This window comes from Galendromus occidentalis, unplaced genomic scaffold (assembly GCF_000255335.2).
Source record: "Galendromus occidentalis unplaced genomic scaffold, Mocc_1.1 scf7180000075836, whole genome shotgun sequence".
Taxonomy (NCBI): Eukaryota; Metazoa; Arthropoda; class Arachnida; order Mesostigmata; family Phytoseiidae; genus Galendromus; species Galendromus occidentalis.
Window position 1 is genome coordinate 223611 of NW_003803826.1, and position 119173 is coordinate 342783.

Here is a 119173-nt window from a genome sequence, read left to right on the forward strand (position 1 = left end):
CGATACCGTTGCGGGACGCCTGATATTATTATTATTATTATATGGAGTTTCTAGCCACACAACAATATTTGTGTATAAATCGATAAAAAGTAGCATCGCTTTAAACCCACCAGGAAAAAAACACTTTAGTTGCACTGGAAGGCGACTCCGATTCACTTGTGTAGTTTTCCGAACTCAACTTTCGCATATGATTGAACAAACCGATTCTGTCAGCGCGCTCGCCCTCTCCAAGCCGAAATCCTATACCGTCGAGGCTCTCATCCTGGCAGCGACTTTCGAAATTTACATCTTTTAATTACCTAGTACGTTCCGATGCGTAAACCAGAGTGTACTTTAATCGGAATCGCGTCGAAATTCATCGTGACAGTATTATGGCCGCCTCGACTGCAGAGATAAAGAGAGAGGTATGCAGAGTGCCGGACTCGGGAGCGCATGCTTGAAGCCATACATACGTTTTGTACCAAATAGCAGAACCCTGTCAGCGGGTGTCGATGGCAGCCGTAGCTGCGTTGCACCCATGTAAAGCGATACAAAATATTCAGGCGAACTTGAGATGGTTGAATGTATCTTATAGTTGCCCGAATGGTTGTTTGATGATAAAGATGAGGACTACTACCCACGATAAGCATCTTACCACGAAATGTTCTGGAAGTCGATGCGAAAGGAAAACAAACGGACGATCCTCGTTATGAAAGTCCGAAACCTCGTATAAACAGTGGAACAAATCAATCTGAAAAATCAAGGTTCGATCGCCAGCCTATTCCGTTTACAGCATCTAAAAACTATGTTATCTACGATTGCGTCTTTAATAAAGTATGTTGTTCCAAGAAGAACTGATAAACTCATCTCCTTCAATTTTGACCGACTGAGAACAGGAGACTGCGTTTCCGGTCGTTTCTCTCGATCAATTCCCTTCATAGGCATACCGTGATCGCGACAGGTACGTCCATGGAGATGCCTTCAGCTGGAAAAATTTCGACCCGTTCCGGCAGACGCGGAATGAGACTGCCGACGGTGCTCCGGTCGTTGCACCTGTGTGGGAATTAGGTAATGCCTAATCCTCTGGAGAGTGCCCAAATGAAATGTTCCTATAGGCATTGACCCTCGTCATAGAACGAAAGCTGTCTCTGTCTCCTCGTCTGTTGCAGGAACCTGTCGGCGCAGCTTCTTCTCGGGGAGAGGGATCTGCATCGAGTGATTCTTGAATTTCTCCCCCTCCCGTGATGCTCCGTTGCTCTCGTGGTGCATGATTGGTACAATCGAGATGACTCTCTCGTCCTTGATTTCCCGGCGGCGTCAACTCTTTCTGCCGCTGAAATACCTCGAAGCGGTGTGCCATCGTCCACGAAACTCGGCGTGCTGAACCCTGCTGAATTCCGACCCTTTCTGATGCGCCTTGAATTTCACTCCGATCAGGTCAGGTCCGTCACCCTCGCGATGGTTTCTCCAAGAGTCAATTCAACTCGAGTAGGCCATGCAGGAAAGAACGTCCTGATTTCGTGCCGGCGCGCAGTCGGGCCCCGTCCATTGCAGAGGCGCTTCTTCAGAAAGTGAAGACTCCGTCTGACATGAGTCGTGCTCTCACAGCACATGCTCTGCACGCATTTACGGGTCACTCGCCGCATTCGCATCGATTCAAATGAGAACGCTCAGCGCTTTGTAGTCTCCGAAGTCAGGTGACGGGCGGACGAGCACACACATTTCGACCCAAGTGGGGGTGACTTTCAAAAGCTGTTCCGGGGGAATAGTCGGTGACTCATCTTCATCACAATATCCGGCCAGCTTGTCATCAAGATGAAAGTTTTTTGGGTGATTTTTTCACACCCCATCCGGGACTCCTGATCCCGCGCGGCCTGTATGCTCCAAGCTGTAGGGGACGAGCTCGGAACTTCTTCCGGGAGGGGGGCCGGGCTCGGATCTGAGGGGCTGGAACCCAAAAGGGCGCTTCTATACTTCAGCGATTCGGGACAATGTCCTGGAGGGAGGAGGCTGGAGCCCCACTCAGCCCCGAGGTGAATACGCGACTGAGTGCTGGACTAGGCAAGCGTCGTATGGAGGGATTTCGCTGCGCGTTCCGACTCTTAAATATCAGCTCGAGATTTATTCGATGGATGCGACGAGTCTTCAATGTCTTCCGAATATTTCAGAGACAGTATAGTCAACAAGAGGCATGATCCCCGTGTGCGGCTGGCATGCAACGAAGATAAAACAATCAAAACGCGACTAATTCAATACATATAGGATTCTTATAGATATTTCTTGGGTTCTGTTACGTAGTCCTTATATTTACAGAGATGTGATATTCGCTCATCAGCCATGCGGTGTCCTTGGAGTTCGACTGGGAGTCGACCGCTGCGCTTCGAAAACCAAATCAGCGGACGATATGTTACACAAGCTAATTGACCTAGAGCTACGAAGCCTTCACTTTCGGCGAATCGTTAAACATATCGAAATCCTCGCCGGGCGCCTTGTCCGGCCACTCAGTCTCATCGGCGACAGGCGTTCCGGGCTCGTCTGCTGAAGCCTCGGCTTGAACCTCGGTCGCAGCCTCGGGTTCGATTACCGGTGGCAGGTTTGCCAGCACAGGTGGAGGCACCGCGGGGGCATCTTTAAGGAAAAAGTTGGAGAATTAGTCCCTCTCAGACATTCGGTAACGGAGCAAAAGCCGGGAGCGGCCTCGAATGCTTAGCGCCGCGGTGTTTCGAACTTACCGCCAGGAGCATCCGACCAACGAGACCGTCTTTTTCTCTCTCGACCTCCCGCAATCGATGATTCTTCGTGCGCTTGTCGCTTTTCGGGCCCGGAAACGCCTACTGAGCCGCTCGCTGAACCGGTGCCGGCCTGGGGGGGTCTCGCGCCCATGAGACCCAGGGGTGATCCGTTAGGGAAGTTTCCTGATTGGATTAACGAGCAGGATTATTCCACCTATTCGAAGTGCGGTGAAGACCCTAATCTTCCTGCTCCTTCCGTTGAGTATTTCTCTACACCGCCTGAGCTTACCCATTGGGGGCGGTCCGTTGAAGTTTGGCGGCAGAGGACCTCGCGAGAAATCGGGTCTCATTCCAGGAGGTAAGCCGTGACGCCACATTGGACCTCCTGGCGGCCCATTCCAATTCGGTGGCGGCGGCCCGTGTCGGGCCAAGAAGTCGGGTCCCGGCATACCGACTGCGGGAGAGAAATAATTTTAATCAAGTCATGAAACTCGAAACTTCGATAAAGTCGGCTACGGAATTATCTGAACCGGTCCGGGTGAATTCTTCAACTCGAGTCGCTACCGAGAGCCCGAAGGATCCAGCAGACTGATTCCCTTGAGTCATATATTGAACGGCCCCACTCACATCTCGGCGGCATTCCGTCCGGGCCATCCATCGATCCATCTGGTCCGTTCCTCATGCTCGGCGGACGGGGCATAGGTCCGCCCATCATATGACCTCTTCTTGGCAACATGTGGCGAGGCATGTTGCTCATAGGAGGCATACCGGGCATACCAGGACCTCTCATCTGCGGCATGGCTCCGCGCGCAAGGTTCCGCGGTCCAGGAGGACCGAAGTTCGTCTGACCATTAGGACCTCTGGCATCGCCGTTGGCAGATGGCGATTGCGCACTAATCGGTGGCGGGGGTGCAACGGCCGCGGCCGTCGAACTAGGTGGCAAGCTTCCTTGAGCTCCGGGAAGATTCATTCGAGTTCCACCAGGCGGGCGCAACATATTCGGGTTGAGCATCATCGGTGGCAGGGCCATCGGAGGCATACCCAGCATGGCCGTGAGCGCATTGCTTCCCGGAGCTCCCATCGAAGCCATGGGGAAAGGAGGAACTCCGAACGGCATCGGGATACCGCCCGGTATTCCGGTCGGCATCGCATTAGGAATGGCACTTGGTGGCTTGCCCCCCATTTTGAGGAGCTCGTAACGTTTCTTGAGGGAGTCCGGGAGCGAGTCGACGTCGATCATTCCACCCTCCTCCAGCTGGGCGAGATCGACGTCGAGCGGCATCTGGTCGTCGGGGATGAAAAAGCACCCCTGATCCACGTCCCAGTAATCCTTGAAGTTTTTGTGATTCTTCGCGCCCTTATGAGGCGCCCACGCGATTTTTATTCTCGATGGAGAGTTCTTCAGTCTTATGTTGCGCTTGTTGACCAGCGTTCGGTAGGCGTCCTGTCGACGGTCCATACAAATATATGCACAACCTCGAGGAGGGATAAGCTGAGGAGAAAAAAATCATCCCAATATTTTAATCCGCACAGATCCGACTAACGATCGATGGGTTAACGCGATCCGTCGAATAATTTCTGAGATTGAACTCGATGGGAATAGGGGGTTCTGGTTCCTTACATCGATGCTGAGTATTTTGCCGTGTTCTCCGAAGCTCGCTTCCAGATCAGACTCGGTGGTCGCCTTCGAAACATGTCCCAACCAGAGCGTATTCGAACACACCGTGATATAGCCTCTTCGAACGGCGGGCAAACCTTTGGACATACGCTCTCGTTCGTGCTCCCGGTCAGCTGAAGAACTTCGATCGCGTTTCCGGTCTCTCGATCTCCTTCTCGACCTCGCTGGCGATCGCGATCTAGACCGCGATCGCCGCCTGGGACTCCGACTCCGTCTTCGTCGAGGACCGTCCTCTTTGTTGCGCAGGTCTTCGTCTTTCCCAACCATCAAATCGGCTTCTTGAGACACCGGAGGTTGCATGGGTACGGGCGTCGCGAACGGATTGGCAACCATCATAGGGAGACCGAAAGGCGAGGCCATCATATGGTTCGGAGGTGGAACCATCTGCATTCCCATGTCAGAGGGCATTTCAGGTTTCAAAATCTGCAGATGAGAGTGAAATTCGTCAGAATCTGGGTTGGGTATCAGTGAGCGAGAGAACTTCATATGACGCTGCCGAAAGTTTCGATTGAACTCCGCATACTTCATAATTCGCGCGATCGTACCTGACCCATTCCCTGTGCGGCGAGGGCTTTCTGGATAGATTCCAACATTGATGGATTAAGCACCGTGTTAGCAATTTTCTGCACGTCCTCGACCTTAGGGGGTTCCGGAGGATGTGTCGGTTGATGGTGGTGGTGGTGATGATGATGATGATGGTGACCGGCATCCGACGTAGATTTATCCTCCTCTTCTTCCCCGTAGTCGAAGTCCAGGAGTTTTCTATCGAAAACTGGCTTGTTCTCTTTGCTCTGCTCCTTGATCTGATTCGCGAGAGTCGATGTCTTTGAGGCTAAGGAAGGATCCTCTCCAACATTCACATCGTCTCCATTGCGAACGGACTCCATCGGGTTCTGCGAAAACGCAAAAAAGTTTAAACCTCAGGGATATCTTCGAATCTCTGAGCATGCGCGAGTTGATTCGACGTGGACCAGTTATTATGTAGGTGGTCTGAATGGTCTCGATCTATCCATTTACCTGTCCGGAACAAGATGCCACGACCTCGTGAAGCATCTGAGTAACTTCTGTCGGAAATACTCCGTTCTTCTGCCAGAGATTTAGCACTCGCACTATTTTCGGGCGTTGGTCGTCCGGACATCTCATGAGACTCTGGAAGGTGTTCTTGATGTTCTTCTGGAACCGAGGAGCGAAGACGTCTTTCTCGCTACCGAATTGATGTCGACTCTGCCGGACGATCGAGTCGATCACATAAAGGCCCGGCACCTTGTACTCGGGCTTGCATTTGTGGATGAACTTTTCGACGGTGTGCACGACGTGCTTGTAAAGTTTGACCCCTTTCATCGCGCGCTTTGTGATGTCCGTCATCTTCGCCTTCGAAACAGGAGGACGAGATTCATAGAGAGTTTGAAGCTGGAATTAATAGAGATTTTTTTCCATTAGAGCGATACGTGGGGCTCCCTATATATATTTTCATGCTTCCGATTCTACACCTTCTCTCATTATGGAGCGAACTCAGACCGGAAAGCATCCGTCTCCTCTTCCTCTCTTTCCAACCCCTTCGAGGGGCAGCGCAAGAAAGGCAGAGGGACAGACCATCTAGATAAGCCAATTCAGGCCTCGCGGATGCGGAATAGCGCGACTCCTTTCCCCCAGTACGGAGAACGCTCGGAGGATGCCGGACCCCATTTTTGTAGAACAACATTGGCGTGTCTACGGTGAGCGCCGAGTAGATAGACGCTCTTCGTTTCCCTCACGGACAGATAGGCTGCAGAAAAGCTGCAAGGCTGGTCTGAGCCCGATGATACCGATTATATGGCGGAAGACCCTTAATTTCAGGCAAGTACGACGGATGAGTACTCAGAGTCGCCGGAGTGCTCTGGGTGTCAGTTCGTGTTGGCCCTGACCAGCGGAACTTCCGCAGAGAGGCGCAGCGAGGCCGAAGTCTTGCCCGATGTGTCCCTAAGTGTTCTTCGAGTTCAAAACAAGGACCTCGAGCCTGACCGAAGCTCTCGGAGGACCTATTGTTTTTTTTCCGCCACAACCGGACCGCTCTCCGGAACGAAACCGAGGACTTCGGGAAGAGCTTACCTCAGCGTTGAAGGCTTTTACTTCCTCCATCGCGGCTTCGTTTTTCATCGCGAGGCTCAACGAGCCTCTGATTAGATTGTGATAAGTTCGCACACCACTGTTTTGGTAAATTGTCTATCCTTCACACACCACCATGCGAGCCGCATTGCAAACAAGCACAAACCGCTTTGCGGTACAACAAGAACTAGATCAGCCGACGATCAAAACGAAACGAGCGCGAACATTCCGGCGCCAAATTTTGAATCTGAGCATCAGCTGCGCGTGAGTTTGACGCAAGACGGGAGCCGCTCGCAACGGCAAGGAGGTGCACCTTGCTGATTCAACTGAATCCACACGACAGGTGAATATCGGACCGGGAATCCTTCCCCTGACCGTGCAATGCTGAAGACGAAATGGTTTCATTCTCTCGTGCCGCTTCTCTGACCATGCCGATTTCTTCTTGGCACGGAGAGGAGTATCTCAGTACTCGGGCCGTCCGCACGATTCTCTTACTGGACGCCGACCGATTTCGATGCTCGATGTAGTTCCTCTTCAGGGTAGCGTGCGTGGCGAGCGATGGAATTCTCCGGGATCAAATACATTCTGTTGGATATCGAAGGAACTGTCACTCCGATATCTTTCGTCAAGGACGTTCTGTTCGTGTACGCTCGGGAGAAACTTGTCAAGTTCCTGGACGAAAATTGGGATAACAACGAGGACCTCGCCGACGCTGTGGAGTTGATCATAAAATACTCTCTTGGCGAGCCGGAGTCCCCGCCGACGGATGGCTCCAAGCCGACGCTGGTCGAGAGCGTGCTCTGGCAGGTAGGTACAGCTCTCCTCAATCTTCTGACTCTCTGGAGCTCGTAAGGTCGCTGCTCGGAATTGTCGTTTCTTCAATTCGGCTTCCAGACAGCAGTCACTCGTCATGATGATGACCTATCAGAATGATTGTCGTTGTATATGCCTCGGTGATTCATCGGTTGCATCGAGATGTTCAGAGATGATTTTCGTCGCCGCAGATGGACCGCGATGTCAAAGACGCTGGTTTGAAGAAGCTACAGAGCCTCATTTGGAAGGATGGATATTACACCGGTCAGCTGAAGAGTGATCTCTACGAGGACGTTTATGACGCTCTTCCAGCCTGGCAGGCCCGCAACATGCCGATAGGCATTTATTCCTCGGGTATTCCATCGCCGTCCAACATTCTCCGCCAGTTTGAACATCGAGTAGGATCATTCGATATAAACATCCGTCACAACATCTAGAGCCGGGCAAATTTTGCAGGTAGCGTCGCAGCTCAGAAGGATCTGTTCAACTACACGAAACGAGGATCAATGCTCCGCTTTCTCTCGTCTTTTCACGACTTGACCACAGCAGGATCCAAGCTCGAGGCTGCTTCCTACTCAAAAATATCCGACAGTGTGGGTTTACAGCCGAGCGAAATCCTATTCCTGACTGATGTGTTCGGAGAGTACACGGCCGCCCTTGCGGCGGGCATGAAGTCAGTAATTGTTCTGAGGCCGGGGAACAAACCCTTGACGGAGACCGAGCTGAACCAATGCATTACGATATCGAAATTCGACGAGATAAAATTTCTTTGAGCCCGTGACCCTCCGAGATTGGTGTCGAATGAATGCGGTATCGTGTTGTCCTGATTTTCCCAATGGAGAGTATTTGAAGAGTAGCTATTCGTCCTATAGACTTGCCATCCATTTTTCCGGCAGCGGATATAACAGACCGTCTCAGCTCAGATCCACTGCCCCATCCCCGCAGGCCCAAGTGGGTTCCGTACCAGCCGAAGAGCTCCTACCGCGCGATCGGGCCCCTTTCATCGGCTATAAAATCACGTTTCATCCCAATCAAGGCATCTCGAGACTATTCCGATACTGGACTCGATCCTCTTTGCGTCTTCCGCTTTCGTCGCTGTGAAGCTATTGCTTACGGTTTGCGAAGTCCGCCCGATGTGCACTGTTACTGGAAATGGTTGATGGGCAGAGCGGTCACGAGGCACCGTACATATTGCGCTCAGATGTCTCGGTGACTTTTGGGGCGCTGATTGCTCGTGGTTTTGAGGGGAAGAAGATGTCGAGAAAAATTCCTGACGCCTCACACGCAGGGGAGCATCACGACGTATCGAGTCAGGTTCCATCAATTCTTTTTCTATGAAAAGATTAAAAAACGATAGGTATGGGGAAATCGGGGATAGATCCGAGGAGGGAGTCGAATCGGAGTATCGGCCGAGGAATCGAGAATGGCTTGGTATGCCACTGTATGGGCGGCGTGAGAATTGTTCCCGGAGTGTTCCTGACTCCTGACCGATCACAGGAGGATGGGAAACACAGTCATGCATAAAATATAGTTCGATCCCGGATCATACATCCCGTTTGTCTTCGGAACGTATTTCCGCTCAGGGGATCTGCTTGAGAACTGACCGCGAGTAGAACATAGTCTACTACCACCGAGAAAGTTCCTGGCGAAAGATACCGAAGACATCACCGTTCTATCGAGGCATCGTGCTAGGAGTTGGAGCTAGATTGTCGGGTCCGACTCTACATTTCGAAGGAGCCCGCCAAAATCCAAAGTCCCACCATCCAAACCGAAACCACTAGACGCGGCCATCTTCCTTTCCACGCCGCACCTCACTGTGGTCGCGTCGTCAACATGGTAAATATCGAGTTTTCTTGTTTAATCTGAGAGCTACATCTTGATTTGAGAGTTGAACGTTCCCTGGGCCTCTTCGTTGAAAGACTGGAGTGAGGCTCAAGTTCGGAGTTCGAAATTTCGGAAGATTTAAATCCTTGTGTTGGCCTCACGAGAACCAGACCACGTTGTGTGACACAAGCATCGAAGTTACGTGGTGTTGGATTTCCCATCATTCTTGCGCATCTCGCGTATTTGCATCGGGTGTAATGGCCGAGTTGCCGGACACCGTGGCCCGAGGCTACTCGAATGCGTTGGGATATGTGAGACTCCGACGAACTTCTCAGTCAGCCCGGATCCTCGACTCCATACGCGGCTCTTAGCAGCTCGTGTATTTGAGCACACGTGAAATCGCATTCCCGGGCACGGATACTGCTGGGTCCTTTGCGCTTACATAGTGTCGGAAGTTTCCAATTTCCATTGCAAGCACGCGCGAGGAAGACCATTATCAATTCCGCAGTCAATTCAAAGGTCGGCATCGTCCGAGGAATGCTTTGAATCGAGGCCTTCTCCCCAACTTGGTGGTGGAATATCATCCTTCACGAGCCCAAGGACTCGCTGGTTTGGATACAGGCCCAACGTCTAGACTTGGAGATCGAACGTCCAATCTCAGGAGTATTGTTCACTTGCAGCCTCCCAAAAAGGATACGAAGGGAAAGTCCGACCCGGCCAAGTCCGGTAAGAAGAAAGAAGGATCCGGAGGAGGCAAGGCCAAGAAGAAGAAGTGGTCGAAAGGAAAAGTTCGCGACAAGCTTAACAACCTTGTTTTGTTCGACAAGGCAACCTACGACAAGTTGCACAAAGAGGTAATCTCACTCAAAAGTCAAGTATGCATTTACTCGCCGATTGTCTCACAAGCTCGCGGAACGGGAATTCTCGTCTCCGGAGTATTCGCATGCCGTCACGGATCGATGATCTATCAACGTGAACCGAAATGCTCCCATCTACGTCAAGAGACGACGTTGGGATTTGTTGGTGTTGGATGTCACTAGATGAGTGTAGATGAGTCTTATCGTGAGTGTCGCGTTCGTCCTATCAGACCCTGTGTTGCATGTGAGCACTCCCGCTCACTGTCGTTTGGGCGTCCCCTTCCCGCAGTCTTGTGGCCTTTGCTTGAGTCCTGAGTCTGCTAAAGCTATGAGACTGCGGTCAGGACGATGTTCACCTCATCATCCAACGGCGATCTCCATCCTCCGGGTTGTCGTGTCTGACTCAATCAGCTGTATCTCAGCACGATTGTTCATCTTATTGACGTATTCATATGCATCCTTCTGGCGGCTCTTCTCCGCTAATTCCTCCGTCTTCTTTTCTCCCCAGGTGTCGGCATACAAACTGATCACCCCTTCAGTTGTTTCTGAGCGTTTGAAGATTCGTGCGTCCCTGGCGAAGAAAGCCCTCCAGGAACTTCAGGAGAGCGGAGCCATCAAGCTCGTGTCGAAACATCACTCACAGATTATCTATACGAGAACGACTAAGGCCGAGGATGCTTGAATAAATCGCTCATGATGCTGGAATATTCTTCGTTTCCCTTTTGTCCTCGAATACCCCAACAGCTCTCAGTTCGACGAGCACTATCCTTTTTTTTTTCCGGTTCCGCGAGCTCAATCGTCGCGGCTCTCTCAGTCCATTAGTTACATTCCCGAATTTTTCTGTGAAGCTCACAGCTCATTCTTAGCATACTCATAGCCCGTGTCTCGTCCAGAAATATCTGGATACCGGAGCTCATGGACTTGAAGAGCGCTTTGTGGAAACTAGCATAGCTTGCTAGGAGGAACTTGAAGCAGTTCTCCAAGATCTTAAGAACACGACGGACAGCACCCCATGTAGTAAATGGCTCATGTTCGTGAAACCGGAACCCCCAGTCGGACATGAAGTGATGAAGTTCGGGACTCGAATGGTTGCCATCCAGAATTCCTGATGTGGACAACGTCCCGATTCCGGCGCAATCGATCGGAGACCCGGACGCTGGCAGAAGCTCAGGGATTCCAGAGCTGACGAATTTGAATCGAGTTCACCCCCATCGGTTTCTTCATGCTGACGTCACGAACGCTTTCCACCTAATGCATGCGGCGGCAGTGGCGGAGGGATGGCGCGCCAAACTCAAGCCCGCGCTGATTTGAACGCCTCTCGGGGGTGAAATCGAACGACCACGAGAACCCGTACGCTGCTGTTTGTACGGAGCTCACATGGGTTTGTTGTCATTGGGATTTCGGGTGATTCTGTGATAGCGCGTCAATTCATCCTAGGAACGAGGCCATCATGGATAACGTGAGCTCGACGTAATCTTGTTCTTCGAAGTCTGCGATTCCTTCAACATGTCGAGGTTTGATTTGCACTCGGAGCCCCCGACGGGTACGAAGTTCCATGAGCGCTATAAACACGCTCTGGTGAAAGAAAACCTCGCGGCTTACCGGCCGGTGATGCCTCCATTACTGAAGGACAGGCTCGAAATTAATCTCGATGTTATCGATCGAAACGACCTGCTCATCCTCCTTCACACGCTAGTCAACGATGACAGCCTCCTGTCGGTGGCATTCGAAAGCCATCTCCTCCGAGACAATCCCCAGCTGACGCACGACATGATGAAGCTCCACTATCACAGCAACGTCCGACTCCCTATCTACACCGATCCTGAGATTATGTCGTCGATTTGCAACGCTCTCTACCGTCACTTGATTAGAAACGAGTGGTGTCTCGCGGTTTTCCGCCTCGTCGGAATCCCAATGTCGGAAAAGCATCTCGCGACCGTCACCGCCGCATTTCCCGCCGCAAAGTCGATGAAAATTTTGAGTCTCGAGGAAATGCCTCTGTACCCGAAACAAGTGAATGTTTTGGTGAGTGCGCTCCCCCTGTTGTCGTCGCTTATGATTCTGAATTTGTCGAGCTGTGGTCTCAGCTCGAAGTTGATCGCTCAATTGTGCGCTTTCATCGCCGAAGACAACAAACTCGAAAGACTCATCCTCAATTCAAATCCAGTTGGAGACAGCGGGGTGCTGGAGCTCGCGAAATCTTTGGAACAGAAAAATAAATTCCGTGCTCTCGATTTGCAAAATTGTGGGATCACTGCGACGGGATGCCGAGCTCTTATCCAGATGCTCTACTCAAATCGTTCCGTCGAGGTTTGCGACATTCGAAGGAATCCCGCTATTCCGAGGGACATCGCCCTCGACATCGCGAAGATCATGCTGGAGAACAATAAGGACCATTCGAAACAAACGTGTTACCGACCATTGCGCATCACGACAACGGCACCGATTTCGGTGGTAGACGAACCGATCAGTACTTCGGCAATCGAGAAGCCTCGAGGCTCTCTGCCTCCCAGAGATTATCCCTCCGTGAAGCTCCCCCAGAAATCTCGACAAAATTCGTCCGTGGTAAGCTCCTCTATTTGGTCGTTCTTATCGAGCCATATATTCTGAGAAGGTCCATAAATTAGAACTCATTATCTGCTGATTTACGAGAACTCTGAGCGAACTTCAAATACTCCGCCGTCTTCAGGTGAACGCCTCTGCTGTTGATGATTCGTCGAAGAACGATGGGGTATTTGTGTCCAAGGAGTTCCTATCTCGACTGGAAACATCCCTCATGAAGTTTCAAGTGCTCCTCGATTACCTCGAACAAGAACGAAACCAAGCTGGAGCTGAGGACTCAAGGACCAAACCGGGGAATGTTCCTGAACGGCGTCAGCCGCAAAGATCAAGTCTCCCGGAGAAGCCCGGGCCAGCCTCGCGAGATCGAAGCTCGGGACTGGAGTCCACCACGAGCAATACTGGGAACTCGAACTCGAAGTCAGCGTTGGACGCACCTTTCTCGGCGAACTCCGAGTCTCAACTCTCAAAGAGTGGAGGATCCAAGTCGCCGCGATCATTTTCTCACGCGATGGACCCCACGTCTTCAGCGAATCGACCCGAGATGCCGAGTGAGAATTATTCAGATAGTTTCGTGTCCACCTCGAAGGAGGACGAAGATCCGGAACCTCCATCGAAATACCGAGAAATTCTTTCGATGGGTTTCCCATCTCAGTCCAGCTCTGGCCAGGACACCATCAAAGAACAGACAACGACGACGGCGACGACTCCAAAGAAGTCTCACACAGAAAACTATGAAGAATCGGTTCAAGATGCGGAAGATATAACAATCACTTCCGACAATGTCACGGACAGTTTCGGGGCGAACCTCGCGTCGATCGAGGGCATCACCCGACAGTCCTCCTACTTGAAGATCGCTGAGGAAATCTACAAAGATCCGCATATTTTGGAAAGTACTCGCGCATCCGCTATACTGGGGGATGAAGACGATTACGACGACGTGGTGGTCTCATCGAAGAAGAGCTCCTCGAGTTCTAAGAAGACGGAAACGAATTTGGAAGAACTGGAGGAGCGGCTGAAAATCATTAAAAACAAGTACAACGAAATAGAGGAGCCACTGAGAAGACTGGGCGCTGCTTTCGGAACTGCTAAAGGCCATCTTGCGAGGGATTCCGATGAGGAAGAAGATGATGGGAGCCGAGTTTCAGACTCTGAGCCCAGGTTGAAAAAACCTCTCAAACTAGATGATGTTTCCATATCTGATAGCTGGATCGCCGATGCGATAGGGGAATCTAATGAGCGCTCTTCGAACTCAATCCCGACTTCGTATTCCGCCGATCTCACGGGTTCGGACCTGGAAGACTTCTAGGTCCTCGAGTCTCGGTTCTCATTTATTGATTATGTAGATGTAGATGTAGATACATTCATACCTATGCCTCGCATGATCCCGAGGAATTCGTGAATGGAGAAGTCACAAATTCACCTAAGCGTCCGCGGTGGTCGGCTGGAGTATTGCCGGCTGCATTACGGTGGATCTTCGACCGTCACCTATGAAGACACTCCAGAATATTTTGCGACGGTTCGGAAAGCGACAAAATTCCGATGGAGAGCTTCTCAAGATTGAAGAATAAGTCCCTGCAGATCAGATGTGGGCACTCTTGCGATACTCGGAACTGCCGCCCCATCATCATCACAGCATCATTCCATGTTCGGAGATGGCTGCCATATATTTGTGAATATTCAAAGAACGTGCGTTTTGAACATGCTTTCGAACTTTCGTACACCATCATGCCTGGTTGGTTAATGGGACAGGATTGTATTTGTTGCCAGATGGCTTTTATTTGACACGGTAATGATAATAATATTATACACAGAAATTGATTCATGATATTATACACGGATGTTGCTTCCTGATCTACGCCTGATGGTAGAGCAACTCGGATTGGTATTCGTCAAGGTAGCCTTGTGACCGCTTGACATCGACAAACATAGAATAAACTCGTTTTATATCCGCCAACGAAACCTCAGATGCGCCCCTTTTTTGCGCCACCAGCTGGGCGGTCGTTATCAGTTGAATTGCGTAACGCAGCGAAGTTTCGGTCCCGATCTTCGTCAGGATGTTCAGAGCGTCGTCTTGCATGTTGACATCTTCCTCCTCACATCGAACTTTGAGAATCTGCTTGATCTCCTTCTCTGTATACGGGACAGTCGAAATGATGAGCACTCTATCGAGGAGGTCCATCGGTATACCATGGGGAGACTCGTACTCGGTTCCTCGAACTTTCGTCAGGCCTCGGTTAGTGGCCATGACAAGAATCGGTGCCAAATCGCTTTCGAGAGCCCGATTCAGGAAACTGAAGCACTCGATGTCGAGCATGTGGACTTCGTCGATGAACAGAACACCAGGAACGATGTCGGCCTTTCCTTCCTCGCGCCACTCGGATACCTTCGCGTTGATCTGTTCCCTAACTTCGGTCTTGATCTCACCGGTGTCGCCGCTGAACAGAGCGAGGAAGCCATGGGTGCGTGAGTTGATTACGTCGATTTCGTGCAAGGTAACCGTGTGCACGACCTCCTTGCGCTTCTGCAGCTCGCCTTCAGGGCACTGGACGAACTTCGACTGCGGTCCCGAAGCATCGTAATCGCGTTCTTTGGTGAAACTTCGGCCCAGCTTGGTGACTTTTCCCGTCGCCTTGTCGATCGAAATTATGTCTCCGGCAACGACTTTTTCTTTGAGCATGGACTCGATCATTTTCGTGCCAAGGTCGTAAACTGTTTCCATTTCGGTCGTTTTCAGAGTGAGTTTCCCCACCTTCGTTCCTTGGCCTGTTGCCGGCCGGTCAACCTGGATCTCAACGACCTCACCTTCGATGATTTCGGTTTCTTCCTTGATTCGTACCCCGATGCTCTTCCGTAGGGCTTGCATGAGCGCCTCGGTCTTGCTCATGTCCAAGGAATAGAATTCCGAGCCGGATATCGAGGTGAATGGGGTGTCCGGACCGAGAGCCGACGACATTCCCATGGCGATAGCAGTCTTACCGGTTCCTGGTTCTCCAGCGAGGAGAGCTGCTCTTCCCGCGATTTTTCCCTCCTTGATCATCTCCAGTAGGAGCGCGGCGGCTCGGCGCGCACTGACCTGACCAACCATGCCCTGTCCCACCGCCTTCGGTTCGAAATGATCGTCGAGACCGAGTCCATGGATGTGGGAATGGGCACCGGTCCGTTCAAGTCGCATCAAGTCACGCATGTCGGAAGGTTTATGCACGGCAATCATATTGCAGGATCGAGTTGAGCCTCTTCTTGCTCACAATCACAGCTCCACGCCTCGCGAATGCTGTGCACGAGCTGAACAGCAGCTTCGGTTTGGCTTCTGTTTGGAAACGGGTATCCGCTGACGCCGGGTCGCCATCTACCCACCGCCGAAGCTTCTCTCGGTTCGTCCCAGAGAGAGACTCCCATCGAGGCTCATTGGCGGAACCGAGGTGCTCAAATCAGTCGAGGTCCTGAGCCGGAGAATGCAGTCATCTGGCCGGGAGCTTCTCGAATGAGGAGACGGCAGATGGGGCACTCGAAAGAAATCAGGATGGCCTGCTACCAGCGGCGGTGATCGATCCACCTCCACAATGCCTTCGCTGGCCATAGAAGCTCGGTGATAGTCCCGGATCGGGTTCGGGATCGCGCGGCAGGTAGCAGATAGCCGGGATGAGGCAGGGATCAATATCTGATCAAGGATCCGACGCGCGAATTCCGGGCGAGGGATCGCAGTCTCGAAATCGTCTCCGGGGGAAGACCCCGGTCATGCTCGAGTTTTTCCCAAATAGATATAGAAGTTTCCTATTGGCGCCAAGGCAAGAGCAATCGATCGTTTCAGAGAAAGAGCCTGGAAAGGGCGACTGCTGAGGCTCAGGAGACGATAGAATTCCCGAATCGAGAACAATCCGAAGCTTCTGATCTGATCTGTAAGGCCTTGACTACATAGTATGAGTACGGCCAGACAACTGCGAAAAGTCGGCCTCTCTCTAGGATTAAAGGGTAATTCTTGATCGTATATTTTGGAGCTCGTTTTCGCTCGATGAGCGTGGCATGCAAGATTTCCCGCGGTTTCAGTGAGAGGGTTTCCCCGAGCCTGGAATCGTCCCTTGAGAGACCCCCTACTCGCTGATCGGGCATCTGGTATGTGGATTGCGAGCCGCTCGCCATGAAAGGCCCTTGAATGTGATGTTGAACATATCAATCGATGAGGCAGGCCTTAGTAATTGATAGACGGAGAATGATTCTTATTATCAATTATTTAGAACTTCTGCGGATAATGATGCGGGGAAGTAGTTGCACTCCGATGATTCCGTCTCTCACCTCGCGACATCAGTCAATATGAATCAGATCGCGTCCCCGTCCGACTCTAGCCGCAGGATCCGACTGAAGATCTCACAGATGAGTTTTTCATGACGCAGAATGGTTTCGGATTCAGTTCCGACGAGCAGAAGGGAGCATTCTCGGATCTCCTCATCATCCGGAGCGGCGAAAAATGAATTGTTCTCTAGTCGGCCGCGATCGAGCTTTCCAGGCGAGCACATCAAAATGATTGGTCTTCGGTCTCCTGTTCCTGGGGAGAGGAGACCAGCCCTGCCACGGTATCGTCCGTCGTCGGAGGGTTCATTCATGCGTGCCCAGCTCCGTTCGCCGCTACTTCTGCATCAATCACGCAGATGAATTCGTTGCGAAAAGCGGTAGCTCTCGTACACGAATGCAAGGAAATGCTGCATGGACTAATGGATTCGCCCGGAAAAACGGAATGTACGCGGAGGGACAGCGGGAGAGGCTGCCGGGAACCACGGTGAACGGAAGATATGTATGAGAAGACGCGCAGAAACAGAATCGAGTGCAGATACATTCGATATGAGGCATTCGCTCCGCGGGATCGTACCGCTTCCGGCATTCGCTCCTCGTCTCGAGGCAAGCATAAACGGAGAGCGCTGTATCAAAAGGCTAATTGCAAGCAACAGAGAACTGTATCGATGTCGGGGCTTATTCTACTCAATCGTCGACTCTCGCGATTCCTTGGGGGTCTTCGCGAGCTCCTTCGCTTCACATATCTATCATCCCAATGCAGTCAATCCAGAAGATGCTTACTTCGTAAACTTAACACGGAAGCGTCGAGGAGCTCTCGAAGGTGTTGAAGAACAATACGAAGTGCTGGCTCCAGCGAATTCTGTTGTCTTTCAGCGAGGAATCACTCCCCTCTACCTGATTCGCACGATGCAGTAGACCGCCGGCCTCTGCCGAGAGCTAGTGTTTCGTTGCCGCGATCGCGAGCGTCGCGTCGTCGGATTTTGGACAAGGTTGAAAACTTCACCCCATGAGGATTGAAGAATCGCTAGAGGACTGGGGAGAGTGTTTTTCTTTTGCACATCTATGCTCCCCGTGAAAGCTGTATCCGCGAGGAACTGTACCTTCCAGACTTTTGCCGCCAAGAAAAAGCTCGAGATCGAGCCTCGGCTTCCCGAGGAGCTTGAAGTAGGTAATCATGGGGAACGGGAGAGGACGGGAATAGTATCAGCGAGAGCAACCCACGCAAGAGAGCGGAGCAGCTTCGAGCCATTGACTTCCGGCTCCGTCAGTTAGCTCAGGCCGTGATGAGAGCGCGCCAGCGGCAAAGGCCTGCGGGTGATCCGATCCCGAGGCCTCTGAGGTGTGAGCCAGCGATTACGGGACTCTCGAATCCAGGTGCTCGAGCCGTGGTCGTGATGCCGCGACGATCTTCCGGGAATTTCTCGTGAATTTTCGACTCAGTCAATCAGCTCCAGAACTCGACGGGAGACCCTATCAACTTTCCGAAGCAGGCAATTCGTCGATTACTAATACTAGTTCAATGCTGTCGTTGAGGAGACGGAGGCCCCAGAATAATCAAATAAATGTCTTCTGTCCATCTGCTTGATATCTGTTGCTGTCGTATCCATTCCATCGCAATCCCGGGTCTCCCTCCAGCTTTCGATTTGACCTCGTTTCGGAGTGATCTCGAACTTGTTAGGAACTCGCCTGGAGAGCGCCCAATCAGCGGTCGAGAGGAAATGGGATTTCCGGGTTACGACATTCCTCGTTATGAATCTCGCGACGGAGCTCAGGAAGAGCTCCAGGTAGGACGCGCGAGTTCATCTCGAATTTACATGGCTGAGTTCCATCTTCGATAGAGACGCCTTTCGTGACTTTCGACTCTCGGGAAGGCGTCGTCTTCCCCGTCAGGTTGTTTTACCGCCTGGGGTCAGCGAGGCAAGGCAGAAGAAAAGCCCCTGAATGCCTTGAATCAACACTCGGTCACCCACGACAGGCTCTCACGACTGCCGGTTCTCGGACAAATCTTATCTTTACTCAATCGTCCGAACATCGAGCCCAGTCGATCCATGAATGAGGGAAGCGCGTTCGAAGCCCTCGAGGGGGACCCGAACATCGAGGGGCTCACCCCGATTATTTATTCGTTGAGACTGATGCTTCACCGACGAAGCGAAAATAAGTTTGCCTGTCTGGAGATCGAGGAATTCCCCCCGGAAACGCCAGAACGGACGTTGTCAGAACTTTTGAAAGTTGGAGGATTCGATCAGCACGAGACGTTTTCCATCCTCGAACAGCAGACTTTGATGGTCACACCAATGGCAGCTTCCCCCACCCGCTCACTTGGTTAGCCTTCCATCAAGCGCGGGTTCCACGCAGAAATTGATGCTTTACGCAGAACGAGTGCGCAAGGAGCTGTTGTGTCGCTCCATTTGATCCGGCACTAGCTTCTTGGAAAGCGTCTCCTAGAGAGATTGTTCAGATGAATTATCCATCGATTCGAGGAGCGGCAACAATGTGGGAAGGCCGGGACATCGAGGTTCCGGGAGACGATCGCTAGAGTTTCGAAGAAGAGCACCGGACGACCGATCGGGAAAAATATCGCATCTGCTCCCAGACGAGGCAGTCAGCGCGTTGAGAAAGGCGAAACGAGCCGAGGGAACGGGGAAGCAAAAGAGGGGAAGCTAACGGTGCGGGACGTTCGTTGAAACGCTTTGTTGTGGTGTCCTGAGATTCCAGGAACCTAGCGATCCGTTCCGATGATCTGGACTCCTGTATGTTAAACGTTTGGCCGGCTTGACGTCAGGGTCTTGCCCTTTCCCAAAACTCAGGTCTCTCCCCGAAGCTTCTCCTTGCCGCCTCTGCTCCAAAACCACTACTCCGTTGGTTGGGCATCGGAACGTCGTCGGCAAAAAGGGAAAATTGGGTGTTGAATTCAGTGTGGCCGCGGTGCCATCGGTGTGCAACAAGGTGCGAACCAGTTTTGTGTGATCACTGCTCCTCTAGGATGATACAGGAAAAAGTTGGTCCGCTCGAGTCACTCCGCTGCTCGATTCAGTGCGTCTAGTGAACTTGGAATCAGAAGTCAAGGAAAAACACGTTCCAAAAGGATTCTGGTGAGCTTGCCCTGGCTTACGGTAGTGTTTTCTGCTCTTAAGTCGGATAATGTCCGGGATTACCCCGCCGGTGGATGCCGTTGACTTTGAAAGCTCTCCAAGGAGGAAAGGGAGAGAGGAAATGGAGGTCGGCGGCAAATCAATTTGAAAAACTCTCAACAGCGAACGGGAGCGTCCCGATGCGATTCTCGAGGGATATTTCCCGTCATTGAGAGGGCTCCGCCTGGATTCTCGGCTTACAGAATATTCGCAGATCACGAATATTGGATTTCTTGTTACTATGAGGTAATGTCCTTGCCGAAGATCGCTTCAGTGATGAGCTTGTGCATCCCGGATTCACGAGCTACGCCGACGACCGTCGGGCATGCCTCGCGAACAAAGCTCGGAGACAATTTGCCTCCCTCGTCGGATCAAATTCTTCACGTCGGAAAAACAATGAGGGAAGAGCCTAAGGGATCCCAGTCCGGCACAGGATCGATCGCTCCAAGCAATTTAAGGTTCTCCTGCTCAGGAGAGAACCTCGAACAAGCAGCGGCTCGATATCGACGGAGAGTCCAGAAGTGGAAAAGAGAACGAAAGGAGCAGTCTCTCTGCTGTTTCACACTTGGGCTCCAATTCACACGAATATTAGTCGGCGACCGATTAAGGGCTCCGTACGAAAGATAAGCAAGTTCTGGGCCTCTCTGGTATCGTTTCGTCTGCAGCTCGATGCGCGAAGGAGATAAGTCGCTGAGCGGGGCACTGTCTCCCGCTTTCGGCTTCCTTTCCTGGAACTCGGTGGGGTTGGATGATGGAGAGGACAAGCCCCCGTTTTTTTCTTCCGCTCCCCCGACGCATCCATTATGTCTCGCCAAAGCCCGACAAGATCCCCGGCAAGATCTTCCCCTCGGTTGAAAGGAAGTCGTTCACTGAAACGGGCAGCAGCGAGAAAGGAGGGAGTCTGGTGGTCTGGGAGGGAGATCCGCCGAATCCGAGATCAAGGCTTTGACAACGGCCGGGGATTTCGAGTGATTGTGCGGCAGTTTTCTCCTTGACAGCGAGAATGCTGGGATTGTGATCCTAGAGTCGGTCCACGACCAAGGCCACAGAACTCAGCGCTCTGACGAGAAAATCGTGGAATCGTGTTCCCTCGACACCGCAGGTTCAAACCTCGTGCGTTGTAAGCGGAATAGAAGTTACTTTCTTGCCAGTGAACTAATTTTTCCCGCTAACTCACCGAGGCTTCCGAGAATCATCCAAGCAATACTAATCCAGAACTGGAGGGAGGTCAAATGCATTGCGATATGCGAAAGCGAAACATTTCACGCACGAACCCTATCTGTAGTTCTCGTTGAAGCTCAGTCAGTATTTTGCGCGGCTACGTGAGCGATAGCCTCCGGTATCAGCATGAGCTCCACGTGTGTGCTCTCTAGTCCCGGGGGAGACGTGAGTATTAAACGTCCCTCGCTTCCCGTGTTCTGGCTTGGGTGCGCCTCATTGCGCAAATGTATTCGATGAATTTTGCATCTCGGTCCGGCAGGAGAGCGTCCGAGCTGCACCGGAAGAAATACTCTACCTCGTCCTCGTTTGCTCGTCAGCGGAAATTAAATGAAGACATTCTGCGGCGTTATTTCTCCTTCCCTAAATGATGCCCATTGGCTCATCGGCGACTTCTACTTGGGAATTTCCGGCGATTTTTGAGGCAATGGGGACATGGGGACCTTCTGCGAATTCTCCGACGGCGTGAGCGGCCAATGAAATCGAATGTGGAGAGAGACTGGAGACATGTCTGACGTCGAATATCGACTCCTTCGTTACTCGAACTACATCGAGGCGATCTTCCTTTTGCTCGGCGAGGATCGCTTCTGCCTTCTTGCGCCACTTATGCGTCTCAATTGCGAGACAAAGCATCCATGCTGATCGCTACAACTTCACTGACGACCGCGGGGGCCCTATTCGGAATCGAGAGCGCTTCTCGGAAGAAGTTCTTTCAATCTATAGAAGAGCCCTCTACGACAGCATTACGGTAATAATTCGACCGAATGTCGCCGAGATCGATATCGATCTGATAATAATTGTAGATGGGACGGGACGCGGCTCCTAATGGATTGAGAGTGTCCCCCTTTTCCTTCCGAAGGGAACATTTACTCAGAACTTTTAGTGCAAATAGCGCCGCACACAGGTGAGCCGGTTCGGCACTGGACGCTAAAACGAGCTCCGAGCATCGCGACCGAGTGAACTCGGTCCGTTCGAGCAAACCCTGAAAGGCTCGCCGTCCGCTCCGAATACATCTCACCCCGTAAATAGGTTCCGGTCCAGAAAGGCCTGTCATGAGACCTGCCAGAAGACAATCTTCAGCAAGGTTGAACAAGAGGTCGTTATCGGCAGAAGAGTTCGCAGTTATTTTCGAACGTCCGCTGCCTGACAACCCACGGCGGCCGTAATCCCGCTTGATAAGGCATCGTTACGTCGGGACTCGCACCAGATCTTGCTCGGGAAAAACTCGGGGACTCTAATTGCTTCAACGATCCGCTGCTGAGGTCCGTAAGTACAAGGAAGCGCCCTTCCCGCCGGTACAGCACCTGACCTTCTGGAGAGCAACATGTACACGTTGTCCCCTTAGAGTTATCCGCACGGACATGCCGCTTTTCCCAGGACAGTAAATTCCTCCGCGAAGCCATCCCAGTCCGATATAAATTCACGTTAGCGCTAAGGATTTTCTCTCTGGGTAGGAGGCAACACCAGAGTTGTCGGGAGACTCGGGTGCTGTGTCGAATGATATAAAGAATACGGTCACTCGAAGAAGAAAATTGAGTTTCGCTTGTGATGTCTCGGTGAGACGCTCAGCTTCTGCCTGTCATCCGGATAGAATGTGTACTTTTCGAACGAGGACGGCTTCCTCCACACCGGATGACGGCCTTTCTGTTGCAATCGTGTTCGGTCTCCGGATGATTCTAACCTGGTTCCCGAGCTTCCCCGGAGCTTCCTCCCGGTTGCCACCGTCTCTGGTGAGACCTACCCCTCCCTCCTGTAGGATTTCGACAGCTGGTAGAGAAGGCAGCGGTTACGTGGTATCGTTCGACCCCTATGGTTTCACCGTTCATGATCTCAAATCGAATCACTCGATTATTCGTTCATAGAGAGACAATATCCACGAGCGGAGCATCACTGAGAAGAAGCTGTGTGAATCGGCCGTACACTGTGTCAGCTGTTTTTCGGCTCCACTGGAGCGCACTGCCTTTCCGAGTCAATGAAGATCCTGCCTAGCGACTTGTGTAAGCCATCCCGCTCAGCCCCGATAATCGCATCAAATGATCTGCTGGATAGGCTTTCGGGATTAGGAGACATTCCCGCGAAACATTTGTATAGCCGCTTGTGGCAACCTCCTGGCCGGCACATCATTCAATGAACTTGAGGTAGACGCTGAATAAGGAGAAAGCAATCGTGGATTTCAGTTCCACCCATTTTGATTCGATGCTCTCTCGAAATCAGGGAATCGGGAGAAGCATTCCCGCGGGATAAGGGATTAGCACAAGGGAGAGACAAGCCAGAGAAGGACCACGGAACGGACAATTTAGGAATTTTTCGAAGAGGAAGGAGCTGATGAATGATGAACGTCAACTCATCAGCCCAGCGGATTCTGTGGTGCCGCCGAGTCGGAAAATGTTGGAGATAGATGGGTATCGGGTTGGATGCGTCACTTGCCATAATATCGAGATAGCTATCAACGCATTTGAATCGATTACTCATCCTACTTGCGCGTATCGCATTCGTCTGGGGCACCAGAATACTGCCCACTCTGAAGTTCTCGGCGAGTTTCCCGATGAACAGCGATGTTCTGCCCACTCTGAAGTTCTCGGCGAGTTTCCCGATGAACAGCGATGTTCTGGATCTGGATTAGCTTCGTCTTCGGCGATTATTTCTCTTGAGGGGACTTTTACCCGTCTAATCAAAATACATTGAAATCTCCGGGGAGTCCATCGCTGACGCGGGAGAAGCTCAGATGAGATCGAGTCGATGTCTATCGATCTGTCCTGGCGGACCGTTGAATATCCGACCACAGCCCAAAGGATCATTTTAAAATGTCCTATCGATCTGATGCGAGTGCCCCGTTTCCGTGCTTGAACTCTACGGATATGCCTCCACAACGGAGATGTTTAACTTCTTCCTCCGCACTTGTTATCGTCCGGAGCTGCGGATCAGGTCCGCGATCGGGTGTCAAATCCAGTGGAGTGCGGTAGCGTACATGGGGAAGGAGTCAAGGGACCATTGCGTTCTATCCTGCGTGTGAACTTAGAGTCTTCTCTCCTTAGTTAGAGGATGTCCCACGGGGCGACGAGCGGAAGCTTCTCGGAGACCTGACATGAGAGAATCGCTCAGATATCTGCGTTGGGGCTCGTGTGTTCGCGAGGGAAAAGTATGCTGAGGAAACTTGCGATTAGCCCGGATCCTATGTGGAGCGTTGGCGATATAAAAGTTTGGCAGAAGTTCTCGAAGGGCAATCAAACCCGGGACGTACCTAATATTTCTTCTTCTCCGGGATTGTAGAGAGAACCCACGCGAATCTCGGATTGAGGCGTGACACCGTCCCTGTACACATGTCTATTTCAGAGCAGTGTCGTGACAAGCGAATATCATTGGTTGGTCGGACGATTGCGATCAAGGCTGGGGAAGTCTCTATTTAGTCCCGAACGATCGGTCGTCAACACTGTCAGTAGCCTGATCCTGTAGCCTATTCGCTCGAAGTGAGTCCCGAGTGATATTGTCGTCATCGAAGTTGGAAGCTTGAAGCTAAATATACACATTTGACGAATCGTCTCCTGATCCGGTGAGGAAACATGGGATTCCCTCCGTCGGCGTCGGTTTTCTCAACGAAGAAACCAAGAGAACAGACGTGTCATGGACTCGCGTGTCGGTGTGCTCGAGTAGATGGAAATAGAATTCGACGGAAGTGAACGAGAGCAGAAAAAGGTGACTCGGATCGCTTTTGACATTTCTGGGGCAAGACCGACGTGTACGTATTTCGTTCCCGGAGCTCGGCGAGGACAAGGCGTCGATGTATTCATTCCGAAAAAATCGAGCGGATCGTCAATGTAGGGGTCGGTGTTGGTATTCGCTCCGCTAATACGTACTCGGTCTTGAAGAGCGTTGGATCGAGAGTCGTTTCTCTGGCTCCTCGTTCCGGATGCTGGGACTCTATGGCCTCTTTCATCCGACGGAAATCCATGTTTGGAGATTCGTAAACCAATCCTCGACTCGTGATCTGTTTGCATTACCGTCTTCTGATCTCAGCATCTTCCGCTCAAATGTCACAACCATGCCACTGCTTTCGAATAACTCGCCGCATTCGACGAGTCGCTGACGTCAGCTTCGCGTCTCAATGTGAGATAGAAAAGTAATAATAACACACACTCTCACCACGGCGCTCGAAAACACCGGCGGTTCTGGCGTGACGTTCCTCCCGCATTGTGTTCCAGGAGCCGGGTACCTCGACGGTTTTGTAAATTATAGATCGATTCTGGTGGCATCGGCCGGAACGCACGACAAGCTGCTAATGATTTCCGCTGCACGTGGGTGTCGCCGAAAAAATTCTGTGTTTCAATTGCCGTCGGGGAAAATCGAGTTGTCTGCTCGACAGGAGTTTGCTATTTGGTGTTCGGGACAATGTTGTGGTCGAGCGTCAAATCCGCAGGGAGCTCGTGCACCTCTCCGTGGAATGAGCTGTAAAGCCCGCCATCGTGAGATAATCTGACTGAGAATCCAATTGTAAAATGAGCCGTAAAATAAGCCATGAAAGCAACTTATAAACTTATTCGTGGTTTATCCGCACAGAGGCCCGGCTAGGCTTTTTTTCGAATAACTCGATTGGTTCCCCTGAGTGCGAGTTGCGTGAGCAGCATCTGCCTCAAGCTGTTCAAAACTCGCAACCGTCATGAATCATGGAGTAGAAGCGATTTGAATAGTCGGAAAACTAATAGGTTGATGGAATAGGTCGGCGATGCCTCATGTCATCGACCCAATGACCACCTGCGAAGCTGAGCTTGAACGAGTTCAACCTTTCCGCGTAATATACAGAGTATCTAAACGGCAGCGGAATGTTTTGTACGAGTCTCTTACTTACAGAAAGTCTGTTCAGACAGAAAGACCTCGCGAGTCACTCAAGTTTATCGATGAGACATACAACCCGTGTCACGAATCAATAAACTGTACTTTGCTCAATGCGGAGCTTCAATTCCGCGAGTGGAGCTCCGTGCAAAGATCCCCCCCTGGGAGGAAGAGAGGGGGGAGGCTTCAAGTTCGAAGGTTCTATTCTGTCGGCGAAAAATATTCGAGTACCTAATGGGAAAAGAGTCCCTTAGACCGCTTACGACCTGAGCTAGATCATTCGCTTGCGACGGTCGACTGGCTGGCAAAGCAATAACCCACACGCGATTTGGGTGAATACGAGCGGCAGCATGTTCGCTCATGATGTTGTAGATCATCGCGTTCGACCTTCTTTCTCCAGAGAGCTAGGTGGCTCATCCGGCGTCGAATCGGGGTTATACTGAACATTGGGGGACAACTCTCTGCTCGCCGATATCGAGATTATTTGCAGGATGATGTTCATGACCTATTTGAGTTCAAGCTCAACTCCGGAGGATTCTTCCAAGCTCGATCGACCAGTGAGACCATTCCCGACCCGAGCTCCTCGACGTCTAGATCCCGATTGAAGCAACAAGTTCTGTTAGGCTTGTGGTCAACTTTTTTGTGGCTGGCCGAAGTATGGCGGAGAGCACGCTTCGCGTGCCATCCCAAGCGCTTATCTCGTGACTCGACGCCGAGGCCCCCTCTTCTAAGCCTCGATAAGGTCGCAGTTGAGGAGTTTTTAGAGCACCGAATAGCACGAGGATCTACGTGCAGACGAGACTTATTGCTTTTCTCGAACGTAATCGTGTCGGGAGTCCAGCGAACGAAAGCTGGGCCAAGTCAGTAGCTTGCTCAATCACAGGTCGGCAGTACGGCGAGACAGGTTCCGCTCAACTACCCGATCATGATGCGCCACGAAAAGGAACACGAACAGTCGAGTAGGAACGGGGGATGAATCCGAAGGGAGTCTATGGTGGATGACCTTTGACCTCGATCGGCGTGAGCACGAAGAACCTATTGTCGCAAATGTTCGGCAGAGGGGACTGTCGCTCCGAATGACTTGGGAGCGGCTCACGTACATTACGTCGAACGAGTAGTCCCATATATCAATGGAGCCACTTAAGGAGCCTCTGCGGTTTGTCTTCGTCTCAGAATTCCCGGGCGAAACTGGTCAGGAGTTTTTTCGACGGTGCCTACGTTGTGTACCGTCGACCTGGCAGTCGGCCACCGATCCCAGCCGTCGCAAAGCCCACCCGCATCATCCATCGTCAGACAACGTCGGAGTCGGTATTATATTTCCACTGTCGCCGCTTCTCCCTTGGTTGCATTTCCGACTCGGGAGGCGGGACTCGTCTGTTACATTGAATAGAATATTTCGAATGAGAGCCGGTCTGAGTTACGTTCTTTCGCCCCGACTCGCTGCTAAAATGGTTTCAGACAGGAAGTTCGTCTCAAAAAACTTTTAAATCCCGTCCTCCCCCCTTCGGCCCTCCCCAGCATGCAATCCAAGCTCGTTTGTTCTATTTCGTCACGTTCCGAGATGCTGGTGAAGCTGAGCTCGAAGACGACGTCAGCGAACGGCGAAGCCATGATTTCTAGGAATCAAGGAACAGAAAGCTTTTGAGTCGCGGCGGGAGCTCGGACATTTTGCTGGAGGTGCCTCACGAACGTCATTCTTCAAGTCATATCGAGTGCATGGGGAGAGCCCTCCGCAACGTGTCAGAGATCGAAACAAGATCAACTGACAGCGAGACTTTTCGTCCCACCCTCGCAGCAACTTATTTAGAGGGGCGTGGTCTGCAGCATGGGTGTGACATCTAGATCAACTTGGCTGCGTTTGGATAGATCGCGTCGAAAATCTCCCCCTGGGCGTGAAACCGTATTTTTTCTACCTGGCTCGATGGGATCCTATATACATACATAGGCGGTTCCGATGGTATCTCCGTATCCTTTAGTCCTCGTATCCTCTGCGTCTCCTTTTTTTATATTTCTCGCTCCATCTCTACCGTGGAGTTCCCCGGTTTGATGAAGTTAGCGTTCCAAGGCAGCCATACTCCATCAGTTGATCCACAGCGCCTGAATTTGATGCGAGACAGCTGTCATCCGAACGAGCCTGTGTCCCCAGGTCCTTCCTGCCCTCGGTCCGCTAAAAACGGCAATGGGAACAAAACGACTCCTGTCCGCAAGCGGGCGAAAATTTGTGTCGGTGTCGTCTCGGGCTCCTCGACAGAGCCTCATCCAATGATGTGCCTCCCTGAGCCTCGTCGTGGGGCTCGACACAATAGACTGGCGGAGGGCGCGAGCGTGGAAATTCTCGGCGGCGATCACGCAAGAAAAGTCGTGGGTTTTTAGTCGCTGGTCGATGAAAATCTAAAATTGTCGCGGGACTCCGCATCCGACGACCCAGAATAGTTCCTCTCGACCTTTTCCTCCATCTTCGTCGAGACTTCGGAACTAACGATGTCGGCGAGGGAATTTCATGAATATCGTAATCTCGTGGACATCGACGCGGCTGAGATTCGCTGAGGTAGTTGGCCTTTCCTCAGTGTTTCTTTGCCACCATAGTAAGATTGATCGATTTCTGGGAAGAGACTCATTATCCGAACTGTCCGCCGCGTGTTCATTCTTCTCGCCAGAACTTCCTGTCTCAGCGGATTCCTCTAGAATCAGAAATTTTGTTCCATCCTCTTCTCTGTTCGAAGAGTGCTCGCGGGAGCAATCATGATTCGCGACCGATTTCTCATAGATAGGGATGTTTCGAAACCTCCAGATTGATTGAGCGAGATCCTCGTTCCGCGAGGCTTACTGAGGGCTTACGGAGAACGTCGTTTCGTCCGGACCCGGACGTCGCGTCGCATCGCCGCTGTTCGATTCGTCAACGCAACTCAAGTCTGCTTTCGAAATTCAAGCCTGAACCTGAGATCACTGCGTTGGAATGGACCAGCGAGCTGAGGCTGTCGACTGCCGCGTCTCTTGACAAGAGCAGCCAGGGCGATGTGTCGGTGCGGGCTCAGGAGGAAAATGTTTGCGTCCGGCAGGAACTCGCGTACCGAATGAGCACGAGTACTCAGCATTTTGATGAGAGATTCAGCCCCGAGGGCGTGACACTGTCAGGCTTGTGACGAGGCTCGCCGGAATTCGCCAAATATTGACTTCCATGAGTCGGTAGAGTTCAGGCAGAGCGTGTGTGCGACGGGAAGCAGCTTATATCGAAAAAACCTAATCACCCACATTCATTTAATTCATGACACCCGGAAACTTCGTTAGACTACAGCCAAGAGCTCCCAGGAGCTTTTTCCGAGTTTTCAACCAGATACTGTGTGGCGCGAGAGGATATATCCCGTCTCTCCAACATCGAAGACTATTCCGGTATCTCCAACATCGAAGACTATTCCGGTATCGGTCCCGATGGCTCGACACATACGCGGTGCTCTTGATCGTCCCATCCAGAGTGGAGTTGTCGTCACCAGCCCTGTCAACTCGATTGATCGCGACAGGAGCTTTGAGCTCGGGAGGCAACAGAAAGGCGTGACATTGTCTCTGTGCGAAAAGCGAGGCTTCCGGCTCTAGCGTGACTCATCTCCTCGCTTCCCTTGGTGAACTTTCCAGTAGGGATCTTCTCGTGGAACGAGTGCAGAGGCTCAGGGAGACTCTGAAACGTTCTGTGATCCGGCAGTGAGATGTAAGCTCTTAGGACCCTATTTACGATGGGAGAATACAGCTCCGACGTCAAAATATTCGCTGGTCTTTATTCTCAAAGAGCTTCACGTAGGCCAGTGCCCCGAGAGGGGCTCCGTGGAACTACGTTACGCTATGAATTATTACTATGAGTGGTATCCTCGTCCACAACGCGGCGGGCATATAAACCCTGTGCGCTCCATAAAACTCTTGTGAAGACTGCTGATGGACGGTCGCAAGTCGCAAGCTATCAGGTCCCCGCGTCGAAATATATTTCCAAGGAACGAGGGGAGTGCCAGCACCCCGACTTCTCGGTATCGTCGCGGTTCCCATGAGCGGGACGGGACGTCGAGCGAGAATTTCGGGAAGCGGCATGTTGGAAAGCAGCGCATAGCTCTGCGCATCATTTCCTCTCTCTGAAGTACTTCCCGGAGTGGGATAACGTCGTGGCTGTCTCGTCGCTGTCTTTGTCAGGTAATTCCTTTTTTCCCGGAGGAGCTTCCCTAGACACTCAAAAACTCGGTTTCGATGAGCTCCCGACGAGAACAGTGCTGCGACGTGACGCCGGAGAACAAGCTGACTCGCGTGTCTCTTGAACAATGAGCAACGAGTGAATATACCGACACGGAAAACGACTATTCGATATTGTCGAGCGATGACGCGATCGACGCGACATCGGCCGTATCTTGGATCTGACAAAAAGATTCGAAGTGAGGCGGGCCAGTCGATCCCACAAGCGTTTCGCAGGTGCGGCTCGACGAGCTCGTCATGCTAGTCGAGAGTACTTGGCGCCGCGCCGTCGACGTAGAGCTCCTCCGTTCGTGTTTCTCCTCCACGAGTCTCGCTTCGAGAGCGACATGAGAGTGCATCGATACGGCTGAACACTTAGAGAGATGGTTGAGGGGGCTCTGAGGTCCCTGTTCAGTCGAAGGCACTCATCCACCTCACGTCGGTCGGTGTTCAGCATCCTGGTCGTCTAAATTTTTCAAGAAATGGGAGAAACTCTGTTCTGACCATGGAGATCTCCGAAAGATCCCCGGCGAAAGCCATCCGCCTTGCCCACGGATTTTTCGCGCTAGCTAGCGATCGCGAGCACCAAGCAAGATGCCACTATTGTCTTGACCGCTCCGCTAACGTTGCGTCGTCGCCGAGATGAATGAACTTATGTCATCGACGTTGACACCATGACCGATCGCTCCGGTTCCCGGAGGTCAGGTAACTGTTCCAGGCTCACGTGTGTCGCCCGTCTGGCCCCAGAGCACGATGGAGCATCTGAATCGCTGCGAGACGTTCCGAGTGCTTGTTCGCCCTTTTGCGAAACTTCGCCGTGATTGAATGATCGGGTCGTATATTCCAAGTATGCACCGCCATAGAGGATAATCGTGGTTTCTTATCCGATCCCGCTGTACGTAAACGGAGAAGAATCCACGAATTCGCAGTGTCGTGGCGAGCCACGGCGGTTGCGGTGGCGGATGCAAACACAAGTGCGCTGGATAAAGTTCTTGAATCACCCCATTGAACGAGCGACAAAGCGAAGTATCGGCCAAGCCAGCGACAGACCGACCGACCGATGGACCAATAAGGCTTTCAATCCATGTCGATGAGTCTCCCGAGTGACGTCATTTAATCCAAGTGCCTGTGTTCGAGAACGTTACGTCGCTCTGAATCACGATGCTAGCAGGAGCAATTTCGGAGAGCGGTTTTATCGCCGCTCACCGCCACCGATTCCCGCCGATTCCCGGGCGAGGCAACTCGATGTTTGATAGCACGACTATAAAGCGACTACCACGAGTTGTTGAGTGCGATACCATCGACTAAGATTCCACGGTACATCGGTGCAAACACCAAAAACCGCTGTTTTGCGAGGAGTCCCGGAGTGGAGGACGGTATCTCAGCATTCCTCGACTAATTGAGTTTGTGTGAGGAACTGTTGCTCCCCAAGCGAGAGAGAACTCCGGAATGGGCTGGATAAAGGAGGTAGAGTTGTGACTTTCTTTCATCGCTTCAATTTTTCCACCAGCTCCGAAGTGGACTTTCTGACGCCGCATAAACTCAGCAGGCTCGGTTTCCCTTCAGAGTCTTCTTTCGAGAGCTAGACACTTTACATTCGGAGGGTCTGAGTCGCGAGCGTATGGCCTCCGGGGTACTGGAATTTTCCCTGATCGATGGGATCTCTCCCGATCGCTCGCTCTCATTTTCTTCACGTTGAGTGCGACCGACCGACTTCCTTTTTCGAATCCCTCGGTGAGCGGATCCCCCAGCTGCCCTCGAATCTACTCTCTGGGTCGTTCCCCCCCCCCAAGCCCTTTCCCCTGTTCTCATTCTCCGAAAGCCCCCGTCCCTACACGCCAAGTCTGAGCTGTGGTGTTTTTCTTATTTTCTAGCCGATTGTTCTGTCCCCTCTCGGCCTTGTGGCTTTCGTCCTGGAATCCCTTATTTTCGAGCTCTCTCCGACGCCCCTCCATCTCCGCTTTGATTGAATGCGGCTGTGGTCTCTGTCTGCGAACGTTCCAGCTTCTCGGCCGGACGCGCTTCCTCTGGTGGGTATTGCGAAATGATTTCCAAGACGGACGCTACCCGGTCTCTTTCGTGCTTAGCGTTCATTGTCAGCCGTCTTTTCGGCAATGCTCGGCGGACCCATATCGATCGATCGCTCGGTCGTGGCCTAGATATCTTTCCCTTTGGACTTGAATGATATCCAGGGCTCTCGCAACAGTTTGAGGCGATAAGGCAGAGTATCGAGAGAGAAGCAACTCTCGCGTTCAGTCGACCGGGTCAGAGCAGTCCCTGAGCCACATGGGACAAAACAGACAGGAATATGCACGTCATGAGATATTGCTCCACGGAGAAGAAAGTCAGGTTAGGCGACTCCACTGAAACTTTGAGCGCGAGGCAATTCACCATGGAGGTGAAAGTTTGTGCCGACTGAGACTTCGTACGAAAAACATCCGAGGAGCCATGACTCATGATTTATTCCGCCTGTGGCTTCGACAATCGTCCTCCCAAGGAGAAATACTTGAACCATGTGTCCGAGCATTTCGGCTCTCTCCTTCGACCGGGAATACTCCCTCGGTCGCCTGCTTTGCATATAGATAAGCCCGATACACCGCCGACGTCGCCGCAGAGAATCTCTGATCCGTATGTATGGACCGACGACGAGAGTGAAAGATGGAGAGAATGCCTCTCAGAGATGATAAGAATAAGTACTCAAGATGGCAGCGATGAGTCGAATCGTTCGCTCAGGTCTGTGTGGGAACCAGTCGCTGGAGATTAAGACATGTTGAAGGGTTCTGAGGGTTCGTGGCGAATTTTCGCGGAACTTTCCTATGTTTTCCTCTCCCGAGCGGGGCAAGATTGTCCAATGTTGGATTTGGCGCGAATATGGAATTCGTTTCGTGCAAACATCCGCTTCCAGAAGCTCAAAATCTCTCCAAGATCAGCAGGCGGCTGCCGCTAATGCGAAATGTCAACTATGGCGTTCTCTTTTTCGCTGCATATCAAATATTTCACAACGTCAGGCGTACACTTTAGAACTCCCAAGCTCCCTGCTCCCCGACTTCCTTCGTCGGCCATAGTCTCATACTCAATATCCTCCGTCTCCACGCCTGTCTCTGAGAAGGTCGTTGAGGATATAGTTTCAATAACCAATGGAAAGTCTGTACGCCGAACAGAGAGAAAACTTCATTAGCTCAAACGTCTCGCGTGTCGATGCAGAAACAGAGCGGCCGCTCTTTCGTCGCATAATCTCGTCGGATTAGATCGCAGCACCTGTGAGATTTCGCTTTAGAAGATGGGCCTAAGCAGCTGACTTATTCGGTTCGAGGGTACGCAGGACAGCAGGATGGATATTCTGTTCAATCTAAAATCTAGTTCCCGCATGTGCATCACTGCTGCACTCGGAAAAGAGAGAAATTCTGAGCGTGTTTGTTATGCGGAGCGGCTCGTCGACCTGCCCCTCGTAAGGGGATCGGAATGCCCACGACAGGTTCTGCAATGCGAATGTCCAGAGAAGCTCGAAGTTGTCGATGGCATCAGACCCGATTATGCTTCGATCCTCCACAGTGACAAGGCCAGTATCAGGGCTCAGACCGCCGCGCCGTAGAGAACGGAGGAAAGGAGCTAATGCAATGCGTCGCAGGTGGCGAGGCTGCCAGTAATCTGGTCGGGGCTTGCTTTGTCCGAGCACTTAGGTACCGTCGGAGACGACCGTTATGACTGAGTGAACGTGCGAGCACGCAGGCTGTTCGCACACCGAGCTGGGAGGAGCTTATAAAAACCGGCCCTGGACGCTAAAACAACGGCCGAGCTTTGATGATCTTTCCGGGCGACACATGGCTTATTATTTGAGGGTTATAGAACTCTCTCCATGTTCCGTATTGCCCCGCCTGACAGCATGTTCGGGCTCGCGAATTCTCCCCGGCGGAGAAACGGGAGATCTTATGACGAATCGTCCTATGAGAAATGTCGTCGAATATTGGAGACCATAAGACGACCATAATCTCCGGAGCTCTCATGGGAATCCTGCACTTCGCGGTCCAGAGGTCTGGGGGTCTTCATCATAAAGTTCTCGGCGACCGCAGATTGTGAGTCTTCATGCGTGGATCGATTACTCGCATGTTACCAGAAGTCAAATAGAGTAATCAAATGCGAGCCATGTGGCCTATGGTCACTCGTGTCCGGACTGGTAGACGGATGTAAACATCATTACGGTGCGAACATAGCCGAAAGGAAATAAGACTCGGCAGGGCTCCTCAGACGAAAGCAGCCCGAGCCGCGTTCACGGCGATGCGGGACGCTGTTTCCGGGTTTCCGGTGAGCCATCCCTCGGCGAGCCTAGCTCCGCGTGGACCAGAATACCGCGTGATAAAGTGGATCCTCTTGTCGTCTCGAAGCCACCATGGTGGCGCGCATTCACGCGGGACCGATGTATGGCCATCTATACAAACATTTGTATACATACGCAGCAAGACGTTCTCATTTCTTTCTTCCGTCGTCTGGAGCGGTCGCGATATCCTCGTCTGCTCGACCGAGACACGTCAAGATGAGAGAGGAAACAGACGCGGCCTCAGCGATGAAAGCCGACAGACTCCGGAAATATAAGGCCGGAGAGGGTCTCGATGCTCATCGTGGATCACAGAGCCCTCAGGGACTTGTTACTCTCAATGATTCTCGAGAAATGTGCTTTTTCCGTAAAAGAAGTATCTTTTGGAAGAACGATTTTGGAATTCCCCACTCAGACAAGCGAATTATTGGTCGCATCTAGATGGACTCATTGATTGGAAATTTTAGAGGAAACACGCTGAATTCCTCCCATTATTTACATACATAGAGAAAGCTTGGGGATAACTAGCCTGAGACCTAGCCTTTTAGCGAAAGAGTTTCGACCGAACTCGCTGCCTCGCGGCCCTAACTCAATTACCCGACAGCGGGAAGTGAGATGGCGGCGGCGGCGACGACGACGCGACGGCGGCTCTGGAAACGAGTGCGGCCGGAGAGCTCGGAGAACAACTAATGATAATGAATGATGACTAAGTATATGCTTCGTTTGGGAAAAAATCAATCAACTAATTCGATTGCTTGTTTCAGTGTGTGTTGCACATGGCATCCGCCTCTACGTCGGCGGCTCCTGAACACGTAGGGATGAATGAGGACACTGTGGAGGGCTTCCTGAATTCGGGCAGGACAGGGCGACGGAATGCCCTCCCAGATATCCTCGACGAGCAATACGCTGCTACGGGAACAGGAGACCTTCCGATGGACATGGAAAGGCTGTCATGTACAGGTGAGTGCCAGGAGGAGTCGGCGTCATTATCTAATCAATCAGAGGCGAAGCTTGATCGAGCTCGTCCCATTCCGCGGTGCGCTGTCGAGAGTTCCCGGAAATCCTTTTGATCGGGAATCATAATCTGTCGAGATTCGTGTTCGTCGACGAAAACGCTCCAGAAATAGACCGGTCCGGGGAGCTCTATCAGCGAGCCAGAACGGAAGAGGGCAGTTGGAGGATGTCATTGAGAGACGATTGGGCTCCGGATCCCGAGTTCCGGAAACGGAGGGCGGACGCTCAGAGTGGACCGATGGCTCGTCGAGTGCCATCCGAGCCGGGTCGTGTTCACAAGTATCTTGACACTCGAATTTTTCGATCCTTACCCGCGAAGTAGAGGGATTCAACGCTCCTCCCCATCACCTTATATTTTAGAAGGGGTCCACGAAGGCTTCACCCAGTATCGTAGGGCTCCGACGAGGAATGTCTCGAGTGGAGATCGTCTTGCGCCATGACCAGATTGATCTATCGATTGTTCGGATTGGGATCTACAGAGGGCTCGATAGCAACCCCGGCCATAAATCCTGCATTCTTGAAAGGATAGGGAATTTCGAATTTTGTTTCGGGGGGAGTTGTTCGAAGGCGTACGCTCCGCAATCGCTTACAAGCTTTGGGAGCCGGCTCCTCTGGGCTCATCGGAGTCGGCAGTGTCGGCGGTGTCGATTTCGGTTGCGAACATTTTTGATCTGAAGTGTTTCGTTGAGAGTCGGCCCGTCCTGGATGCGACAGAATTAAGATGAATCGGACAAATAGGTACCTACTCCCTCGAGTCGCTTATCGTGACATCTGCAACTCTCAGTGAGCCATGGCATCGTAGAACGACCAGGAACACGAAAACAGGTTCTTGGTGAGCTGCTCACGCGAGAACATCCCTCTGCGAGAAAATACGAGAAAAAAATCGTTCGGATGACACCGCAATACAGGGAGGATGTAAACAAGTCTGCGCCGGATTTGAAATCAGGGAATCCCGGGGTTTATTCCACGCGGCGGGAATCTGAATATTTCCACGTGACGAGATTTGGATGGGTCATTCCTGGATGGGAGGAAGAAATATCCGAATAGCGTCGTGCGGAAGGACGGGATGTATATTATCCCATCCGAGAGGGAATACTTCGCTGAATACTCCGCTCTCGACCTCGCGATGACCTCTGGGCATCTCTCACAGGCCATTCTCGTCGGCCTCGCGACTCCCCATCCCGTTCGCTGTGTCAATATCACCCGATGCGATCTTGGGGTCCTCCTCGAAATAGGATAACCGACCGAAGCGCCCCACTGAGTTAGATCTTACGCATGAAGTATGGGTTTTGTCCGTCCGAGCATGTCACCGAAACCAAGAAATCGTCCGAGTCCACTCCCCTGTAGCACCGGAGCTGTAACTCTGGATCTCCTGCGCGGAATTTCACCTCAGCGCTCCACCCGTTAAATTCAAGCGGAGGCAAACGTTTATATTGATAGTGTCCTCGGCTGATAAAAGCGCTTTGGACATGCAATGTGAGCTTTTGACTCGGAGCTCTTGGTAATTTGATCAGAAAGACAGCCGTCCTTTGTGCAGTTCCTGTTGGCTGAAAATAACACGAGTTCCCAAGCCGGTGACCTATGTAGGTAAACAGGCCGGGGACACTCTGGGAATCTTTCTGTGGAGAGCTCTTGACACTATCTGGTGGAGGAGAGGAAAGCTAGTCAAGGGGAAGATCTCCGAAGGCTTCTGTCGAGTTTATGATATCGATGCAAATACCTCGTGATCTCGGACTGAGAGCCCTCGTATATTCCTTTTGCTCTGCCTATCTATTTGCTCCAGCTCGGAACTCTGAGTTCTTCTCCGTGATCTCGCTTCTCGTTGGCTTGTGCGATGGGTGCTTGCCTGATTTCAATCTGCCATCTCGTTCCCTAGTTTTCGGAAGTTCGGGAGCGAGGCCAAGAACGCTATTCATGAGCCACGAAATGCAGTTCCCGAATCGGATTGATCCGCCAATCGAGAGCTCGAGATTGATTAGAGGTGTTTCTCTTACAGATCAAGCCGGTACGAGTTCGAGCACAGACAAGAACCAACCATCGACCTCAACGGCGGCTAATTAGGCTGCAACTCAGGCAGAATCTCCCGGAGGCAGATTTCAACTCACAGACTGCAGATCATAGCTCATATTAATTTGTTTACCCGCGCATAGATCCCATCAAAAGCAGCAAGGACAATTACCCATGTCGTACTGGAATGAGGGACGTGGAGAGTACTAATCTCGACGGCTCTGTCGTGGGCCGGTCGAGGCGAGGCTTTATAAATAAACTGTACAGTTCTCTAATATATAATGAGGAAACCCGCTAAACCACTGCCTCATCCTTCGCCCGTCCGGGGTAATGGGAGTGATACATCCTGGAGAGGACAAAGATCGCCTCATCCTAATGGATTTTCGTCATTGGGGAAAAGAATCTTTATTGGGTGATTCTCCGACTGAGCCGACAGGTCAATGATATTCAGCCTGCTCGGATTTAGACATCAATATTTTTCTATCAATACAACACGAGGCTCTTCAAAAGACGTCAAGGGGTAGGTCATGAGTTGACGGAGCAAATGTCTTGAACCCCATCGCTCGCTAAGAAGAGCAATAACAGTAGCCAAGGACCCTAAGGTCTCACGTGAGCAATCCGAGGAGGCTCTCTGTGGCTTACTGTTTATATGGCAAAGATTATCTAAGATGTGAAACGATGAGCGGTTTCATGAGATTATTCCGCGAATTTGTTCAAATAGAAACAGATCGAGAGAATGAGGCTTCGGAAGCTTCTGAAAGGCTCTATCTATTTACAGAGGCAGACGCTGGCTCAACACTCACACTGAATTCCACATTCTCGACGGAGTTTAGACCTCGTCAGAGATGACTGAATAATTTAAGGATCGGAGAAAGAGGGGGAGAGTGGAATTATTATCGCCCTTGGTAAGCTTCAGGCGTCAGTTCGCGGAGGCAAAGCAAAGTTCGCTTCCGAGGCAGCGCCGATTGGTCCTCCCAAACACTAGATTGGCATGCCTAGGACGAGACACGTCGCAAGAGAAAGAGAGCATTGGCCAAAATAGTGGCGCATCCGAGATATATTCTCTCTCTTCTCCGATCTTGCCTGAATCAAGAAAACTCGTGAAGAAAATGTTTCGAGATTCTGAATTTCTCTCAATAGGGAAGGGCTTGCAGCTTTCATCTCAAGACAGACCAGGACTTCGTCGATCATGGCGGGCAAAACATCCTAGTTTCTCTTCGAAGGAGCTGCAAAACACGGGCGCCGGTTAGAAGACTGATCGTGGAATTTCGGCGTCCCGATGATCCAATCATCGTCGCTCGAATGCGAATGGCTCGGCGTGTTCAAAGAGAGCCGTTTCTGCAATATTTTTTTTCGCAGAAACGGAGTTTGAACATAATCGGAGTGTGGGCCAGCGTCTTCGATTCAAAGAACAATGTGTACATCATCATCATCATCACCAGAAGTCGAGGCGGGAATTTTAAATAAATTTGCTTCGTATGAACTTCCTAGGCGGATTTTTGCTTGGGCTCTTGCTGTTGAATCGGCTGGGTTCCGATGTTATAAGTCAGCAGGCTGGGGTCAAAATACGGAAGCTGTCTGGGTCCCTGGGCAACCGGTGCAGCCGAGGCCAGTCCGTTGGAGTCCTTACCGGAAGCTGGGATTTTCTCGTACAATTCTGGGTAGTAGAGACCAGCTTTGGTCAATTCGGGGTCGTACTGACCGTCTTCGTACTTCTTCTTAGGAGTGGCTTCATTCGTCGGGGCGAAAGAAGTCGCGGGAGCGGGACGGGGCGCGGGACGGGGCTGCCGAGAGAAAACGGATTCCATGAAGCTTCTGACAAACATACAAAGAGGAGAGGCAGGTTTCCTGTGTACAAACACGAGCCGGACCCTCATCCTACATCCAGGGAGCATCAGTTGATTGACCTCACAATGGGGATTCAACCGAAAACCATCGGAATGACGCCGATTCACGACGAGAGAATGGGGAATGTGGAATATCCGCTCAACTAGATACAATCCCGATTTCCCTCGCTGTGATTGCCCGAACTCGATCAACGCGCGACCCTTCGCTCGGAGCCGTCCCTACCTGGTACTGAGGTTGCTGTTGTGGCTGCTGGTAGTACGGAGCTGCTTGTCTGTATTGCTGAGGGGCGTAATTCTGAACTGGAGCGACGGGGGCAGCGCTCACCGGAGCTCTGTAGTCAAATGAAATTCCGTTTGTAAGTTTTTGGAGTTCCTTTCGTTTAAGCATTGGAAGAACGTTTTTAATCCTGGACAAGTTGCTCATTTCGGTGACGCGCTCATTAAACTCGCCAGACTCTCGGTGGCTTTCTGATGCACCGGAGGACTGATGTGCCCAGTGATCGCTCGCCAGAGAACGTGAAAGCGAAGGATCTCGGGTCACGTCTGCAGCTCGATGGGAGGCCTCCCACAGGTGAAGAGGGGAGAAAACAAATGCAGCAAAGAAAGGCATAGCACTATCAATCGATCACCGAAGTCTGCTCGCAGGAGTAGCTTGAGACATCGAGTCAGAGAAGCCGCTGCTCCTTCTTTCATAGACATTTCATGTGAATGAATTGGGGCAGGAATCATGAGCAGGCACGCCATTTCGACCGGACATCCGGGAGAGCCCTCGAACCATATAGAGCGAGCACTAGTGCTGAAATGTATTTCTTCCCCCGAGGGGGGAACGAGCTTCCCGATCCCGCGCCTTAATGGTCTCCTTCCTGATAAGCCACATGCACTCGAATAGATTCGAGATACACTGCAAGAAGAAATGAGGAAATTACCTGTAATTCTGAGGAGCGGCTTGATAGGACTGTTGAGGGGTCTGAGAAGACTGACGGAAGAAATCAGGGAAAGCGGGCTGAACGCGTTGAGCGGATGCCGAAGCGTAGAGTCCTCCCGTTGAGGGCTGACGGTAGCCTATGGGGAGATTTTTTTTCGTCATTCGGGATCAAGTGAGCCATTTTTAGGGTATGGGCTCCTTCATTGATTTTTGCTGCGACTCGGTGCCATATACATTATTCAGCTCTGAAGCTCCGTGGACTTCCGAGTTACCTCCGGATAGGCTGGCGGGATAAGCGTTCGAGGCATACGGTTGAGGGGCCTGGTATTGGTTGTAGGCAGGCGCAGATGGTCTGAAATAATTCTCACTTGGAATATTCAGAGCCCATCGATTTCCCTTTCGGAAGCTGCGTATCTCCGGAACGGTGATGGGATTGTTAAAACACTATACCGGTACTGAATGGTTTGCGGTCCGTACTGGGGCGCAGCAGGTGTCTGGTAAGCGGGTGCCTGCGGTCGGTATTGTGGGGCCTGCAAGGAACGATTTTGAATATCTCTAATATCCGTAAGATTCGGGAATCATATTTGTGTTCTCTTATAGAGGGCCCGATAATCGAGCGAGTTACGTCCGAGGAGTAACGTCCTCTTCACCGAGAGCTCGCTCGTAGTCGATGTACCCTCAGGATCGTCTTTATTGAATTTCTAGGGTTCCTATTACTTGATCCTCATGCTCATCAAATTCCCCATCCTTAAATATTACATCGCAGTCTCGGCTTCGACTTAAGGTTGAGTCTCCTCAAACTGAAAATAAGGATTAATTCGGGACGGACACAGAGCGAGGACGGGGTTTAGACGTGTTAGCAGCGTACCTGGTATTGGGGAGCAGGTTGTTGGTATTGAGGCTGGTATTGAGGTTGGGGTTGTTGGTATTGGGGTTGAGGTTGGGGGGCACGGTAAGCGGGTTGCTATTCAAAGCATTACAGGGTTAATTATGTACCTCGAGCTCGAATCGGAATCGGACTTCAGAACAGAACAAGGAACACTCGAAAACGCTCGGGACACCAGATGGTGCGACTCAGAGAAGGGATTTAAAGAGCAGAGGAGTTTGTGTCGGTTATCGCGAAGCCGTTAGTTCTGAGGAGGTTACGGAGTGCCAATCACGGGTTATACACAGACATGCTGAGCTTTCAGTTCGAGAGTATGAAGCGCAATGTTCATCAACGAAGATGGAGGATATCATGATAGGAAAACGGGAAGAAGCCAGTGCTTTTCTGGCTGCTTCCGTCTCAGGCAGGAATAGTCGTGCAGGAAAAAGGAATCGAAGTGACGGGTGGTGCGTCAGGCAGCGGATCGGAAAAATGATTTACTTGATACTGAGGAGCAGGTGCCTGATACTGGGGCTGGGGAGCGGGAGCCTGATATTGGGGCTGGGGAGCGGGAGCCTGATATTGGGGCTGGGGAGCCGGTTGTTGGTACTGTGGGGCGGCTTGCTGTGAGCATCAGGAGAATTATTAGGTTGAGGTAGACTTTGTCTCATCAGAGTGTCGCTCGCAGACAGCCGTAGCTCTTGCAGGAACACTGAGCGATAAAGGTCAGATCGTCTCGTAGTTCGTACTCACCTGAGGAGCCGCAGCAGCGGCAGGTCCGTTGAGGCCGGGGGTGTTGGCAGGCGCTCCGTCCTGAAAATGAGTTCTCTCTAAGTTCCTCAACGGCAGATGAGCTTCTAACTCGTGTTTCAAGCTTGATGCCCATGTCATATTCGATCTCAAGTCAAGGTTTGCGATGTCTAGAACTTTTCTTATCGATCTTGGTTCTGACGACGCAGAGAAGATCACTCGGTACCGCCCCTTGGCTTGCATCAGAAGCTTCTGAGAGCTTTCGAGACCCACCTGGAAAATATCTCCCTCGGCCTTGAATCCGTCCTTTCCGGCGGTGTAGCGGATGATCCTCATTTTACCTGCGAAAGTATTCGAATCAGAGAAGCCAGAACCGGAGCCTCACGATGGAAACCACCCTTCCCGATCGCATCTTGAAGCAAATAGGAGAGTGAAATATATTACTTGAGAAAAGACCGAGATTTCCAAATCGGTGTAGAAACTAAGGAACTCTAAAATTTCCGTCTGACATTTGAGGAGATGACACGATCCGCTCTTGTGGATCCGAACTGAGCTTGTTGGGAAGAGAAGTTGCTACGAGTTAAAAAGCCTAATGACGAACCGGTAGCATCGATGAATCCGTAAGCTCCCTTGACGGTACCGTCGGGGAGTCTGGTTTCTTCTCGGAAAGATTGCCCATTCTCGTTTCCCTTGCCTGGAAACAAAAATACTCCTGGGAAAACAGCCGATTCAGAGCCGATACCCGACCAAAAAGTTCATGCAATTGCTCTGCCATTGTATCGTGTCAGGAGCAAGGCGGCGTACTGCGAGTACCTACTGCAACTGATGAGAAGGAGTTCTTCGATCGGCAAAACCCCAAGCAGTCGCATTCGACGGAATTTTCTCCGTGCCTTTTCATATATCATCCCCGCGGCTTGTTGCATACCCCCAAGAACGGTCCCTTGATCGACATCCGCACCAATGACTTCGGCATTTATACGATATACGGAACTCTTGCATCTATATTCAAGAACGGCTCGTTTTAATCGACACGAATAAACCTTGGAAATTTTGAATGGGCTCCAAAAGTCATAAGCGGCCTACATAGCCTCAGTTAGGGAAACGCCAGAAAATATTCGGATTGCGCCTGTTCCGAGAATTCTGCAGCTGCTCTCGTCGCTTGTGTTATCTCAGTCAGGAATGATTTGTCATTTGAATGTTACTATCGAGTTTTCCCATTACATCCATCTTTTGTCTGAGTGAGATTCTGAAGGATTCCATTGAATAGCTATTCACCCCGCTCACCGGCAGAGCTATTACAAGGGACGCTGAATGAGTTCAAGATGTTGTGAGGTTCTGAAAGAATGAAACGAGAAGTCCGAGTCGTGCGCCAACAATGGCTGCACCTGAGAGTTGCCTTTGTTTCTATCGTGGCGCGATGAGTTAGGACAGCGGTCTGTCCGTTGGTCAATCGAGAATTTAATCCTCTAGCCGCATCGATGAATCCATCATTTTTTGAAGTGACTACTTTTAGCGCTACATTCCATCAAGGCGGGAACTCTCTTTCTAGATCTGAAGGTTTGGGGTCGTCAAAGTCTTGGGGTCTTCGGTGAGCCGAATATCGCGATTAGAGTCTTCTGAATGCTTCCAGGCTCCCACGGCGCCGGCCCATCGGCGCGGGCGTAAGAAGGGCGAGCCGCCGCTCTTAATTTCGCTTGATTGAGTTCTCGTTGTTTTTTCCCGGTCTGTTGTGAGCTGCTCCCACCACGGTTCTCCCGATGGTTCGCATAGGATGAGAATCAAAAAATCTTTGATCTCGATCATCCAAGGGATCGAGTAAGAGACAAGTTGCTGTGTATCGTCCTCTAAGGCTTGGAAACTGCGGGCGCCACCTGCCCTGTTCTAGTCTAAGTACAATCAGCCATTCCAATAAGCGCGTCGTACTTAGTTTCGAGCAAGTTTCATTAAGTTGTGGAGTAATCAGAGCGGGCCGGCGAACAAGTGATCGACCGTTATATGTCGAAGAGCTTCCCGATCATCCACCACCAAGCAGCAGAGTTAAGCGAGCTCAATAAGCCTGCATAGGGAGATAAACAGCGCCTGATCTCAAACAAGAGCGTTTGCAAAGTTCTCCTTCATTTCCATTTCTCCGAAGGGTCGAGAAACTCAAAGAAATCATCCCGAGCGACTCCGAACCATGTCGAGGAAACCCGCATTGATTCCACGTTAATACTCATTACTCTTGGACGGAAAACGAGTTTCCTTCGTTGAAGTTCCGATTCGCTTCGTCACACCGCCAATACCGTCGGTGTTAATGAATTTCTTACATTGACACGGGTTTCTTTGTTCAGAGTTTCCAAAGGATTTGAATTTTTTTCCATTCTTCCATTGTCAGTAGCTCGCCGTTGGTGTATCGTCGGATGTCACAACGAGCTCAATTGTTGAAAGAAGAGCGAAACGCGCGGCAAAATGAGGAGCTTGAAGAGGAGAAGGGAAGCGATGATGATGGGCTTTTAACGGATGCGTTTTCTGAAATCCTTTCGCCGGATCCACCGAGCTCACACGCCGCTGTCGACACCCGAAACCGCACAGAGAAGGAACACCGTTGAAACAGAAGGCGCCTGCCGAAAGGATTATCCCACGAAGACACCTGCTTAAGTAGCGGGCGAGCGGTACCGTTATGCAACCAGCGTAATTGAACAAATGTTGAGTTTTTTTGAGCAAGCTCGCCGAGGCGTGGGAGTGAATCACGACTAAGGCTTCTCGAGCACCGCAGCAGACAGCTCACAATCAGACTGATATCGCGACGGACAAGAGCGAGAACAAGAACGGAACAAGGCCGCACCCCAATGTCACCCAGATTCCGAAATTCCTCATGTAATTCATTGGATCCCACGCATTTGCGAATGCGCGGTTCTACGAGATTTTTGAGCGTTTGATCTTTCTCGCTCTTGGTCTAATTTCGAAATTCTAAGAAAAATCCGTTACTTGACCCTAGGGGAGAAATTGTTGAATATCATGCCTCTCTCCTTCGCGGGATGCTCGTGCTCGTGTTCAGGCGACCAAGGACTCGATCACCTGACGTAGGATGCACGACGAGGCATCAAGTCTTCCTCAGAATACTCGAGATTGCGTACCTGTGTCGTATCCGAATTTGTAGTCCCCTTCGAGCTTTTCGCCGATGTTCACGAAGTGAACTGCGGCTGGCGACAACTGCTTCGCCGTAGCGGCGGCATTCTGTGCAGACTGAGCCTGTTGCGGGTGTTGGGCGGTTTGCCCGTACGTGGCCAGTGAGAGAGCAGCAACGCTCAACACCTGAAGATCAAAAACAAATGTATGAAATGATAGTCGTGTTGAACAGCATCGTCCGACATTGGGCTTCGGAGCCATAGCGATTTCGGGATGGACTTTCCGAGGAGTAATCATGAAGTAGGTGATCGAATATTCGTACTACAGCCTCGGAGACAGCTGATGAATTGACCGATGTCAATGAGCTCCCGACGCTCGCCCTTCCGTAGGACGGAGGTATGAGTTCCTAGAGCTCAGACATGATGTGAAGCGCAAGCATCACATTCGTCGAGGAGAAGATTGTAATCACTAAGCATCGGTGGTTGCATGGGATCCTATCAGACCAAGACACCATTGGTTTTCAGGAGCGAGGGAATCCCGCTTCCTGCCGCGGGGAAAAATTAAGGAAAAACTTGAACGTGACGAAGGCGAAAAAAGGTCCGGGTGCGACAATGCTCGGCTCAATGGCGGAAGCCATTGTTTTTAATTCTCAAGTTGTTGCCCACATGCCCCATGAGTGGTTCATGAGATCATCAGGCCGAGGGTGATCTTGAAGTGCAGCAGGGAGGAAGGGCACTGGGAGAATGACCCTTGATCGCGGAGAAATGAGGCGAGTGAATTCGCACGAATTCGTATGGGCTAGATTCTTGTGATACTCCGTTATGCAGTGATCAGTCTTGGGCGCATGATTTGTGAGCGCGAGCTTTTCCCCGAAGGAGGCGGCCAGATACTCTCATCGGACTCTGGACGGGGTTTTCCCCACGCCACTCGGAGTTTCGAATAGATCCTGGAGCGAGGGCTCCCGATGGTGATGTAGTGGAGGAGGAAATATCGATAAGTCCTCGTCCACGAAATCCTGTGCCTCTTGACCACCAGAAGGGGGACGTCGAAATTTTACTTCAAACTTAGCCATCCGATAAGTGGCCGCCGCCGATCACACATGAACAATATCGGAAAGCGTTGCATATTTCCTAATCCGATCCGCTATTTTTGGATTTGTTTTTCCGTTCCGATAATTCGGCTGCGACACGCGGCTCACTTGAAGGGAACGAAAAATATACACGTATCATCACCAGCTCTCGAAAATAATTTGCCAGGTCGAAGAGCGGATGCGAAAGCCAAGAAATCACCAGTCAGCGCGGGAATTTGTTCTTCTGATGCTTCATGTATTTATATAGGTCCGGCAAGAGCTTACTTCTGGAACGACTAACTGAGACTGACTGTTATCCATGACGTCAAGCTCCAGGAGAATGCGTGAATTTGATCCTCAGGCATTCACGATGATTCTGGTGGAACGAGACATTCGCGGGAAAATGATCAAACCATGAAATTCTCCCAAGAAATACAACTAATCGACGAGGGGAACAGCAGCGGTCACAGACTTTGAACAGAAGCAATATCTGGACACATTCGAATTGTGGCAGAATTCGGACAACAGCGCTTGGGACGCAAAGTGACGGCGAGTTTAGAACAAAGGACAACACTGTCAATTAGTTATACGACTGGCCATCAGAAACACTCATACTTCAACGGTCGCCTTGAACAAGAAAGAAAAAGCTGCGTCGCTATTGTTGCCATCTTGGTCGGAAACCGCGACTCCGCTCGAAGGGGGATTTTCGGTTCTATTCCACTTTGAGTGATGTTGGGTTCCAGTCCAAGATTTCGATCTGCATGTTTGCACTATGTGGCCATGTGCCAAGAAACTGCTAAGGAAAAGCTGCCAGAAACTTCGCCGGAGGGCTCGAGCAAGTGACCAGAAAAATGGAAGCGTCCGACAGCGTCGCAATAAGGAGGGGAGTCAAGTTTCATTAGTTATCCCGAACGGCTTTCTGAGTCATCCAGAAAGAGCCCCGGTGTTGAATGTTCCTTTCAGTGACAACTCAATTTATGAATGACGCCAACGAAACAAAGCGTAGCTCGCTCAGCTTTCTGCTGCTTTCGTCGGTGTAGAGTCAACGCGAACAGCTGTTCCACTCGTGAATTATGCAAATTATGCCAGAAGAGCTGAATCGGCCTGTCCACGGCTTGCGGAGAGCAATTCATCGACGCAACTCCAACAGGTATATCATGTGATGGCGGGCGAGACCGAAAACTAAAAAAGTTTGCGACTCCCCGGGACTGACTCTGCCATGCTATGGCAGACCATCGAGCATTAAATGATGTCTCGAGCCTTCAATTTTATCTTTTGCTCCTGATCATTCCGCCGAAAAGGATCCACGAGCCTCCTGAGAGCTTCTAGGCACACTTGAGCTCTCGTAACCAGGGGCCTTATCGTAGATGAGTGCACGACTTGCGAAACGGCATTATCGACATAACAGCACCGAAGTCTACGGTCCTCAGCCCTCAAGCTTTCACGTGCCGCGCCCACTTACAATCGACTCCGATGACACGGGAAGGCTCTCTTGCTTGGAGCAGCTCAGCTCCCCCTGCGAACTTCCGACATCAAGTGCTCTCTTCTCATATTGAGAATGATGAAATCTAGCTCCGGTAGGTTTTTAGGGAAAACGACAAGTATTTAGGAGCTCCCCTAAGACCTAAAAGGACTCGTAAAAGGATCCGTATCGGAGCACCCGACCGGGGATCTCATTGAGAAATCAAGAGGGAAAGGAGCGAGATTCTTCTGATTCGGAAACAACAGCTTGATGCTCTTGTTTTTCTCTCGGACTGTGGTCACTACATCCTGCTTCCTGACTCAGATCTTGGTAACCCGGAGTTTCACTGTGGTCAAAGCTGCATTGCCTCAGACTGCAGCCGACGTCGAGCCGTGGCGCCGGTAATGATCCCACACCGCTTAACTGTCCAGAGAAGGAAACCCCGGACTTGTGCTGATGGTTGTTGATTGTTGTTGTTGCTGCAGAGCTACCAGAAATGAGGCTCGCCGGCTCATTCATGATGGTTGTTTTATTCGCCGATCACCGATTTAGAGCCCGCAGGCGGAATCGCAGTGCGCTTGCCAGTGCGGCCGATCACGATCGGGGCGCGGTCCTGATATTTTTGTGGTCGATTCGTCCTTGAATACCGGTGCTGTCGATCAGTCGGTCAATCTGCGTCAAAATTAAGCCAAACTTCGAGAGGTCGTTTCGTTAAACGTTCGTGGGAACGCGACAACGACAGGCCCCGCACCAGCCGCGGACAATCTGAATCGACGCGAGCCGCAGTAGCAGCAAATTGGCCGCAGGTGGAAATCGTCGTACCTCTCCGCCAAATTTTCAAGAAGGATATCGACTTGAGAGAAAATGCTGCGAGCACTATAGCGTGCGAAGAGAACGGGAAAAACAGTGACGGCATTCATTGCTTCGTAGTGGGTTATCAGAAGTTCCGGATATCAGTTCCATTTTCCTTGATTGAGAAAAGGCAGACTCACAGACCAATGAATTTTGCAACTACAAGATGTCGAATATTAGCGCATTATCATGCAGTCGACGGACTTGTGAAGTTAATAGACCAGAATGCGCCTCATCGGGATAGAGACGACTCGACGTCGATCACTTGAGAACCTGCTGATCAAGCCCAGATTTACAGAATGCTCATGCCAATTACGGGAATCAGCCACTGAGAGGGGGAAGCTCCAGAAGGTCCAGATTTCTCGATTCCCTATTCGAGTACGGTTCAATCGAGGAATAATTTGTGCGGTCGTCGATTCCGACCCTACCAGAGAACAAACGAGCAATGAATCACTACCTAGAGCTCAATGATTATCGACTGCCTATGAGATATTCCTACATAAATCTGGCAAAGATAAGGATGGATGCGAAGTGCTCAGACCTTGGTCTCGAACCTTGAGCAAGGTAGTCGGGGGAGGGGGGGACGGATCGGAGAAAACAGCGAGGAATCAGGAAGAAAGAACAGAGCGCACGGGAAGAACAAACAATTCCTCGTAGACTTGCGAGCACTGGTCGTCCCCTCGCCGTTGACAAAGCAATGGACCGGCAACGGAGAAACCGACAAACAAGTCCGGATCAGACAAATTGCGTACGATTGAAGCGGTGACCGAATATATTGAACGGGAAGAACGGATGAGAAAAGAGTGATTCGGGAAAGTCTTCAGGAGGAGTGTTCGATCCTGACGGCTCATCGGGGGAATTTCTATCCTGCGAAGCATTCTCGCTGCTCACGAAACCTCGCGGGGGCAGAAGAGCTTTCCTTCAAGTGTTGGGTGAAACCCTTATGAATCCGTCTCCATCGTCCAAGGTCTCGATTTTCCTGAGAAATACGGCTCCGGAGGAATCATTCTGTCACGCTGCCTCTCCGAGTGAATGAAGCGAATAGAGTTTGTCTTCGACCTGCTGAGCAGTCAATGGAACCAGCCTCCGAAATTCGCTTGAGGGACTCCTCGAATTATGATTCGCAAGATTCATGGAGGCGCATGAGGAGAGAAATCCTCTTTCTCGTCGGACTTAATCACTCAGAGAAAGTCCAAAGAGCCTTTCCGCCAATATCCACTGAGAAATCAAGCCTGCCCGCCAATCTCCACTGAGAAATCAAGCCTGTCCATACCTCCTGAGACGTAGGCAGAAGCTTGGGTGCCACGCGCCTCTCCCCGACGCGGCCGCATATCGTTGTATCTTTCTTTCTCGCACGGTCCTATCACCTGGACAATCGGTGTGTCAAGCAAAAAGACTGTTCGTGCGAAGTCGTGTACAGAAGACGACGCCTTGAGGAAATTTTCGGCGACTCTATTTTCGCGCCCGACTTCCTTTGGTTGACACGTTTTGCTCTTTTGTCAACAATTTGTCCAGCTCTAGTCGGACTGAATGTCGAACAGTCAACCGGTTTGTCGAAGAGCCCCGCTGAATCCTAATGCGGCAAAGGTTTTTTTTTAGCGGGAAAAGCCCTTGTGCTCCTTTTTCTGCCAACACCACACGAGGATCATTGTTTCTTCAGAGCAAGCTCCTGCGAGAGCCCGCTGAGTCGAGAGGGCTTTATTGAATAGGAAATGTCAATTCCAATCGACAGAACTTGAATGTCTCCAACAGCATTGCGAAATTCCGAGGAGGGGAGGCGAACGAGAATGCGCTCCAGCGTGCATCAGAGTTTCTCGCAATAGCACACTGGCATTCGACATGTAGACGCTACAATCGACCCAAGTCATACTGCATGGGGAGATTGCCGATTCGACCGGTTCCTACTTCGAGTTGCTTGGAAGACAAAGCCTGAATTTGACTCTCATCGGATGGGTAATTTTAGCCAAGAGAGCCCAATGATTCCGCGGTCTAGGAGCCAATTCAAGAGAGCCAGCAGATGTTTTTCCAGGGGAAGTTCAGATTTGAGAGAGCTCGACTCTGGGTCATCGAATGACGAGGGGGGCAAAACTTATTCGAGCCTCCACAGTTTTTGCAACTCAGTGAAACCTTGAAAGTCTTGTGAACATTTTCCCGCTTGCGTTTCGAAGCGGTGAATGGATTGTGGGATTATCCGAGACGAGGAATTTTTGATCCATTCAACGTGAAGTTGAACAGGCACGCTAAATTTCTCAAAGCCCCGAATCGGAGGCGGAAGCCTGCCGAAGGGAATGAGGATACCGCGCGACCTCAGACAATCGAAGAAGCCGAAGGAGAACAACTTGTTCGAGGGGAGTCCGGTAGACCGCCGTTGTTGTCGCTTCGCCAAGAATCCGCTATTCTTGGACGTAACCCAAGCGACCGTTAGGAACGCTTTCTGAAAAGCGCGGCTCCGCTCAACCCCTATAAATACCGGCGAATTGTGGTCACACCTTTTGTCATCCTAGTTGATGCGATTATATTCTGTCCGGGCCCTTGGAGGGAGTCGTCACGTTTTTTTCATGGGTCATCCAAAATTCTTTTAGCGCGACGAAGCTTGACGAAAGAGACAAATTGTCGATGATGATCGCCTTTCAGACAATCCATCGCCAGCCATGTCGGGGCGTGAATGCTACGTCACGACTTTTACCGGATTCAATGAAGTCGAAATCCACAACTTTTCTTTTGGTCGACAGCCGTGGAAATAGTTCAAAGATTCTTCCGATTCGACAACTTACAAAACTCTCGAAGGCTAACGTGGAGTAACAAAACTTCCGAATGGCTCTATCTAATCTTCACGAAATCCGCAGTTTTCCAGCGATCCGATGACGAACAACCTTGAGCGTTCGAAAACACGAAAATTGAGGTATGCATTTCGGAGAGCGAGTACAATACATCCATCTCCAAACTCCGGGAGTTCGCACCAAACGGGGGATACCCTGCCGGAAAGACGTACGGGGATCGATGCATCGGAGAGTCATCATCCGGGAAAAGGAGGGAAAAGCCTCCGAGTCTCACTCGGAGTACAAGATGAGAACTCAGCCAGGTGCTCGAGTATCTTGACCCGAAACCAGAGTACTCGGGTAAGAGCTACCGGACAATTTCCTGCAGCACGTCTGGGGCACTAATCCGATGTGAACACATTTCCACCGAAGGGGTCGAAGCACGAGTTTCAACAAAGACTTGAGGAGGAACGTCATTAGCACTATATCCGGGGGGCGCAGAGACCAGTGAGGGCACAACAACAGCAATCTCACCTGAAAGACTCGCATGGTGTTTCCTGTGAGTTCGTCGGAGCGGATTAGGAGGTTTGTCTTAACACAGTCACACACTGGCTAACGTCTTCGTCGCTTCTACGAATACGGATCCCGCGCGCACGGTTTGTGTTGCCTGGCTATCGAGGGCTGCTCCATTTGTAGCCCCGGTAGCTCCTCGCCCCACCCCGGCGGCCTTGGCGAGACTTTACGCCGCTCACGCCGGTCAACAACAGCAACAACCGTTGGAGTGTTGGCTTGACTTTCCGCCGTTATCCCTCGTCGCTGACGCGCCCGACAGGCGGTACGCTTATCTCTTAGAAAAAAAAGAGAGCTAGTAAATCCTCAAGCAGATCCCGGATCGGTGGCTCGTCGATTGATCGCAGTGAATTTGGAGGACTGCATTTCGATCCGTACGTTGCGTGAGACCCGCGGGAGGAAACGCTGCGAGACGGTGTCGCTCTCCTATCAGTCTGACATCCACGACTGGTCGCCGATAGGAAGGGCTGAAAATCGTGGGGTTCAGGTTAAGAGCCAGCATGAGCTCGAACTCTAAAATCTCGGTCAAAGCCACGAAACCCTGAAGCTCACAGGTCTCTGGACCTAAGGCGAACTTCGCAGTCTTTCCGGACCCAGAATTCGCTTCTAGGTCGACGAGTCCTTTCAAAAGGGCTGAATCAGGCTCCTGGGCCGCAAAATTATTCCCGCTCGCAAGACCTGACTGGAGAATTGAGGCTGCATGCGAGCATCTCGGTCACAGCACGACCCCAGAAAACGTGCTTTATGAATATGCGTGCGGCGCGGGAGGAAAATTTTCGTTTGAGCTTACCATTTCATATCTTTCTCAGCTTTTGCAGCATTTCGGTTTCGCAGAACGCGTCGCGGGGTCCACGAGTCCGCTGATGGGTAGAAGGGAAACGAGAAAATCCCGTTCGCGGAGACGTAGGCTGATCCAAGCTGAACATTCAGAAGCGTCACTTCAAACGAGAATACAGAAGAGGCAGTCAAAGCTGGACAGACTTATGTTTAGGCGTTTCGCCAGAATTCCAGGTATGATCTTAATCTTTTCTGTAATTCTGTTTTCCGTTCCATTCTGTGACAGGCTTCAAAGGTCGCGCAGCGTGTCAAGTGAAACCGTTAAGTCCCAGGACTTATCCTCCTTTCACGGAATGTCCCGGTCCCTGCGAAGAGTTTCCCTGCGAGTGATGAGAGAAAACCATATCGCGTGTTCGAGTTCGAAAATACCTCATCGGGAGTCCGTTTTCGATCCAATTCAAGACTCCATAAACGGCCACGGAATCTCCGCGATTCGATGGCCGACCGTGCTTTGAGTGAAGTCAGGATAAATTCACGAATTCAACAGAAACATTCGCAACCCTGGATCAGGATGAACTACCGTGTCGTGGGTCCGGCGGAATGCTTTGTACTGAGAGAACGGAGAGCACACTTGGTGGTTCGCCAATTCCCCGTTTGGCACATTCTGTCGTTGTCGCCCCACCCGACCTGTCGTGGTTGCTTGCTGTGGCAACTATAACAATTTCTCAGAAGAATCCGCGAAAATACTTCTGGCTTTCCAAACTACATGTTTACTTTCTGGTGGAAGAGACGTACCTATAAGGCGTCTATCCTGATGGTTTTCATCGGTTACATATCACTCCGTGCATCCGGTATTCATGGTGGATTGTCCCAACGGAATGTTGTGACACAGGATGATTTTCTTTAATCCACTCGAATAGTCACTCTCAACGACCTGGAGCCGGACACGCTCGAAATAAACGTCCTGTGATCTCCTCGGGTACGCCTCAAGAGGCTCTGAGAATTAATGTGAATGACGCGTGCGAGTCGATCCACTGGTCCCCTTCTAGCTCAGTCGACTCAGGCACGTGGGTAGATTAAAACCTCCTTTAAAGCTCGGGCTACCCCAAGATCGCCCCATCGTTCCTGCCAGTATACCCGCAGAGCCCTCGAGTCGCCCGCGTCTCGAGAGCATCGTGGCGGGAACTCTGAGTCTCATGAGAAATCGCTGCCGCAACCATGACATATTGTAGGACTTCGGTTACACTCTCGCTCGGGTTTATACTGTTTGGCGAACTCCTTTCCCCGTAGAAAATTCCCCGATAGCGGTGAGTATTGCGACGCTTCCGGCATCTAGTACAGCGCGTGTCTGCCATCAGAACCATCGGGGGCTGTGTGGTGGACTCCGCGCGGACAGCTTCTACTCAAGTTTCAGCCAGAAACCTGATCTTTCCGACGTCTCCATGGAACCAATGCTACGCGTGGAATGTCCCTAATAGTAAGGACAACTCCAGGCTTCAGGGACCTGACGCGGGAGGCTCCTATCGAGTTGCCGGTAGGACAATCCAATCGCACAAGAATCTCAGCATTGAATATTCTGTTCCTTATCACCCGTTCCGATTACTCGTCTCCGCCAATGTCAATCGGGCTGAAGTGAATGACCTTGAAATGTGGAATTGGAATTCTGCAGCACCGTGGGTATGCAAGCGGACACGCTGGCAGAGACTCTTCGATTCACGATCTGGTGACGACCCATTGCGTCGATGAACATGCTCCATACCTGCCAGACACCCGAAAAATGCGACTGTTCTCCTCAGAGTGACGGAATCACTCATCACAGTGATTGCCCGTTTGTCCCCTCGACTAGTCCGCCGGTCAGCGATCATAAGAACCCGAGAAATTTCAACATTCCTACCCAGGCTCGGCTTTTTCTCGGATTTTCGCTGTCCCAACAATTGTCGCGCGCGCGTGAACTACTCAACTCACTGTAAACGAACTTCGAACGGAAAGACAGAAAGAGCGATTCAAAGACTTTCCCCGGTGACTACTTGCGACGCCGACGGGAAAATATGAGCGGCTGCGGAAAGACGTAAAGGCATGTCCGGGCGTGTCCCTCGCTTGCGTCCGGCTCGCGTGTGCGCGCGGGATGAACTTGGCCGCGAAACAAGTGCCGCCGTTGCCGCACCTCCAGTCAGCTTGTCGAGCAACAGAATGTCCGCCGAAATCGGAATAAAAAAGTGTAGGGACCGTCGATTGTCTTTTGTTCGGCATACAGATGACGATCGGCTGCTCTGTACGAGAGTTAGTTCTTTGCGTCCCTCGGTGTTGTGATGCTGGCCCTATTTAGGCAATGCAGATAATTTCGTACCGCGGAACATCGTCGCCTGTCCGCCCGCCACGTCCATCACCGCAAAGGAGCTAATTAATCAAGTCTCCAAATCTGGACGGAGCGACCCCGATGGGCAGTGATGCGCTGGGTCTGTCCGATTTGTGTCTTCAAGCGAGAGAATATGGGCATCGTGCTCGGAGTTATCGGTCGGAAACTCATTCGGTTCAATAATTGCGATCATAGCTCTGGAGACTTAGGTCTGAAAACGAGAACAGCTCCGACTGAGGTCTCATGCATGGTTGAGGGGCAGCACGCACATCGTCTGGGGTAGACTCTCCCGTAGGTTCATTCACCAGGGATATCGATCTTGATCGTCCGTGGATGCGAGCGGCGACGATAATGCTCGATGGTGGGGCTTGATCGCGATCAGTACGGATCAGGGGTGGGTGCGGATTCTGCTGAAGTAGATATTTATATGTGTAGAGATGGTTATCACTCGAACGACGCGACCTAGCCGAAATCCCCCGTCAATCCTTTTGCGATCGGAGTCGAAAATAAGACTCCCCAGAATCCCGAAGACTTTCAAAATTCCGCTTCATCGGATTCACTTGGCCGGTCTCCATCGAATCGCAGGTTGAACTTCACCTCACACGCATCTCAGCTCTCCGAGATTATTCCCGATGCATGTCGTCGACTACTTTTCCTGTTGATGGTCAGACGCAGAAACGTATCCGCAAAATGAGCGATCTGTGGTGCAATCCGCATCTCTTCAGGAAGGGAGGCGGGATCTTTCACGCCTATGATTGACGTAGCGGGAAACCGTGCGGAATAGAAGGGCGCGACATCAGCTTTAAGCCGGCAGTACTTCGTCTACATGGTGTCTGACTCGGGCCTCTGAGGGAATTCCTCCTGTGTGCGGAGCCGATACCCCATTTTCTGTCAAACTCATCTTCTTTCAGCTCATTTTCTGCCTGTCAAACTCGATCTAAGCGTCTTGGGGCGGACTTGCTTCCCGCTCACAATGTCTCTCAATCACACTCCTCGACAACCACTCCGTCATCACTAAGAAGAACGCCTCAGACATCGAGGTCGGGGATCCGGTGCGCTCTACACCTCGACGGACCCGTAAGCAAACATCGTACCACCTAAGTCCTGGAATCGTCGATGCGGGGTTCACAAAGCTCCAGTCTTCCTATTCGAGCAGATCATCATCAAAGCGGTTGACATAATCGAAAGCGACGTGACGTAAACAAACAATGAAGTCCCAGGAGACGCTGGAACGTTGCGATACATCCTTGCGAGGGAATTCCGAACATTATATGAATCGATCCCTTTATTAAATTTCGCGAAGCGACCCGCTTCATCCTTCATGACGGCGCATAGCGATCAATGCAAGGTTTGAAGATATATTCCCTAAGACAGGCCCATGGATTTTTAGCAGGTCTACGGACAGCGTGCGATGCTGGCGGAAAATCGTATCGACATCGACTGCCTGGGGTCAAGCCCGAGTCACCAGATTCTCCGAGAAAATTGCGACTTTCGAGCTGGTTATCACAGACGGAAGGATCAGCAGAGGCTGCTAAATATTCAGTTTCTGCACCTGTGTGCTCTTCTCGAAGATTTTGATTATTCGGAAATTCGAGTGGTCGGTTCGCATTTTCTGCGAATGAGCCGAGGGGGCGCGTCGAGCTATGGCTAATGAGTCGACCCTTCTTCATCCTTCGCTCGGTGTAGCAACACTAATCGTCCTCAAGTCAATCGGCTGAGCGGATGTGTCTTTTGATAATTTCCGCGAAGCGAAGATGTTAGAGCCGCTATATTTTGCTTCACCTAATTGTTAGTGGAGTTTCGAATGAATTGAAAGGTCTGACGTAATATTCTGGAATTCCGATCAATCAGCATGGCCGAGGCAGAACGGTGTTCCCGCCTGTAGTTCCAGATTGATGAGCGGCGACATTGATGGAGGAAGTCTCGCGTATTCCGGAGATGAATCAAGGCACGTGGCTCCGAAGTCACGCGATGATAGCCGTCATGCGTTTATTCCGAACGGCGCCGTCAGAAGACCGTACTAGTGAACGCGAGATGATCCGGCGAGTAGTGTGGACGCAGATCAGGGCTGATCTCCGGAAGAGCGGAATTATATAGATGTACGTGAACGGTGGGCTGCGGGGAACCGAGAGTCACAGTGAGGAAAGTGTGAATGATTTGGTGCTGCGCGTATACGCCGTCGAACGACGCCACGTGGCAACGCTGAACTGTTCTTCAAAATTCCCTTGGGAATTTGAATTTGTCAAATTGTTTCAGATTCACGGCTGGTGCTCAATGTCTGGACGAAAGTCCGCGCGCAACAGGCGGGCGATCGGGCTGACGAGGACAAGAAAAATGAAGCCATCATATGAATCCAATTCTCACCGAAATCAGTTAGTCAGTCAGCCCTGGAACAAATGAATCGTATCTTGGGACTCCGAGGTCATTTGTGGTGGGGTTGATTACAAAAAGTCGTTGCCTCCATTTAAAACTGCTATAAGAAAAACAAGTGTGCGTGCTTAGGATCCGGCTCCATCAGCTCCACACGGCCGCGTACTCGCCGATACCGATCGGAATGATGGTATTCTACAATTTGAACTTCATTCTTCTCCACGACCACGTACTCGCAATCGCTCGGCTTGGGATTTCCCAACACGTTTGAGCAAGGGAACACCAAATAAGAATTCTCGAATCGTTCAATACACGGGTAACGTATCGAACGACGGTTGGATGAATTGTTTTCCCCGAACGCTTGTTCCTTCTCGGTTTGAGGAATATGATGTGTCGAAATGAAAATCTATTGATCCGGATGAAGATGTGCCCCTCGGAGTAATCTTTTGAGCCTAGGAGTCGAACAAAAGACTTTAGCAGCGGGCAGTATTATGGCTTCACGATTAGCAAGTAGCATTTTTCAATTCATCATCGTCGCAAACATTACGCCTAAAATCTTCAGCATTCCTTAAACTGCAGAGCTGATTGTTTAATTTCTCTTGAGACATGTAACGTCAGTTTCCCATTTCGCAAGTGTTTGAACGCTTAATCATTCGTTTTTGTTTCGTCTCTGCATCCGGACCGGAGCCGAGCGCTTGACTGTCCGCGCTGCCATCCGAAAGCATTTTTCATCCGTTGTTCGGGCCATGAAGCGGTTTCATGACGGCAGCCTGAACTCCGTGCTCGGTGCGGAACTCCACTTTATTATCAGTGTGATCCATTCCTCGATCCGGTCGGTTCGTGTTCTTTTTTCTGTTCCTTCTTCACTTCTAAGGGACTGAGCCCTGGTTTCCCAATGCATCGTACCATGCCTCCATCGATTTCCAGGCAGAAGGGGGGCGAGATGGTGTCCGGCTCGGCCAATATTGTCTCTTGCTATTGAGGACTTCTCAATCCTCGCGAGCTTGCTTGGAGTATTGAAGGTAGTATCCACCCACTCTATAAAATGCAACGAATCACACGATGAAGCCTGAAATATCTCACGATTCGCTCGAAAACTACACGACAACATTGTTTATATGTCCAAGTTCGAAAAAGCGGGTCCGCATTCCGACACCTTCCCCCCCTGCGAACAAGAATCCGCAAAACCCGGCCCTACTTCAGGGGAGCGGTCATGAAATAACCGCGCTTGCCTGCGTGCCGCGCTTGAAATTACTGCGTGCGCATGCCATGGTGCCTGGTGGGGGCGCCGTGCATGGCAGCATGGCCCTCATAGCTGGAGTGATGATACTCCGACAATTCCGATTCTCCACAAGGAATCCCCCGTAGCTAGAGTAACTAAGGAGTATCCTGCAATTTCCTCCTCAGGATTCCTCCATAGCCATCCTGACAGCCACTGACTAGGAATCACTGTCGTACTAATTCTTTCTCATGATTCCAATGATTCGATCACTCCGATTTCAACTTCAGCCAAGCGGCCTCCGTTCAACGAAACTCCCTGGCTCATTCGAATTTCTTAGTTCTCCTTCCTCGTGACTATAAGCATTCAGGGAGCCCGTTACAATTAGTATCCTCCAACGATTGCCCTCCTTTTTTTTTGAAACCCAGTTCGGCTCTGTTCCCACAAGCCTGCTGAGGTTTGATCTCGTGTCGCTGAGGATTGATGTCATGCTCAGAATTCAGGGCGCGAAGCACCCCCATGGCTGGTTGAATCTCATAATCAGTGGCGTCTCCGGAATTCTTTCTGGGCGAGGGGGGTTGATTGAGGTCGGCAGGGACCGGACTATGCGGTGCTTCCTGGAGGCCTGCACGTAAGCATTAGGTACGGGGCTCGGGCCACGCAATCGCATCGATCCCCCAATTTGGACAGTAAATTCGGCGATTCCCAGAGCATCGGTTTCGCGTTTGTTTTCGAGAATCTCGCCGGCATGTGATTTCTGCTGATAGGTCGAAGATTAAGAGAATGAAGAAAGTATCACACGCAAAAACGACATGTTTCGCTAATCGTAACATTCTCTACCAGTCGGCGATAAAGAGCAGCTTCAAGCGTATCGTTTTAACTCGCGGCAAAATGCGCTTGAGTGATTTACAAGCAAGAGCAAAGATCCTGATGGATTACGCCAATTCGTTCTTATCTTGGCCGTACTTGATCAGTTCTCAAACCATTGTATCGAGACGCACTCACTCCTAGGAGTGTACCTACTAGAATTGTACGTAGACGTATTAATTATAGCATCCGCACCTATTATCGGCTCTTGCACAAACCAGCGATTTTCTATAATTATGTTGGTAAGAGTAATCTTAAGAATGCGTCATTACAAAGAGCAATAAGCATCTGTTGAAATCGCCCCTATTCTTGTAGGGACAGAAAAAATAAAGCTTCAGGAGATGATTCGCTCAGAATACATCATTTTTAGTACTCTAACCGATGATATACATGAGGCTCGGACATTCATGCAAAATGCATATCGTGCACAAAAGCGCGTGTTCTGGATATTTTCTGCTGAAAATGCATACGTCGAGGGCTCTCTGCATAAAAAGCATGGTCCGGCACCTGATGCTGGCTACACGCGGCGAAGTTGTCGGATTCTCGCGGCTCAGACTGTCCTGTAGAGGCATCGGAGGGCGAAGAAGTCCCACTTGTGCAGAGCCTCAGCGTTTTCGAATAAATTTTCAAATTCCTCAGTCTGACCTACAGTCTAGTCCGACAGGGGTAAGAATTCCGATTCAAGTGTCGGTCTCTTCTCGCTTAGCCTGACCATGACTATCACTGAAATACAGATAGAAGTGCCCGACCCCGACGGCAAACCGTACGATTTTATTCTTAGTAAATCGTCGGTTTTCGAATCTTTCAACATTAAAATACTCAAGCATACTTCATCCCGTTGACCGTATAGTCTCAATTTCGAGTCTCCCGTCTGTCGAGCCTAATTTCTTTGTCTCAGGGCATTTCCTCCTGAATTAATGCAGCGGAGAATCTCCTTCCCCGAGAGCCCCATCTTCACCGATCTTTGGAGGGACTCACATACCGATCGTTTCGACGGATGAATTGACTGCCTTTTCTTCAAAACTACGCTCCTGCTCCCACGTAGATACAAACCCCCGAGCGCAGTAGGATCTCCGATTTCCGAGATCGTCGGATCGCCGTCTCCGAGTCTCAGCGCTCGTCACCGATCACATCTGGCTGATCGAAAATTTGTCCAACAGGCAAGATTGTGCCAATCCTCAGAGGATGCCGTTCGCCAACCAATCCCACGAGGGATCTCGTCCACTCGAGCACACATTTCCAGCTTGGGGCTTTAGCCAAGGCGAGGGGAGTAGAAAACCACTTCAGAACGGAATCGCGAGTGAAGGGTCATTGAGAAGACAGATTTGGAATCACAGAGATAGTAGAGAAACGCTCGAACCATGGGGCCATGCCATGACCATGTTGCGCTTCGAACGAGAAGTTGATTTAAGAAGTCTTCGCCGGAATTGAGGCGGTCAGCACTCCCTTAATCTGGGCCTCAATTCCTTTCCTTGCTCCGGTGACGCAACTTGGCCACCATCAAGACCCTGTCCAAAACCCAACAAATATCGTTGTGACAGTCGCGGCGGGCTTCTGACGGCGGAAAGCTGCGGCGATATCTCTGAATGAATGGCCCGAAAATCAACGACCAGCGTACCTTCGGTCATTGCTTGCCCGGTGGTGATTATTCGGTAAATCCAATGTCGCAGGAAGGCTTCGGTCCACGGCAAAGTCACAGACGTGCGATTGGAGCGGGAAGTTTTCTAGCCTGTGATAACGGTCGAAAAAGTACATACATACGTATATGTAGTGCGGGCCGTCGTACGGCTTTCCTGTACAGCCGCTCTGGCTCGGAATGTGAGGGCTAATTCGATCATATTTGGGGACTGTCTGCCGCAGGAGGTCTTGATAAAGCTCAAGGTCTGGCAATTGAACTTTCTGAAGCGTGGGACAATTTGTTACTCAGTCGAATTAGCACAAATTGAGCGCCGCCGAGCTTCTGCTCTAGAGGGATTCCGAAGAATTCCTCAACGCTTTTCCTTGAGCTGATGCCGTCATAACATCGAATGGATGAGATTCATGATGATTATAAAACTCCTGACAGCGCTTCACGTATTCGAGGCTGAGATGGTCCGCACTCCTCGGTGAGTAACCAAGTCCTCCCGGCCCGAGTCGCGGCGGAACTTTCCATAGTGTTCCCTGTTCTATTCCTGGATCGAACTACCTAGATAAATAGGCCGATTTTGTAAAGGCGCTTAGTCGTTGGGGATCTTCCACAGGTATGGGATGGTGAACAAGGAAAACTCTCCGAGCCCGCGAGCACTTGCCTGGAATAAGGAGGAGGGCTGCTCGATTCGATGAATCGTTGTTCGATATCTTGTTGTTTGGTGCCTATGAAGGAAATGAGGTGCCGGGGCATTCCGATGCAGACTCCGTTCGTGTCCTGAGGGGCCGCACCTAGGAGCACTCCCCCGCACAAAAGATCCGCACAGAGCCGGAGCGGATAGAATTCAAAACGAGCAACGTGATCTGGATTTCGAATTCCGATAGCGGTCGTCTCCTCAGCAGCTGCCGCTGATCATCATAATTGTCCGGGAATTCTGACGCAATCGTCGACGGCGGGTTCTTTGTGTGACGTTTCTGAGGGCTCATTGTGATAATTCAATAAATTCAATAATGATTAATTCTTCGCTGCAGTGCCGGTCAGGGGATCAATGTCTCTGATGTAAATCACACATCGCACACACAGACGCCGAGAACTATTGGGAGTCTTTCATCACTCAAAATCGCAGAAATTTCGATGTGTTGTGAAGCTTTACTTTTCATTTCGAATCAATTGACCTGCGTGGACACCAGAGAATTGCCGTTGACACCGCGCAGCCTTTTCCGCCTGGCTTGTTCGACATCGCTGCACTTCGGCTGTTCGAGAACAGCATCTGTCTCCGGAATTATAATAATTTTGAGGAGCGGGAAAAAACTTCTTTGTATCCCCGAACCGAAAGCGGATCGTCTATTTAGTCGCCGGAGATTCTCCGCGCGCCGCCGAGTCTCGTTCTGCAAGAGATTTTACAGCGCACCGAAGAAATCTCCGGTCTTTCGAGAAGTATTCAGACGAAGGAAGCGAGCGGCGCGGCGGTGGAATTCTGGCGGGTTCCGGACCTCTCTCGCGCGGGCGCTTCGAGGGCGAGAATTCCCATCAAGCCGGAGTCTCGGAGCTGTCAATACCGTACCGAGACACCCTTCTACAGGGGACCTGCCGAGAGTAAACATGAAAGGCTCGAAGCTTCCGGAAAAGTTAGGTTCGAATCCTATTCAATGGAGTCGAGGCTTTTTCGCCGCGATCAAGGCCCAACCCCGAGATTTTGACTCGGATGCCGTTGATTAGAAATTCCTGAGCTGCTACGCGATGAATTCGCCGCTAAAAGTTCGGGAAAGTTCATGATCGCAATGAGAGAATTCTATACTCCCGCGAGCAAACGAGCGAAACTCAGAAAGCCCACTAACGAGCCAGATGGATAGTCATCCGGAGAATGGGGAAGAAGGACCGAAAATTGGTCGGTACGAAGATCCTGACCAGGGTTCAGGCTCGGTTCCGGAGAAGGAAGGGGATCATTCCAAATATTTTTCCGAGGGGCCAGGGACACGAGTCTACTTGTGGGAAGGGGGAGCGGGAACTTGGAGCTAGCTCATCGGCGAGATCGAGATCAGTGGAGCCCGCGAAGTTGTGGCTACATCCCTCCCAGAATCGTCGTATAAACCCGGCAACTGGATGTCATCTGGAATTCGTGTCCCGCGGGAGCCCTAATCATCCTCGCAGATCTCCAATAAGCGACTTCAATACGCGATCAAGGTCTCGCATGGCGCGGATGTCCCATTTCTAGATAATTTTCATTCCCGGTGATCGCGATATAAGACCTTAGCTAGCGGCGTTGATGACAACTTATTACGCTGCGAATCAGGTGACTTGTGGGTGACAACGCGGCCCGCGGTACTTTTCAAATAAAGTTCCGTCGACAACTTCCAGTGTCAAGACTGTGTCACAGAAACTGTGAGCGACCAACGACTATCTGCCTGACGGACCGCCATCTCGGAGCACCGGAGATGACCATAGACTGACTTTCACGCGGTTATAATGATTCCCGATGCATTTTTCGCCTTCATGACCAAAATAATTAGAATCTTGTACCTGAATCGAGCTATCTGTGGGGGTAGAGACTCACAAAAAAGTCGACTGATGGAATACTGGAGCGGGGAGCTCAGATAACACGTTCCTTGGTCAAGGATTTTTTCCGAAAGTGCGAATGGTCCGATGCTCCAACTCATTGAGTGGTTGCACACCGCGTATCAGACTCCCAGAATGTTTTCCGTTGACTGATGAGCGAACAATTCTATCCTGACGCCGCTTATTTCGACGTCTGAGTCTTACATTCAATGTGGACTGGAGAAATGCAGCTGCTCAGCTGAGCCTTGTCGGACAATACCACCGAAGTTGAGATAAATCGTGGAATGAGAATCACAACTGAAGCGGGCGCAACAAAGTGAAGAAGCCTGTGACAAGGCCGTCACTGATTGAAAGTGAGGTCCAGGACTCGGACGGGAACTTGGAAGATATGAGGACCTAATCTCACGAACCGCTAGGCTTTCAAAACCTATTTTTCTCTCGATTTCTGAACTGGAAGTTTTGGGAGCCGCAGCACAATGCTCGTTTCTCCGTTTATCCTGCTCGTTCCGCACGGAAATCAGACGGATTTGTCAGTCTCGTCTTGAGGCCTGAGCGAGTCAGTGCTCTTGAGCCGGGGGTATGCGACACATTGTGTACTGCTTGTGCGCCGACCGAAGGTATTCCGATCCCCTAAATTCAATACCATATTTGCTCGTTTATTCTCTGAGCTTCGAATACTTTTTTTCATTACCCAGGGTGGGGGAAGGATATCGGAGTACTCACGAATATGAAAGATATCGACGCTGGCTCGGATCCTTTCACAGGCGATAATCTTTTGTTTATGTAACGCGTATGAGTACTGATAGTTTTTGGTGAACGCCCTCGGCAAACCCTTCTGCTGAAGGTCAATGCATACGTCGAAGAACACGACATGAATAAGGTGAACCATTCGTGAGTAATTACCGCATTCACCCGATCCGACGGAATTCGACCCGTGGATACCAGCCGCTCACCGTGCATAGCACGCTGTTCTACCATGATAAGGAGACTGATTGACCTTCTCTCCTTTCCGTCGCTTGATATTCTACGATTCGGAATTTCCGAGCCAGCCGAGAGATTGTGGCAGACCTCCGACAGTCGGATCCGAGTTTTTTTCCAACATTCCCGAGAGAGAATCGACTTCTTCATACTTTGTTTCTGAGTAACCAGCCGCGGGTCTCATGGAAAGAATTCGTTAATGAATTGGCCGCCAGAAGGTTCCGAATTGTGTTTTCGACCACGAGATATTGCGTCACGCGTTGTGTAATGAAGCTATATGCTCATGGTTCGAGTAAGCGGCTCCGCTTGTTTTCTGAGGAGAATTTCAGTCACGTAACAGAGCTGAATACGGAATGATGACCCCGTCCTTTCGGGATCGGCGGACGAAAGCTGACACGCACTTGTGGCCCATTAGTCAGTGATTCTCACCCACTGCCCCGGGGAAGTCTTCGAAGTGTGAGCATTGAACTTTATCATCGAATACCAGGAAACCTATTTCATGTATCCAAAACAACCGTCTATTTTAGTCAAGTTGACGCGAGTTTAACTGTACCGTTTTTGCCTTGATACCGAAACTGGGAATGGACCGTTCGCTCGCCTGGGCCACGAGAGGTAGACACCGAAAAACACTCATGAGGTGTTCCGCCTACGCAGGGAAGCATTACGATGCTAGAATCTGATAGCCGAAAGCCGAAATCAAAGTTATTGCGAAGAGCATGTTCTGAATAACCCGGGTACTTAGTTTCGGGAGCTCTTGCTCCTGATAAACACCCTGATCGCCATTCCGGATACGGTCTTGTCGATCGGAACTACGGTATGCCAGGGAAGCGGGAGCAGCAGAGGAAGAGGGTTTCGGAGTCGGGAATGTCAGGGGTCGAACCTATTTTCCCGACGGATTCGGGTAAGAATTCGTGATGTTTCCTCAATCCGGTCGTCGCGGCGGAGCTATCTATTCTGCTACCCTCGTTCCAGCCGAGATTTCGGAATGGGGACTCCGGGAACCACAACTCAGGGGGAGATCATTCGAAGGACACCGTGTGAGCATTTCCCATTGGTTGAAAGCCAGGGTGCAGAGCTCGTGGATAGAGAAGATAACCTCTCAGAGATTCCAGGGAGAATTATAGTTTTGCACTGGAAAGATGAGGACTGATCATACAGAGGTGAGAAAATTCCTCGTCTTCCGCACTCCGGAGCTTGCTAGATTTCCAGGCATGGAATCTATCAGATCCCGGCTCAGGGACGATTTATTGCTCATTGTCAGATCAATGTCGTTCACATCGACGCCGTGTGCGTTTACTAGTGAAAAGTGAAAGAATTGAGTTCTATCTCGATTTCCGAACCCCGATATTCTGGGCCGCCAAAAAAAACCACCGCGATGGTCCATCGCCGCACACTTCACAATAAATGTGAGGGGAGTGGGGAAGCTCTCGTCGTCTGCAAAGGTCAACGCAGAAGAATTTGCAGCCAAAGGACGTCGCTGGTCGGGGCTTGATACATGGAGAGAAAACAATGGAGTCGTCGCTGTCTATATTTAGAAGTCATATATGATCTTTCTCAGTGCATGCAAGCGCGAGTCTCCCTTCTTGAGTACTTTACCGGCGTAGTCGTTCTCATTATGAATGAGCTCTCATCCTCTAGAAGCACACCTATCCCAGAGATTAGCTTTGTCGACAGGCGAAGTCGTCGTAGGTTTCTACCCAAACTGAGCTCGATGGAATAGAGGAGCCAGGGAGAGGCGGATCCCAATCGTTCCTATCGAGTCGTTCCGACTTTCTCCCGGCGAGAACAGAACATTGAATCGGAAACACCCTTGTTGTGGTCGAGCTGCATGGGAAGTAATTCCCGGACGACACTCTTAGTCAGCACGATAAGTCATTTCTAGAATCTTCAACTTCTTTTGAGACGAGAGATATTCGAAAACCATTCGTGGCCTAAGGGCAGATCTTGCGAGTTCTGCCACGGGCGCGAAGCCTTTCGCGATAGCCGACGAGGTGTATCCCTCAGGGAGGAACATCGAAAATGTTTGCTCCAGACAGCGCTCAGAGGCCCGATTCTTCCGGAAACGAAAAGCAGAAGCAAGTGCTTGGAATAGCGCCTGCTGGGGGGTAGGGGCGCAGGGAAGAATCACGGGATGCGGAAGACTCCTCAACTCTTTCAGAGAACTTCGTTGAGTTCCCTTGGACATACGTAGATGAATAGTTTTTCCCCTGGAATTATTCAATCGGATTCTCCTTCGAGCTCACCAGACTCAGAGACTTCGCAGTACCGTATGCCGTCTCCGTACGATGAGACAATCTCAGTGAGAGGGGAATCTTCCAGCCTGAGACCTGCGTCTTGGAGGAATGTTTGCTCGTAGCTGCCCGAGTGCGCTGTGCCTGGATCCAATCCTTTGTCGAAACTGGCATTCTCGGCACCAGCGTCCCGTAGAGGAAATCACAGCCGGATCCCACCATCGATTGCAGATCATAATCTCTGGATTTCTATGCGGCGGATGAATCGAAGGGACTCAATCGATTTTATCTTCGAATCGGAGGCATTCATGGCGACGAGCCATGACGCGTTAGACCCAAAATACGTAGCTCACAATGAAGATCGTGCTGAAGAGGGAGGGTCAATCCCACATGTAGCGGCGAAGGCTTTCCAAGATAGCGTCGTGTGTCCAGGAGTCGCCCACAAGCGTAACTATCTTCGATCATTCATGCATAATGTTCTGACCAATGAACCAGAATAGTCGTGAAAAATCAAGTTGTCAAGGCCAGCAACTCCTTCCAGAGCCATATCGCATTTGCCGTCCCGCCGGCGCCGTGCCGTTTGGAGTCGCTGTAATTTTCGGACTTCGAGACGATTGTAGGAATCGATTTTCCGCGATTCCCGACTACGCCAAGCTTGGATGGGGCTTCTCGTTTTCGTAGGTCTTCAACCATCCGGATCAGCACGGGGAGATCCACGGATTCAATAATCCCGAAAATCGAACACGAAACCCGAGCAGAGTAATAAGGAGGCAGATCTCTGCTGAAAAGCCGGATATCGAATCCGTTCTAAATCCAGTATTCTCGAACAGGGTCATCGAACCAAATCTAGAGTTTTCTCTATCTCTTTTTTATCGCACAGACTTACCCGAACCGAGGTTCGTGCCGGCCCGTCTAGGGCTGGACCCGCGAGCTGTAGAACGCTTCCTTTCAACCTCTCGCTGATGAGAGCGGTCGATACCGATCAATAGCTTGTCAGAGGGAGCGTATAGACGAGAAGCACGGGAGACGCTCAGACATTCGCCTTGACAGCGATGGGCCGCTCATCCTTCCATTCTACACCCGTCAACTGCCCCCCCCTCTTTTCAAATAATGTTCTTTCGGCCATCTTGAAAGCAGAGGAAGGGCAAACAAGCTATCAGCCACGATCTCACTTGACCAAATATTTGATCAAATTCGGGACATCCAACAGAAAACGAGCGAATGTCCAGACTTCGCGCTCATGACGCGCGATTTCGCGTGATATCTGATTGGACTTAAGCGACGATGGCTGGTTAAAGAACGACCTCGACTAGATTCGAATCAATGATTGATTCAGAACTCGATAACGATACTTTGATCGACAGATGTACCTCCCGTTCTCCGTCGATGACGATCGTTAACCAGTTTCTGTTCGCTGAGTTCCTGTTACGCGATATTCACACCCACATCGAATGAAACTCTGGCTCTGAGACATTGACGTTTGTCTGAAGGGGTGTTCGGTTGTAAGCTTCCATGTCGATCTGACTGAACTGAACGACCTTTATCTCTTCCTAATGTGGTTGAGTGTCGAGAGACGACGATCGTTGATGCCGTGGCTGCATGTCAGAAGTCGACGACAGAAGTCTACTTACAGAACTTCTTTCTTCGCCTGGACGACCAAACGAGCAGAATCAGCCACGGGGACATACTCACCAATCGCTAGAAAAAGGGAGCTCACCGCTTCCGGTGTCCAGAACAGCTCGTCCTTTGCGGGTATGTCGTCCGCATCGTCCGGTATTAGATCAGCCCCTACTCGGAACGTTCCGACGCTACGGGATAGTCGCCCGGCTCACGGTGATTGAGCCCCATGATCATTCTGCGTCACAAAGTCTTGCCCGGGATTTCGTCCGGGAGCGCTACGGGAGGGGAGGACACCGATGCGACACCTTTCAACTCGATCCGGCACAGACCAGCGAGCTTTTTCCAATCAGGATCCTCAATCTTGATCGTGATATAGTCCGCCCACTTGCTTCATTGTGGTTCTTCCTACCTCATACTTGAGAAGTGTGTATGTTAGGAAAATTGTGATATTCGAGGTTCGCGACACTCAAGTTCCAAGCTCGCTCTCACTCAGAAAGTCGAGATCCCTCTCAGGATGCGGTATTCCTTCTCTCATGGACGCTCTGGAAAATTCCCACATCGAGTTCGAGCACGGCTCTGCATGGACATGATTCCCCGGGTCCCCGAAGGGAGAAACTCGACATTCGACCCTTTCCCGTCTCGCCCATTGAACCCGATCCCCGTGCCGGACTGGCTTTCTCGATTGGCGCTTATTTTCTGTGACAGAAACTCAACTCAAAGTCTGATTCATGACGTTGCCCTGCTCCCTGGGAATGACTCGCGTGGATTGCCCTGCTAGGCTGCTCGACGCTCATCGGAGCTCCAGTTACCGATGGATAGAGGCTCGAGGGAGCTTCATATGTCGCTCCGCGAACATCCGTTCACTCCAGCGACGGACCTTGGATCCCCCCGACTCTTGATGTCCTTGAGCACGGAGGATGGAAGCGGCTTCATGAAAAGCACGGCCGGCACATTAGATTGTATTTCTGGAACCTGGCTTATACAAGGCTCTCGGATGATTCCGAAAGACTTCCCATCTGAGAGGATGCCCCTCAGGAGCAAGTAGGTGGCTTTAGCGAATGCAGCAGAAGGTCTCAATTAATTCGAATCCGTGGTGGTTAATGGCCATTCCGACGATTACCGGAACTCGTATTCGATCAAATCAAAATCCAAAGACCCAAGCGGAATCAAAACGGGACTCCGGAGGCCAATTCGACTAATGCGACCAATTCGATTATTGACAGGGAACTGAACTCGCGGACATGACGTTTGTCTCGCGAGCTCGATGTACCGATATGTCCTTTGCTCGCCTGTTTGTTAAAAGGGTTGGTCCGGAATCAGAACCTCGGAGCCTGATGTTCCAGCGACTTCGCTCTGGTTTCAATCCTCTTCTCGGCAGACGCCTCATCAATATTTCCGTGAGTGACAGAGTTTCGACCAACGATTGTTGTGGGCATACCGATGTTTGTCAATCACTGTTCTGCGGACAGGTGGGGAGTTTTGTTCCATTAAGCAAGACTAGGGACTGCGGAAACTTCAGCATATCCTCAGCTGTAAGCTGGGAGGCAAGCAACTTCGCGACGCGCCGCTCTCGGAAAATGTCTGAGGGTGAGGAGAAGGTCGATCCCCGGATGAGGATGACACACCGGATCATCAACAACCGCGAGGAATCAGAACTATGTCTGTTTGACAGCTGATTGATCAAGATGATGCTTTCTGGAACTTCCGCGGGCCGGCTGCGAGATTCCCGTCGTCGGTTTGAGTTCTTCCAAGCGATGTTCGGCACGATTATGAAATCCCGGCTTTCTGGTATAATATCTTCCAACACGGTTGCTCTTTCCGGACTGAATTTCGCGGGCTCATTCCCTCTCTAAACCTCAGGCGATTCCTGCGGCCCTTCGTCCGGCTGCGGGCTCAGCGACAAGGCCGGGCCGGAACGCAGACGAGCGCCTATGCCATTCCGTGGGCTGTCGCGCGCTTTCTCCGCTTGTAGCGGTACAAATAGCGGATTTTGTCTTCAGCTCGATGACCGCTAATGCTTCCCAGTGTTGCGTCGCTGTAAAAACAGTCGATCGCCGCCAAAGCTTCCAAATGGGCCGCAGCTACTGATGGATTTTCGGGAACGAGGGTCGGATCACCTAGATTTCGACAGCTCTTTCAAGCCGACCGAGCGTCGGCTCTTTTCCTCGAGCGAAGCAGGTGAATGAGAGGCGCAATAGCGGCGGATTCATTTTTCATTAGGGGACAGATTTTTGCCCGCTTTGTGTGCTCGAGGAAACGACGGTCGTTGATCATTCGCTCCGTTGCCGCCGACGCATCGGAAACCTAGAAGATGAAATGTTCACGGACGCTTACCGATCGTTTGACACGGTGTGGGCGGGTGCGCACCATCTGGGTCTCCCGAAAAAAAATTGACTGAAATACGGTCGTGTTCGTACGCTAAAAACAATCACCGCTTTTCTCGTAGTGTCAGTTGCGGCGGAATTGTTCTGATTAGCGCGTGGTAATTCACGCGATTGCGACGACTGACGAAAAGCACGCCCCCGTTTTCTTGTAGATCACGGATAATGGTCGCGATGCGATTGAACCGACGATTCCCTACGTTTGGAATTGTTGAGAAATTCGAAACACGCCTCATTGTGTGGATGCAGACGGTGGGAATCATCGGGTCGAGCCTCGCCGTGACTAAGATAATAAGGAGTTGTTCCGGCTAAGGAGAGAGGAAATGAAAACATACAGCTACTGAAGGTTTTCCATAGCTGTCCCGTCACTGGAAATCCAACAGAAAAACGAGGAGCGCCCGCAGTGGGAGATCGACACATGCATCCGTCGATCGAAGTTATTCCCTGGAGGGAGAACCTCAAATTCGGAAATAATCTCAAGGTAAGCGCCAGGCAATCAACTGCATGTCGAAGGAGATAAGGGTCGAGCTATACCGCCGAGGTGCCAATCTGACAGAGTCTTCGAAAGATCTCCGCGAAGACAAAGAGAACATAATTCCAAGCTTGAGCTCCGCTTTTCCTATAGAGGATCTAGGATCGAAAACATCAGGATTTATCAGGACTGTCAGCTGATGATGATCGCATGCCGCTGCGGAATGGCCCGCTGTCCGAGGAGAATTCTGGTCTACTTTCGACCAGGAATTACCGAGATTCGCGGAAACTCTTAATTCCTGGAGGATGCGATCTGATTCAAGGGGAATGTACCGACTGCTCGAGGGATCGAGACAGTACGAGAGATTATTAATGTATTCGAGCCATGATTATCCGGGAGGAGAAGCTATGACTGAATACTTCCATCAGACTCCCTTCTGCATCGTCACATTCTCGTTTCAATGCTCCGCCCGGAAGTCATGCTTTGCGCTTCCGCGCTGTTCCCGGCTCTCAATCTCATCCCCCTACCCTCGGGTATGGTCTGCGTGAATATATTCAAGATTCGGAGGCATTAGCTGCCTTCATCTATCTAATTCATCTAGGATCATCTAGAGGCAGCTCCGACTTCGCGACGGCTGAGTACAACCCCGAGAAACAGTCTCGAAAGTAAAGTTCTCGCGGAGCGCTGCGCTGATCCTGAGAGGTCTCAGCTCAAGCAATAATGAACAAGATAGCCTCTAAATCCTAAATGACGTGTGAGTTGGTGCTCCGTCAGCATAATGAGTCTGTTTCATAGGGTACGAGAGGCTTTTTTTTCCGAACGACGGACTTCTCAGCCTTGTTTGCTGTTCCAAAAATGCCGGGAAGACATTATGCAATCGTTGAAACATTCTCAGAAACTGAATGCGCGCGAAAGCTCGCAGAAAACGTCAGATATTTCGGATGACCTTGAGTTAGTCAAGAGCGTGCATCACAGAGTCAGGCCAGCGTTCCCGGAGGCGTTTTGCTCCTCGAGCGGAGATACATGAGCGGATCATGATTTCATTGTGATTCGGATTATCATAAAGCGCGGTGAGAGTTCACTGCGGAACTCCGAGGTCATAAAGGATGAGCGAACGGAAATCTCACTTCTCGTGACAGAAGAGAGCCAGATTTTCTCGATTCCGTTCTGCTAGTCTCCCGAGTTCATCTCTCTTTCCGAGAATGGAGAAGTCGTCCGGCGTTCGAGGCATGCCTGCTTCTTTCAAGACGGGATGAATTATTTCACTTGTTGAGATGATGTTTGCCCGAAGAGATTGAGAGAAATTCCGTCCGCAGCTCTCGGAAGACGGCTCTCTTCCCGACTCCAGAAGAATGTGTTTGTCTGTGACAATCACCTTGACTGCACCGCGGCCAACCTCCAATCTTATTCATCAGATTGGACTCCCTCCAAAACTTGGAGGGACTGTATTTCGTGTGAGAATCAAGAATTCAGCCCGTCCCTTCGACGTTTTGTCCTGCTGACGGTAGGCGGAGAGGAGAGTGGAGTTCCAATGCTCAGGGGGAGGGGGAAACCATGAACATTAATTTCTCGCTCCATCACCTTCCTGGTCATTCTCGAGTCATCAGAGAACCATGGGATGCTCGACAAGTGAGATATGTTTCAGGAATCGATTCCGGATCCAAAGACAACACTGAACGCGAGCTCTGCTCCTTGTCTTCTCAGACTTTCCCTGAAATCGATGATGTACATATATTTTCTATTCTTCGTGGAAGATCAATGTTGGTACCGAATAGCGTCTGATCCTGCGACGCTCTTGTCAGCCGATGCGGTTCGTTTCTGTCTGAGGTCAGAGGCAGAGAGATACAAAGCTTCCGTCTCTGGACCACAGAACTCTGCGAATATAGTCGATCAATCTTGATGGCATGGGAGTGGTCGCTCAGTCTTGACCCTGCACAGTTCCAGAGACTTGACGTGTCGTCCGAATGGCGGAGACACGGTCGGATCAGGCAAGTGCCTTCGGACGTCAACAGTGTCGCCGCGGTAGGAACGCCTATCATCAGCAATCACAGTCCGAGTCCGTTTCGTGTGAGTCACGGATGTTCCCTCTGAGTTCGTAAGGGTGTCTGAAGTCAATCAGTGTCCCTACCGGGGCGGTATTGTATACCGGCGAAGAAATAATTTCTTTTGTCATGCAGAATTCGCACGGAAATTTTTTCAATTTTTCCTTCAAAAAGCCACCCGTGAGCGGGCTTCTTCTCGAAGGCGCGGTCTTATTGTCCGCCTGCCGACGGGATTCCAGACGACAACGACACCATCAGACCAACCATGACGGTGATTTGGAAGACATATATTTGCCATCCTTTCATCTCTGCTGTTTTTTTCTGATAAATCTCGCTGCCAATCCAAAATCGGGCGGGGTACGGCCTCGCCGCAACCTTCAGAGGTCACGGTGGTACTTTGCCTATGTCCTGTCACCATACCCTAGATACTGTCGACGATCGTTCGTTGGATGAAGCAACAAATGACTTTTACGGTCGATACGAGACGATCAGTAGTCTTCGAATGATGTCGCTGAGCGTGCTCGCTCGCTGGCGTCAGAACCGGAAACGCGTTCCTTCCGGGAATTCTGGAATGTCCGATTGTCACTAGTGGGCGCTCTTTCCTCGATCATCGGATGACGGACTTAAATGGCCGCCTTGCTTTCCCCGTGAGAGCGATCGGCGCTCTCCATGAACCTGCTAATCTCTGTACCCAGCCTTGAACTGCGATCAAGCGATTCGAGGGAATCGTCAGCCGCTCGTTTTCCCCCTCACCAGCCCATACCCCGCGAATTTGTGCTCTCGCGAGATGTTTGGATGCACGGGGCAAGTACGCACGCAAAAGCGCGTGTCTCCTCCGAACAACCGAGTGAATGAGGACACACAGCAGTCGGAGGATTTCCACATCGGCTTGAATAGATTAACGAATCCGATTCCTAGCTCCAGAAACTTGAGAATCTGACCGTGTCGGCGTTCATCGGCTCTCCAATCATATGGAGATCGACTCGAGGGAGTGTGATACGGATTGCATTTCCGAGATATCCCACGGGATGACTAGGTGACTTCTTGCCGCTCGGCTTCCAATCCGTTCCACGATCGATTCTGCCACGGTCCGCGACTTCGGGGAGCTACTCATTTATCTTCGCAGGAATATGTCGAGTGTTTCTGGTTGACGAATTTGAGGCATTGCTGAAGGGTAGATTTCTGTCTTCTCGCAAATACAAAGGAATACACTTACCCACATATCCATATGTGGCAGCCTCGACTCGGACGCGAATTGACCGAGTCGAATGCTCGGAGCAGGTTGACTCTCATTCTCTCGTGATATTCATCGCATTTGCTGATACGACGCTAGATGTCGTACGTGTCTGAGCGGACATATATTCGCCATGGCAACCGAGGGCCTCCTCGTTCCTTGTTGATTTTCCAGAGGAATCTGCGGGGCGTTCTTGAGCGGGGCGAGAGATTGGGCTGCCGACTTTCCGGGAACTCCTGAATATACCTCGGGTGTTCCTTCGGTACGGGAACACTGGCCTGGTTGACAATTGCCCCTACAATTGCCCCAGGACTAGACTAGCCCACGGCATACCGATGTCTACTTTCTGAGTCGGGTGACTCCTCCAGCCTGAAGCGATGAAGGAGGTATGTATGTCTTATCCCTCTCGCGAGCTGGTTTGGAACTCTTGAAGGTACAATGAGCTGGGCCGTACTGTACCATCTCAGGCCAAGGAGATGAACTCGGAGCCGTGAATCTGTGCAATACTCTAACCAAGTACCTACTGAACCGCGCTCTGACGAATTCCGATGCTCAGTGCCTGATCAGGTGATCAGGTGTGGATTGAGGTGAAACCTCCGTCATCGATTTCAGACCGTTTTCCAGAGCCCTTCGCTAGGCGGTAAAGTCGCTGTCAGAATCCGTTTCTTTCCCAACTCGATGGGACGGTCCCGCCGATGCCTCTCGAGGGTGAAGCCCTTCAGTCCGATGAGGGGTATCATGAATGGCATGGAACGAGTAGGAAGTTCTCAGAGAGAAGACGAAATCCCTTCGCAAACCGAAATACTTTTCCTTTTTCGAGGCGAGTCCTTTCGAGACGAAAGCTCGTAAAGCTTCAACGAACATTTGGGATAACGAACTTCAAGGCTTAAATGGTTGAACGAGGCGTCCGTTGAGCTAGGCTCCTCTGTTTTAGTCAAATTGGAACGGGGGCTTTACTTCCTTTCCCGAGAGAACCTTACAGCTCACGGTTAGTCACGATTCTCACGGTGGGACGACATTAACAGAATGATTCCGACGGGTTGTCGATATTTTCTGAAATTGACATCATGAAGGCTTTCATGTTGCCGTTCGACACAGCCGGCATTAGCGTCCGTCCCTAAAGCGAGCGATTTACCGTGGCGGAGGCCCTGCTCCAGACTCGAGAGATTCCTGTTGACATCCCGCAGATTGACGGCGGAGCAAAAACGACTGACCCTGTCCCTATTGGGGAACAGGACTTGCGGATATGAGCGTAACGGGGTTCGAAGATTGACCGACGGGAGTGACCGACAGATGCGACCTACAGCATCATCGGAGGTTTCGGGGATGATGCGACGGGAAAAGAGTAAGAATATGTTTTTTTTTTCGAATGCACTGTCCGGGAAGCTCTCACGATGTATTCGGAGCCCTTAGAGCTTGCGCTGACTATGCTCTTGAGTTGGAGCCATGGGGGAATGGAGGCGAGGAACGTTTCGAAGAATTCTGGAAATCTCACTCAACATGCGTTCAAGGTCTGTGAGGTCGCCAGCTTTCCTTAAGTGATTGGTCGTGACGAGACTCGTGAAGCGTTCAATCTGATCGTTCGGCACGTGCAATGCCATCCACGGCCGCCTCGAGCTCTTAAGCCCATATACATCCAATGTCAATGATCTCCTCAGTCAGCTCGTCGTGCGATGAGCTCCTTACCCAGGAGGTCGGGTGAAAATGGTGCGGTTACGCTGCCGCTCTTTGGAGTCGCGTTGGCGAAATTTCCGAGATGAGTCAGTCGATGAATGATTCTCATTTCGGGAGCAATCGACGCCGTTATCCAAACGACCTTGCTCTGGGTCCTCGAAAAAATTTGGCAGTTCCACCAAAGGATGGACAATGAACCGGTAATGAGCAGGTCTTGTTTTTGTTGAGGCTATTAAGAGCCTGCTGGTCCAACACTTAGCGCATGGCAACGCCCTTAACGGAATCTCTCTCAGATTGACGCGGGCAACATCCAACAACCGTTACCGAAGGCAGAATCGATCTTATTGCGGGAATTTTCTGGACGAAGAACACATTTGCATTGTGTATGGTCCGATCCCGCGGTTGACCGCGCCAATATTCGACCGCAAGCCGATGCAGAGTATCGAATGCTCATGGGCGTTCGTCTGGCCTTTATTTAATTCAATTGTATCTACCGAGAATTGATAGCGCCTCGTATGACTGATCTTTCCGGTTCTGGGAAACCGGCTCCGACTGAATCGAAGAGACTTCAGGTCTTGAACAGACCTCCACAAGATGACCGGGATTTGAAAGATGCTCTATAATTACTCCAGCTCAATTCGATGCTCATTGGGTCGGCTCCTGCATCGAGGCAAGTCGCTCTGATGGAGTGTCGAAAGGGTGTTGTCCGAACAGGAGAGAGAGGAACACCTCTCCGGATGCGAGCCGGTGAGGCTCGGTGACGAGTCGATCGGGACCGAACTTCGAAATTTCCCTCGGGCTTCCCGAAGCCCAACCTCGAGCGTATGGCAACTCCGTCATCCTTCAAATCGAGCCTGAGTAACAGAGGGCGAGGTCTCCCATGGATTCCGTACTGCGTCAGATGAATCGAGCGGGAGAGTGAGAGCGGCGCAATCACGATTCCGGATACCTCGCATATGATTACCAGTCGGAATGAGAAAACGCTCTAATCCTTGGTGTGATGTTTGGGATCACTGAGTCGACCGGAGTCGTATAGAGCAAGTTCTTGTCGCACCGAGTATCACCTATACGGCGTTCTGCTATCGGACCCTTACGAGAAGACTTCCCCCTTGTTTGTGCGCCTGGACTGCCCCAGCCAATCTCAAGCAGAATGAGGTCAGAGTCAGTCAGAGAAGTCACTTTTCTCCTTCCGGTTGGCAACTGCGCAAGAGCTCAAGCCACACGGATTCGAGCCTGCGAGCTCTTTCCGGCGTGGGACTCCTGGGACTCATTCGAGGATAGAATCACTCCGAGAATCCTGAAATGAAGTCGCGAAGAAGCGCCCGAAAACCGACTCGTCCACTTCATCGTGATCCGTGTAGATGGCAACCATCATAGACTCCCGGCTTGTCTGTAGGACCAGAAGTCGATCGACCCCGTTTCTCTGCTGTGATCGAGGAACACGCGGAATCTCATTCTTCAGGCATCATCATATCGACAAGAATCCCAGATGTGGAAATTTTGATAGAGGGGAGAGTTTCTTTCCAGATTACACGAGACCTCAAGACGAGGAATCGCTCTCTGCGCGCTGGCATGTGCCGCTCATTCAGGCCCGTCTCATCGACAGCTTTTGATTCTGATTGCTCAGATAAGTCAGAGTTCCGCTCGGAGAAGCATATCGAAGGATCAAGCCGCATCTTCGCCGCCTCAAAAGTCAAGAGGCTCGACGTTCCTTCCACTTCCACGATTTTTCGAGCAAACCGCACCGAGCACGGATGTCTCGGAGCCGGACAGAATTTGTAGCCCCGGTTCCCGAGGGATTGATAGGCAATCACAGGCAACCATCTATGTACTTGCGAGTCATCCATTGAGTTCCATTGAGGGCTGAAGCTCAATCGATGTATCACTTTTCTGGAGGCAGCCGTGCGGAATTAGCCAAAGAGCAGACAGAAGCCTGACATTCAGTACATTGGACATTTATTCTTATACGGTACATTTATTGCACTTCAGGGATACATCGTCGTCGACAACAGAGATAATAATTGCGCTTATGACTAGGGGAACCGGGTACCTGCTCCAAAGGTTTGCTTTCAGGGTTTATACGATAAGGCTTGAACGAATCATTCTTTGAAATAGGTCCATGAAACGGGAAAGTCTTCCAGCGATGAGTCGGTTCCATACATCCGGAGAAACTCCCCTCAGGGATCAGTGTCTTCCATCGAAAATTCCCCGATGAGTGTATCCGAAGCTTCTTTGTAAACTTCAGCTGGTGAGAAGATACACTCTGCGTAGAGTTCTGCGCAAGTCTTCTCAAGGATAGAAGATTCGTCGTCAGGGGCATCCCGAGACGTCTGACGTTGGTAGACGGATCGGAGTACCCTAGCCCCGATTCCGAAAGCTTCTTCCTGCTCTCTGGCTTCACACAAGGCTCTCTTAAGACATGCGTCGGTCATATTCTCGGGTACAAGCGATACGATGTCATTGTAAACTTGTGGAATGTCCAGGAATGAGTCAAGATGATCGAAGAGCGTCGATCGTTCCATATTTCCATCGACACTTCTTTTATGAAGTCTCCCATGGGGTCCGAGGAAGATCGGGTAAACCAAACCGATGAAGCCCGTCGAAACGAGAGCCCACATGGTGACGTGAGACATGGTGAAACGAACCACCCCGTTCGCTTTGCCGGTGCCGGGTACAACGACGGTTAACATGGGTATCGAGATTGTGAAAGACGAATTGTATGTTCGATCGACCAGGATACTCTGCTTGATCTGCTCGTCCACGGTGGTGTCGATCAGGAGTTCCTTGGTGTTCTCTTCATCCAGCTCTCCGCCGTCTTGGTTTTCGTATCCATAGCCGTCTTCCTCACTTTGTGCGATGACACAAGCTGAAGTGCAGAGTAAAACAAGCATTAGCTTCATCCTGGCGTTTTGAAGGCACATGAAGTGAATGATTCCTCCGACGATGGTGCTTGCGAGGAATGTTAATCTCACAATGAAAAATCCAATAACCTCGGGGTCTTTTTCAATGCCTCGAGAGGTAGAGAGTTTCGCGCTCCAGTGAGAGAGAGCGTTCTCATTGGAATCGCGACCCCATCTGGAGGACTCGTGAGGCTCTTCATGGCGGATTCTAAATGATTTGATGTGGGGTCGAGAGCCGAGAAGCGATTCAGGCGTCAAGACTACGCAATTATCAGGTATTAGAATCTCAAATCGGAATTCATGATGTGCGTGGGTTAATGCCGGTCGACCGGAGGAATTCGTATTCGCGGAGCCATCTCCGAGTCGGGGGCCAGCTAGCTCGTGGCGTAGGTTGATGGTTTGGAAAGTCCACGATTTTGCTTCGAGTAGTCTATCGTCTGTGCGGAGGCTTTGAATCAATCATGTTCCGAGCTGCGAAGAGTATTTCACAAATGTTGGGATCCTGCTAGGATTTTCGGACAAACAGTAAGTCGGGCGAATTTCCCGCAGCGTCTGCGGCGAAGTAAGGGAATTTTCGTTTCCTCTAACGCGGTTGACCATGGGATCGCCCTTCAATGGGTATCATTCTCTCTTTTGATCAGAATAACGGACTGACTCGAGAGAACGGATGTACTCGCGGGTCTACGACAAAACGGCGCGACCAAAAACGGCGCCGGATTTCTGGCGCGCGGACCCCACGAGTGCTCGTGACGCTTTTCATCAACTTATGTATTATTATCATGTTACGAGTCCGCGACGCCCAATCGAGCGACTCTATCGGTCGGTGATGGAGCTGTTCCGAGCATCCTCTGCACTATTACAGTTGGAGAATTCGGGCGGATTCATTAGTGCCCTAAAATCCCTCGTATACCGAACCGTAATGGTGCGTGAAACGATTCCCGTATAGCGAACCCTCTGTATAGAGAACCTTTCTTATAAGAAACTTTCTGTACAAGGAACCTTCCATATGGGAAGCTCCACGTATGAATAAGTTGCCGTTTAAGGAACTCCTCGCATAGGAAACATATGAATGCTTCGCACGACCGATTACCCGACGAGCTCACCGTACTTACAGAATACTTTCTGCTTGACGAATTTCTCCGTTCGTGGAGCCCTTCTTATCATGAGCCTCGCGCTCATCAATTCTTCCGTACAGCGAGCCTTGCACGAGGGGGAACTTTTCCCACGTGCGACGGAGCCCTAGTCGTTGGACTTCGCATGTTATGGACTCCGTTGTGCGACTGTGTCATGTGTCGCTCTAAGCGCAAGCCCCTCAACTGAAGTCCTCTCTCGCAATGCTTCCAGTCGTGCGAGGGAGAACCTCCGCGCTATGCTGCTTCCGAATGGCATTGAAGATGAAGACCTCATGATCAGTGAGGCTAAATGTTAACTGATATGAACCTACACAAGATCCCGGCATCGCTTGCTATAATGAGATAGCTCTCGATACCGGGCCAAAATCACCGGACAGTGATAGCACTCTGACAGTGATGGGTCACCTATCAGCTTTTTATGAAATGGTCTTTCCAGGTAGACTCAATCGATGAGCGGTAACGAATCGTCCTTGCTGTCCTTCGCTTCTCCAAGTTCATTCTCCACAAGGCTAGTCAGACCGTATTCCTCGATTTCGGAAGTACGGACTTCTAACTCGCCGCCTCCGGGAAACTCCTCATCGAACTCATCGCCTGTGACGATGAAATTATTATAATCGGCGATACCAGCGCCGGAATCAAAGTCGTCGTACTCTGGACCACATGGGGGCACGGCATCTAGAGCCGATGCTTTTGAGAAGCCCTTCACAACGACTTCTGTTAGAGCTTCATCGAAGGCCCGTTTGACGATACCAGCGACGACATCGTAAGTTATTCGCTGCCGCCTTTCGTATAAGTTGCGGATGCCTCGTCGCTCATCCAGGCTTTCCATAGACGGCGAAAATTATCCTTGAATTTTTTGTTGACCGTCACATTCAGAGGCTGACAGTATTTCGTCAGACCCCCGGGGATCACAGCAATTCGCGAGTGATTCTTGAGCTCGATTTCAACTCTTCCGGTCAAGTGGCACCTGGCGGAATCCATTATGAGCAGCGAGTTCCGGGGATCGTCATTGTTCGCCGAACAAGTACTCCAAATTGCTTTCAACCATGATTGTTTCATTCATCCAAACTTTTTGGCAGACTTCAATCACAATTCCATTTTCGGCAGAAGCTTTTTGTTGAATACTAACCGCGAGAGCTACAGTGAAGTTTGTGTCCTCGCGACCCGTAGTATCTACCCTCACGTGGTCACCATCTCTGGGTGCGACGGTCCGTGTAGGGATGATGTCAAAGGGCACTGGTACCTCGTCAACGTTCCCGATGCGGCACGGCTGTAAGTCACTCGAGAATTCCCTCACGAAGCGTCTGAAGTTCTCGATCTTAAGTTCGAAACCGTCAGGTAATGGCTCACCGATCCTGCTAACCCGACGCACGCTCAACTGATTCCTCCTCATGAATTTTTGAACCCACTCGCAAGAGGCTTTGAACCTTGGTTTAGATTCGCCCTGATCGAGGTTGTTGGCGACTCGCCAAGTGGCGAGCTCCAAGGCTTTCCTTTGTATATCTACAACACGAAGAGCTCTTTTGCGAGCTCGCGTCGTCAGAATCCATGCTTTTAGATCCTTCTCGATGCCTCCGAGCAGCACGGCTCCTCTTCGGAATGCTCTCCGAGATTTCCGGCTTCGCTCGAGGTCTTTCTCAAATCATGGAACATAGTCTTGGATATCCCGAACTTGATGATCGTTGCGGTCATGCCATGCAAACGATCATAGGCGACCGCCTCCAATTTTTTATAAGCCGCGTATGAAATCCTCATTTCTCAGAGACGAGGCGATCCTTGTTTCCCAGTGGAAGCGATCTAGGAATTCGGAAGTCGGGAAGGTACCAAATTTCGAGGGATCAAGTCAAGAATACCACTCTCGCAAGCCTCAGGCATAGATGCCGGAGTTCGGTCAACGAGGCCACCGAAATCTACTCCGGCTCTTACCCGAATGGAGAAGAGTTTGCCACGGGATGCTCGCCGAAGATCCGCGAGCATCCGCGGAAGATACCCTCCCAAGTCCCGAGAATAGTCGGCTCCCGGATCCCGGATCAGGCCGATAAATAATTCGCAATTTCATTGCCCGCTTCACTGTTTCTATCTTCTCGATCTTGTTCTTCGCCGTCCTGACCTGATCCATGATCTAGATTCTACATAGTCCCCGCGGAAAACTAGTCCCGACATGCATGGAACAACTACACCGTACCTTCGAGTTATGACTGATAAGAACGTCCACTAGAACGTCCTCACCGTCCCCAGTTCCGGCTTGAATAAGCTAGCCAAAGGTCCGCTCCACGTTGCCGAGGAGCTTCAACTAGGTGGTGTTCGACTCAGATCGTGGATGAAACTTCAGCGTAACTTCGTTCGGAGCGCCCCATTTGGGCGCAGAGCCCTTTAGGCGCGATTTTCGTGCTCGAAGAGCCTTTTTGACTTGGCCGGGGAACACTGTGGCTCCTCACTCGCGCCCAAACGGCTCGGCGCCCTAACGGCCCTGCGCCCAAATGGCCCGCGCCTAAAGAGCCGCGCCCAAACGGTCGCGCCCAAACGGCTGCGCCCAAATGGGGTGCACCGGTCGAGCACTCTCGCTAGCAGTTTCTGTCTGCTCACGGAACGGAGCTTCTACTCGGATCTCCTCGATTGTGATCTTCCTCCGTTCTTCCACCGTTTTTGTGCGGCGATCCGTCGGAGCTCCCAACTTTCCCTTGTTCCCATCAAAACATACTCCTTTGTCTTCTCGATTCACTCTAAGACCAACTCGATAGTGAAGGGGCGATGCTCCCTCCTCAACTACAAGCATATGATTTGGCACCTTCTCTTTCGACAATGCCGCATTCGATTGCTTGAATCTCTTGAGCTACTCCAGAGGAAGCTGCAATCCTGTCCGTGGGGAGCTCTGCAGTGGGTGTTTTCCATGGGGATCGGGGGAAGCCTCAGGGCGCGATGTTAAGCGTGTAGAAGGGAGGCTCTGAGAACCGCTCACGAAGCTTTCCAATCAAGGAGATCTGAAGGAGCGGGCTGCGTACAATGTGGAGGGGACGTCGCAAGTCATTTATGCCACTCTTCGGAATCTGCCTCAGTGCGTCCTGGGCGTGATGCCCAAGCAGTCTACTCTGAGGGGGACGGTGCCTCGAGACGGCACGAGGCGTTCGTTCAGCTAGTTCCTCTGTTTTAGTCAAATTGTAACGGGGGCATAATTTCCTCCTCAGAGAGAACCTTACAGCTCACGGTGAGTCACGATTTTCACGGTGCCGGTGGGACGACATTAACAGAATGATTCCGGCGGGTTGTCGATATTTTCTGAAATTGACATTCGACATCATGAAGGCTTCCATGTTGCCGTTCGACACAGCCGGCATCAGCGTCCGTCCCTAAAGCAAGCGATTTACCGTGGCGGAGGCAATTCATAAACAAGTCGCAACGGCGTTTCAATTTGCGTCAGATGAAATTTCGGATAGACGCCTTGCTTGTTCATTCTGAATCATCCTGTGGCGTCAAAAGTAGATCACCTTGGAATAAAACAGGAACACGCCTTCCGCGTCCGCAACCCAGAATATGGATTCAGTATCTCTTCGGAGGACTATTCGATGACATCGGCCTTGACCTCGCCACATGTGAGCTCCGCTCGACCCTATATCGGTCCGGGACTTTTCGCACCAGAGGACTCAGCCATATTGTCGGATATGCTCCTACGGACACATTTTTGTCTCGCTTGCCTGATGGGGCGAGCAAAAGAAGTCTGGAACCTTCTCAGCATAGAATCACGCCCCGAGCACCGAGCAATGGTTTTGGGGATCTCGCTGCCACTACATATTTCGTTTCCGAGGACAGAAGCATTTCAAAATATCGAGCCGGAATTTCAACGCTCAGGCAGATTCGGCGAAAGATTGTCCGCGAGTTGTCGCGTGCTGAGGTCTCTTCATGAAGCTCGTCCATTTCATAGGCAAATTAAAGCTCAAGGCCGTCGCGTCTGCGGGGTCAGCATAAGTCATTGCTCATCTCCGGAAGCAGAGCATTCGACGAACGTCGAGGTACTCAGCGCTTGGGCTTGCGTTGGCGGAGGCCGTGATTTCAGACTTGAGAGATTCCCGTGGACATCCCGCTGATTGACGGCGGAGCAAAACCTACGGACCCGGTTCCTATCGGGGAACAGGACTCATGGATATGAGCGTGGTGGGGTTCGAAGATTGACCGACGGGACCAACAGCATCATCGGAGGCTTCGGAGGTGATTCGGAGGGAAATAAGTTTTGAGTTGAAATATGTTTTTTCTCGGATGTACTGCCCAGGAAGCTCTGACGATGTATTCGGAGCCCTCAGAGCTTGCGCTGACTATGCTCTTGAGTTGGAGCCATGGAGGAATGGACGCGAGGAACGTTTCGAAGAGTTAAGGAAACTCACTCATCATGCGTTCAAGGTCTGTGAGGTCGCCAGCTTTCCTTAAGTGATTTGTCGTGACGAGAATCGTGAAGCGTTCAATCTGATCGTTCGGCACGTGCAATGCCATCCACGGCCGCCTCGAGCTCTTAAGCCCATATACATCCAATGTCAATGATCTCCTCAGTCAGCTCGTCGTGCGATGAGCTCCTTACCCAAGAGGTCGGGTGAAAATGGTGCGGTAACGCTGCCGCTCCTTGAAGTCGCGTTGGCGAAATTTCCGAGATGAGTCAGTCGATGAATGGTTCTCATTTCGGGAGCAATCGACGCCGTTATCCAAACGACCTTGCTCTGGGTCCTTGAAAAAATTTGGCAGTTCCACCAAAGGATGGACAATGAACCGGTAATGAGCAGGTCTTGTTTTTGTTGAGGCTATTAAGAGCCTGCTGGTCCAACACTTAGCGCATGGCAACGCCCTTAACGGAATCTCTCTCAGATTGACGCGGGCAACATCCAACAACCGTTACCGAAGGCAGAATCGATCTTATTGCGGGAATTTTCTGGACGAAGAACACATTTGCATTGTGTATGGTCCGATCCCGCGGTGGACCGCGCCAATATTCGACCGCAAGCCGATGCAGAATATCGAATGCTCATGGGCGTTCGTCTGGCCTTTATTTAATTCAATTGTATCTACCGAGAATTGATAGCGCCTCGTATGACTGATCTTTCCGGTTCTGGGAAACCGGCTCCGACTGAATCGAAGAGACTTCAGGTCTTGAACAGACCTCCACAAGATGACCGGGATTTGATAGATGCTCTATAATTACTCCAGTTCAATTCGATGCTCATTGGGTCGGCTCCTGCATCGAGGCAAGTCGCTCTGATGGAGTGTCGAAACAGTGTTGTCCGAACAGGAGAGAGGAACACCTCTCCGGATGCGAGGCGGTGAGGCTCGGTGACGAGTCGATCGGGACCGAACTTCGAAATTTCCCTCGGGCTTCCCGAAGCCCAACCTCGAGCGTATGGCTACTCCGTCACCCTTCGAATCGAGCCTGAGTAACAGAGGGCGAGGTCTCCCATGGATTCCGTACTGCGTCAGATGAATCGAGCGGGAGAGTGAGAGCGGCGCAATCACGATTCCGGATACCTCGCATATGATTAGCAGTAGGAATGAGAAAACGCTCTAATCCTTGGTGTGATGTTTGGGATCACTGAGTCGACCGGAGTCGTATAGAGCAAGCTCTTTTCGCACCGAGAGTCACCTATACGGCGTTCTGCTATCGGACCCTTACGAGAAGACTTCCCCCTTGTTTGTGCGCCTGGACTGCCCCAGCCAATCTCAAGCAGAATGAGGTCAGAGTCAGTCAGAGCCGTCACTTTTCTCCTTCCGGTTGGCAACTGCGCAAGAGCTCAAGCCACACGGATTCGAGCCTGCGAGCCCTTCTCGGCGTGGGACTTCTGGGACTCATTCGAGGGTAGAATCACTCCGAGAATCCTGAAATGAAGTCGCGAAGAAGCGCCCGAAAACCGACTCGTCCACTTCATTGTGATCCGTGTAGATGGCAACCATCATAGACTCCCGGCTTGTCTGTAGGACCAGGAGTCGATCGGCCCCGTTTCTCTGCTGTAATCGAGGAACACCCGGAATCTCCTCCTTCAAGCATCATCATATCGGGAAGAATCCCCACGACGAACTCTCCTGTTTACTCCGTCCCTCCCGACCTGACCTCCGAGATCAATATGCGCGAGATCTCAGAGGATCGGGAAAAATTGGGCCTCCACGTACTTCGTCCCGAATTCGAGCGTCGAGCTCCGTGAATGCTACAGGGGATTGAAGCCGGGCTGAGCTTGTTATGCGAAGGCATAAGGTGCGGGACTCATCCCCCCGAAACCACTGGCAGGACTCGCAGAAGAAACGAATATCAGTCAGAGCTCCGCTCGGCGGAGCATATCGAAGGATCAAGCCGCTTCAAGAGTCAAGAGGCTCGACGTTCCTTCCACTTCCACGATTTTTCGAGCAAACCGCACCGAGCAGGGATGTCTCGGAGCCGGACAGAATTTGTAGCCCCGGTTCCCGAGGGATTGATAGGCCATCACAGGCAACCATCTATGTACTTGCGAGTCATCCATTGAGTTCCATTGAGGGCTGAAGCTCAATCGATGTATCACTTCACTGGAGGCAGCCGTGCGGAATTAGCCAAAGAGCAGACAGAAGCCTGACATTCAGGACATTTGACATTTATAATTTTACGGTACATTTATTGGACGTCTGGGATACTGCTGTGTCGTCGACAACAGGGATAATATTTGCGCTTATGACTAGGGAAACCGGGTATCTGCTTCAACGGTCACGGTCTCTACGAGAAGGGTTGAAAAAATCTCCCTCCGAGTCAGATCAAGGGAACGGGAAAGTCTTCCGGCGATGAGTCGGTTCCATACACCCGGAGAAACTCCCCTCAGGGATCACTGTCTTCCATCGAAAATCTCCCGATGAGTGTATCCGAAGCTTCTTTGTAAACTTCAACTGGTGAGAAGATACACTCAGCGTAGAGTTCTGCGCAAGTCTTCTCAAGGATAGAAGATTCGTCGTCAGGGGCATCCCGAGACGTCTGACGTGGGTAGACGGATCGGAGTACCCTAGCCCCGATTCCGAAAGCTTCTTCCTGCTCTCTGGCTTCACACAAGGCTCTCTTAAGACATGCGTCGGTCATATTCTCGGGTACAAGCGATACAATGTCATTGTAAACTTGTGGAATGTCCAGGAATGAGTCAAGATGATCGAAGAGCGTCGATCGTTCCATATTTCCATCGACACTTCTTTTATGAAGTCTCCCATGGGGTCCGAGGAAGATCGGGTAAACCAAACCGATGAAGCCCGTCGAAACGAGAGCCCACATGGTGACGTGAGACATGGTGAAACGAACGACCCCGTTCGCTTTGCCGGTGCCGGGTACAACTACGGTTAACATGGGTATGGAGATTGTGAAAGACGAATTGTATGTTCGATCGACCAGGATACTCTGCTTGATCTGCTCGTCCACGGTCGTGTCGATCAAAAGTTCCTTGGTGTTCTCTTCATCCAGCTCTCCGCCGTCTTGGTTTTCGTATTCATAGCCGTCTTCCTCACCCTGTGCGATGACACAAGCTAAAGTGCAGAGTAAAACAAGCATTAGCTTCATCCTGGCGTTTTGAAGGCACATGAAGTGAATGATTCCTCCGACGATGGTGCTTGCGAGGAATGTTAATCTCACAATGAAAAATCCAATCACCGCGGGGTCTTTATAGATTCTTCGAGAGGTAGAGAGTTTCGCGCTCCAGTGAGAGAGAGCGCTCTCATTGGAATCGCGACCCCATCTGGAGGACTCGTGAGGCTGTTCATGGCGGATAATATGAGAACTGATGTGGCATTGAGAGCCGGGAAGCGATTCTGGGGTCAAGAGCTTGAGCAATTATCAGGTGACGCGCTTGGGCTTATATCGGAGAGCGGGGATATTGCGGAAGAATCGGCGTCCCGGGACTACAGGCGTTCTACAGCTAGCTGAGGATCTCTCCGCTCCCTCGAAGTCAACGCGACGATCAAGATCCATATGATTATTTGTCCAGAGAATTCCGGGAGATTTGTTCGGTGGGAGTGATCCCAGAGTATTTCTCCCGGTACGAAGACACAAACTGCTTGCTACGAGTCTCGCCCAGCTCATGGTGCAACGCAATGAATGCATCCTGGCCGGACCCTTTAGAACTCACAGTGAGCTCCGAGTTCGCACAACTAAGAGGCCTTGGCGATCCTTGATTGATATGAGAAAGTATGAGGATCTCAGATTGGGATTCATGATGTGCCTGGGTTGACTCCGCTAGACCGGAGGGATTCGTATTCGTATTCAATGGGCATCATCATCTCTTCTGATCACAATGGCGAACTGACTCGAGACAACGGATGTACTCGCGGTCTAGCAGTTCCCTCGGCACATGCTACGACTTTCGACTGATCTTGAGAGAACGGCACTAGGTGCTCCTGTGATTCGATGCGATTTCACTCGGCAATGGAGGACTCGAATCAGCGGAAGGCGGACTAAAACACGTTTGCTGCTGTTGAGTAGATTGGCTTTCGCGAGCGAGGGGGAAGGTCCGTGGCATGATCCGCGGATCAGGAACGGTCATAATGGAAGGCTCCGATCGAAGTATGTATGTTTCAGTAGAAGGAACAAAGGTCGTAAGGTCATTGAGCGTTTCCCACGAGAAGTCTTTAGAGCGTTTGCTCGGGGAAAACTCCATGGCTCTCCTCAGATGCGAAAAAGTGAAATTCCGCTCGAACTTCCGCGTATTACTTCAACTCTGTAACCCAAGTGGCGGTCGGTCACAGCTTGATCAGTACATAGTCGAGCTCCTTCGATGGGCGATGAAAACTGGCTGATGACTCTTGGGCTACCAAAATCTCTCAGAATCGAAGGAAAGAAGGCAAGCATACTGAAGACAAAAACTTGGGATTCATAGCAGCAGGTTGAGCAGAAATGAGGAAAGCACAATCGTGGTGCTGGACGCTATGCTCGAAAAAATATTCTTGGTCAGTGGAGTTACTATGGATTCCGCACAAATCTCTGCAGGCCTGCTTCGCAGCGGCCAGACCGCTATGAGCTGTGACTTCACCAGCGATTAATCGGTCTCTCTGAGACTCCGCTTGATGGCACTGAAAATGAGCGTCACGGCTGTCTTTCAGAAGCTATTTTGTGACCTTGATTCCAGCCGTCTGTCTTGTGGGAACAATTCACGCCCACCGCCCCTCCGCCTACGAGTCGTACCGATGTCATCCTCGAGATGCAGTCTGAATTGATGCACACTTCTCACCGGGCATGATTTCGCTCAACGAGAGAGATCCCGCGAGCTCGAGTCCCGGACCGGGGACGGCTCCTCTCCAAATAAATTTAGACACCTCGGTGCCGATGTACATTCAATATATTCGTGAGCGGTTCAACCATGAGGATAAAGCCCCGGGCTACAAGAAACAGAGCATGCCGCCGCTATCAGGGTGGGGGTTCAATTGGAGGAACCCAACTTCGGGTCTGGGGCGACGGGGCTCTCAGAGAATAGCCAGTCTATCGCGATGAGGAGCTCGAAGTATGACGTCCCCTTCGGAATCGTCGACGATTCGCAACACTATCCGTAGTCTGATGAGGAGCTTCATCAGCGTGAGATTAGAACATCTAGCTTTTCGTGCTCGGAAACTCGACCGAGTGACTCTAGTGAGCGACGTTCAGCTGAGATCCGTCTTCGTCTCTCTGAACTTTGGGAAGGAACTCTCTCACTCGGTGGCTCCTCTCCGTGAGAGGATGCAGCTGAGGGCAAGCAACCCCGGTAGAGCAATCGTTTCGTACCGTCGACAACAAAAATTTCGAATCACGCATTTCGTGATGTTCGCGGGTCTTCATATACGAGGATTCTTCACTGGATCACTTCACTTTAGGTCAGTCCACTTCGGTGTTGAGAGGGACGCTCCGGAACGGTCCTCGACCCAGCGACGTCGAGAGCAGCGTGGACCACTGAAGTCCCTCTCGCGCAGTACCCTCGAGGCCGCGGATCACCGGTTGACCACCCTTGGCTCAGGCGCATGCGATCCAATGCTCCTCGGGCCGAAAAGCTGTTCATCACGCCTTCCATAGTGGCTGGAGGTCGAATCCTGATATTTGTCCTCAACTCCGGCAAACCAAATCAAGAATGGTTGTGTGGGGCGTCTTGATAGTGGTGAGTCTCGTGACAGGTTCCATATGGTCTTGGCTAGAGCCGGGAAAGGAGCATCAAAGGACATCCCCTTACGGCAACAGAGAGATTAACGGCGCTTTCACTTTACTGACGATTAGAGATATAGACGAACTTCTGGATGGACTCGGACTTTGATCGCCGATCGAATTGTAATCAACTGAGTACCGGACCCAAATAAATACGCTTCTGCACTGAGCTTATCGGCTCCAGTCATGAGTTGTTGACCACCTCGTCTTAAATTGTGAGAACAGACAATGGAAGATAGTCAAGTCGTCTTCCTCGGATATGCGAGGAATCGATTATTGGTCACAGATCCCGCGATGTACTTCAGAGGCATCACGTACAGCTCTCCGTCAGAGCATCCCCCACCTTCACGTATTCTCGAACGAGGGCCCCGGGCTCGCGTGTCAGTATGCCGCAACACTGCAAAGTTGAGCGTAGGAGCCTGATTTCGACCCGTTCGGATAACATTCGTTCCTCCAGAATTCCGCGAACGACCACCGAAGGCTGACCTACCTCTTCTTTTAGAGGGAGGGAGGTCGCGAAGAGCCTCTCCATGAGACTGGACGTCAAATTCGCGGGGTGAACCATCGCCCCGGGCACGCTACTGAGCATCGCGCGTCCGTGGTGGTATCATAGTTCTGATTTTCACGTCGGGCTCTCGGGATCTTCGATCGGATACTTTTCCATGAGCTGCACTGAATTCTGAACTGACAAGCATGCACGACACAATGCGCTCGGCATCACAGAATGAGCCTTTGAAACTGCTTGCACTTACTTGGAATATGCTCTCAAATCTCATCCTCGAGGATCGAAAACCTAGGACAGACGTCAAACAGCTGGGATCCTCGCTATTCTCCTCATGGTAAATATCCGAGAACGCCTCTCTCCCTATCTTCATTTTGTATCACAAATGCTTTCAAGAAATGATCTGGCTTCCAATGATGAAATTTCCCCAGCTACACGGAGCAATGCCGAGTGCTCCAGTGATACTCGCACGAATGTGGAGTGAACTCGCACCGCTTCGAGAGCGCTGGCACCTCTGAGAACACAGAGAGCCGCGTGACAAGCGAAACGGAGCAGAACGAGATTCTGTGCTTTTCCATCAGTGATTGATCTCAAATCAGAACCTTCATCGGCTGGTCCCACGACGTTTCGGAACCGTCCCTGAATAGTCGTGCGGAGGACCATTTGGATGCAAACCTTAAATTCCTGCAGTGCTCATCCCTCAGCCCGACGATAGGCGGAGCTACGCGAGGCCGTTCAAGCGAAGCTCCAGTCCTCTCTCTTCTCTGTCGCACGACGTTCTGTAGACCATCTGCAATCGTGCATCAATGTTCCTTGCTTGGTTCAAAGTTTCAGGGCTGGGAGTCGTGATCACGATCGCCAGTATGATTCGCGATCGCTCTACGCTATCGATTCAGAACTCGGTCGAAAAATTCGCCGCGTTCAGAAATGTCCATGTTGAACAGCTACTCATCGTGGACGTATCGAAAGTTCTCGCGGAATTCGAGCCTCTTGCGAGAGCGAGTCTCTTGCTGGTCGAATACGGAGACTCGACGATTAAGGAGGTTCCAATGAAGAGTTTCTCGTCTATTTTTAAACCGCTGCGAAGATTGACGGTTGCCCCATGGTTTCTTAATGCCCTCGCGGCACCTCAATACATTGCTATCGTTTCGGAAATCCATTCCATACCAGAGTACCGGTTCGATGACTTTTATCAGAACATCCGCCATAAGTGTATCGTTCATTTCTTTTATGGACATGTGAAATTCTACTCATCTCCCAGAGTCTGGGCGCATGGAATTCCCGCGTAGTGGGCGAGAGGAAGCGATTTTATTATACTTCTCCTGCTACAGTCAGAACTCGGTTCTCTCTTGGCACGAATATAAGTCGAATGATGAGCCAGAGAAGTGTTTCGGGTCCGGACAAAGACCCGTCACGTTCGGGATGAATCCGCGAGCTTTCAAATCATCGGAGCTAGATATCAACTTCGAGCTATTCTGTCGTCTGAATGAATCTGTGATAAGATTCACCGCTCTGCTTATACCGATAAACTTGTTCCCGACGAAAGTTGATTATCCATTCTTTCACCACACGGCCTTAAATAATGTGATCGCCGTGACTTCGTTCTCTGAATGTCATACCCTGCTCAGAACCAAGGAAAGAAGTATTTATGATCTTCTGAAGCCCCTCTCTTTGGTGACGTGGACCATCTTCTCATTAAGCGTTCTGTCACTGAGCATTTTCCTGTCTATCGCAGGTCGAGCCTGTTTTGTAGATACGCTCAATGCAGTGCTCCTCAACTCCATCAATGCGAGAGCGATCGAATTCCGGAGCTTGAGACTTTCACATCTGATTGGCGCTCTGACAGTTTTGATCATGAATTTCCTCATGAGTACTCTCTATGGGACTGTCTTCCTTGCCGACTTCCTCGACCCAACCTGGCAGAGTCCGGTTGAGAATTTCCTCCAATGCCGCTCCAATCCCAAATGCCTCCTGAAGTCGCTCGTCTTGGAAGCTATCATCGATTTCCGTACGGCTGCATGCGGTTTGAGCAATGCCCAATTAGTGGCCTCAGGCATGCCCTTAACTAGAGTAGCCTTCCGAAGCAAAGCTAAAGAAGTGAGAACTGACTCCAATCTCTACAGTGATGCAGATGCGACTCATGCTTTGTTTCTGAAATTCAACGGGGCATCAACACGTGGGAGTTTCCATGATTGGGTGGCAGCGGAAGCTTTGGTTAGACCATTGAATCAGAGAAGTGTTTTCCACACCAGAATTTTCGAACACGCACTCATACCTCCACGATTGCATAGAGACCAGCTGCAGTCGGGAACATCGGCGATAAGATGGAATCGATTCCAGATTGCGTTCCTCCGAGAGAGGTATGCATCAACCCTAGGAGCAGATCTCGGCAAGCTTTTTGCAGAGGGCTGGTTTTTTCGGCATAATGAATCTCGGGGCTGGTTCAACATTCTGCATTTGACAAAACTCTTGCCTCTTTTCGTAATTTGCATAGCGCTTAGCTTGCTCCGGTTGATCCTGGAAGTGCTTAAGCCTCGGAGCGGATATGCTTTTGATGCTGAAACTTTGAGCATGAGATTCGTCGCTGACGGTTTCGAGAAGCTACGACGTTTCTTCCGTTCCTTCGACGAAAACGAGGGGAAGCTCGATAAACGTTGGTGAACGTTCTCTCGGTGCTTGAGGTAGAGGCTGGCCTCAGGATGGACCGCATGTACGGCTCACTCATACGGGTCTCGACTGAGGGTCGCGATTCCCCGGGTCCGCAAGTACCCGTTCTTCTGAGTCCTAGTTCAGATGCGGCTCGGGTCATGAACCCTGCCTGGGTCCTGGATTGGGCGACTCCAAATGCGTCTAGGTTCAAGTTTCGATTCCCAGTCGATTCAATAATTGCGGATTAGCCTGTTGGTCTGGAGATTCCGCATACCGACCTTTCCGCAATTCGCGGAGCTTGGATAAGAGCAGGAGCGGGTCGACCGAAAGAGGAAGGCAAATTCAGATGAAGCGCGAATTCGCATTATTTCAAATGAAGAAGCTCTTTTCTCTCCAAGCGAGGGCCAGGTCCAAGGCAAGGCGGACACCGAACTCCCTACACTCGATCGGCCAGGCGATTTCCCAGCTGACCGTGTTGATCAGCCTTCGACCGGGTCGATGCTTGAATATGTCCCTTCTCCGAAGGGTAGCGTCGCGCAGATTCGATATCGAATTAAAAGCTACGGAGAGGTGACTAGAAAGCCTCATCATTCGATCAGCATCCTGCCTTCTCCTAGACCAGGGGTGTCAAACCTTGGGCCAACGGGCCAAGCTGGCCCGCCGGGTTCCTTTCATCGGCCCGCGGAGCTCTTCAATCCGTTCATCATATGTCCGAGATCCGCCTAGATTCCTGATCGCTCGTTTGAGCAGAAGGGATCCTGAGCGATTCATCGTGAGAATTGAAGAGGGGTGGTTACTCTCGCGTCTCAATGACATCAGCTTCACATAGAGCATATATGGTTGTTTGATTTTATTTCGGCCAATGGAGCAGCGGCTCGTTTGCGCTCATCTCTCCGTGAGCCGTTCTACGGTTTTTGCGATACTCTCATTATTGAAATACATACGCTCCAACGCGTGGTATCGCGGGATATCTTCGCCTCTACAGTATCTAAATTGGCAATATTCTTGTGCGTCATAGAAGTCTGCTCCCGAACGTGTATGGCGCTCCTGTCGGTACTAGCCGCTCCTTCCCATGTCTGAGTCTGGACAAGTCTTACAATGAATACATGCTCATTCTATAGATGAGCGGTCCTAATCGTCTTTCTAGTTAGATAAAACTGCTTTGCTATAGGATATTGCTTGATGGTTCGGGAACACACACAAAACCCATATGTTCCATAGGGGAATATTTGAGGCCTTAAAGGTCATCGTTCACATTTTCGCTCCCAGATTACCCAATCGGGAGGGAAATCCGGACAGGGAAGCGACCCCTCATCATTGATTTCATTTGCTCCTCTTTCACTAGGGCCCTCTGCAGCGGTCTTCCTTTCCGATAGCCGGAAGTCCCCTGCAGAGGGCCATTGGATTCGTGTTCCGTCAATCCCTTTGAAGAGAGGGAAGGGTTGGCAGCGTTGTGACGGTGCATTACGAAATTACTCCTTGAACGGTGACTTGATCCTTCACCTGCTCTCGACTCTTCAGTACTTAAGAAGCGAGCCGACTCTAAGCCCCGGGTTGACTCTGCCTTCTCATTTTTACCGAATCGGTGGGTTGATGAGTTCAATGATTTTCATCGTCTCTCTCGACACCATCAGATGCTTCTCTTGCGATGTTCTTCCTCCAATCTCACGCGAGGGTATCGGTGGCCTTGGAGGGACAATGGTCGAACACCCGGGAACCCCGCTGCATACATTTTCTTCAGGCAAATGTTCGCTGTCGATTCCCTCGTCGCATTGTTATTCCAACGAAAGAAGCTTCGCGATCACGCCGGAGCGATATTGGGAGCCACTCTAAATGAATGAAATCCCCCGGGCTTAATGAATCCATAGACTTCCACGCGCGTCTGGCTCTCCAGTGCAGCAAGAGAACCAGCAAGATCTGATGGATGTCCGCAGTATGTATAATACATAGATGCATAAAAGTAATTATTCTGAGAACGTAGCTGCCACCTCTGAGCTCTCGAGAGCCTGATGTCGATCATCCCCATCGAGATGCTGCCTTATGATAAGAAGTTCTTGAATTATGCAGACCGTGCCGGAATAGTTCCCGGCAGACTTTCCTCATTGAAACAGTCGTCCCGGAGGAGTTTCGACTCTTCAAAGTTGAGCAAGTGACCTTTCACCGAAGGTTGAATCTGTTTCCATCATCGTGGAGCGAGACATCATCTGGATTGCCTCTAATTTGCTAGCAATGCATGGTTTCCGGTAAAACGTACCGCTTGGAGTCCTGATCTCGGTCGCCGGAATGATCTACGATAGCTCAATGCTCAATGCAAAATTTCCCGTTGTCAACAAAATCTGCTCCTCAATTCATCGCCCTAGTTTCGAATATCCATTTCGTCGGAGAGCACGTGTCTGACGACTTGTATCAGAACATCCGCCGTAACTGTATCGAGTTACGGTTCATGGGATCTCTGCCACGGTGGGTGGCAGGGGACGGTTTCCCTTCTCATGCAATTAAGAAAGCTCCGTCCTCTCACGGCGCGATCATCGCCTCAACGATGAGCCAGCAAAACGTTTCAAGTCTGAGACAGAACCCGTTCCATGTGGGATCATTGCCCGTAGCTTCAAATTTTTTAAGCTCGACATCAACACCGAATTGTTCTGAGGGCAGAATAACTAGGTGCTACGCTTCACTTCTCAGCTGGTGTCGATTAATTTGTTCGTGAATCATAAATTTCCCTTGCAGAAAGAGCATTCAAAAACCCTGAGGCTACATGATTCTTCCTGAGAATTCTATGAAAGACTTGAGATTTAATTTTTTTACCAAACGGGCTTCAACAACATTATGTAGATGACCTCCTCGGCTGAATGCTATGCTTTGCTCATGAACAAATAGAAAGACACACATGATTCACTAAAGCTCTACTCGGCAGTCACGTCGATCTTGTACTCATTGAGTATACTGTCGTTGAGCTATTTCCTACCTTCCACCAAAGGAATTCGCTCCCCCAATATTCTCAGCAATACGATCCCGATCATCATCGGAGCGACACCGATTGATCTGGAGAGTTTGGAACCTTCGCAGGAGATGGCTACTCTCGTGGTTCTGACTAGGCATTGCAGCGGTTTCTAACCGCGGTTAAAAATCGCGATTAACCGCTCGAAATCGCGGTTTTTAATCGTGATTAATCGCATGTATATTTCGAATAATAATCGCAAATCGAGGCCTGCCAATCCAGACGTCAAAAAGCCTGAGGATCAGTCATAGTTCTCGCAAAACGGCTCGAAAATTATTCTCCACCCTATTACCGAATAGGAGAACGAATATAATATGATTTCCGGAAGGGTTTTCCAACAATTGGCTCAGCTCCTAGAATAGCTCGAGGAATATCATCTTCGATCTCGGCGCACAGCACGTAACATTGAGATTCCACGTCCGAAGGCAGGTTGGATGTAGACCCGACAGCGGCGGGGCGTGCATCGACGTTTTCGTTGCTAAAGCGTTCGAAATCTAAACATCAACGATACTCTTCGCTCGTGCTGCGAGAGCCATCAAACGCTCCCGGCTTGATCATTGTCTTAGAGAGTACATCTTCTCTGAAATTCGTTGGACTCCATGATCCTTCCAACTCTTGATTCATTAAACACGCAAGCGGGAGATTCCATTCTCTGAGTGAGCTCGTCATCTCCCTTTCCCCCCCGAAAGCTTCAAATAGGCTACAATAGAAATAGATCCATGTTCACATGCTGATTTCGCCTCAGATCACTCGCTGGAGCGCTCGCGGCTATTTGCGATTATAATCGCGGTTAGCGGTGTTTCGGCTCCGGTAAATCGAAACCGCGGTTTTTCTGAATTGCGGTTATTTGCAATGCCTAGTTCTGACCATTAGTTGTCTTCGCAGTAACGTCCCCCTAGCCGATTTTCTGGATCTCACCATGCCGAATAGAGTCGAAAGTTTCGATTATCACGAATTATTATAATTAGAGCGATTATCACTGCCGGCTTGCCCCTTCAACAGAGTGGCGATCCGCAACAAAGCGGCACATTCCGGAAAAGTGACTAACCCCCACGGGAATCTATAGGGAGCTCATTCGCTGTTCATCGAACTCGAGGAGGCAGACAAGCGGGTAAGCTCCCGTGGTTGAGCCGGAGCGGCAGCCCTGTTGAGAGCTTTGAATCTGGAAAGCGTAATCTACACCGAGATTTCTGAGCTCGCTATTCTCCCTTCGGAATGCTCTCTCCCGCAAACCTCATAGACATCCTCTTCCCGACACATGGAGTTCCGACAGTCAGATTGATAGCAAAAACCCTGTAGAAAGGAGAAGGACCCTGAGCAGCGACAAATCCACCAATAGCTCCCGATTACTAATCTGATGTTCTCAACTCTTGAAAACTCCTATCGACTCATCGAGGAGCTGGACAAAGGAGGTTGTCTATGGACGCCGGACGCCAGCGCGACCCTGAGACCGATACTTACATCACACATCCTTCTACATCGGCGACGAGCTCGCGGAGCAGGATTAGAGATGGCGCTCTGGGATCGAATTATGCCTCTCCTTCAATTGTGACAAAAGTCTCTGTGCCTCCAATCGCATAAGTTTCATCATTTACAGAAGCGGGCTTATCGCGCACTGCTGTCAGTCCCAGCTCAGAAGGATCTCTATGACATTCATTTATTCGACATATATTAGTTGCATGTCGAAAATGAAAAAGTCAAGAAACAAAGCTCATTAGGGAGCTCCTCGGAGTCGGAGGAGTCTTCTTGATTCCCAGGTCTCCGTATAGTCGGCAACAGCCCCTCCTCCCAAGCCCTGTTTTCGTAGTGCTGAATATACGAGCGGATCGTCATCTTTGGTACTCAGCCCAATAGAAAATCCGATCCGTCGCTAATCAGCGACGCTCCCTGCGCCAGAACCGGGCTTTCACCCATTCCTAGGTTCGAGCATGCCGAGCGATGATGGTGCGATGTAGCAGCTGCCTCACAAAGCAGAAAAACCGTCTTGTTCATTCGCGTGGCGAGCAGCCGATGTGGATTCTCCTTCTCCTCAAGCAATGCACGCAGTTGCCAGCGCCGACGATGAGTAATTCGAATTCAATCGAAATCAGAATAATTGCAGCGCAGCAGCCGAAAAGAGGCAGCAATTTGATCAGATGGTGGATTTTGAACCAGCCTCGCGATTTTCCGTGACGCAAGAGGCGCTCCTCCGCGAAGTAATCTTCGAGAACTACCTCGGTGATCGGCTTGTAGATTTTGCTGAAGTACATGTCCTCCGAACGATCTCCATAGAGGCGAGGCTTCCCTCGCGGCGACTGGTGATAATGCAATAATGTCGAGGGGATCAGCGAATGTTCGAACAGCCGATTGTAAAGATCACTTCTTTGATTCAAAGTCCTCACGAGGAGGCTTACTGATTGTAGGACATCCGAATTATATTGGACCGATGCACCGTTGAATCTCAGAAACAATCCATGGGCGTTCTCAGGGTCCCGATAGGAGGAAATCTCTCTCGGATTCTCCCGGGTCTTGTACTCGAAACGCACTCTAAACAACGGCATACCCAAAGCATTCAGCTGTGCATCATCCAAGCCGCACACTGCCATGTGTTCGTATATCATGGCGCTCATCGGGAGAGCCATGTGGGAGCATTGCAGATTGAGGTGGCATTGGAAGAAATTATTCACCTGCAGCGGCTTCGTAGGGTCGAGGAAATCAGCGAGGAAAATATTGCTATGAACATTCACCATGAAAAAGTTCTGTACCAGAGCCGTCGAACAAGCCAGGAGGCTGTGAGCTCTTTTGCTCCTCAGCTCAATCGGTCTTCCATTCATGAAGTTTTGGCAGATCGCAGCGAATGTTCCGAAGAAAGGAGCCTGATCCGCAACCTTCAAGAACGCGCTGAATGAAAGAATACTGAGCAAGAAGACCAACCACGTCAAGCTCGAGAAAGGACGCAGCAAATCCTTGATATCCCTCTCTTTGTTCAGAAGTAACGTGTAACATCCAGTAAAGTACTTGCTGCCGACAACATTATTCACGGCCGTATGACGAAAATAAGGGTTGTCCACACTCGAGGGGAATAGGTTTATCGGTAGGAGCACGGCGAAAAACCGCGCCACTGAGTTGTTGTATCGGGAATACAGCTCGACATTGAGTCCTGCTTCGGTACGGGAGAACCTACCCGAGTTTATCCCGAACTCCATCGACACCGGTTTCGATTCCAGACAAGCTTCAGGATCCCGCCTGAATCGACTCTCACGCCAAGCAAGAACTGTGTTTTTCCTGTTGCAAGCGAAAACTGTTCTCTTACGGTCCACGTGAAATACGGGGATTCCGTAAGACTTGAGACTACCAGAGAACATTGATCGTATTTCACCGAAGGAGAAGTGCCCGATGCACTTGTGGCGAATGTTCTGGTATATATCGTTGCGACCGTAAGTCTTGATTGTTTCGATGCTGGACACTATCACCGCGATCAGGGGCGCGGTCAGAGTATTCAAGAACCAAGGGGCAACCGAGCTCCGCGTGATTAGATTCCCAAGCGGAAATTTTTCCAAGTGATTCGCGATCACCGAGTGTTCCGGCTCGGCCAAAAGTAAACTCGCTTGTATGGGCCGCTGGAACGTGTCGAGAATTCTTGATAAGTCGACGATCAGAACTCGCTCGATTTCGATATGGGCGGCTTCAATGAAGCTCCCGATCTGGTTATCCGAGTGAAGACTTGTGAATTTCGACATCACCGAGACAACCGAAACCACTAGTCCGAGGAACGAAAGAGTACGCATATCGCCAATGAGCCCACAACTGATCCCTGCAGATTATCAACGACGTTCCTCGGCGGGATAAGGTGGATTTCGCGGATTCTACAGGCGTAGAGCTGACACGCCGAACGTTTCCATTATGGCAAAAATGTTATCTCTCTTGGGTTCTCACTTTGAAGTGTGAATCTGGAATGCTATGTAATGAAGCAGCAGACGTATAAGTAACCCCAATGGATCGATGAGATCCCGTGAGCAGCGGCGACTCAGGGCGAGAGAATCACGATGAGTGGCGGATTTCGAATCCTATTCGGTAAAAGCGCTCTGACCCACAGCAAAGTCAGATCCTAGGAACGCACGGCGACCATCTTTGACGGAGACTTACCGTCCAGCCGCGAATTCGTAACTTCGGTTCTCACATCGACCCGCGGAGTAGCATACTCGAAGCCTGAACTGACTCTCGAAGCTTTCATTCGCCTGGGTAGGCGTCGCGACGAGCGGAGGCAAAAAAGGTCCATGCCGCTTCCCACATCCTCGTCGACGCCTTTCTTGAGGGACTCCGGTTACGTGAGCGATGAGAGCGTGAATCAGCGTTTCTCTTGGGTCACGTCGTCCGCGAGTCGCTTGCGCTCATTATCGATAGTCACATGAATATTCCTCAGAAAACATCGGCAAGATGATCTCAGCGAGATTCATCGTCGGAATTCTGGTGGCTGTCGGAACGATGACGTCACTAAATCACGTGAAACGCGAGTTCCGGAATCCAGACACACATAGGCGAACGGCTGTCCTACTCGTACCGAAGGAGAAAGGCGTCGATTGGAGCGCACCGATGAGGAATCTGACGATTCTCCCAGAGATTGGCTACTGCCAATCCAGTGGCACCTCAAAGCTCTTTCATACATATGTACATGAGTGAAGGTCCAGAATATTGAGTGAATGGCGAGCGCTGATCGAAGGCGGAAGTTACAACTTCAGGCTCGCGAATTTTCGATGCAGATTTTGAGTCTGATTGAGAAGAAAAACCCACGGCCCGGTTCCCGGCAGGATATCCGCGGAGCCCTACTTCGGGAAACAAGGACGATTCGGGAGACGGCGAACGTGTCAACCTGAGCACATCGAGCGGGGACCGAGAAGCTCTCGAGCATATAGCTGTAGTGGAAATTCGGGGAGACAACAAGGATATCCAATCTGACTACAGTGAGCCGCTCTCCAAAGCGGAGCACAAAAGAAGTGCGACCGAAGTCGAAGGGCTCGCGGTGGAGAGGGGCGGGATGGAGGTCATGAGAACTGTATTGCGAACCCTAGGTATCAACCTGAATCGAATGGATCAATAAAATAGGGTCCTAGGTCAAGGAAGAAACCAAGATTCTCGAGGGCATAAGCTCCATGTGGATGTCAGATGTGCCAGCCAATTGCAGCACAAGGGCATCCTCTGCGGCTGCGCATCTGGAGAATGTGGGAGGTTAATGAGCTCCTTCAGACGCTGACTTGAAAAATAGTGCGGAAACATCCTTGCGTGTGACGAATAATCGACGATGTTCGGGAACTCCCTCCTGAATCTTCGAAACGAGCTGGAGTCGTAATGAGTAGCGTATATAGGGGGGAGAGGCAAGGGGGCCAGGGGGCTATGAATTGAATACACGGAATCAGGCAGTAGGATCAATGCAGAAAAGACATGCCGACATGAGTGTTTTTCGAGTTGATTTAATTGCACAGCGACGGGAAGACTCATCCGCAATCATGTCACGGCAATGGAGATGAAGCTCGGACTGCTAACATCTGGTTTTCCGAGAATCTCTGTCACGTTCAAATGCAGTGATTGCGGTAGATAACGTAGGTCAAGAGCAACAGCACGTACGCAGCGAGGAGGATGAGACCGAGAATTTTCAGAACTGGAAAGAAGAGGTCAAGCAATTAGACATAACTTATTCTCTCTGAAGGAGGGACGTGCTTGCCTATTTCTCAGACTTTCAGAAGATGTCGATGAATAAGAGGGTACTAGTTTCCGCGAAAGAGCTAGACGAGCAGGCCAAAAGGTGCTCGCTCGTCTCTCGTTGTACCCAAAATGGTCCAAAAGTTCCCGTTTCGGGAGAGCCCTCCTAGTAGAGAGACTTCGATGATTCTTCGGCTATACAGCCGAGATTTGTCCAGACGAGTCGATTCGCTTCAAATGAAGTCCCTATGCAGGATTCCAGCTCTGCCACGGTTCAAGTAGACTGGAGTGCCGAGAAATATATGCGACGAGCTATTTTCAGAAATTTGCTATTTGATTACTTTTCATCGCCGATATTCCCCGATAGGAATGCTGCTTGAGGATGATCGAAACGTCTCTGCTCCGGAAACTCCCAACGACGACTTCCGCTCTTATAACGTACACTCGATCACGACTCAAATAGCGGAGATTCGGTAAAGCCTGAAATAACGTAATCCAAGTAAACCACGGATTCCGCCGCATAAAGAGCGTTCTAGGAGTGTTCTTGAACCATGCAATCTACCCATTTATGACGATGCCTACTCTTGGACAAAGAGGGAGGGTCCTAATCCCACAGACCGCTCGCTCTTCTTCACAGATGGTGACATGAACCTCGAATGCGCGATTGCCGCAGAATTTCCTCAACTCTGATGGTGTTTCCCACACTAGGAAGGCGTTGGTGTCCTGGGTCGCGACGATGAGATTCTTGAGAGGCAGCGGCTCTGATGAGAATAGAGCAAAGGTGGATCGATTTCTTCGGGTTTTCCAATTGATTGCCCAATCAGCTCTCCGCATGGTGTGTGATGCGAAAAAGATGGGTGCGCTTGATATGCAGCGGGACGAAGTAATTCTCACCTCCGGGTCCCGAGGTGAACCGCCGAATCCATAGCAACGTTTCTGCGTGACGTCCACAGACGCAGGATAACTTGAGCAAGTATTCTTGGAAAAACAGAACAGGGAAATCTTGGCTGGACCTTATGCTGCAGCAGGTGCCATTGGTCACTTCTCTGAGAAACCCGTACTCCTGATGCACCTCGACCCTGTAGCTCGGTCTCTCCCCTCCAACACAGATTACTGTCGGCCAGGTCAGATTCAGGATGCCCATTGGTCCGACAGCGCTGAAGATCGCCTCGATTCGATAGAGGCCTGGCAGGACTGCAACGAGAGGACTGCTCCGAAATTTTGTCATTTTCACCGACTTCTCGAGCTATGTCAGGGGTTTTTCAGAACATACCCCCGTTCTTCGGGGAATTCTCTTCATTGAAGGGCAACATCACAGGTGCAGATTGCCCGCCTGAAGAGTAGGCCACCGTCATGAGAATGAGCACATCGAAGCAGAGAAACTTCAAGCTCTCCATGAGGTCTCTGTAGAATTTCAGGCGAGCTTATTCCATTCGGACTCCATTCGATGTCAGCACTGGCGATCAACCTGTCGATTATCCATTGGAGACCGGCGCACAGGAGAGCTTCTCTCCGACCAGGGGGAAACCTTGAGCAAACAGAAAACCGTCGGAGACGACCACGCTGAGGAACGATACAACCTTTCGCCGCTTGACTTGAGAACGAGGGGAGGCCGATTCCGAGGCGCATTATAGAGTTTGTAACAGCGCTCCAATCAGAAAAGCATTCGGCTCAGTTGACGACTCCCATGAGAAATCAGACTGCGCTCGGAATTGATTTCTCGCTATTCGGTCTAACATTCCATTATCTAATGACTAAGGGTAACAGCTCGAGATTCGCCAGAAAGGATGCGAGAATGCGCGGAATGAGTCGAATGTAACGCTCACGTCTCTGGAGTTAATTACTCAGTGTAAATACGCCAAGACTTTTTCTTCGGAATTCTCTTCTGGTCATTATTCGTTGGTATCGTGGAATGAATTCTTAATTTTTCCGTAGTTCAAATTCGTGTGTTGCAATCGTGGAGGTCGGAGGAATAGCGTGGATCAGAGCAGCGGCGGGAGGGTGCGGAAGGAAAGGCGGAGCGAAGTCCGATACACCCTTGCCGGCCGAAGAGAACGACTCGGATACGAAATTAGGTCCTCCGCCGTTTATCGGAAGACTATGTGATCATTTGACCATTCATTCGAGATTTTTGATCAGCGAAAAATAAGGAAGAGCGAAATCATTTGAGCGAGCAATCATCACCACGAGCGACTGTTTATTCGGTCGGTTCTGCGGGGCGCTATTTTCCTTGGGCACTGTGGAAACCATCAAAGTTTTTCAATGAATTCGCGAGAAGTTTCGGCAGCCACGGGTGAGAGTCTGACGTTTCGCGTGTCTTCAGGTCTCGTCGACTTCCGATAGCGTTCCAGAAGCAATCTGGCTTCTCGTGAGCGTTTCCTGCGAGGAAGTTCTTTTCAGGAATCGTCTGCGAGTACGATCGAGCGGCGACGCTAGAAACCTAGCGCAGATCAGAACTCTTACCTTTCCCTGTGAGCTGCACAAGAGAAGCAAGCTATGACCGCGCTCACGATGAGTATGAAGGTCACAACGCCCGCCGTCGAGATCAAGATCGGGAAATCTGAAGACGGATCGATGATTCATATTGTATCATTGGAGGGAAATTCGATCGGCTCGAGTTCACAATAGATTACAAATCGTCCGCAGTGGGACGCTCCTGACCTGCAGATGGGTCGACGCCGATGAGCGTGTACCTCCGGGCACCTTGAACCGCTTTGTTTCCACACAGGAAATACGCGCTGACGGAAATGTTATATGGGACATTGGGCTCGAGATTCGTCAACGTGTAGTTCCACTTGGTTGTGATGACTTGCTGCCAAAAGGCACCAGCGGAAATGGGTCTCCATCTGACTTCGAAAGCTCTGATGAAGGCGATAGAGTCGATGTACTCCTCGTAACCCCATTGTAGAGCGACTTCGGTGTCGTTCTTGAACAGCACATCGATATCATCCACACGGCTGAGCTCTGCATGGGAATCGATGATTACGAATTCGTCATCTAGATGTCAGCCCCCCGGTCCCTTTGGATCATAATTTGCCCGCGGCCCTGACAGGCGCGGGAGACGAACCGTCTGAGACGCCGACAAGGAATCGCTTCTTTTCGGCGATGCTAGATTCGTTGGCGATTTGAACTGTGAGAGACACCGTGTACACCACATCAAGTGAGAGCGGCCTCAAGATGAAGGGTCCCTGGACGAGGCATGCAATAGAGAAACGTTCGGAAGATTTACACGGAATCACCCCCTGCATCAGCGTCGGAGCGCTTCCGGAGTCGTACTTGAGGGTTCGCAATGGAATCGGGCTAGATGAAAGATTATTTATTGAGGGAACAGCGCAAGGGAACAGGGGAATTCTGACCGTCACGTTGGATCTCCTGTATCTGGATCGCTCCGGGAAATACCCCTCGGCCACTAGATGGATGTGGACCGTCGCCCATGCGTCGAGTCGGAGGATTTCAGCCGGGACCTCCCACTTGAGGGTCGCGAAATTCGACGCTGTTGAAATTCGGAGGCGTCGTATCGGCAGAGGCTCTGGAAGAAGGTGAGCGGGAACGACGGTGGGCCGATTGAGTACACACACACAAGACAAAAATAAGGACGGACGACATCAGGGTGGGCTGCTCTCAAGTCGGCTATACGCTCCTTCATAGGAAACTTCCCGCGCTCTGCCCACTCACGGCTCAAGCTGCCGTGAACCGACGAGCGCCCTCCGACCACCACGCTCCTCAAACAACCCTATTTCATCGAAGTATCATATTTGAATTCTCACGTATCAAGACTTTCTCTCTTTCGGAAGGCATACAACTCCTCATGTTCCGAGTCGTTCCTTCTTACCGCCTCTCCCGGAAGTGGTTTTCCTGATTTTCCAGACATCCTTCAAGAGACACTTGTAATGGAAGGAGATCGTATAGTTGATCCAATACACGAGCGGGAACTTTTCGGTGGATTTGATGACGAGAGGCTTGGACGGTCCCTCCAATTGAGTGCTGCGACGGAGGCTGTCCTCAAGGTGAACCTTGTCAACTGAACAGAAGAGATAGTCTTCCCAAGAAAGATGGAGATCAGGGTGGGGACCGTCTCGCCGTATCACTCGATACTCGAATTGGCCCCCTGTGTATAGAGCAGTTACTGGAGGAAGAAAGAGGATTAGGACTCATCAACACTTCCACCATCGATCATTGGCGCCGGCGAAGTGCTGAACTTGAATTTGCGACACTAATCAACGAATCTATGACTGATTAGATCTCTGAGCTCTGCAGAATGTAGTGGCGGATACCGATCACTAACCTGCATGCGGTACCCCAATTAACAGTACCAAGGTGAGAATCGCACAGAGCTCGGACATGTGGCAAGAGTTTCTCCTCAACGTGTGAGACGCTCAGAGAGGCATCAGATCTCCCAAAGAGCGGGGACGGAATCGAAACTGAAGTCAAGAGTCCAACAGAAAAACATTGGATGCTCTGCGGAGCAAGCTTCGGAAGGAAGCCGTGTATGCTCCGATTTGCGGTCTCAGATTGAGTCATCAGTCTGATGGCCGCCTTAGTATTCTCGCGACCCGCCGGAATATCAGACGAACTAATCACTCTCTATTCGGCAATCGAATCAGCTCAAAAACGAGCTGTATGCGTCACAAATCTCTGGGGTACGTATCTCGATTCGCTTTCCGAAACTAAGGCTTCGAGCTCAAAATATAACATCGTTGCCTCGAAAGATGATCTCGAAATCACGAATTTTTTGAATGGCTCCGCTTCGCGACTTCATTCCGAATCGGAACTGTTGTGTCCGAGTCCTCCCAAACTCCCGGGACTTGATGTTAACATTGAGAGAGCATCAGTCGGCGAAGATTGTATCAAGGGTTGGGGAAGAATATCTGGCTCCTTCCCGGAACCTCGACCCGATCAAGAGAAGACCGGGGTCATGGTTGCGGAGACTTGGATCCGCCAGGGAGGCATCGCTGGCGCAAGATTCCGTAGCCCAAGCCTCATTCTCAGCGACAACTCGCTCCTCTCGAGCGGGTCCCTCAGAGGAAAGCCCGCGGCGCTCGCGAACCACGGCGGCGAGCTGGAGCTACATACCTATGAGTTTCGTGGGGTCGAGTTCATGAAAATGGATGGATCCATACTCACGTTGACGGTGTCGCGATAAAAAAATCTCGGCCAATCACTTCCTGGCATTGCGGACAGTCGTGAATAACTCTCACCTCCATCTTCGGCGGTGGATTCTTCTAGAGTCCTATCTACCATATCTACAAAGGAATGGCTATCGAGGTGATTCCCGTCGGCGCATCGAAGGAGCTTGGGGGAGAAAATTCTCATCCTATCAGACAGCTCATTCATGTCTCTTCCCAAATTAGCTTCCACCGATGCCGATCGTCCGCCCTCGATCTTAATCGAGCCTCGAATTTTTCCTGGTCCCCGAGATCGACTCCTTCCCAAGGGAGCCTCATAGAAAAATCTGAACAACCAATGGGAGACGAAAAAACGAGCCATGCATCAATTATACATATTTATTGAGTGGAATCCACAAACCCCACCGTTTTCCGATGTTTCATTTGAATCGGGCTTAGTCTGAGCAGAATCTATTCATCCGAATCTCTCGATTCCTTCAGGAAGATTCCAGAGGGATAGATACCTGCGATAGGATTACACTGAGTGGAGTTTCAACCTATTCGGTGCATTCGGTTTCTTCTTGGATTGAGGGATCTTTCACGAGTCCTGCTTCGCTGGCCATGCTGAAGAAGCGAGACTTCGGATTCTTCAGGAGCTCTCCCGGTGATCCTTGCTCAGCTATCTTTCCGAAATCCATGACGACCACTCTGTCCGAGTCCATGATCGTGTTCAGACGATGAGCGATTGTTATGATAGTGCAGTCGTAGAAATGTTCCCGGATAGTTTTCTGAATCAATGCATCCGTTTCCACGTCGACCGCTGCGGTTGCTTCGTCCATGATGAGGATCTTTTTCTTTTGGAGAATCGCACGAGCAAGGCAGATCAATTGGCGTTGCCCCACCGACAGGTTACTGCCGCCTTCAGCGATTTCTGTGCTGATCCCATCGGCATTGAACTGCTGTTTGATATGCGCCGTTTCGAGAGCGTCCCATAGTTCTTTCTCGCTGTGCTCCGCGTTCGGGTCGAGATTCACCCGGAGAGTTCCGGAGAATATTACAGGGTCCTGCGGGATAATCGTCAGTCGTCTTCTCAGATCGTGAAGACCGAGCTTCGAGATGTCGACACCGTCGATGCAGAGCTCCCCTGACGTTGCCTCGAGAAACCTGAATAGCGATAGAGTCAACGACGATTTCCCGGCCCCCGTTCGGCCGACCACTCCGATCTTCTCGCCTGCTTTTATTTCCAAATCGATCTGCTTCAGGACGGGCTCGAGATCCGCTCGATACGAAGTGGAATATTTCTCGAATTTGACTGAGCCCTCCGTGGGCCACTGTGGCCCCGGGGGTTTGACGTCGGTCGTCCAAGGAGCCTCCGATACGACGTCGGTGTATTCGTCGATCCTCTCCGAGGACACGACAGCCGCTTCCACTTCGGAAAAATAGTAAACGATGAAGTTGAAGGACAAAGAAGCCCCGAGGAGGTAGGCAACCATGAATCCCGCGACACCAGGAACTATCGTCGCTCGCTGACTCACTATCATGACGTTCGAGCCGAATACCATGAGGTTCGTTATGAAATCCAGTCGAGTTTCCAGCCATTCTCTGGAGATGTACAGTAGGTAAGTACAAGTATGCGTGACGTCGACTCTAGTGTCTGAGTTTTTTATTGTCTCCTCCTCAGTGCCATAAGCCCGGATACTGCTCAGGCCGTTCAGAGTTTCTGCGAAATAATTGTAGGCCGGGGATCGAGTCACGGCCTCCATACGCTTCAGCTGACGCATCGACCGGACGTAGATTTGTTGAACGATGATGTACAGCACGAGGAGTGGAACCGCGACAATAATGAATGTCGGAACTCTCACGCAGATCAGAAGAATCACGGCGATAACCTGGAAAAACATATCGAGGAACAGGTTCGCTGTGATCGGGAGCTGCGTGTCGAGTTGGTCGATGTCCTTGCCGAAACGGTTCAGAAGTCGTCCGAGAGGTGTCGAATCGAAGAAACTCATCGGGGCTCGCGTGATAGAGTTCAGCATGAGGTCGTGGAGTTTCCAGGCGGCGGTCACGGTACCGTTTGCCAGCGCGGCCGAACCCACGAAGGACAAGGCACCGAAAAGGAAGCCCAGAAAGGCGTATATGGAGATGTTCCGGGACCGCTTGGCGTAGTCCTCGGCAGAGTCGCCTCCGGACTCGTTCGACCATATGCTCAGCCACAGACCGGCGAAAACGTCAAAGGCACGCGACGCAGCGAAACCGAGTAACGTGATCAACGAGAGTCTCAGGCCCATTTTTGAGAAGAATCGCTTGTATACCGAGAATTTGACATTTCCTGATTGCATGATCTCGTCGGAGATCAATTTCTCTTGTTCGTGAATGCTGTTCACTGAGAGTTGGGTCTGAACTGGATCCCGCGTCGATGTCTTCAACTCCTCAGCTTTGGAATCTTCGCTCTTCCTCTCAACGATGTGATCTGACAAAAAGTCTGCGAACTCTCTCCCGGAGCCCTTCAAGTCCTGATAGGTTCCCTGCTCGACGATTTCGCCGTCTTTCAAAACCACTATCCGGTCGAATTCTGGAAGAGCAGAGAGCATATTCGTGACGAATAGCCGAGTTTTCCCGCTTAGGATCCCTTTATTGCTGATCACCTTGGAAAATATGGCTGACCCCACGTGTGCGTCCACGGCGCTGAGAGGATCGTCAAGGAAATAAATATCCTTCCGTTGGTAGACCGCACGAGCGAGGGAAATTCTCTGCTTCTGACCACCGCTCAAGTTGACGCCTTTTTCGCCGATCTCAGTCCTCTCGCCCGCGGGAAGAATCTTCAAATCGGCTGTCAGACAACAGCAGTCCAGAACCTGCTTATAGAACAGCTTGTCGAATTCATTCGCGAATATAATATTCTGTTTGATATTCGCGTTCTGTATCCAGGCTTGTTGAGGAACGTAAGCGATTGATCCACGCAGGTCGAGTTTACCCTGGCGCACTTGGAGATCACCGAGCATCGATGATAGCAGGGATGACTTCCCTGATCCGATTCTGCCTACGATGGCGACGAGTTCCCCGGTCCGTACGGAGAGGTTTATGTTCTTCAGGACGGGTAGATGCATGTCATCTTCGTTCCACGCGAGGAGAGCGTTCTGCCATCTCATCGAAAGTCCCGTTCCCGGCTGTTTACCAACGGTGTTCTCCGCGCGAGTCGGAGCGTCGAGGAAAACCCCGATCCTCTTCAGAGACACCAAAGTCTGGATAGCGTTCGATATCGTGTCGGGAATCATGGAGAGAGAGAAGCGTAGACTGTTGAATAGGCAGAGCGATACGATCGCTACGTTGGTTCGGATGACGGTCACGTCGTTAATCCAGAGATACGCGATGAATGCGAACAGAGAAACCAGAAAAGGTGTCACAGACCAGAAAAGCCTCAAGATTGCGGTAAGGTACGCGAATCTCTTGAGGAGTTTGAATTCCTCGAAACGGACTTTCCGTGCGCGTTCTAGAAAGGGCGGTTCCCATCCGTAAAACTTTATTATTTTAATGCTGCTTAGAATTTCGTTGACGAATTTCAATCGAGTGTCTTTGAGGCTCGTCTGTTTCACTTGAACGATTCGGCAGAAGGCGGCGACGACGGCGGTCAGCGGGGTCATGATCACGATCACCGCGACTCCGGCCAAACACGAAATTCCGAGGAAGTTCCACACTAGGGCGATGCACAGAATCACGTGGAGTGGACAGCTGACCATGTAGCAGAAGCTTATGCTGAAAACACAGATCTTATCCGCGTCGACCGATAACAGGTTGACGAGTTCTCCCACGCTGTACTTGGCCAGAGAAGTCGCGCTGATCTGCAGAGATTTCCTCGTAATTGCACTGGTGAGAATGGCCTTGAATTTCAAACCAAGATTCAGCGCGAAGAAGTACGACCAGCGGAGGATCAGCGAAGACATCAGCTGAAGCACGAAGATCAAGAAACCGTACACGTAACCCTTCCAAGAGGGCTGACCCTGGTCTGTGAAGAAGACGATCAACTCGTTCAGGAGGACGAAAGTCCCGATTCGGGTCAACACGAAGCCGCCCGAGAGAAGCCACGCGAGCAGAATATCAGTGAAGAAGCATCGGACGAGGGACTCGAGCAGACCCAGCCGCTTGGGCTTGTGGTCCGATAGAGTTTGTTGCCATTGCTCATAACATCGATTCGACTGGATTGAATCGAGGAGCGGTGGTAATTTATTAATTTCCAAACTATTTCGGAAGCCGCCCAGCAGAAATTCGGTGAAATAACTGAAGTAAGCTCGAGACAAGGGCGACGCGAGATAGAACAAGTTCCGACCTTCCTTTCCGTGTTGGGTTTGCACATCTTTTTCAGATATGGCCGTGAGCAGAAGTTGGAACGTCATGATAATGTACGTCGCTGTCTGTATGGCGAACTTTGCTCTGATCGGGGCGCTCACCATGTGATCCGACTCCAGAATGCGGTGGTACCACAGGATTGTTTCACAGATCAGTGCAATAATCCAGAACACCGTGAGGAACCACGAATTGCACATACCTCTGTGGCGATCACTGATTTGGATCACTATCACCAGCCCGAAGGTCAGAGTTCGGAGAATTCCGGCTAGAAGGTCCGAGAGATCCCCGTGAGGATCCCAGCCTAAGGTCAAGATTAGGTTGAGCAGATGCAATGCGGCGAGGGAACCTGCAGCTATCAGCTTAGCGCAGTGGGTGTTGGAGACGGGCAAATAACGCAGGGTTAGGTCTTTCAAGTAGATCATGTGGAGAGCCCCTCCGAACACCAGATAAAATGGAGGAATGACGGCGACAATCGTGTTCTGGAAGCAGTCCGTCAATTTTGGGGGTGCGTCTCCCCACAGGATGGGGAGCCAGAACGGCTCTTCACAAAACTTATTCCGCATCCTGCTTCACGGAATTCGTGGTCACGCTGCGTGATCACGGTCGCCGTCGTGGTCTCCTCTTGGTCGCAGCTTCCAGGGTCCGTAAAAAGTTGACACAACCAGCGGACTCTGGGCTAGGCACAAGGCGAGTCATGTAACGCCTCGAGAATTGTTTCCAACAATGCGCGCGTAACCCATGTTCAGCGTTTTTCACGACGCTTTCCATGTATCAGGTCAACTCCCGTAAACTCCCGTTTACGAGGAATTTCCAGGACATCGGCGCCTCTATCAAAATGAGTGCTTCTCAATCTCAAAGGCTGGTTCGGCAACAAGCAAAGTCACCTTTATGGGGCGCCATCAAATCCCACGAATTATCGACGAACAGACACCGAGCGAGCCGTCGGCGTCGGAGCGGAAAGCTCCCGCAATACTCACAATGACATCTACTATGTCAAACGCTTCGCTCCGATCAGCGTCAGAAGACTTCGAATGAGATTCTCAGCGAGAAAAGGCTCCTCGACGACGATCGTCGAGAACAGCTCCAACGAATTTCCTCAAGAGCGCCTCGGAGCCGGTCCTCGAAAAAATGGGAGATGAATAAACTCAGTCCGAGAAGTTCTGCTGACTCATCGATATTTGAGCCCATACGTGATGGCGCCCACGTGAACTGTTTCTCATGTTCACCGTTCCACCACCTGATTCCGGGAACAAGGGGCCCGACCGCTGAGCCATGCGGCAGACAAGGGAATACAACAGTGAATCTTAAGCTGACGAGCTATTTCCAATTAGAGAGAGAGTGAGTCCTGCTACGAATTCGGAGACGCGAAGGAAGAAACGCATCGGACTCTGGAATTCGCAGAATTTCGATTCCGATTGAGGCTCACTCGTTCCCTATAGCCCGTGCAGGAGCGTATATAGGATTTTTTGGAAGGGGCAAGCAATGTTTTCGGGGCCAGCATCATGATGATGATCCCTATCGACCTCAATGTACGGAGCCGGTGTTAAAGGGGGGAGGCATTGCCCCCTTGCCCCCCCCCCCCTCCCTATATACGCGGCTGAGCCCGTGCTATATGTGATTGACCCTGCTCCTCTGATGGAGCTGAAGGCGTGATCTCCGATCAATGGCCGGGCCCGAGCTTGCTGGGATCCTCGACAAAAGCGAGTAATTGTGTGCGTCGACGCCGAGATCATCGTCGATCACCATACACAATGGGAAAGTATCGAGTATTCGTGGCTTGACGATTTTTTATGATGTATTCCTATGGATCCAGCGCCTGTTCCGCTGTCATCAGATATGTTCCCAGGAAGGTAAGTACTGTCGATTGATATGTTTTTGCGGAGGTGATCCGGAACGAAGAATAAAGATTCGTTTGGGCCTCCGGGGAACTGCCGATCTCTTACGGCTGAGGGAAGATGATTTTGAAAGTGAAAGTTTGGAATCTAATCCCCCGTTCTGATGATTCTCCTTGACGGCCTATTAGTTTCCGTTTGTCTGATTCCTGGCGCTGGCGGAAGGAGGAAGCGTTAACTAATTGCGCTCAGCCTCGCTGTCGATAGTCTGGCAAGCGAAACCGGTTTCTGATTAATCTAGGCTCCTCGCGTCGGATAGTTTAAACGTCGCACCCTTGTGCGATTCGTGGGAAGGAGTAGCCAGAAGCGAGTCTTCACGGAAAGACAATCCTTTTTCGTGCGGAAGTTGAATTCTGAAGAGGAAGTTCGGCAGCACCCAATACGGATTTTTCGTTTGCATCAATCGCGGAAACTACTTTCGTTGTCACGACTGACGCGTTTAAGATTGATCTTCATTAACTAGCTCCGGATTTGGCGGTCATCGATATCAAACGCCCCAGTTCGCTTCCGACCGGGGGGGTCACTCGGTATATCGTTGTGATTTTTCGCCCTATCTCCGTCTCCTCAGAATCACGGCGTCGCTCCTAGGGTGCAGCCATGGAGGCTGCTGTCTTAAAGGTAGACAAGGCTAGCTACACGAGGTCTGACTAGTTTCCGTCTGGCTGGTGATGGGAAACGCTTGCGACGTCGCTTCCGATGCTCCAATTCCTGATGATACAAACGAGTGTTCGGTACGAGTCTGGATGAGAGTCCTGCTACGAGCCCGAATGAGCAGAATACGAATCCGACTGTCCGGTCGGAGACATTGTCGCCTTCGATAGATTAGGTGGAGCCCCATGCTGGTGACTCGGCGGAGCTCTCCACGGCGTCCGAGCTTCCTTCGAATCAGTCAGAAGAAATAACCGCGATGGAAGATGCTTCACTTACAATTAGAGGATTCGACAGATCGTTCGGTAGTTGAGACCATCCTGTTCCTTCAGCACGACCGATCGATTGCGGTTTTCTGGCAGACAAGTGTTATATCATGTGAAGGTCAATCTCGCCTAGCGAGCATTGATCTCATCGGCGACGTTCACGCATGGATCCGGCATCGTAACTTGGCAGGGATATTCAGAAAAATTTCCTCGTAGGGAGTTATTGGTTTGCGAATACAAAACGTTCGAAGCTGATCGCGGCTCAGGAGCAGTGATGTTTCCCCGTGAGCAGTGGCGGATCCGGGATTTTTTTCGGTGGGGGGTTTCTTCCCGGAGAGGTTTTCTAGGCGAAATTTTAACCCTCTCCCAATAAACTTGAAGGGACAGAATGCTACTTTGCCCCATACACGCAAGCCAATTTATAGCGAAGTATCAAGTTATGAGCTGCATTTCTTAGCACTTCGGCGCACATTTCGAGCTTGATTCCGCAGCTAAGAAGGAAACCCTATGAGACAAGTGCATCTAAGATTAAGGGAGTCTTTCACGGCATATCGAACTATTTATCGCATGAAATTCACTCGCCTATTATGATGCGATCCGAATTTGTTTATAAGCGACTCGATACGCACATAGATATCACGATGTGTGTTCATCAGGGCGAGACTCGTCAACCTGCTCTCAATCGTGGTTGTTCTTAGATACGTTTGCTGACGACGTCGTGTTGAAAAAGAACGCTCTGCTGACGCCACGCTGATTGGCATGACAGCTAGAACTCTCAGTAAGAAACTATCGTCAGGAAAAACATACGGATCCGCGGAGCTAAATGCACCCAACACGTCGTATGGTTTCTCTTGGCTGTTTTTCCATTTTTGCTGCCAAAGCAGAATTTCATCATGAACTTTATCAAGTCCAACTCCGCTCATCAAGTCGTGGTATCTCGAATGCAATGAACCGACAACGTTCCGAATATCCTGATCCAGCAAGGCGAGAACCGTCTGTATGAGCAAGGAGGCCAAAGGCCTTGTGACCCTGGATTCGTCCGCCTTAAATCGGTCTTCTAGATTCTGGATGTTCTCATCTAACAGTAGCATGAAAATCGATGCCCGACAGGACGCTTCGACGGATGACGTCTCGTAGTTGGATCGATGTATCTGTTTTTTAACCCTCCGGGCATCGAAACGGGAATGCCCACATTCTTAAGGGGAGTGCCGAACATGTAACACGCCGATCGGGCTGGAACTTCGGTCACAGAATCCCCGCCCCGAGAGAAGTTTAACCCTAGGAGGTTATCTGCGTATGGCCACTTAAAGGGTGTTTAAATATTAATCGAAAATTCGCCCTTAAGCATTGACTCCATGGGAAAACTGGAAAACACTGTGAACAATCGACGGATATTGGATCTGCCACGGCGATACTGTCGAGAGCTCATGTTTATGGATCGCTCAGTTCGAATTTGGCGCCATACACCATCTTGATAAGTGGTACACCCTACTCGCCACATCGCCAAACAATTAGAGCCGATTTTCTGCATAAACGGGACGGAGAAATTTATTCTTCTGAACTCTGTACGTGGTGCGTGGTAGTCCACGGAAAAGCACTTCGCACATAGATTTACGCATTTGTGGAACGAGATTCCACGGCGAGCATCACCGGAACAAATTTCGGTGACCGGGAGCAACCTCTGCGCGATACTCAGGAAGGGTATCTTCAGCACATCGAAGTCGGACTCGTGCCAGCCGTACAACCTTATGCTTCGAAAATCAGGGTGTTGAAACTGATAAAGTCGATGAGTTATTGGAATCGGAGCACATCACTCCTATCACTCATCTATTATCAGTCCGGCTCCGATGTGCCGAAGATACCCTTCCTGCGCATCGCGCAGATGTTGTTCCCAGTCACCGAAATTTGTTCCGGTGATGCTCGCCGTGGAATCTCGTTCCTCAAATGCGTGAATCTATATGCGAAGTACTTTTCCGTGGACTGCCACGCACCACGTACAGAGTTCAGAAGAATAAATTTCTCCGTTCCGTTTATGCAGAAATTCGGCTCTAATTGTTTGGCGATGTGGCGAGTAGGGTGTACCACTTATCAAGATGGTGTATGGCGCCAAATTCGAACTGAGCGATCCAAGAACATGAGCTCTCGACACTATAGCCGTGGCAGATCCAATATCCGTCGATTGTTCACAGTGTTTTCCAGCTTTCCCATAGAGTCAATGCTTAAGGGCGAATTTTCGATTAATATTTAAACACCCTTTAGGTGGCCATACGCAGATAACCTCCCAGGGTTAAACTTCTCTCGGGGCGGGAATTCTGTGACCGAAGTTCCAGCCCAATCGGCGTGTTACATGTTTGGCACTCCCCTTGTCAGAGCCATAGCTTCTGCCGGGGCAAATATCTCAGAGAAGAAGGAGCCGGCCTCCTCTCGTTTCTTCCGCGATAGTATCTCGCATGAGTTCTCCTGCTCTAGGAATGTCTAGCTGTCGATTCTACAGTTCAGGCAACACAGACCTCCTGCTATCTCGGAGAAAACAGCCCAAAGGAATTTCTGCAGGAGGTTCATTCTCGAATAGCGCTTCTCCGTCTTCTAGCTCCTTTCGAATGGATTGAGAACGGGAACTTGTACTCGTGGGGCGGTTTCCAGTGATTTTTCATAAGCTGATACAGCGTTTCATCATCGGGGCGTTCAGACTTCGATATGAAATTACCTATGTCGTTCACTTGAAACACAGTACTCTCGTCAGAGGCGCCTTCGTTGATGATGGGGTCACTTGCACCTCAACTTCGAAGTCCGGATCGGAGTCTTCATCGCTGGTCTCAGTGAGAGTGCTTTCGGACAAACAATCAGTCCTACATCTCTTCTCGAAAAATCCTGGCAGCGTGACCTGTGCTCTGTTCCGCGACATCGTGGTGAGACGCCATTCATATATCTTGAATTTTTATCTTTATATCGAACCATTCTCCAGACACTAGAACCGGCGAGATCGATCTCGTTCCTGCGTGGTGGGGAACGCTGCCGAACAAATCGAACGCTTCTCAACGAGCGTTTTGACAGGTGCACACAGTCCGGGCGAGGTATCCGCGCTTCTTCTCGCTCATGCTTCGTGCGTGCAAATGTCGTTCCGCGTCGTAGGCTATGTGTCCGGAGCCGTAGTCGAGGCAGGTAAATGGGATAAATAGGCACATTAAATTCTAGAAGATCAAGACTGACTGCCGAACATGCCGAAAGCACTGCCCCGACTCGATTAGTCTATACCTCGTTCAGAGAATTCTTCCAGTCTTCCGTGGCGTATGAGAAGCTCAACTGGTCATACATCTCCCTCATCTATATATATAAAAACGTATGTCTGTCTGTCTGTCTGTCTGTCTGTCTGTTTGTATGTCCGGGGTACCCTATAGACTCGAAAACGGCTGAACCGATCGTCGTGAAAATTTAGGAGCGTGTTCTGGGGGATCTAGCGGTGGTTATAGGGGGGTCAGTTCGCCGATGCGATGAGTCCTTCTACCTTCAAAAAATTATTTGAGTGGTCCACCCACGAAAATTCGAAAACTCGAAAACAAATTGAAAAATCCGAAATTCGCAAAATTCACAAACGCCTGAACCGATCGCCGCAAAAATTCAGGGGTGGGTTCCTGGGAGCTTCAGGAAGGTCATATGAGGGTCGTCGTTCTCATGTGATGGGTCTTCCCTCCATGAAAAAATTATTTGAGTGGTCCTCTCATCGAGAATCAAAGATTTCATCAAGGGAAAGACGGGAATTCGATTTTCCGGAGGACATCTATATATATAAAAACGTATGTCTGTCTGTTTGTCTGTTTGTCTGTCTGGTGTCACCTATAGACTCGAAAGCGGCTGAACGGATCGTCGTGAAAATTTAGGAGCGTGTTCTGGGCGATCCAGCGGTGGTTATAGGGGGGTCAGTTCTCCGATGCGATGAGTCGTTCTACCTTAAAAAATTATTTGAGTGCTCCACTGACGAAAATACGAAAACTCGGAAAAAAATTGAAAAATCCGAAATTCGCAAGATTCACAAACGCCTGAACCGATCGCCGCAAAAATTCAGGGGTGGGTTCCCGGGAGCTGTAGAAAAGCGATGAGGGGGTCGTCGTGCCCGTATGATGAGGATGAGCTCTTTTCCCTCGGAAATTGAGTACCGGGTCCCTCACCGGAAATCGTTCGGCGGGAGTTTCCAGAGTTCTCCAGAATTTTCGTGATTCCTTCACATAATCTATAAATTTGTCTGTATGTTCCCTATAGACTCGAAAACAGCTGAACCGATCGTCGTGAAAATTTAGGAGCGTGTTCTGGGGGATCCAGCGGTGGTTCCCCGATGCGATGAGTCCTTCTTCTCAAAAAAATTATTTGAGTGCTCCACTGACGAGAATACGAAAACTCGGAAAAATTTGGAAATCGCAAATTCGCAAAATTCACAAACGCCTGAGCTGATCGCCGCAAAAATTCAGGGGTGGGCTCTCGGGAGCTTCAAGAAGGTCATATCAGGGTCGTCGTTCTCATGTGATGGGTCCCCCCACCATAAAAGAAATATTTGAGTGGTCCTCTCACCGGGAATCAAAGATTTCATCAAGGGAAAGACGGGAATTCTCAGGATTTCTTATCGGCTGGACCGATCGCCAGGGAGCTCCTGAGAAGGCTAACGGGGGTTGCCGTCATCATTGGACTCTGTCTTTCTACTAATGAATCTCGCCGAAAATTGCTGTAGCCGTGAAGGGTATACATTTTCCGCAGAACATATGGAATAAAAGCGGGGAAAGTGGGGAA

General features: G+C 50.8%; 7 protein-coding genes and 1 pseudogene across 7 annotated transcripts; 4 read left to right on the forward strand and 4 right to left on the reverse strand.

Moving 5' to 3' along the window:
* Window positions 1–2410: 2410 nt before the first annotated feature.
* Window positions 2411–6641, reverse strand: Isha (Insulator su(Hw) mRNA adaptor). Its single transcript, XM_018641602.1, has 8 exons — window positions 6478–6641; window positions 5407–5799; window positions 4935–5282; window positions 4333–4812; window positions 3339–4203; window positions 3001–3165; window positions 2712–2894; window positions 2411–2607 (listed from the first exon to the last, which is right to left on the reverse strand). The coding sequence occupies exons 1-8, from the start codon at window positions 6523–6525 to the stop codon at window positions 2411–2413; spliced, it is 2679 nt and encodes an 892-aa protein (XP_018497118.1). The 5' UTR covers window positions 6526–6641.
* A 97-nt stretch (window positions 6642–6738) lies between these two features.
* Enoph (enolase-phosphatase E1) lies at window positions 6739–8071 on the forward strand. The gene is made up of 4 exons (XM_003738214.1): window positions 6739–6817; window positions 7013–7281; window positions 7479–7641; window positions 7744–8071. The coding sequence occupies exons 2-4, from the start codon at window positions 7033–7035 to the stop codon at window positions 8058–8060; spliced, it is 729 nt and encodes a 242-aa protein (XP_003738262.1). The 5' UTR covers window positions 6739–6817; window positions 7013–7032; the 3' UTR covers window positions 8061–8071.
* A 1003-nt stretch (window positions 8072–9074) lies between these two features.
* On the forward strand, window positions 9075–10673 carry RpS25 (ribosomal protein S25). Its single transcript, XM_003738215.2, has 3 exons — window positions 9075–9123; window positions 9792–9965; window positions 10477–10673. Exons 1-3 carry the CDS (start codon window positions 9121–9123, stop codon window positions 10648–10650), a joined length of 351 nt encoding a protein of 116 aa, XP_003738263.1. The 5' UTR covers window positions 9075–9120; the 3' UTR covers window positions 10651–10673.
* An 801-nt stretch (window positions 10674–11474) lies between these two features.
* LOC108865006 (uncharacterized) lies at window positions 11475–13944 on the forward strand. The gene is made up of 2 exons (XM_018641603.2): window positions 11475–12533; window positions 12658–13944. Exons 1-2 carry the CDS (start codon window positions 11475–11477, stop codon window positions 13834–13836), a joined length of 2238 nt encoding a protein of 745 aa, XP_018497119.1. The 3' UTR covers window positions 13837–13944.
* Window positions 13945–14285: 341 nt separating this feature from the next.
* On the reverse strand, window positions 14286–15826 carry rept (RuvB-like helicase 2 rept). The gene has a single exon (XM_003738216.2). It carries the CDS (start codon window positions 15739–15741, stop codon window positions 14383–14385), a length of 1359 nt encoding a protein of 452 aa, XP_003738264.1. The 5' UTR covers window positions 15742–15826; the 3' UTR covers window positions 14286–14382.
* Window positions 15827–31415: 15589 nt separating this feature from the next.
* On the forward strand, window positions 31416–37829 carry LOC100906623 (cAMP-dependent protein kinase inhibitor beta). The gene is made up of 3 exons (XM_003738217.1): window positions 31416–31669; window positions 35279–35474; window positions 37525–37829. The coding sequence occupies exons 1-3, from the start codon at window positions 31652–31654 to the stop codon at window positions 37587–37589; spliced, it is 279 nt and encodes a 92-aa protein (XP_003738265.1). The 5' UTR covers window positions 31416–31651; the 3' UTR covers window positions 37590–37829.
* Window positions 37830–37941: 112 nt separating this feature from the next.
* Window positions 37942–77518, reverse strand: LOC100908625 (extensin-2). The gene is given in 12 exon segments (XM_029112989.1): window positions 37942–39319; window positions 39606–39714; window positions 40309–40444; window positions 40580–40659; window positions 40758–40837; window positions 41176–41271; window positions 41674–41838; window positions 41926–41985; window positions 42196–42263; window positions 42524–42616; window positions 45039–45216; window positions 77477–77518. Coding segments are annotated over 12 exon segments (1404 nt in total). The 3' UTR covers window positions 37942–39022.
* A 30283-nt stretch (window positions 77519–107801) lies between these two features.
* LOC108865007 (canalicular multispecific organic anion transporter 1 pseudogene) lies at window positions 107802–112151 on the reverse strand (annotated as a pseudogene).
* Window positions 112152–119173: the final 7022 nt, after the last annotated feature.

Bases quoted from the DNA above. Each gene is read 5' to 3' on its own strand.
- Isha (XM_018641602.1), bottom strand. From the start codon at position 6,525: ATGAAAAACGAAGCCGCGATGGAGGAAGTAAAAGCCTTCAACGCTGAG. The intron at 2,895-3,000 runs GTAAGCTCAGGC...TAATCCAATCAG, and splicing joins CAACGGACCGCCCCCAATGG to GAAACTTCCCTAACGGATCA. The intron at 2,608-2,711 runs GTAAGTTCGAAA...TTTTCCTTAAAG, and splicing joins TTGGTCGGATGCTCCTGGCG to ATGCCCCCGCGGTGCCTCCA.
- Enoph (XM_003738214.1), top strand. From the start codon at position 7,033: ATGGAATTCTCCGGGATCAAATACATTCTGTTGGATATCGAAGGAACT. The intron at 7,282-7,478 runs GTAGGTACAGCT...TCGTCGCCGCAG, and splicing joins TCGAGAGCGTGCTCTGGCAG to ATGGACCGCGATGTCAAAGA. The intron at 7,642-7,743 runs GTATTCCATCGC...CAAATTTTGCAG, and splicing joins GATAGGCATTTATTCCTCGG to GTAGCGTCGCAGCTCAGAAG.
- RpS25 (XM_003738215.2), top strand. The intron at 9,966-10,476 runs GTAATCTCACTC...TTTTCTCCCCAG, and splicing joins ACGACAAGTTGCACAAAGAG to GTGTCGGCATACAAACTGAT.
- LOC108865006 (XM_018641603.2), top strand. From the start codon at position 11,475: ATGTCGAGGTTTGATTTGCACTCGGAGCCCCCGACGGGTACGAAGTTC. The intron at 12,534-12,657 runs GTAAGCTCCTCT...CGCCGTCTTCAG, and splicing joins CTCGACAAAATTCGTCCGTG to GTGAACGCCTCTGCTGTTGA.
- rept (XM_003738216.2), bottom strand. From the start codon at position 15,741: ATGATTGCCGTGCATAAACCTTCCGACATGCGTGACTTGATGCGACTT.
- LOC100906623 (XM_003738217.1), top strand. The intron at 35,475-37,524 runs GTGAGTGCCAGG...TTTCTCTTACAG, and splicing joins GGAAAGGCTGTCATGTACAG to ATCAAGCCGGTACGAGTTCG.